At 31.0% G+C, this 123,357-nt stretch overlaps 3 protein-coding genes across 16 annotated transcripts; 1 reads left to right on the top strand and 2 right to left on the bottom strand.

Annotated features, from left to right (window-relative positions):
• The first annotated feature begins 1,705 nt into the window (after nucleotides 1–1,705).
• LOC119609846 (wolframin) lies at nucleotides 1,706–5,482 on the top strand. Its single transcript, XM_037964831.1, has 4 exons — nucleotides 1,706–1,969; nucleotides 2,050–2,148; nucleotides 2,225–3,873; nucleotides 4,310–5,482. Exons 1-4 carry the CDS (start codon nucleotides 1,906–1,908, stop codon nucleotides 5,204–5,206), a joined length of 2,709 nt encoding a protein of 902 aa, XP_037820759.1. The 5' UTR covers nucleotides 1,706–1,905; the 3' UTR covers nucleotides 5,207–5,482.
• Nucleotides 5,483–8,536: 3,054 nt separating this feature from the next.
• On the bottom strand, nucleotides 8,537–11,313 carry LOC119609847 (glutamate--cysteine ligase regulatory subunit). The gene is made up of 2 exons (XM_037964832.1): nucleotides 11,252–11,313; nucleotides 8,537–10,133 (listed from the first exon to the last, which is right to left on the bottom strand). The coding sequence occupies exon 2, from the start codon at nucleotides 9,980–9,982 to the stop codon at nucleotides 9,071–9,073; it is 912 nt and encodes a 303-aa protein (XP_037820760.1). The 5' UTR covers nucleotides 9,983–10,133; nucleotides 11,252–11,313; the 3' UTR covers nucleotides 8,537–9,070.
• A 28,464-nt stretch (nucleotides 11,314–39,777) lies between these two features.
• LOC119609844 lies at nucleotides 39,778–97,300 on the bottom strand. Of its 14 annotated transcripts, none has more exons than XM_037964822.1 (12): nucleotides 97,122–97,300; nucleotides 88,774–89,458; nucleotides 55,495–55,670; nucleotides 53,730–54,815; nucleotides 52,513–52,591; nucleotides 52,323–52,426; nucleotides 47,809–47,946; nucleotides 46,444–46,668; nucleotides 43,061–43,267; nucleotides 42,792–43,002; nucleotides 42,595–42,727; nucleotides 40,132–42,534 (listed from the first exon to the last, which is right to left on the bottom strand). In XM_037964822.1, exons 2-12 carry the CDS (start codon nucleotides 88,779–88,781, stop codon nucleotides 40,132–40,134), a joined length of 4,770 nt encoding a protein of 1,589 aa, XP_037820750.1. In that variant the 5' UTR covers nucleotides 88,782–89,458; nucleotides 97,122–97,300. The 14 variants fall into 14 exon arrangements, with proteins under 14 accessions (XP_037820745.1, XP_037820750.1, XP_037820748.1 ...); XM_037964820.1 differs by having other exon boundaries at nucleotides 88,774–89,649; XM_037964819.1 differs by having other exon boundaries at nucleotides 88,774–89,690.
• Between the last annotated feature and the right edge of the window lie 26,057 nt (nucleotides 97,301–123,357).

A 123,357-nucleotide genomic window follows, 5' to 3' on the forward strand; every position in this document is an offset into this window, starting at 1 on the left:
AAAAGTACCAAAATACCTCAATATTATAGAAAATTCAAAAAGTACCAGTTAAAGAACGAAAAAGTGCTAGAAAATTCTCCAGTTTAAATTTTCTTTCCGTCAAGTCCCTGATTGCTTAGTTTTATGTTTCTAGGTTCATTATAATAGAAAACTCAAAAAGTAACATTTGAAAAACGAAAAATTACCAAAGGGCGCCCTTTTATAGATTCTCATTAACTCCGGGCTAGGTTAAATTTTTATAGAAGACTCAAAAAGTACCAGTCGAAGAACGAAAAAGTACTAAAAAGTCCCATTTTATAGACCCTCATTTACTCCGGGCTCTACATAATTAATTTCATGTTTCTAGGTTTAATTTTAAAGAAAACTCAAAAAAGTACCTGCGTAGAACGAAAAAGATCCGAAAAATCCCTTAATTATTAATTTCATGTTTCGATTTCGATATCATAGAAAACTCAAAAAGTACCAGTTGGAGAATGAAAAAGTACCAAAAAATATCAGTTGGTACCGGTGTTCTTGAATAAAATAAAATTTCCCCTTTTTACCCCTTTTGGTACTTTTTTTCTCCCCATTAACGAAATAAAAATTCTGTTCCAAAAAGTTGCAACATCGTATTGGGAGCCAGTTATTATGTATTCATATGTATATGTTAATAAACCAAAAACAATGTTTTTAAAAAAGTACCAAAAATAGGTACAATTTTCACCCCTTAAACGTCCTAATATCCAAAAAGTACTAAATGTTCGACTTGAATTCAAGTTTCGTTTTCACTGGAGAATGCTATTGAATTGAAAGTGTAATGAAAGTGTATTTCAACACTTGAAATTTGAATGTTTGAGTGGAGTTAAACTTGTTTTAAACTCTATTTCCAGTAAGAATGCTTATTTGGTTACCAAATTTTGGTATAGTGTGACAACTATAAGGGATCTAAAGTCGACATAAAGCCCACAATGGTTTGTACCAATAGTTTGCCCAAACATCATCTACATACCTAGCCAGGTTATATCCTCTAGGTCCGTGAAGACATTTTCTACAAAGCTATAAATTTGTATAAAAGGCGGCTTAACAATTGTTTCTTGTAAATATTCGGACACCATAGTGTTTGGAGACAACAAGAGCTTCACTGAAAGGCACACCAGACAGACATCAAGCTCTATTATGGGTGTATGGTAGTGATTCTGCTGAGATCAATGGTATAATAATAAGAATGTATCCCAAGGATACCCCCTTTTTTCTTAATTTTTTTTTTTATTTCGCATACATATATTAGGCATGGATTTTTTTCAGTGTAGGTGACTAGGGAGGTATACAATTGCCACCCTCTTGTGGGCATTCTTCCAGGAGACCACCATGATGCCTCCTCTTTCTTGAAAAGAAAGACGTTCTTTATAGACAAATAAATAATTAATTAACACCATTACTTACATTTTTTAATCTTCTAGATCTCACAAATATACCAAATCTAAATTTCAATAAACACTTTTGGGTATTAAACGAAAACAAACCTCGCCTGGAAAAACATTTTCATCATAGTTATTAACAATTTAACTAAATTAAACCCAACACTTGCTGTTTCTTTGCACAATGACCCTCGGTATAGTAATAGAGAGAATTTATTTTCACACAGTATTCGAAAAAATCAATTATCTTGTTTAAGTTAGAATTTCTTTAAGTGTTGAATTATCGATAACATTGTTTACCATTTTCCCAACAAACCGGCATCTCTCGTTCGTTCTCTTTGTTTCGCAAATAACTGTTAAATTAAAATTTCCCAAACAAAGAACAGCTGTCCAAATTCAAACAAAATATTTCCCTTGAATGCAGCTGTTGAACTTTTTTGCAAAACAATTGAAAAAAATGATTTAAATAAAAAATTTTAATCAAATAAAATTACACAAACAAATAAAAATGGCGACATGGACCAAAAATCAACCAAGTGGTGGTTCATCAAGACGTAAATGGAATTTGGATGGTAAGTTTTAGAAAACAATACAAAAACGTTTTCTTTAAAGTCTTCGAAAAACATAATCTTATGAAATACTTCTTAATTAGATCGCACCACTTTGAATAATTTAAAATATCATATAGCCTCGGAAGGCTGTTCAGAAGTACAATATGATTTGGCCAAACAATTATTGGATAAAAATATAGGTTCGTATTTTTCTTTGTTTTACCATAACCATCGAGATTTTGATTATAGCTTATTGATTTTTTGTTACTAATGTAGAACACAATGAAGAAAGTTCTGGTGAACAAGCGGTACATTGGCTATTGTGTGCTGCTCAACAGGGTCACGAGGAGGCGGCCAATTTATTGCAAAAGTGCTATGAAGAAGGTTGTGGCATTAGTGCAGAAAATGAGCACGAAGTGCGTTCTTGTTTATCCATGACACCGGGCGAAAGAGCTGCGCGCAAGGCGGCCCGTGAACTTTTTGCTTGTCTCTCGAATGGCGGTAAACATATATCACCGCGACAATTGGAACGTAAAATGCGCGAAATTTATAAAATGCAAAAGGCAAAAAGACAACCGGGTGACTCAACATCCACTTCAGAAGATGATATGGATGATGAAGACATGGGCCACCAACCTTTAGAGGATGGTAGTGCTGCTATACCTAATGGTTCCATAAATTTACATACCCATAGAACACAGGACAGGCGACGAAAGCAGCGAAGGAGTCATTTAAATATTCCCGAAAATTTTGCTGACAATGATCCTAATATTACCGAGGAGAATCTCGTTTCCGCTGCTGTAAATTATGCAGCTGGTCGCATGCCAGCTGTTAATGATGCTCTAACACTAACTGTACCACATCCTGCTACTTTGGATCATGTTCCTTGCTTCCATCGTTTGTTGTTTCATCCCATATTGTTCTTTACCCTAATGTATCATCGCCTGATTAATATGGTCTCCGATTTTCCTAAACGAGTACCACAAAGCGTACGTTTTGCGGTGTTGCTAACTCTCTACTGGCTGGTCTCCAGTGATAATCTAACCGTGCTACTGCCCATTGGCTTTTATTACCTATGCTGGATTGTAATGATTTGGTCCACCTGTAAAATGTTAAAAACTAAACATGATTTCATAGATTTTCGCATATGGTCTGGATTGTTTCTCAGATATGGGGACCACAATATAGAGGCAGATATATCTGAGAATCGTTTTTTGAAAAACAATATGAAGCCGTATTTGTATTTTTTCTGTGCTTTTATAGGCAATTTGTTGGTGTATCCCTTAATCTCCTCCGAATGGCTGCCGCATTCAGAACTTACCACTGTGGCAGGCATTTTTGTGTTTGTTTCTATGCTGGCGTTTATGTATTCGTCTCAACGTTTTCCCGACTGGATTGTTTTAGTATCGTTCGGTGTTAATGTACTGGCCAAATATCCCTACGAAATGGATGAAGTCGTCACCACTGGTTGGCGTTTTTTGGATCTTAAAGTTCCCACTTTTTGTTCGTTTGTCATTGGCAATGGCATAGAGTTTTGTTTGAATTGTCGCACTGCTTTATATTTGTTAATACCCATGTTTCTGGTGCATCTGGCTAAGAGATCTAATTGGCATGGCACTTACACTCATCTTATACCACATTGTGTTACACTTAGTTGGCTGCAATTATGCATAACAAGTGCTCAAAGTGCCACCATGTTTGGTGTGGTGAGAGCAACATTGGGTTTGGCAGGAATTTTACTATTTTTACCATTGTTTGGTTTGGTCTCATTGTTAATACCTGTATTTGTGGTCATTGAATGGCTGGGATTTACGGATCCCAATATACGCTTGGGTAGCACTGTGGTGGCTTCGTTACTGGCACTTTTGGGCTCCTGTTTTTTGGCTATAAATCGCACGACTCAGAAGTATATAACAGTAATTCAGGTGAGTTAATTTGTCTAAAAATAATACAATTCAGGATGAATGTTTTCTAATAGAAAGTATCTCTAGCTGCAGAGGGTAACTGCTCTTGTTACTGAAAATTTGCTTCAGCTTTTGAGAATATTTTCTCTCTAATATTTTCTTATAGAGAAATATCTTTAATGTTGAGGAAGATTTTCTTATAGTCACGTTTTTCTCTGCTGCTGGGAATATGATTGTCGTATAGAAAATTTACCTTACCTTCTGAAAAGAATATTTACTTGTAGAATATTTCTCTCTGATACTGACATTAAGGTTTTTTTACAGAAAACATTTTTTAAGAAAAATTTCTTTATGTATTTGAGTGGAGAATTTTCTTATAAAAAATGGTCTTAGTTACTGAGAGAAAGGTTGCCGGAATATAAACAACGTTTTTATTAAAATAAATCTTCATTTCCAGCTCTTTATCTGTGTCACCTTTGCTTGTGTTCTAACATTCCCCTACATGACCTCCAACTTTAAAGATACAACGCGCTTCAATACAATAATACCTGATCTTAAACATCAACCAGTAATCACTTCACTGCCGGTGGAAGAAAACCATATGCCACCACCACCCTCAGAATACTTGAGTTGGCAACGTTTCTATTCACATTGTGGACCACAGGCCTGGTGGAGGGATAACAATAAAATTAAAACTCAACTTAAGTGTGCCCATTTAGAAGGACAGGCTGTTGCCTGGGAAGGTGACGTAACCCAAGTACAAATAACTAGTGTTCACAATAAACCGGCCTGGTACATAAATAAATATCTTCCCGCATGGCTTAATCGCATGATTTCTTGTCTCTACGGTGAACGTTTGGAAACTTTATTTAAATGCCAGAAACCGCATGATCAATTGTGTCTTGATTATCAAAATATTTTAAAAAATGCCCACTTAGATCAACGCTGCTCGTTACACAAATGGAATACCTATGAATATGAGATTCGTGTTAAAATGTCTTCAGGTTTACTTGATAAACGACAGGAGGTTATCTTGCAGGCTCAACACAAATTTGGTAATTTTACTCGTCGTTTGGTAGAGGGTGATCGTGTGCATTTTTATGGTACTCTCAGCAATAGTCGTACGGTTTCTTGGCCTTCTCCCGAGAGATATGAGGAATATATATTGGGTTCGACTATGGCGCATATAAAATTGGCAGCCATTGAGTGTTTACAATGCCAGGATCGTGACAATAGTCCTGTTATATTGGATTCTCTCTTAAAATCACCTGTTGATGCTCGTATGCGTGATTTAATGCGCGGTATTAAATATTTACTAAACGTATTTTTAAGTCCTTTAATAACATTTAAATGAAATGTTTTCCTTAGTTATTATTTCTTAAGGTTGTTTTTTTTCTTTTTATTAATTTTCACTTTAATTTCTGAAATTAAAATTTAATTAAGTTTTTGTAGTTTAAACTGAGGTTATTTTTTTTTGTCTAATAGTTAGTAAAAACTTTACTCAAAAACCAACCCAACCAACATTAATATTGTAATTTATTAATAAATTAACAAAAATAAAATTAAAATGTATACATGTGTATAAATTGTATGTGTATGTAACTGAATAATAAACGAACAAATAAATTATTCAAATGTCTATCACTCTTATTATAATATTTACTCTTTAGCTCTCTTTTTCATATTCTCAGTTTTTCTAATCTGAAGAATGCCAAAAAAAAGAGTTAATTTGCTAATTTGTTATCTATTTTTTCAGACAAATAAATATTTTTTTTTGTATATTTTTTACAAAGTCATTGTTAATTCTCGGTACTTAAGTTCTATGTACATGCCCAGAGTCATTGTGTTATACATACATGTGCATGATCGTATATACATGTTGATTTGAATTTAATTAACGTTTAACCCATGTCAAATTTTATTTTATTTATTTCTGGTGTTTTCTATGATGAAATTACCAAGTGATAAAATTATCAGTTTAATTACATTACATTTATACGTCATAGAGATTAGGAGTCATTAAGGTGTGTTGTTATTGCAATAGGTTAGTTTATTTTGCATAAACGTATTATTGTGACTCAAAGGAACAAATTTCAGTAGAAAGGGGGGAAATCGAAGGAAAAAAGGAAAACATTTCAAGGGAAAAATTGATTATATCGAAAATAGTACATTTTCGAAAGTTCTAATAAAAAGGCTTCTTCCAGACTAGAGACTACTTTGAGAAAGATTTGTCAGTATATTTGAAGACGTGGAGCTCTACTTATTATTTGGTCAGTAATCAGCTACATGGGAGATATTTTTTTCAGAGTTTGAGAGAGATTCTTATATATTACAAAATATGATTTTCTGCAGCATCTTGTCCAACTTCCACCTAGCCATTTTTTGGACCAATATAGTAATTTTTTGATGGTCGATAACTTTAGCTTTGCTGTAATTTACATATTCCACCTTTCGCTCTTCTTTAGCTGCATTGGGATTAGGTATGATTGTTTCTTATGATATGAGAATTCAGAGCCGGAAGCCGGATTTTTTTGAAATTTAGCGAAATTTTTACAAATTTTATTTTACGAAAATGTTCTATAAAAAAAATTACGAATTTTTTCTATAAAAATATGTAAATGCGAAAATTTTTTATAAAAATTAATTTTATAAATTTTGCGAATATTTTCTATAAAAAAATCTTTCCAAAATTTTCTATAAAACAGAAAATTTGCTAAAACTTTCTGTAAAAAATTAATTTTGCGTAAATTTTCTATAAACAAATCAATAAAAACATAAGATTTTTGTAAAAAAAGAAAAATTTCTATAAAAAATGAATTTTTGCGAGAAATTTTTATAAAAAGTGAACTTTTTCGAAAATTTTTTATAAAAAAGAGAAATTTCAAGAAAATTTTGTATAAAAAACAAAAAAAAAAAAAATTCTATTTAAATGGAGATATTGCGCATTTTTTTTTTTGGAAATTTTATATAAAAAGAAAAAAATAGAGAAAACTTTCTATATAAAGAGAAATTTTGAGACAATTTTTTATAAAGAGATAAATTTTGCGAAAATTTTCAATAAAAAAAAGAAGTTTTGAGAAAATTTTCTATAAAAAAATCAATAAAAAGAGAACATTTTGCGAAAAAAATTTATAAAAAGTGAAATTTTTTTGGAAATTTTATATAAAAAGATAAATTTAGCGGAAACTTTCTATAAAAGTGAAATTTTGTAAACTTTTCATAAAAAATAAAAAATTTCAATAAAAAGTGAAATTTATTTAGAAATTTTATATAAAAGAGAAATTTAGCGGAAACTTTCTATGAAAGTGAAATTTTGCGACAATTTTTTATAAAAAGTAAAATTATGAAAAATTTCTTTATAAAAATATTTTGCGAAATTTTTCAATAAAAACAAAAATTTTGCATATTTTCTAGAAATAGGGAAATTTTGCGAAAATTTTCTAATAATTTTCTATAAAAAATTGTGAAATTTTTTTTTTGAAAATTTTATATAAAAAGAGAAATTTAGCGGAAATTTTCTATAAAAGTCAAATTTTGCGACATTTTTTTATAAAAGGTAAAATTTTGCAAAATTAAAAAAAAAATATTTTGCTAAAATTTTCGATAAAAAGAAAATGTTCCGAAAAATTTTTATTAAAAAAAGAAGTTTTGCGAAAATTTTCTATAAAAACAAAAATTTTGCAATTTCTATAAAAAGGGAAATTTTCAAATTTTTAAAAAAATTTTTTGGAAATTTTAGGGGAAACTTTCTATTAAAATGAAATTTTGCGACAATTTTTAATAAAAAGTAAAATTTTGCAAAATTTTTATAAAAAGAAATATGCAAAAATTTTCTATAGAGAGAGAAATTGTGCGAAAATTTTCAATAAAAAAATAAGTTTTGCGAAAATTTTCTATAAATAGCTAAATTTTCAAAATTTTTCATTAAAAAGTGTAGATTTGCAAACTTTTCTATAAAAAAAAGAAAAAATTTTTTATGAAAAAAAAAATTCGCGAAAAAATTTCTATAAAAAGTGAAATTTTGTGAAAATTCTTATATAAACAGAAATGTTCTAAAAAAATTCCAAAAATTTTTATAAATAAGAAAAAATTTCAATAAAAAGTGAAATTTTGAAAAAGTTTCTACAAAGAGAGAAACTTTTTTGTTTCTCTAAAAAAATTCGAAAATTTCGAAAAAATTTTTATAAAAAGTGAATATTTTCGAAAAATGTTTAAACAATTTCAAAGTTTTCTTTAAAGAGATAATTTTTTCTTTATTTTATATAAAATATGATAAATTTTCTAAAAAAGAAACATCTCTATCAAATGTACTTAAGCGAACCAACACTACCCCTTATGGGTTAAAAAAGCACTAAACAACAACTACCACAACAAAAAAATAATTAATACTATATTGGTCTAAAAATTTACAAGTCATACAATAAAATGACTTAAAATGTTAGACTGTAGCAACAAAAACAACAATTAAATTAGAAATAACAACAACAAGTACTTAAAATTAGACACAGTGAAAAAAACTACTGAAATAGAGAAAAATAACTACAACCACCACAATCAAGAAAAAATGTGACTAATTACAAAAGATAAAATAAGAAAATGAAATAAAAAATACATATTCCATAATTAAGAATAAATACTTCAACTACATTTAGAAGCCTAAACAGAAATAAAATACAGATAAATATAGGTGTTTTTTCAAATAACTGTAATTGTTCATTTTATTTTTTTTTTGCATTTGATTTATTAGGTTTGTTTTGTTTGCTATTTAATTTTAAAATAAAATTTAAAAATACAATTAAGCAACTTTGTTTAAATTAAATTCTAAGGAAAAAATCAAAAATGGAAAGTAGTAGTGACAATATTTTTGTTACAAGAATAAAGAATAGTTTATCAAAAAATATAACAATTACTAAGAGTACCGTTAATATATAATATAATTAAAAAAATTGTTTAAGAGATGAGTTCAGAGAACCATACTCAGGATGAAAAGCCTTGGGAAAAGCATTCATTCTCTTTTCTTTCCGATGACAAATCTCTTAAAAATGTTCACAAATTGTTTACGTTTTGTTTTCCCATAAAAATGCAACATAGACAGTTTTTCATTTTGTTTAATTTTGATTTAAAAGTTTTGAACTATTTGTATATATTTTTTATATAAATAAAAAAAGAAGAAAACCCAAAAGATCTTGTTTTGTCCCATTCACTAGCAGAGAGCAATTCACTCTCTTGCTGTGGAATCTTGAGGCAATTTTGAGGCCTGTAGAATGTAACCCTTGGCAGTGAGTACCCCACGACAGCGTACATGAATTTGATAGCGCAATGACCAATCTACCGTGTAATGGGGTATGATGAAATTCTCGTCGTTTATAAGAATCTCTGGATCACCATGAGTCAGCAGTTGTATGTCATGTTGAGTGCAGAATTCCTTAAGCTCTGGTGGCACCACACAACAATTAGCTAAATTTATTTGATTAATAGTAGGAGGCACTCTAGCGTTTTTATGCAGCTCTGTCAAAGCATCACAGTCCAAATCGGCAATGCCCAATTGGCAAATTTGTTTCTTTTCATTGAATTCTTCTAAGACTTGCCACAACTCCTTAAGTACATCCAAACTTTTCTCATTGCGTTTGCTCCACTTCAAGTCACCCGTATACGAAACAGCACTGGTCACATCCGGAGTCTCGGGCAAAACCTTAGATGCCGTTTCCAAAGGGTGATAGGCTAGCACCAAGTTGTCCACATGTTCCACTTGCAAAATATGCATTAAAGCATTGACAGCCTCCTCTACACCCTGTTTAGAGGATTTGTTTAGAAACAATTTCACACCAATACTTATTTCATTGCGAGCATATTCTTTGATTCTCTCTTGTAGCTCTCGATTGGCTCTTAGCACTTGAGCTTCAGTTTCGTGACATACCACTTGTGTCTCGCCACAACCACCTGGCGCCGCTGCCTGCTCGTTGGCGTTTTGTGTTTCAGCCGCCTTCTGACATTCTGTGCATAGTTTCAATGAATCCAATAGTTCTTCATTGGATTTTCTCAACGGTGTAGCACTGTCCACATTTAGTATGTTGCCCGTGCTGATAATTACCTTTTCCAATTTGGTGTTCTTCGCAATTTCACTCAACATGTTTGCGTTTTTTCAATTTTCTTTCAACTGCAATATCGAGTTTATCACTTTACTATTTATATATGTGTACTTTTGTTTGTCTTAAATTAGTTTTATGAATTTTTTTGTTATAATAAAAAACTAAGGAAAATTAAGATAAAGGAACGTGCTGCAGAGACCTGCGCCGATCGGCTCACAGCCGACTAAGCCGAGCCGCCGAATAAATTTAGAAGCCGCCGCCGCCGAAAATTTTTTCGGCTGATATCGGCTTAAATTGAGCCGCCGATTCCTATATGCATATTAATACTATATGTATTAAAATTAAACAAATTAAAAATTATTACCATTTTATATTGTTTAAGCCCCCTTCACACGAGCACACAAGTAATATGATCTGTCAAAATTTTGTGTAGAAGAGAACGGATAGGATCGTCTAAACGCAATATGTAATGAAACCATCACACATTGAGAGAAAATACGGATGGAAAATGTGACAGTCATATGGCTCTCTTCATTTTTTGAAATGATTAAAAAAACAAGCAAATCGCATTAGATCAGGGATGTATTTTTATGTAAACACATACAAAAAAAATGAAACAGCTGTTTCCATCTTACTTTGTTATTGTTTTATACCAATCGTTTAAACACAAAAAATATAAATCATACGACTTTTATTCTCTTTTTTGTCATATGGATGGAATTTCAATTTACTTTTTCATTAGACTTTTCGTATGTAAAATGTGATCGTCTGAAGGGCCCTTTACTGAAAATTTAAAATATTTAAAAAACGTTATTTTTATATATGGCTCGAGGCATTACTCGAATTTCGTGTTTTTGAACTGAGTACTACAAATTATGCATTCCAATTCTTTATAAAAATACGTACATATGTATATCTGTTTACAAAAAAAAAACTAAAAATAAAACTCATGCTTTTAGATATTGTATTTATTTTAAATGCAAATGAGAAAAATTTATATGTTTAAAATTTGTTAAAAAAAACATTCTTTCGTTTTTCTCGAAAAGACGTTTTTTGAATTATGTTAGTATTGTGAGCATTATTTTTGATTGGCCTGATATTTTCCTTTCCATATCACAAAACTAAAAGAATTTCAATAATGTCTGTTTTTATTAATCGGATACGTGAATACTAAAAACGTTTATTTTTAAATTTTATACAATATGGAAAATTTTATTCGGCTCACAGCCGACTTAAAGCCGCCGCCGAAACTTTTCTACATAAGCCGCCGCCGCCGTCAAATTTGCTCGGCGCAGGTCTCTGACGTGCTGTTCTCAGCTTGTTCAACTTTCGATACTCATTCACAAAAAAACGAAAATGAAAACACACACACCAGAGCCCTGCGCCGACAAATATTAACGGCGGCGGCGACTGACACTAAATATGTCGGCGGCGGCTTAAAATCGACTGTAAGCCGGCTAAGTTTTCAACTACGTTTAGTTTTTAATTTTTCAACGATTTTAAATAAAAACGGAATCCGAGAGATAAAAAGTGGGATTTTGGAAGCAAATATATTGTTTATAACAACAAAACAGAGCAAACTCAAAAGTTGCATGAGAAATTATGCAGGGATGAATAAAAAATTCTTAAAAATTAAAAACAAATCCTTTCTCCAAGTTTTACTAGGATCTGCCGATATTTAACCCTATCTTCCATATAAAACATCTTGCAGAAAATCAGTTTCTAAAAAATTTTGCATTAAGAAAATGATCAATAACGTGAAAACAAAGATATTTTATTTGTTTATTTACTAGCTATACCCAGTGTGCTGTGCTACCCTAAAAGCAATATAAATAAGAAACCTACTTAACAATTTTGATGATTCTAACTACAATGGTTTTCCAGATATACAATTTGTTACATATGGGAGATTCCACGCAAATTATTGCAATTTCGCCAATTATTCCGAACGTTAATTAAGATTTTAATTTAATCTATGATGAAATTTGAATAATCTAATAGTTTCCAGATATACAAAATTTTGTATTTAATTCATATGGGAAGTGCCAAGCCCCCCATTGAAAGTCCGCCCGTTATTCTCTAAATGTTCTTCAGTAAAATTTGAAGATTCTAGCTCTAATAGTTTCTCAGATATACGAATTTTTCTATTTAATTCATATGGGAGCTCCAAGCCCCCCAGATGAAAGTCCGCCCTTTTTTCTCCAAAATGTTCAGATGAATATTAAAGTTGTTCGTGCAAAATTTGAAGAATTTAGTTATATTAGTTTCCCAGATAAACGAATTTTTGTATTTAATTCATATGGGAGGTTCCGCTCCCCTCATTGGTAGTCCCCCAGTTTATTACCCAAAATGTTTACATGGATGTTAAAGTTCTTCCAGAACAACATCATTTAAAGGGATCACAAAGAGATTGAAAAATATTCCAAAAGTTTCACTTTGAAAACATTATTAGAATGTATGAAAACTCGCAACTCTAAAGGAAGACTATTCCTATTTTAGTGGTATTTTATGATTAAAATAAGTAAGAAGTAAGAGTTATATTCCGCAAATCATATGTCGTAAAAAAGCAAATTTCGGAAGTGGTCCGATCATTAGATTAATAAGAACGTCACCGTGATTTTCGGATTAGGGACTTAAGTGTGGAATTGGATCAATAATATACAGTGTCTCTCATAAGTATTCGAATTTATGTAAACTATTAAAAGAAACCAAATTTAACAATATATTTTGTGTGGAAAATAAAGAAATTAATTTGTTATATTGTCTAGATAGTCCTTAGTTTTGATATCACGCCCCTTAAAAATTGGAAACTTTACATTTACTTAAATTAGTTGTGCTTTTTTAAAAAAAGTCCATGAAACTACTTCACAAAAGTATGCGAATTTTTCCTGTATTTCATATTTGATCATATTATACGATACACAAATTTTAGAATCGCATGGTTTTATGCTTAATATGGTTTTAAGGGGTTACTATCAACCGCATGGATATATTTTTGACCCATTTGGTCCACAATTTTGGGGGATTTGTACCCTCTTTTCATGTAATATCATTAAAATGGCGATTTTTGGCTATATTTGTAATGTTTTCACCCTTTTTCCAGAAATAAAACCAAAATTTAATATTGGAATTTAATAGAACCCATAGGGTATCTAAAAATAATATTTTTTGTTATAAGGATCTGTACTTAAACGTTCCAAGATGTATTTTTGGTATCGTTTTTCAGTTTCTAATTGAATTATCTGGATCATAAGTCCCTTTTCGTACCTCTAGGGACGATATTTTTCGACAAAGTTGTCTAGTGTATATTCATGTACATATTGGCACTAATGTATTTTAAATTTTCAATATATTATAGCGGTATACAACCCCAAAACATGCCTTAACAAAACGTCATCCTATATAGTAGATTTCAGTTTTTACTACTCGTAACTTTCACGCTTATGTTGCCCGTTACAATAACACTGTAAGTCCTAAATTTTGGTTTTAATTTGATCATAGTAAATAATATTTAAACACATATCAACATTTTTGATGTGATCATAATGATATCGTGCCATGCAGCATGGAGGCCATTGGTATATAAAAATAATGATTTTACTATTTTGAATGGTGTTTCTTCGAGGCATGTTTTGGAGTTGTACACTTCCACAACACATTGAAAACTTAAAATGTATAAAAGCTGATATCTAAAAGAATATATACCAGAAAACTTTCCCCGAAAATAGTTGATCCTAGTATTATAAAAATGGATTTAAGTTCCAATATATTGAATTAGCGAAAGAAGAATGATCCGAATAATTTATCTTGGAACGTTTAAATACAGATTCTTGTAACAAAAGATATTATTTTTAGATACCCCAAAGGGTCTTTTAAGTCCCAATATCAAATTTCTGTTTTATCTCTGGAAAAAAGGAGAAAAATTTACAATTATGGCCAAAAATCGCCATTTTAATGATATTACATGAAAAGAGGGTACAAATTCCGCAAAATTGTGGACCAAATGGGCCAAAAATATATCCTTTCCGTGGATAGTAACCCCTTAAAACAATATTACGCATAAAAACCATTCGATTCTAAAATTTGTGTTGCGTATAATATGATCAAATATGAAATACAGGAAAAATTCGTATACTTTTGTGAGGCAATTTCATGGACTTTTTTTAAAAAAACACAATTAATTTAAATCAATGCAAATTTTTCAAGTTTTAAAAAGCGTGATATCAAACATAAGGACTATCTAGACAATATAACAAATTAATTTATTTATTTTGCACACAAAATATATTATTAAATTTGGTTTCTTTTTATAGTTTACCCAAATTCGAATAATTATGAGAGACACTGTATATAATTTAAAGTATTTTTTTTTTTTAATTTTACCATAATTCTATCATAATGATAACTTTTGGAATGATGTATTAGCTATAAACTGATTTTCTGTAAGAGGGTTATATTGGCGGACCGATCCTCATAATTTTATTTTTCATAAATGTGGGTTTCGGTTCCTAAAAATGTTTATTTCGTCGACATCGACATTTGAAAGCCATTTATGTGCGTTTAAGTCATTTTCTGAAGAAGATTTCATTACATATTTTCGTTCCAACAAAAATTGTTTTATTATGATATTATTAAGTACGTAGAAAACGTTAAAATTAATTATTGAAGGGGGCAGGGTCAACTATGGCCTATAGAGATTTCGATTGATATCGAGCCCTTTTTGCAAAATGGACGTAAGCGAGATAAATTTTCGTTCAATTAGGATACTGCGTGTTTAATTTTATGTTTATATATTCAATATTTTAGAAAATTCAAAAAGTACCAGTTAAAGAACGAAAAATTACCAGAAATACTCCAGTTTAAATTTTCATTCACTCAAGTCCCTGATTGCTTAGTTTTATGTTTTTAGGTTCATTATAAAAGAAAATCCAAATAGTACAAGTTGAAGAACGAAAAAGTACCAAAAAGTCCCGTTTTATATGTTCTCACTTACTCCATGTTCAATATTATAGAAAATTCAAAAAATACCTTTTGAAGCACGAAAAAGTACCAAAAAGTTCCCTTTTATATGTTATTACTTAATCCGGGCTGTACATTCCTAAATTCATGTTTCTAGGTTCAATATTATAAAAAATTCAAAAAGTACCAGTCGAAGAACGAAAAATAGAAAACTCAAAAAGTACCTTTTGAAGAACGAAAAAGTACCAAAAAGTCCACTTTTTGGTACTTTTTCGGTCCACTTAGATTCTCAAGTGCTTAATTACATGTTTCTAAGTTCTAAGTCAAAAAAGTACCAGTTGCAACATCGTATTGGGAGCCCGTTATTATGTATTCATATGTATAAGTTAATAAACCAAAAACAATGTTTTATAAAAAAGTACCATAAATAGGTACAATTTTCACCCCTTAAACGTCCGAATATCCAAAAAGTACTAAATTTATATTTTTATTTGTTCGTCAAGTTATGAAGGATTCAAAAATATTTTTTGAATGTTCTCTGGTTTAAAAGATACATGGGGTGCAAAAGAAGTACCAAATTACAGTTTCTACCCGTTAATTCCCCAAAGGCGCCGAATTTGAAAAAAGTACCAGACACCTGCCCGCTTATTTTTTAAATGAACGACGATAAGCTTTAAACTGTTTTTGTATCTTTTATAGTTTAGGAGATATGAGGTTACCGAATTTACCCGTTTTTACCATTTTTAACCCCCTAATCATTCGAATTTCCAAAAATCCCGTCTAAGTGGATCTATTTGGTGGGAGACCAACCTCTTGTCTAAATTTCAGCTCTTTAGCTAAAACCGTTTAGGCTCTACGATGATGAATCAGTCAGTCAGTCAGTAACGTTAGAATTTTATATATGTACTAGCTATACCCAGTGTGCTTCGCTACCCTCATCGTAATGAATAAAATAAATATCATTATGTATTGTAAATGTATATATATCTGCAATACCAAAAATTCCCCTTTTAGAGAACTCTTTAAGTTCGATTTTATGATTCTAGTCTCAATATTACAGAAAATTAAAAAAAAAAAAAACAGCTGAAGAACGAAAAAGTACCAGACAGTGCCTTTTTATATATTTTCATTAAATCAGAATGACGCACAGTGGTATAGGAAAAAAAAAGAGGGAAATAATTCGGTAACTTCTAAACGGTTAATCCGATTTTAATGAAATTTGGTATTCACAAAGAGGAGGTGTTGTCGAGTTTAGGTTTTGAATTTGGACCTTATAGGCCAACCAGGGGCCCGGCGGGGGGTCCTCAAATTAGGACACCTCGGCTATGTTAAATTTTTAAAACGATCCTATTTCTTCCTTTGAGTTCCGATTTAAAAAAAATTTCGTATATAGAATCTCCTCATCGAGAACTATAAAAAATGTCGTCGTAGCAGTAAATTATCTCTTATAGTTTAGGAGATATTCGCATTTGAAAATTAAAATTTTAAAATTTTTACCGTCCTTACTTTAGTTTTTTTGATAATAGCGGGTCCAAATATTCCCGATTTTCGCCATTTTTTTTTTATTTGCTTAACAACAAGTTTATATATCAAGCAGTGAAAAAATTATGTAAAAATCATGACTGAGTCCAAAGTTATAGGCATTTTAATTTAAAAAATAAAAAAAGGCGATTTTTTGTAATTTTTTTGGGAAAAAAGTATCTTTTTCTTTTTAAGTTATCTAAAAAGTTTCTAAGAAGATGTATATAGAATTTATACTTTTTGGAAAGCTGACTTTACATAAAGTACGATAAATGAAACAAAACCTAAAAAAAAAACCGAGGGGACCAGGTCCATCCAAAAAAACCCTATTTTTTATGGAAAATTCAATTTTGAGCAAAAATTCTCAAATCGCATAGTCGATATCAAATTATAGTGACCTGTTTTATATGACCCAATATGTTCTTAATCATTTTGTAACGGGTTTCGATAACCTCGCCCCTGGTATGGATATAATAGGCAAAAAACCAAAAATCCCATTTTTGGGATTTTTTAAAACTTTTTTGGGAATTCCGGGATTTCTCATAAGAAAATTCGAAATTTTTATTTAATTTTGGATTTTGAGTAAAAAAATCTACCTAACTGTAAAATTTCATCAAAAAATATTCATAAATAAAATTTTTATTGCAATTTGAAAAAATTGTATCTTCGCAAAAACTGAATAAAAAACATTTTTTAATTTTTTTTAAAAAAAGTATTCCGCGAATTTTTTAATTTTCAAAAATTATATACAGTTTTGAAAAATAGACAAAATTACCTTTCCATTGATATATAACATGCCTACCTAATGTTTTTTAAGTGACAAATTAATTAGGGAAAACTCAACATATTTTAGAAAATTTACATAGCACTATTATTTTCATCCATAAGGTTAACTTTTAAATTTGTTACATATATGGATGAAAATAATAGTGCTAGGTAAATTTTCTTTAATTTTCTTTAATTTTATGTTTATATATTCAATATTTTAGAGAGCTATTTTATTTAATTTCATGTTCCTAAGTTCAATATTATAGAAAATTCAAAAAGTACCAGAAAATATTCCAGTTTAAATTTTCATTCACTCAAGTCCCTGCTTGCTTTTATAGATTCTAATTAACTCCGGGCTCCACATGCTTAATTTCATGTTTCTAGGATCAATATTATAAAAAAACACAAAAAGTACCTTTTGAAGAACGAAAAAATACCAAAAAGTGCCCTTTTATAGGTTCTCACTTAATCCAGGCTCTAAATGCTTAATTTCATGTTTCTAGGTTCAATATTATTGAAAATTCAAAATGTAGCTTTTAAAGAACGAAAAAGTACCAAAAAGTCCCCTTTTATAGGTCCTCACTTAATCCGGGCTCTACATGCTTAATTTCACGTTTCTAGGTTCAATATTATACAAAAATCCAAAAAGTACCTTTTGAAGAACGAAAAAGTTCCAAAAAGTCCCCTTTTATATGTTCTCACTTAATCCAGGCTCTACATACTTAATTTCATGTTTCTAGGTTCAATATTATAAAAAATTCAAAAAGTACCTTTTGATGAACGAAAAGTCCCCTTTTATAGATTCTCATTTACTCCGGGCTCCACATGCTTAATTTCATGTTTCTAGGTTAAATTTTATAGAAAACTCAAAAAGTACCAGTCGAAGGACGAAAAAGTACCAAAAAGTCCCCTTTTATAGATTCTCATTTACTCCGGGCTCTACATGCTTAATTTCACATTTCTAGGTTCCATATTATACAAAAATCCAAAAAGTACCTTTTGAAGAACGAAAAAGTGCCAAAAGTCCCCTTTTATAGGTTCTCACTTAATCCATCCTCTACATACTTAATTTTATGTTCCTAGGTTCAATATTATAGGAAATTCAAAAAGTACCTTTTGAAGAACGAAAAAGTACCCTTTTATAGATTCTCATTTACTCCGGGCTCTACATGCTTAATTTCATTTTTCTATGTTAAATTTTATAAAAAACTCAAAAAGTACCTTTTGTAGAACGAAAAAGTACCAAAAAGTCCGCTTTTATAGATTCTCATTTACTACGGGCTCTACATGCTTAATTTCATTTTTCTAGGATAAATTTTATAGAAAACTCAAAAAGTACCTTTTGTAGAACGAAAGAGTACCAAAAAGTCCGCTTTTATAGATTCTCATTTACTCCGGGCTCTACATGCTTAATTTCATATTTCTAGGTTAAATTTGATAGAAAACTCAAAAAGTACCAGTCGAAGAACGAAAAAGTACCAAAAAGTCCCCTTTTATAGATTCTTATTTACTCCGGGCTCTACATGCTTAATTTCACGTTTCTAGGCTCCATATTATACAAAAATCCAAAAAGTACCTTTTGAAGAACGAAAAAGTACCAAAAGGTCCCCTTTTATAGGTTCTCACTTAATCCAGGCTTTACATAGTTAATTTCATGTTTCTAGGTTCAATATTATAGGAAATTCAAAAAGTACCTTTTGAAGAACGAAACAGTACCAAAAAGTCCCCTTTTATAGATTCTCATTTACTTCGGGCTCTACATGCTTAATTTCATGTTTCTAGGTTAAATTTTTTAAAAAACTCAAAAAGTTTCGACTGGTACTTTTTGAGTTTTTTAAAAAAATACCTTTTGAAGAACGAAAAAGTACCAAAAGGTCCCCTTTAATAGGTTCTCACTTAATCCAGGCTCTACATAGTTAATTTCATGTTTCTAGGTTCAATATTATAGAAAATTCTAAAAGTACCAGTCGAAGTACGAAAAAATACCAAAAAGTTCCCTTTTATAGATTTTCATTTACTCCGGGCTCTACATGCTTAATTTCACGTTTCTAGGTTCAATACTATACAAAAATCCAAAAAGTACCTTTTGAAGAACGAAAAAGTACCAAAAGTCCCCTTTTATAGGTTCTCACTTAATCCATCCTCTACATACTTAATTTCATGTTTCTAGATTCAATATTATAGGAAATTCAAAAAGTAGGGTAGAAGGGGGATCATTTGCCATAGGGGCACATCTGCCAAAGCGAATAACTTGAAAACCGAGTAATCGATTTTATCGCATTATCAAATTTTATTTTTGTTTATCGATTATCTACCTTTTGAAAAAGTCCCCTTTTATAGATTCTCATTTACTCCGGGCTCTACATGCTTAATTTCACATTTCTAGGTTCCATATTATACAAAAATCCAAAAAGTACCTTTTGAAGAACGAAAAAGTGCCAAAAGTCCCCTTTTATAGGTTCTCACTTAATCCATCCTCTACATACTTAATTTTATGTTCCTAGGTTCAATATTATAGGAAATTCAAAAAGTACCTTTTGAAGAACGAAAAAGTACCCTTTTATAGATTCTCATTTACTCCGGGCTCTACATGCTTAATTTCATTTTTCTATGTTAAATTTTATAAAAAACTCAAAAAGTACCTTTTGTAGAACGAAAAAGTACCAAAAAGTCCGCTTTTATAGATTCTCATTTACTACGGGCTCTACATGCTTAATTTCATTTTTCTAGGATAAATTTTATAGAAAACTCAAAAAGTACCTTTTGTAGAACGAAAGAGTACCAAAAAGTCCGCTTTTATAGATTCTCATTTACTCCGGGCTCTACATGCTTAATTTCATATTTCTAGGTTAAATTTGATAGAAAACTCAAAAAGTACCAGTCGAAGAACGAAAAAGTACCAAAAAGTCCCCTTTTATAGATTCTTATTTACTCCGGGCTCTACATGCTTAATTTCACGTTTCTAGGCTCCATATTATACAAAAATCCAAAAAGTACCTTTTGAAGAACGAAAAAGTACCAAAAGGTCCCCTTTTATAGGTTCTCACTTAATCCAGGCTTTACATAGTTAATTTCATGTTTCTAGGTTCAATATTATAGGAAATTCAAAAAGTACCTTTTGAAGAACGAAACAGTACCAAAAAGTCCCCTTTTATAGATTCTCATTTACTTCGGGCTCTACATGCTTAATTTCATGTTTCTAGGTTAAATTTTTTAAAAAACTCAAAAAGTTTCGACTGGTACTTTTTGAGTTTTTTAAAAAAATACCTTTTGAAGAACGAAAAAGTACCAAAAGGTCCCCTTTAATAGGTTCTCACTTAATCCAGGCTCTACATAGTTAATTTCATGTTTCTAGGTTCAATATTATAGAAAATTCTAAAAGTACCAGTCGAAGTACGAAAAAATACCAAAAAGTTCCCTTTTATAGATTTTCATTTACTCCGGGCTCTACATGCTTAATTTCACGTTTCTAGGTTCAATACTATACAAAAATCCAAAAAGTACCTTTTGAAGAACGAAAAAGTACCAAAAGTCCCCTTTTATAGGTTCTCACTTAATCCATCCTCTACATACTTAATTTCATGTTTCTAGATTCAATATTATAGGAAATTCAAAAAGCACCTTTTGAAGAACGAAAAAGTTCCAAAAAGTCCCCTTTTATATGTTCTCACTTAATCCAGGCTCTACATACTTAATTTCATGTTTCTAGGTTCAATATTATAAAAAATTCAAAAAGTACCTTTTGATGAACGAAAAGTCCCCTTTTATAGATTCTCATTTACTCCGGACTCCACATGCTTAATTTCATGTTTCTAGGTTAAATTTTATAGAAAACTCAAAAAGTACCAGTCGAAGGACGAAAAAGTACCAAAAAGTCCCCTTTTATAGATTCTCATTTACTCCGGGCTCTACATGCTGAATTTCACGTTTCTAGGTTCAATACTATACAAAAATCCAAAAAGTACCTTTTGAAGAACGAAAAAGTACCAAAAGTCCCCTTTTATAGGTTCTCACTTAATCCATCCTCTACATACTTAATTTCATGTTTCTAGATTCAATATTATAGGAAATTCAGAAAGTAGGGTAGAAGGGGGATCATTCGCCATAGGGGCACATCTGCCAAAGCGAATAACTTGAAAACCGAGTAATCGATTTTATCGCATTATCAAATTTTATTTTTGTTTATCGATTATCTATCATCCCTGAAAGTTTGAAAGATTAACTTTACATATGATGGGAGGCAGACGTGATTAATTGTTTTTCAAAGGGCTGTGAAAATATTTCATTGTGTGAATTTTTTGTGCTAACTTTTTTAGTTTTTGTGATAGAAAAAATATATTGGTCAGCGATAGAACGTCAATAATAGTGAATAAAAAGACATAATAATATTTTCGATAATATAATTTGAAACCCGAAAAAATTTAAACTAAACCCCAGAACTGCCCGTGGGGCACATTCGCCAAATATATGTAATGCTTGTGATGTAGAACAAAATTTTGTTAAAATATAGAAAAAATCATTAATAATTTGTTTTAATTTTTTTTGTTTAGTTATGTGAAATAAACAATAAATATCTAGTTATTATACTTTATTTAGTGAATTAAAATATAAAACAGCAAAATAAGTTTTTACTTTTTAATTTTTTTTGGCTTATTTTACTAATGACAAATCTGCCCCATCCCCTTGGCGTATTTACCCCATGGATGGGGCGGTATCGCCGTTTTTGGTCAGTGCGGAAAAGTTAAAAAAATATGTGTATGAGGATGACTTAGGAAAGATTGAAAGGGATAAAACTAAAGCCAACATATGTAAGTAATCGAACCAAGAAAAAAATTAAGAATATGTATTGTGGTTTTAATTTGAGGCCGCCTCAAAAAAAAAGTGGCGTATGGTCCCCCTTCTACCCTACCTTTTGAAGAACGAAAAAGTACCAAAAAGTCCCCTTTTATAGATTCTCATTTACTCTGGGCTCTACATGCTTAATTTCATTTTTCTAGGTTAAATCTTATAGAAAACTCAAAAAGTAACTTTTGTAGAACGAAAAAGTACCAAAAAGTCCGCTTTTATAGATTCTCATTTACTACGGGCTCTACATGCTTAATTTCATGTTTCTAGGTTCAATATTATAGAAAATTCAAAAAGTACCAGTCGAAGTACGAAAAAGTACCAAAAAGTCCCCTTTTATAGATTTTCACTTACTCCGGGCTCTACAATTTAATTTCATGCTTCTAGGTTTAATTTTAAAGAAAACTCAAAAAAATACCTGTGTAGAACGAAAAAGTACCGAAAAGTCCCTTTATTATTAATTTCATGTTTCGATTTCAATATCAAAGAAAACTCAAAAAGTACCAGATGGAGAATGAAAAAGTACCAAAAAATATCACTTGGTACCGGGGTTCCAAATAATACCTCATTAGCATATTTAGTGTTTCTAAATCTAAAAATTTTATCTAAACTGTTGAATAAAATCAAATTTCCCGTTTTTACCCCTTTTGGTACTTTTTTTCTACCCATTAACGAAATAAAAATTATATTCCAAAATGTTGCAACCCGCCCGTTATTATGTATTTATATGTATAAGTTAATAAACCAAAATCAATGTTTTATGAAAAAAGTACCAAAAATAGGTACAATTTTCACCCCTTAAACATCCGAATAACTAAAAAGTACTAAATTTATATTTTTATTTTTTCGTCAAGTTATGAAGGAGTCAAAAATATTGTTTGAATGTTCACTGGTTTAAAAGATACATGGGGTGCAAAAAAAGTACCAAAATACAGTTTTTACCCGTTTATTCCCTAAAGGGGCCGAAATTAAAAAAAGTACCAGACACCTGTCCGCTTATTTTTTAAATGAACGACGATAAGCTTTAAACTATTTTTGTGTCTTTTCTAGTTTAGGAGATATGAGGTTACCGATTTTACCCGTTTTTACCCCCTAAACATTCGAATTTCCAAAAATCCCGTCTTAGTGGATCTATTTGGCGGGAGACCAACCTCCTGTCCAAATTTCAGCTCTTTAGCTTCAACCGTTTAGGCTGTGCGATGATGAATCAGTCAGTGAATCAGTCAGTCAGTCAGTAACGTTAGAATTTTATATATATATATATTATGTATATAGATTTCGTCCATTGAATTATACTGTAAAAACATTGTAATGTTCGACTTGAATTCAAGTTTCGTTTTCACTGGAGAATGCTATTGAATTAAAGTGTATTTCAACACTTGAAATTTGAATGTTTGACTAAAATTAAACTTGTTTTAAACTTTAATTCCAGCAAGAATGCTTATTTGGTATAGTGTGACAACTATAAGGGACCTAAAGTCGACATAAAGCCCACAATGGTTAGTACCAATATTTTGCCCAAACAACATCTACATACCTAGCCAGGTTATATCCTCTAGGTCCGTGAAGTCATTCTCTACAAAGCTATAAATTTGTATAAAAGGCGGCTTAACAATTGTTTCTTGTAAATATTCGGCCACCATAGTGTTTGGAGACAACAAGAGCTTCACTGAAAGGCACACCAGACAGACATCGAGCTATTTATGGGTGTATGGTAGTGATTCTGCTGAGATCAATGGTATAATAATAAGTATGTATCCCAAGGATACCCCCTGAATACGGCAATCAGCTTCCATCCATTGCCTCTAGGTGATAATATACCATGTCACCACTAGCCGACCGACCACCACCCGCCTACACTGAAAATAATCCATGCTCAACTTTCGTAACTTATATTTTCGTAATATTTACAAAAATTTCGTGTATAATACGAAATATTACTTAATAAAACCCTTTTCTATTTTTACGAAAGTACGAAAACCTTTCGTAATATTTTTTTTTCTTAATTTTTTTTTAAATTTCGCATACCTATATTAGGCATGGATTTTTTTCAGTGTAGGTGACTAGGGAGGTATACAATTGCCACTCTCTTGTGTGCATTCTTCCAGGAGACCACCATGATGCCTCCTCTTTCTTGAAAAGAAAGACGTTCTTTATAGACAAATAAATAATTAATTAACACCATTACTTACATTTTTTAATGTTCTAGATCTCTCAAATATACCAAATCTAGATTTCAATAAACACTTTTGGGTATTAAACGAAAACAAACCTCGCCTGGAAAAACATTTTCATCATAGTTATTAACAATTTAACTAAATTAAACCCAACACTTGCTGTTTCTTTGCACAATGACCCTCGGTATAGTAGTATAGCATACAATCTTATTAATTTCAATTGTTAGTAAAAAATTATTTTTTGATTTAAAGAATATCATTTCTGTCATTTTAGATTTTTGCACACACACAACAACAGATTTTTTGTGGCAAATAAAAAATGCAGAAAACAGCTTGGGGCGAAAAATTCTAGCAGAATTTCTTTTCGCAGTCGGCAGAATTGACATCAACTGCACTTCCCATTTGAAATACACATGTTCGATACCCTAGCCCTTTACGGTATGACATACCAGCAATCAAAGTATATTAATAAAGTAGCGACATCTCTTGTTGTACAACAACATCTACAACAACCACATGTATTTTGTTTTTGGAATAATTTAAGATTGTGTCAAAATAAAATTTCCTTGAACAACAATGTGAACAAAACATAAATAAAAAATATTACTTTTAAGTTAAAAATATTAACGATTTAATTATATTATTATATATTATACAATTTATTACACTTTTAAACTACTTTAAAACCACTTTTAATTCACTTATTCAACTTTTCACAAATTTTAACAAATAGCAAAACACAATTTAAAAATGGCGACGTAAACAATGTTAACAATTTTCAAAACAAACTTTGACAATTTGCTTCATTTATCTAGTTTAAAAAAAATAGTCAGCTGTTCAAGTGATGCTACTTTATTAATTTACTTTGCCAGCAATGTAAAAAGGTGTAGCTCCGTTGACGTCAACGAAGCTGGTTTGAAGTCAAAGCAGCGACTCGAATTAGGCGCGAAAACACGAAAATATCTGAGGCGAAGCATATACATCGAACGTTGAGCAAAGTTCTACACCGGCCAAATTTCAATGAGCGGCTTATTATTAAATAAAAGAAAACTTGCTTAAATGAAAACAAATTAATTTTATATTGTAAAATTCCACAAATTTAGCGAAAGTATTCTGTAAATTGTACAAAATATGGCGAAATTTTCAAGCCGTATTAAGCTGAAAAATTTTCGGCGGCGGCGGCTTTAACATTTTGTTCGGCGGCTAGGCTTAGTCGGCTTAAGCCGAATCGGCGCAAGTCTCTGGGAACGCGCTGTTTAGGGTTCTATAAATCGACTTTCGAATAATCGAACAATCGACTTTTTGTCGAAAAAAGTCGAAAAGTCGAAGTCGACTATTTTGATCCAAAAAAGTCGATAACTCGACTATCGTCTATGAAAAAAGTCGAAAAGTCGACTTTGTAAATAAAAGTCGAAAAGTCGGAAAGTCGAAAAAAGTCGAAAAGTCGAAAAAAGTCGAAAAAAGTCGATAAGTCGAAAAAAGTCGAAGAAAGTCGAAAAAAGTCGAAAAGTCGAAAAAAGTCGGAAAAAGTCGAAAAGTCGGAAAAAGTCGGAAAAAGTCGAAAAGTCGAAAATAGTCGTAAAAAATCGAAAAGTCGAAAAGTCGGAAAAAGTCGAAAAAAGTCGAAAAAAGTCGGAAAAAGTCGAAAAGTCGAAAAAAGTCGGAAAAAGTCGAAAAGTCGGAAAAAGTCGAAAAGTCGACCATTTATAAAATACTAAAAGTCGAAAAGTCGACTTTTAAATAAATGAAAAAGGTTGAAAAATCGACTTTTCATAAAATGGAAAAAGTCGAAAGGTCGAAAAGTCGACTTTTAACTAAATGCAAAAAGTCGAAAAGTCGACTTTTCGTTTCAACTATAGAACCCTACTGCTTACGTATTGCTTAGTTCTTGGTTTCGTTTTCTTACTAAGGGACGTAAAAAAAACTGATAGTTTGACTGGTTAGTACAAATCAAGCCGACTGAACAATAAAACTTGATGGGTTGTTTGTTCAGTAAGACTTTGTTATTGTATGCAATTTGTTTTAGTATATTGTATGTTTTTGTGTTTAATGTTGACAAAAGTAAATAAAGTAATTGATAATTATTGCTAATAGAAATTGTTAATTAATTTAAAATTTATAAAATTATAAATTACTATACTTATAAATTTAGATATTTTCTTTAAATAAAAATTTATTTAAATTTAAGCATTTTGATGATTTTTTAGTGAGATTTTGTTATTGTATGTATGTATGTATATTAGGGTGGGTCGAAAATAGGCTTTTCGCTCGGATCAACATCTAATAGTGAAATTGTGTTGTATTTTAACGTCAAATGGAAGACTGTAAAATATTATTCAATTATTTTGAGGGTAAGAGCCCGCGCATCGCCGCCAAAGTTTGTAAATGCGTTTATATGGGAAAAATGGCACTTTTTGGAGTTTTTTCACAAAATGAGGCTTTAAGTATTAATTATTGCACCATTTTATAGCAAAATCGTAATGTCTACAAAATTGTCTTTCCAAAAAGATGGAAAAACTCAAAATTCGTTAAACAAATTTTGAGTTATTAAAATTTCCCCCGAGAATTTTGTGATTCTGAAGACATATAAAAGTAAATATAAGAAAATTTTTGTTAGTTTTGAAAAATTTTACAAAAAAATATTATGTTTATCTTTATAAGGTTCATAAATGTGCTAGCACGAATTTTTGTTCAAATTGGATAACACTTACTCGGTGTAGTCTGTGGTCAAAAAAGGGCCATTATTTTAACAGCATCTCCAAAACTCCATTTTCAAACTTTAAAAAATTTTGTTAAATGGATTATTAAAAATTAAAGTTTTCTATGCTGGATATTATAAAGAATATATAAGAATTAAACACAGAAAGAATGAGCTTAATACCTCTCATAGTTTTACCGTACCTGCGATGTGAATTTGAAGGATTTCGGGAAAAAGGCAATTTTTGCCAATAATTAAGTAAAAATTATATTATTACCAATTGTTGCTTAATTTTGATCAATTAAATTGCGATTATTATTTCCGAGTCCATGAAAAATTATTTCTGATAAAATTTCCGAAATTAAAAATCATTAACCCTCTAAAAACCGGGGTCAAAATCAAGTTTTTGTATATTTAATATAAATAGCAAAATATTGTGTATTTAATTATGAATTGATTTTGACAAACTACACGAAAATATATCCAGAAATCTAGGAATCAAACTTCTTCAAAAATTAACCCTCTGTCATACTTGGGGTCAATTCAAGACCGATTTTTTAAACACTACAAAAAACACTTTTAAAAAGGAATTTTCTAAAATTAACTTTCTTAAAGATTTAATGGATTGAATTTGAATGTAGTAAAAATAACTTCTAAGAAGTTTCATCAATATCCATCAACAAATTAACAACATCATGCTCTTATTTCTTCAAGAACATAAAATTCAAAAATTTGATTTTGACACCGGTGTTTAGAGGGTTAATGATTTTTAGTTTCGAAAATTTGATTAGAACTAACTTTCCATGGACTCGGAAATAATAATCGCAATTTACTTGATCAAAATTAAGCAACAATTGGTAATAATACAATTTTTACTTAATTATTGGCAAAAATTGCCTTTTTCCCGAAATCCTTCAAATTCATATCGCACGTACGGTAAAACTATGAGAGGTATTAAGCTCATTCTTTCTGCGTTTAATTCTTATATATATCCTTTATAATATCCAGCATAAAAAACTTTAATTTTTAATAATCCATTTAACAAAATTTTTTAAAGTTTGAAAATGGAGTTTTGGAGATGCTGTTAAAATAAAGGCCCTTTTTTGACCACAGACTAAACCGAGTAAGCGTTATCCAATTTGAACAAAAATTCGTACTAGCACATTTATGAACCTTATAAAGATAAACATAATATTTTTTTGTAAAATTTTTCAAAACTAACAAAAATTTTCTTATATTTACTTTTATATGTCTTCAGAATCCCAAAATTCTCGGGGGAAATTTTAATAACTCAAAACTTTTTTAACCAATTTTGAGTTTTTCAATCTTTTTGGAAAGACAATTTTGTAGACATTACGATTTTGCTATAAAATGGTGCAATAATTAATACTTAAAGCATCATTTTGTGAAAAAACTCCAAAAAGTGAAATTTTTCCCATATAAACGCATTTACAAACTTTGGCGGCGAAGCGCGGGCTCTTACCCTCAAAATAATTGAATAATATTTTACAGTCTTCCATTTGACGTTAAAATACAACACAATTTCACTATTAGATGTTGATCCGAGCGAAAAGCCTATTTTCGACCCACCCTAATATACATACATACACTATCGGACAAAATAAAGTGCAAAAGTGCTCATGCTACATTATTTTATCGAAAAATCTGTTAAATGATTATTGAATATGGAACTTTTTTTTAAATTCATTTAGTTTATATACAATGCTACAAAAATAACTATAAAACAAATTTATTCCACCTAAAATTTTTCTGTATAACATTTAAAATTAAAGTAAATTCACTTTTTTGTCGGACAAAATAAAGTGTAAATTTTATATATCATTATTTTAATTTTATGTATATCAAAATTTTTTATCTATTTTGGTTCTGATTTGAATATCTGGATCTACTCAAGTCATTTTTGTAATTATTTTACCATTATTATTCGCAATCGCTTTCACTTTCCCTTGCTTTCTCCCATACTATTATTTTCAAAAGAAATCCGTTTTTGTTCGCTATTTCAGCGGAATGTTGTGATCAATTGTGGTCAAATATTAATCTATTAGATTTAGGGCGATGCTCTGAGCAGGTCATTCAAATTTTTCAGTGTTTTTTTTTTACAATAATGTTTTTAACCTTAGTCGTGTGTTTGAAGTCATGACTCGGTTGAGGCATTAAGTCTCCCAAACCCATTTTTACGGCATTTATTTCCAAATTTTTATTAAATAAGCTCGTGAATGCTCATTTGTTATTAGTTACTCCATTTTCACTAAGATTCTCGCTCTTAAAGTTGAATAATGTAACAATACCGATAGCCCTCCACCATAATATTTGAAACCTGGGGTATTGTTTTTTAAATTTTGTATATTGAAGGGCTTAATTCACACTCATTGTCGACATTTCAAAATTTTCGGTAGAAATTGGGACTCATCTGACCAACTACGTAAATTTGATCTAAAAAATATGAAATTAAATACTAAAATCGAAAAAAAAATTTTAAGCTTTTAAATATGTTGGTGAAAGATTGAAGGTATGGGTCAGTTGACTCTTCGTAAGTGTCCAATTTTTAACGTTAGGTGTGGGGAACCTAGGTGAAATTTATTCAAAAAGCTCCAATGAACACTATATGAGCATATTGCAGTGAGATCTTAAGATCAGTGCCTTCGAAATGGACTTGGGCAACTTTATATTTCGGCAAGATAATAAGCTTAAGCACTTGATAAAGTTAAAAAATAACATTACTGTAGGAAAAATCACTGAAAATTGAAATAAGTTGCTCAGAGCACCGCCCTAAATCCAATAGATTAATTTTGGACCACAATTTATCAAAAAATCCCGATGAAATAGTGATCAAAAACGTATTTCTTTTGAAAATTATCATATGGGGATAGCAAGGGGAAGGGAAGGCGATTGCGAATAATAATGGAGAACAAAATTACCAAAATGGCTTAAATAGATACAGATATTAAAATCAGAACCAAAATAGATAAAAAATTTTGATATACAAGAAATTTAAATAATGATATATAAAATTTACACTTTATTTTGTCCGACAAAAAAGTGAATTTATTTTAATTTTAGATGTTATGCAGAAAAATTTTAAGTAGAATAATTTAGTGTTATTGTTATTTTTGTAGCATTGTATATAAACTAAATGATTTTGAAAAAAAATTCCATATTCAATAATCATTTAACCGATTTTTCGCTGAAAGAATATGCATGAGTACTTTTGCACTTTATTTTGTCCGATAGTGTACACACAATAACAAAATCTCACTAAAAAATCATCAAAATGCTTAAATTTAAATCAATTTTTATTTAAAGAAAATATCTAAATTTATAAGTATAGTAATTTATAATTTTATAAATTTTAAATTAATTAACAATTTCTATTAGCAATAATTATCAATTTCTTTGTTTACTTTTGTCAAATTTAAACACAAAAACATACAATATACTAAAACAAATTGCATACAATAACAAGTAAGAAATTATAGTCGGGCGAGGCCGACCATATAATACCCTACACCTTTGACAAAAATATAATGTGATTTAGTTGCCATAATAAAGTATTTAAGTTGAATTGTACCTTGCCATAGGTATACATACTTAAGCCGTCTATTGTTGAATAAAATTGTGGACATTTAAGTGAAATTTTGATGGGGGCTTTTCATAGGGGCTAGGGTCATATGAGAACCTATTATTATGGAATTCGTGGGGGTCATCAAGTCTTGTATACAACTTGGTTATTGCAGCTTTTTGTCGAGATATGAGTATATTAAACATAATTATGAACTTAAAAGCCCTATTCGGCGGATTCAGTTGTATGGGGGCTAGGTGAAATAATGGACCGATGTAAACCATTTTCAACAGGCTTCATCTACGGTACCATAAAAGATCATGTGCCAAATTTCATTGAATTATCTCCAAAATTGCGACCTGTAGTTTGATTACAAATTTTGAAAGCCCTATTCGGGGGTTCAGTTGTATGGGGGCTAGGTGAAATAATGGACCGATGGTAACCATTTTCAATAAGCTTCGTCTACGGTACCATAAAAGATCATTTGCCAAATTTCATTGAATTATCTCCAAAATTGCGACCTGTAGTTTGATTACAAGTTTTAAAAGCCCTATTCGAGGGGTTCAGTTGTATGGGGGCTAGGTGAAATAATGGACCGATGGTAACCATTTTCAACAGACTTCGTCTACGGTACCATAAAAGATCATGTGCCAAATTTCATTGAATTATCTCCAAAATTGCGACCTGTAGTTTGATTAAAAGTTTTAAAAGCCCTATTCGAGGGGTTCAGTTGTATGGGGGCTAGGTGAAATAATGGACCGATGTAAACCATTTTCAACAGGCTTCATCTACGGTACCATAAAAGATCATGTGCCAAATTTCATTGAATTATCTCCAAAATTGCGACCTGTAGTTTGATTACAAGTTTTAAAAGCCCTATTCGGGGGTTCAGTTGTATGGGGGCTAGGTGAAATAATGGACCGATGGTAACCATTTTCAATAGGCTTCGTCTACGGTGCCATAAAAGATCATTTGCCAAATTTCATTGAATTATCTCCAAAATTGCGACCTGTAGTTTGATTACAAGTTTTAAAAGCCCTTTTCGGGGGTTCAGTTGTATGGGGGCTAGGTGAAATAATGGACCGATGGTAACCATTTTCAATAGGCTTCGTCTACGGTACCATTAAAGATCATGTGCCAAATTTCATTGAATTATCTCCAAAATTGCGACCTGTAGTTTGATTACAAATTTTAAAAGCCCTATTCGAGGGGTTCAGTTGTATGGGGGCTAGGTGGAATAATGGACCGATGTTAACCATTTTCAATAGGCTTCTTCTACGATACCATAAAAGATCATGTGCCAAATTTCATTGAATTATCTGTAAAATTGCGACCTGTAGTTTGATTACAAGGATTACAAGCCCTATTGGGGGGTTCAGTTGTATGGGGGCTAGGTGAAATAATGGACCGAGCTTAACCATTTTCAATAGGCTTCGTCCCTAGTACAATAGAAGATCATGTACCAAATTTCATTGAATTATCTTCAAAATTGCGACCTGTAGTTTGATTACAAGGTTTACATGGACGGACGGACGGACAGACGGACGGACATAGCTAAATCGACTCAGAAAATGATTCGATGAGCCGATTGGTATACTTTAAGGTGGGTATAGGACCAATATTATTGTGCGTTACAAACATCAGCACAAACCCAATATACCCTCCCCACTAAAGTGGTGTAGGGTATAACAAAGTCTTAATGAACAAACAACCCATCAAGTTTTATTGTTCAGTCGGCTTGATTTGTACTAACCAGTCAAACTATCAGTTTTTTTTACGTCCCTTAGTAAGAAAACGAAATCAAGAACTAAGCAATACGTAAGCAGCACACGCAAAACTGTTTTTACTGTTCAGTCGTTGTGTTCGGCTGAGTTGAAAAACTTAACATGGCCGCTGCTTGTGTGTGTGGCTGCTGAAGAAAAACAAAACCACTTGCAAGTTATTGCAGCAATGTGTTGATACAGTTGACTGACTTCAGTTAGCATGTAAGGGGAAATTTTAACGAGTTACTATTTTTTAAGCATGGTACTAAATTTAGTCAAATATTTAGTAATTTGCGACTGCAATTAGCAGTTTTTTGAAATTTAATTTAATTCTTTAAAATTAAAAACAAATCCTTTCACCAAGTTCTATGAGGATCGGGCTATATTTTCCCAGATAATTATTTTTGCCGTATAGTGTAATCTACATATATAATAAAATTTTTTATAATCTAAATAACATTTTAATTTGTTTTTTTAACTTTATGAAAAATTTGTAATAGCCATTAAAAGCGCCTTTCAAAGATCTTTTACATGATATCAAATTTAATTATCATTCCTTTACGTGAAATATAAATAAAATAAGGAAAACTTTAAAAAAGTTTCTTTTTAGTATTTGATCCAGATCACCAAACATTGGTCTAAGGACAATAATTTTAAGAATCGGTATCTTATAATGAACCAAACTTTAATTTTCGGTGGGAACTTCAGCACCTTATTACGAGATGACAAAAGTTAATTTATTTTCAATAGCAGTCGGCGGTAACATGGCAGCCAGCAGATCCTTTAGCATTATTTTGCAGACAAAAGCACGCCCGCTGCATTGTAAATAATTTCAATTGTGTGTCATCGCCAGTCATGTGCTTGCCTTATCGATTCTGTTAGAGCAACGGTTCCCAAATGGGGGTCCACATACCCCTAGTGGTCCGTAGCCAAATCATAGGGGGTCTGCGAAGACAAACGAAGAAAACCTGAATAAACAATATTCTTCTTTTATATATTATGTGAAAAAATATTAAAAATATCTCCTGTATATGCACTGAAATATAAATCTATAATACTCTGCCTTACAATTAAATAAGGGATACTGTTACCACTGGTAGGCCACATTTCATAATTCAATGATAAGCTTATCGCTGATTTAAGTTTGTCAAATTGTAAGCAAAAGTGTTCTCGTTTGAATGGACTAAATTAATATATTTCCGAAACCCTTTATTCGTCTTCAATACGTTAAGACAGTTAATTTTAAATATTCCATTCCGACGTACGGGAATATTTTATAGATATGACATCTTTACATTTTTTTGACCTATGGATTAATGGACTAGGGCTAGGACAATTTTCGGATTTACAATTATTTAAAACAATAATATATGGGGTCCGCGAGGTAAAAAACGGTGGAAACCACTGTGTTAGGGGGCTGATAGAAGGTTTACTCAAAAAGGCCTATTAAACGGTCTTCCGTTGAGAGCCTATTAGAAGATCTTTCGCTGAAGGTTTAAAAGAAGACCTACAAAACAACCGTTTTGAAACGGTGATAAGGTATCGGTATTTTGGTTTATTTCGGTATCTGTACTTTAGTGTTATCGGTATACATACATATTTGCATATTTTGGTAATGGTATTTTATTTAGTGTACTAAAAATATTTTTTATTTATTTATTTATTAGGGAGATCGACTCAGCTTTTCCCGAACGGTTTTTATCGTTTTTGTCAACATTGGAGAGCTCTGTTTTTTGAAAATTGACTATTTCTGAATATCGAATAATCCCGTTTTTATGATAAAACCCGTTTTTTATATATTTTACCCTATTTTGTATATTACATACGATGATAACCATTTTCAAATGGTTTTGTAATATTAAGCTTCTTATTTTAAATAAATATTTCCAAACAGCATAAGCCGATTTTTTTAACTTTTTTTTACAAATAAAACAGGTAGTATGTTTTATTCGTATATAATATATATTCTAAACTATTTTATCGTATACATGTATGTACATAAATAGTAGGGTATAATGATATTTTAAGAGTTCCTTATTTATAGTCAATTATGGACCATGGTCTAATTTTATCACTACATGTATTATTATTATTTTGAAGCATGTTATGAGCGTTATAGTAATTTTCTGACGAGTATTCATTATATATTTTTCCTAAGTTTCATTTAAAGTGGTTGAAAACAAAATAATATTTCTCTATGATTTCAAGATGATTTGCAAATATTGCATAGCTTGAGTTTGACCTTCGCACTTTATGGGTTAACATTTTCTATTATCTTAAATTATATATTCTTTAAAAGTTTCATATAAAATGCATAACAGTAAAGAAAAAAGCCTGTTTTTCAAAAAATTTAACAAAAAATAGTTTTCTCCGAAATCCTCAAAATTCAAATCGCACTTACAGCTAATATGTGAGTGATATCGATCAAATTTCTTTACTATGTTATTACCTTCTTTATTGTCCATAAGTCACATATATATTTTTTTAATTTTAAAATTTGCTTAACAAAATTGCTAAAAGTTTGAAACTGGATTTTTGAAACTGCTGTCTGAGGGGTTTCCCATTTTTTACTATACCCCAAATACGGTTTGCGCTACATAAAGAGGTTAAAAACTCACATTTAAGTTAATAGGAATATATTTAATGTAATGATAGGACATCCCTCCTATGATAAACCTGTGTTAAAATCATCACATCTGCAGGTCTTTTTCAGTACTCCCATGGAGTAAATTCTATTTTTTTTCGCTTGGATGTTCTTTTTTTGCTGGGATTGTTAATTTAGAATCGAGTTCATTCGGACTAAAATAACAGGAAATAAAAACATCCCCGTAGTGTTACTAATATGGCATCCCTAAATATTAAACAACACAACTGGCAATACCACTAACAGCTATCGATTATAGATACTCATCTGGTAACACTTACAATGCTTTCTGTCAAAGAACTTCCGCCAAATTGGTGTAAATAAACAACACCGTTACTTTTTATTTAACACAAAAAAGTCAAGTGTTCTGTCAGTGGCAAACACGAAGAGAATAAAAAGGATTTCCCTAATATTTTTGATTTTAATCAAAGAAAATCTTATTTAAAATTTCCGATACGTCATCAGTCTTACCTATTATAAACCAATTAATTATTTCATAAAGTACTTCTGTTTTAAATACACATAACCATTGTTTTTAGTCTTTATTTAATTTTTGTTCTCTTATTACCTTATTTTTACTCTACTCTATAAATGTCTTCAATTGTTCAGTAAAACTATTTACACAAAATTATATTAAATAATTTTAAAAACTAAACATTACATTAACTTACTTATTTATAAACATTTCAGTAAGAGTGAATTATTTTTTTTTTTACATTAAAGTGTTTTTCAAGTAATTTATAGTTCTTGCTACTTTACACAGATAATCAATTTGCAAAAAAGGGGAGATTTTATATTTGTTTTTATAAAAATAATTATTTTCTATTTAATTATTATAAATTAAATAAATTTACAATTCCATTATGGATTTTCTATAACAATTTTTAATTTAGGTTTTCATTTTTATTTATTAATTGCTACATTTATTACGAATACTTAGTAGAGGGAGATTTATATTAATAAAACGTTTTAACAAAAGAGTTTTTATTATTAACAAAATAAAAACAATATTTTGAAATTATAAAAATGTTTTCATACTTGGTCTATTTGTCTGCTTGTTTGTTTGTATAATGGGACGGATGTTGATTTTTTGATCAAATGGACTTCCCTTTAAAGTAAATTGTAATCTGAATTTTGATATTTCGTTGTTATGTAATGTAAGTATAAGCTGCTTATAATACTTATATTAATGTTATTATTCCTTTAATTAAATCGGTACTTAAAGTATAGATACATATTATATGTATGTCGTCTGTATGTCTATTTAAATCGAGCCTAAATCTAACCATACATGTCATTAACAATATTAGCAAGAGAAGGTCGTGAGATTTCTTAAGGCTAAGATCTATGACCTCATTAAATTTAGACAAGTTAAAATGATCTAATGCAGGAATAGAAAATTCAGTATTTGAATTTTTTTTCTACAAGATGTATTTAATTTAATAGACTAGTTTTTAGACTAGATCTTAAAATAGTCAAGTTAAATGTCAATAGACTAGTTCACAAACTAAAATATACTAGTCCATAGAGCAGTCAAAATAATAATAGGCGAGTTCATAGAATAGTTCCTAGAATACTCCATAGACAAGATAGACCAAAATTTAGGTTCAAGACTAGTTCATAGTTTAGTAGTTTCTAGACTAGATCCTAGATAGCCCAAAGAATTGTAGACTAGTCTTTAAACTAGTCCATAACCTAGTCAATAGACTAGTCCCTAGACTATATAGCCTATAGACTGGTCTCGTGACAAGTTAATTAAAAGTCAATAGAGTAATCTTTATGCTAGTCCATAGACTAGATAGTCCAATAATATATACTGATTGCTAGACTAGCAATATACTGATTGCTAGACTAGTCAATTACTAGTTATTAAATAGATTATTCTATAGACTATTCCGTATACTAGTGCCTAAAATAGTCCTTATATAGTATTCTATAGACTAGCCTATAAACTCGTGCCTAGATAGTCCCTAGAATAGTCAACAGATTATTCAACAAACTAGTCCATAGAAGAGACCCTAGTTCATATGCTAGTCCGTACACTAGTACACAACTTAGTCTATAGACTAGTTCTTTGAATAGTCTATACATTAGTCCTACATAAGTCCCTACACAAGTCTCTAGACAAGTCCATAGACTAGTTCCTAGACACCTTTTCTTTGTTTCTAAATATGTTTTTAATACTTTAGTTTGTAGTTAATTAGTTTGAAATAGACTAGTCCATATACTTGTTCCTAGACTAGTCCATATTCTAGGCCATAGAGTAGTCCATAGACGAGGCCCTAGTTCATATACTAATCCGTACACTACTACATATGTAACTTAGTCTATAGACTAGTACTTAGAATAGCCAATACATGCTTAGGATTACACAAGCCTATAGACTAGTCCCTACACAAATGCCTAGACTAGTCCGTAAATAAGTCCATATACTAGTCCCCAGACTCCTTCTCTCTGTTTCTATATGTGTAATAATTTGGTTGTAGTTAATTAGTTGGAAATACCAAATGACATTATTAACTATTCTCATAAAACTATTAAGTTTATAAATATTCTTTAAAATTATAATTGGTGTCAGTCCCATAAAGTCCGGTTTTGATTTAAATTTTGTCTAATTAAAAAAAAAAAAATCATAAGAAGATATAGTTTTCGTTGTGTGATTTTTTTTTTTAATTACAAAAATAAACTAAAAATTCCTATACAAAAATCTAAAAAATTTCTTAATAACATTTTCAACATGTTTTTAATTATTTTTATTTTCTTACAATACACATTTAAACATTTAGATTTTTCAAAAAATTTTATTTTTTAATATTTCTTCATACTTTTTATAAAGTAGATTAAAGCGTTTTAGTAATTGTTGTTTTGTATTTAGCTAATGGTTCAATTTAATTAAAACTTCAATTGAAATTATTTCATAAACAACAGGACTTACTTTTGTTTAACATTTGTCATAAGAATTAACGTTTTTTTTTTGTTTTGGTACTAAATTACTATTTTTCTTTAAATGATAAAAACAAAATAAAACTCATAATTGTTTAAAGTTTAAATAAAATTATATTTTTTTATTGCTAGTTATAATAAAATTAAAATTATAAAAATATAATTTGCTTAATAAAAACAATTGTTTTAATTGCCCCTAAAATTTGTTGATTTTTCTTAAAGAAACAAAAAAATATATAAAAAAAATAAAACTAAAACAAATTATTAAAAATAATTATTTTAAAATAGGTTTAATATATTACCACTAACACTAATAATACATAAACAGTTATATTTATATATTTTTTATGTATATTTTAGTTTTAGTTTTTAATTTAAAATTAAATTACATCAGACGACATTTAGTGGACACAAAAATATTTTGTTGGGAGTGCTAAAATCTCTATATTAAATACTATTTTTTCCAAACAAATACAAAAAACATTTAGAAAAAATACTTTTATTTTATTAATATAACATTATTTATTATTGTTAATTTATTAATTAATAACATTCAAGTGTATATAGTAATTGGTGTAATACATTTTACAATTATGTTGTAGTTTTTCTTTTTAGGTTTATATTTGAAAACTTAAATATTTTAGTTTCTTTTGTCTAGTACATAAATTCCAATAAAACTCAGTCTAAATTCTGGAATTGGTCAATAATAAAATGTTACTTAAATTCTGTAGTTTTTTTTAATTTAATTCTTTCTTTTATTTTATTATAAATAAATAACAATTTTCTTTTTTTTTATTTGCTTTTCAAAACTAAAAGTTTACAAAATATCTATGGTCAATATTTAGAAGTTGGACTTTTTTTCAATAAAGCTTTTCTTTTTGAGGATTTTTCTTTAGTTTTTAAATGAAAAATATTTGTTTGCAGTTAATAAATTTTATAGTTTTTTTTCGCCTTAAAAAGGACTCGTTTATCTACCCGTAATTTATAAATATTTTAAAGTTATAATTTAAATTTTCTGTTTACAAATCTTTAACAATTGTTTAAGGTTTGTTTTTATTTTAACCGAATTATGGTCCTTCGAAAGATTACAGTTTCGTCTTTAGACAATGAAACCGTTATAGTTGAGCTTTTAAGTGTTAAAGCTGTGTGACTGAATAGCTATTGGTGTCAGTTTGGCCTATTCGAAAAAGTCTGTTCTTTAAATCTTTAATTTTTATTTCAAACGTATTGCTTGGATAACATTTCTTTAAACGATTTCTGAATATTTCGAATGGTTTGAAATCGGCATGCTAAGACATGCTTCGTCCTTGTTTTAATTCGAGTCTTTGATATTTAAAAGATTTGTGAATAAAACATCTCAAATATCGGACTATATATAAAAAGCTTGCATTGTGTTATTGTCAAGTGTTTATAGGTCCTTCGAAGACCAAAAATGCCACCTTGGGACTACTAAAAAGAGTAAACTAGTCTTTATACCCTATACTAGTCTATAACATAGTCATTAGACAATCCAATAGTCTAGTCCATAAACTAACCCGTAGATAGTCCATAGTCAGGTCTCTAGAAAAGTTAACTATTCCATATACTAATTCAAATACTAGTCCCTAGACTAATCCTTATGCTAGCTCATAGACTAGCCCCAATAGACCATCTATTCCATAGACTAGCCCATATACTTGTCCCTAGGTAGTCTATAGGTCTACTAAACGGATCATGTACTGCAATAAGTTTTGCAGGGCAGACTCTAGTCTGGTCAGACTAGTGGCCAATTATTACTAAATGTAGAATACCGAAGAGCATGTTTAGGAAAAAGCGAGACTTGAACTTATAGGTATACTTATTGCACACAGTACAATTCTAAATATGTCTCAAAGTGTCATGGATTTAGTACAATTAGAAATATTGCTTAGTTCGAAATTGGCTTTAGATAATGATTTATGGCCACAACAGCAACCGAGCTCGTTGCTAGTTAAAGAACCACTTTACAAATAAGAAACTTAAATATGTATGGATATAGTTCAATTAGTAATATCGCTTAGTTCGAAACCGTCTTTAGATAGAGATAATGATTCGTGGCCACAACAGCAACCGTGCTCGTTGCTAGTTAAAGGACCGCTTTACATAATGAACCTACAAATGGTCCTTCGAAGCCTATAATATTATACGAATAGCTCATATCAATCACCTAATAGCAGCACTCAATGCAAAGAAAACCTTCAAGGATTTAAATTCGCTCTAAAACATAAAACTCTAAAACACAACAGAACTACAAACTCCCTCCCCTCAACACACTTAAATCAAATGAGACTTGCGATTTGAATGTTCTATAGCCGCCAACAGCTCATGTTTTTGTCTAACATATAAACGACCCTTTTTCCAAGGATTTTGCAGCAGTAAAGGCTTAAAATCATCACGCAAACAACGTTCCCTCGCACCAATCACTGCCACTAAACAGAAATTATCCAACATATCGGTTGAATAAATGGGACCATTACTGCCCTTAAGAACGGCAGCCATATTTAATTGTTTTACCACTAAATTAACCACCTCACGGGCGGTGGTCTTGGCGGTGACATGCAATTTAAGACTAGTGCCCGAAGCTAAGCCGGTATTATAAGCTGTATAGACTTGTATAATACCCGAAGGAGTATTAATGGCTTCTGTATTGTCGGTGGCTAAGCTAGGACAACTAGTAGCGGTGTACTCCTCTTGGCTGCTTTGTCTTTGTAGATTTTTGCTGTTAGAAGACGAGGAGGTAGCAGCAGTGGGTGCTAGATTTTCATCTAAACTAGTGCAGTTGGTTTTCTTTATTTCACTTTTTATGGTGGTTAGAGTGGTCTTCAAGTAGAGGGCATTGTCTCTTAGATTAGCACTGGAGGCGGATTTGACTTTTTCGGCTGTTTTGATTTGTTTACTTTCATATTCTCCATTGTAATTAACTTTCAGCGACTGACATGAACCACCTGACGCAGAATCACGTCCTAGGTAAGGTACCGAGGAGGAATGTACCGTTATTAAAGGAGTTACTGGCGTTGAAGTGGGTGTTATATTTGAGCATGTACGTTTTCTTTGTAGAATTTGTGATTTTTGATTTTGTTGCCTAGCGGCCTCACTAAGTGTGTCGTCTGACCTTGATGGTGGCATATTGAATATTTGACCAAAATCACTTGCACTCGTTAAGACGGAATCAGTGGCAGAATTAAAACTCTGTGTAGTGTAGTGAGAGGTACCCGAATCACCTGAATTCTTACGCAATGACATATCGGAAGTCATGAAATCATTGTTGACCTGCAGGTAATTAGGAGTAGCTGGTGTAGCTGCATTAGTTTGTGAAGTCTGCATTTGATTTTGCTGCTTTTGATGACTTGTCCCTGAAGTAGGAGTAGTGGCTTTCAAGCCTAGATTTTGTTCGGACTTGGAGTGTTCAGGTCCCATATTCATATTGCCTGCAGTAGAAGCTCCCGGTCCTGGCCAACTACCTCTACCCGAACCAGATTTGGTGAATTTCATATCTCTAATGGGAGGCTGCAGCAGTTGAGAACTCTCATCCACCTGTTGACCAAAATCTAGAATTTCTCTCATCGCGGCGGAAGGTGGAGCATTTTTATCTCTAGCAAAAGCTATAACATCCATTAACCAGCGTACCGCTTTCCAAACGGCATTTAAGCTGAAAGTCAATTCCTGTAATTTGGCTAGACGCTCTTTTGCTGTCTGCAGTTCCAAAGTGGAGAAAGCTTCTCTTTGTGAGTGATTAGCTAAAGCCGTATCCAGTTCCAAAATACACGAAAGTCGAGCATATTTCTGTATTATGCCCGGTTGATAGGTACTTAAGTGTATCATTTCAAAGGCCTGAATACTTAAACTGGCCAAATCTTCACGCTGCAGCAATAGCTCCGATTGTCCTGGCACAGCACAACTTAACTCTACAGAGGGACATATAATTAGGAAACTTATCTCTTTGCTATGCTCTATAACTTCCACATCATATAAACGGTGGGTGGAGGCCTCTTCTGGTTTAATGTTCATATACTTAAATAGCTTATGTGTGGCTGTAGTCAGATCGTATAAGAACAATCTTTGCACCTCGGTAGTAGCTTCTGAGTTGGTATTGAAATTTAATGTAAGCCTTAAAGGACTAGCACTTCTACGACCATCGTTCGATCTATCTTCTGCATTCTTTTTCAAAACCTGCCATTCTTCGGCAGTTATGTGACTATTATCTCTAACTTTGTAATGAGGCAAGACATTGGGTGTCTTAGCAGGCACCACCACCTGTATTTGATCCATAGAACATTGCATTTTCAAATAACCCAAATACAAACCGGGCGTTAAACGTTGCAAGGCGGTCTGATGATATTGTATCTGATCGGCTATGGATGTTATTAAGACCTCATTAATATTGTACTCTTCATGTATAGCTCCGATTTTCTTTTGCAATTTATTGACGGGCAACCAGCGGGAATTTAAAATGGAAACAACTTTTTGACTTTTGACGGATTGTATGCAGGTTAAAACCACAGTACCATGAGCATCTCTTAAAGGTTTATAATACAACTGACCGAGATCGTTAAAACCCAAGGCAGATTGCATTTGACAAACAGCTGACAGAAGTTTGGTGCGAAAATGATTTGCAGAAGTAAGATTGCGTTCCATATCGGTGCGCAGAGATTTTACATCATCCCAAGTGCAGGCCACCTAATGGGAAAATGTATAATCAGTTTTCTTAAGATATAGGAATTCCCAACAAGTGCTTACCTTCATTAGCCAGTGATAGTCACTGTAAAGGGAGCTAGGATACGATTCATCAATTTCGATTACGGGTAGAAAATCTTCACTAGTCACCAAAACCTTATCCTCACAGTAAACAATACTGGCCAAATAAATTCCCCTAAAATGGAACCATTTTGATTTGCTTAATATAACATTTTATATAAATTTCATTTAAAACTTACCTTCTCAGATGCTTTTGGAATTTGGAAGCTACTGAAAATAATTGCTTAATCGTAGTTTTCTTTTTGGGATTTCTTCTTTGCTGACTATTTGTATCCAAAGTCAATTCAGACACATCGGCTGGTCGCGCCAAACGCACCGCTGTAAATAAATTATCCAACATGCGTTGACGTCCCAAATAACGATCTTCCCGATTATTAAGATCACGCCAACCTATAAAAGAAAATTTATATAAATTTTCTGTTATTGTGGGAAATATTAAATAACATACTTGATGGTACTATGCTGGCGGGCACGGATGTTTTATAGGGACCCCATCCTTTAACATTACCACATGCAGCACGCAAGAAATATCGTCTTCCCTGTGTTAGACCAGATATATGACACTGAGTACCCATTGTACCATGAAAACTACGCCAATCCATGAGCTCACGTTCACCAACAATGTTACTGAAGTCAGCACGAGTTGACCATTGCACTGAAAGAGAAAGCAGGAATAATTATACTCTGCAACTAGGAGAAATATCGTTTTTAATTAATTTTTATATAGATTATTAACTGAATGATCATGTTTTGTTCGATTCTTACTGTACTTACTGTTTGGAATAATGGTTTTGTTTATTTTTGTCAGTTCTATGGCGTCGGTATTTACAGTTTTATTCTATAATTAGAAAATCTTAAACACTTGCCGATAAGTACTAACTTAGACTGTGATTTGTTAGCAAATGAATTTATAATTCCTAAACTCTTACTAAACATCCCTTATCTGAAGTTTGTCTTGAAGTTACCTGCTTTTTGCTAGTAGGTAAAATATTTAGTTCTTATTTGTTTTCGTAACTTGTAGAGAAAATCTTTACGTTTTTAATTGTTTCATTTCTATAAATGGGTTTTACCCACTTTAGAAACTATTTCCCAAAAAAAATTTAATTACAAGGAAACAATATGTAAACACATCTTGTTTATTTTCGTACATGTAGTTGTAAACAGGATTTAAACATTAAACAGTTTTATGGCAGTTTAAAAACTGTCATTGACATGCTAAACTATGTTTATTTAAACTGTCAGTTGATAGACAAGAAAATTAAAATGTTAAGATTTGATGCAGATTTTGAGGATAAAATAGATTTTATAAAAACTAATTAAATAGTAATTTTACCATAGATCTGATGATATTGTATTTGAATACTAGATATGTTACTTTTTGTACGGGAACTACAAAACCCCCTACAGGGGTATTTGTTAAGAAACTATTAAAAAAATCGGAAAAACGATTGAGTTAACCTTTCTTTAGGCTTTTTTCTTTGGGGGTACATCAATATCGAATGTGAAATTTCTAATCTTTTGGCTGTGGATTCGATTGGTGGCAGACTTCTGAATATTGTCGTATTCCATAATAATTTACTCTTTAATATGAAATAAAAATCATTTCCGTAAGTAACCCATAGGTCATCTAATTGTGAAAATAAAATACATCGTTGTTAATGAGAAACCTAATAGGTTCAAAATTGCTAGAATGATCAAGACTTCTATTGGGTCTTTCAGTAAGTATTTCCGACAATTCATAAAGGTCATATTGTGGATGCAACAGTTATCGCATTGGTTGCCATTTATTCAAATTGTCTTGCTATGCTACCATGAATAGCTATAGCGTTCAAAGTTACGTACAAATGATAAAATTGTTTTATCAAAATGTGTATTGGGTTCCGGTAATCTTTCAACAAAAACTTATTTTCAGAGATGAAGCTCATTTCTGTAAGAATGGTAAGTCAACAAGTAAACATTATAAAACTTTGTACGATATATTTCTACATGATATTCGAGGTGGATATGATACCCTATAAAAGTGAGTATGAAATTTTTACCTTAATTTTTACAATTTGTTGACAAGAAAAGATATTTTCTGTAAGAGGGGTTATATGGGGCAAGGGTTAAGTACGGGCCTTTCCACATTAATTTGGATAGAGGGATTTACATTTGCATAAAAGTTAATAATGCAGAATTTTATCTTAAAACTAGTTTTTACAAGTGTATTACACAGGCCGACAAAGTTTGGAAAAAGTCGAGACCACATTATACTTTTCGTAAGGATTGAGCCGAATCTGACTTCAGATTTTCTCCATCTGAGATATTGTGTCCAGAAGTTTGTAAAAAAAAGAAGACAACTTTATAATAAAGGCCTGTGTTATTCAAGCCCCAACATTTCGACCTTTAGCGTGCGCACGGACGGACGGACATAGCTTAATCGATACAGAAAATGATTCAGATTAGCACACTTTACGGTGGTTGAAGGAAAAATATTTTTTGGTCCCCAGTGGTATAAAAATCTGGCTCCGTATGAGAGATAAATACTTTAAGAGAACGTAAAGGAGATACTTTCAGTATAAGATTTTCACGAGATTGAAAAGGATTTTAGATTTTTCAATATTTCTTGATTCCTACTATATATTCAAGACTATATATGCTATAGCTATGTTAAAGAATCATTGCAAGATGTGGATTATGTATACTTAGAGCGGGTTTTTGAGATAGTAATCAAATACCAATTAATAATCAGATTAGTTAATCTAAAAATAAATTTAATCTTATGTTAATCCCCTTTGATGTTTTTGAGTACAAGATTAAACTTCGCAGTGTTGCCATACAAAACAACAGAAAATGTCACTGTTTGTCATCAAACCAATGCATATTTTATAAAAAAGAAGAAGACAATTGTAAATTTAATATGAAAATTAATGAAAACTTAAATTAAAAACAAAAAATGTATTTTGAAGTGTCCATAATTTATACTAATCAATAAATAGAACATTTTAATGTTTATATTTATAAAAATTTTATTAATTTTTTTGCATCAGCTGTTTACACTTTTGCTTTTCGTGCTTAAGATTAAACCACCTCTATTGGGCGCTTAAACTTGCAAACAAAATTAACTAATTGAGTACTCAAAAACATCTTTCAAGGATTAATTTTAATTTAATCGCTAATCTTTCACCTAAAGATTGGCCCTTAAAGCCAACATTACCAAATAAAAATTAACTTTAATACTATTTAAATTCCAGAGAAATGACCTCTCATTATTAAAATACGGAAACATTATATAAAAATAAAATATAAATAAAAATGTCCTTGTCCTTTAGTTTAACGTTAATAATTTACTATTAAATTCTAAGCAAAATTCCCACAAACAAGTACAAGTATATTTTAGAGTTAATTGTTATTTGTGATTTCCTGGAAAAGATATCAAACAGGAATTCTCTTGGATGACATTTATTGCCTTGGTTAAAATTAATGATGCTTTAATTGTTTTCTTTTGTTAAATATTGATTCCCTTAGGTGTAGCAAAGGATACTAGTATAAACAGGAATTTAGTAAAGCATATCCTTAAGAGGAGTTGCTTCTTTTAAATACATACTGTTACACAATGTTAACAAAGTAAATTACCCGGAATTTGTGTAAGACCAGGATTGCAGTGAAATGAAGTACAGACATAAAAGGGTGTTGGAGTGTCTCGTTTACTCAATATTCGACAGGAATTTGAAAAACACTAGTCAACATAACAATACTCATGGTATAGTATGTACTTGTATTCTTCTCATGCAATCAATGTCCTATTGTATTGTTCAATTTTTTCTTATAATTGTTGTCATATTTATTTACCTTTGAATTTAGTACCAATTGCTCCTTCGAATGGTTCAAGCATTTGCACTTGTATTGAATTATCACCCGTTACATCAACAACAACTGATGCTGGTGCATCTGGGGGTCGTGCTTGATCCCAGCCCAATAGTAGACGACGTAAACCTTTGACACGTCTTTCCCATATGCCAATTTGTTTGTCAACTTCATTGCCGGTACAACCGGTTACGGAAGAACCCGTATTACCTGTGAAAAGATAAATGAGAAAAGAAATAAATTATTGGAAAATTGATAAAGTTGAAAGGATGTTATATGTAATAAGGATGAGATTCGTATCTGGGGATTGTGTAGTTTTAATTTGAGGAATATTGCAGAGTTGGGGAATGAATTTGAAATCACATATTTAAAATTCACCATAAATTTATTACATATTGAAAATTTCAATTTGAAATACTTTCCTATATTTAATAGGATTACATAAAATAATTAAAATATTTTGTTTATATAAAGCAAAAATCAAAATCCACACAAGACAATAACCTACTTACTGATAAACGTAGTAAAGTTCTGGGAGTACTTTTCAAGAATGACTGCAAAATGTGCAGTTGAGCAAGTAAGTAACCTTTCAATATAAACAATTAGGTGAGTTCATATTAAAGAATAAATTTGAATTCCCTAGAATTTAATATAATTAAATGAAAATTTGCAGAAATATGCTTAGGGTTGTTTATCAGTGGTTACAAGTCAATCGTGAAGATTGACCTTTGACCTTCAAAATCTGAAGTAGCAGACAGAAGCTGCTAAACGACTCTAACCTCTTTTCGAGATCATTAAGTTAAAGGTCAATAACGATTTTTAATTTTCAACTGTTCATTAGTGGTTTCTTACGCATTTTCCACCATTTTAAGCTCTTATGAACTGCGGACATCCCCAATAATAAAACAATAATCGTAAAGTTCATTTCATTCAATTGGCATTTCCAAAAGTTGTGCACATACATACTTACATACATACATCCATACGTATTCTTTAGTCTGTATGTAAGTAACTGTTAGTCATTTGAGTACACACATTCTTAACAGATTGGAAGACTTGGAAGTAGGGTAATGTGAATTCAATTAAGTATAATGTATTTCAAATTGTTTGGCTTTTCACAAACACCCACACAAAGAGATTCTCTTTGGATCTATAGATGTATATAGTATACGAACGCCCTCAAAATTTTTTACAAAAATTTAAGCATTTTATGGGGGAAGCATTGCAGTTTTCTTTTAAGCACACACTACTTAATGTATGTGATTGTTAAATATACGTATTTTTAAGTATTATTACTTAGTTATTATTGAGAGAGTAAATATTTGTTTTATTGCTTTATGATTTACTTACCAATAATAATGCTTGAAATTGAGGGTCGTGATGAAAATGAAGGTTGACATGTACCCTCTAGACCGCTTAAATCATTAATACGCAATTCGGCATCTTTTAATAAACCATTCAATTTTGTGCCAATGCTATCGACGGAAACTATAGAAGAGTTAATGAAAATTATTGTGGTTAAAAATTAGATCAAATTATACGGAGACAAGAGAAATAAGTTGGTTGATAAAAAATATTTAAAACAGACATGGCTAATTCTGTACTATTTTACTTTTTTCAGTAAATTTTGATATTGAAAAACTAGCTTATTGTCTAGTCTATAGTCTAGTCTATAGTCTAGTCTATAGTCTAGTCTATAGTCTAGTCTATAGTCTAGTCTATAGTCTAGTCTATAGTCTAGTCTATAGTCTAGTCTATAGTCTAGTCTATAGTCTAGTCTATAGTCTAGTCTATAGTCTAGTCTATAGTCTAGTCTATAGTCTAGTCTATAGTCTAGTCTATAGTCTAGTCTATAGTCTAGTCTATAGTCTAGTCTATAGTCTAGTCTATAGTCTAGTCTATAGTCTAGTCTATAGTCTAGTCTATAGTCTAGTCTATAGTCTAGTCTATAGTCTAGTCTATAGTCTAGTCTATAGTCTAGTCTATAGTCTAGTCTATAGTCTAGTCTATAGTCTAGTCTATAGTCTAGTCTATAGTCTAGTCTATAGTCTAGTCTATAGTCTAGTCTATAGTCTAGTCTATAGTCTAGTCTATAGTCTAGTCTATAGTCTAGTCTATAGTCTAGTCTATAGTCTAGTCTATAGTCTAGTCTATAGTCTAGTCTATAGTCTAGTCTATAGTCTAGTCTATAGTCTAGTCTATAGTCTAGTCTATAGTCTAGTCTATAGTCTAGTCTATAGTCTAGTCTATAGTCTAGTCTATAGTCTAGTCTATAGTCTAGTCTATAGTCTAGTCTATAGTCTAGTCTATAGTCTAGTCTATAGTCTAGTCTATAGTCTAGTCTATAGTCTAGTCTATAGTCTAGTCTATAGTCTAGTCTATAGTCTAGTCTATAGTCTAGTCTATAGTCTAGTCTATAGTCTAGTCTATAGTCTAGTCTAATCTATAGTCTATAGTCTAGTCTAATCTATAGTCTAGTCTAATCTATAGTCTAGTCTAATCTATAGTCTAGTCTAATCTATAGTCTAGTCTATAGTCTAGTCTAATCTATAGTCTAGTCTAATCTATAGTCTAGTCTAATCTATAGTCTAGTCTATAGTCTAGTCTATAGTCTAGTCTATAGTCTAGTCTATAGTCTAGTCTATAGTCTAGTCTATAGTCTAGTCTATAGTCTAGTCTATAGTCTAGTCTATAGTCTAGTCTATAGTCTAGTCTATAGTCTAGTCTATAGTCTAGTCTATAGTCTAGTCTATAGTCTAGTCTATAGTCTAGTCTATAGTCTAGTCTATAGTCTAGTCTATAGTCTAGTCTATAGTCTAGTCTATAGTCTAGTCTATAGTCTAGTCTATAGTCTAGTCTATAGTCTAGTCTATAGTCTAGTCTATAGTCTAGTCTAGTCTAGTCTATAGTCTAGTCTATAGTCTAGTCTATAGTCTAGTCTATAGTCTAGTCTATAGTCTAGTCTATAGTCTAGTCTATAGTCTAGTCTATAGTCTAGTCTATAGTCTAGTCTATAGTCTAGTCTATAGTCTAGTCTATAGTCTAGTCTATAGTCTAGTCTATAGTCTAGTCTATAGTCTAGTCTATAGTCTAGTCTATAGTCTAGTCTATAGTCTAGTCTATAGTCTAGTCTATAGTCTAGTCTATAGTCTAGTCTATAGTCTAGTCTATAGTCTAGTCTATAGTCTAGTCTATAGTCTAGTCTATAGTCTAGTCTATAGTCTAGTCTATAGTCTAGTCTATAGTCTAGTCTATAGTCTAGTCTATAGTCTAGTCTATAGTCTAGGTCTATAGTCTAGTCTATAGTCTAGTCTATAGTCTAGTCTATAGTCTAGTCTATAGTCTAGTCTATAGTCTAGTCTATAGTCTAGTCTATAGTCTAGTCTATGTCTAGTCTATAGTCTAGTCTATAGTCTAGTCTATAGTTAGTCTATAGTCTAGTCTATAGTCTAGTCTATAGTCTAGTCTATAGTCTAGTCTATAGTCTAGTCTATAGTCTAGTCTATAGTCTAGTCTATAGTCTAGTCTATAGTCTAGTCTATAGTCTAGTCTATAGTCTAGTCTATAGTCTAGTCTATAGTCTAGTCTATAGTCTAGTCTATAGTCTAGTCTATAGTCTAGTCTATAGTCTAGTCTATAGTCTAGTCTATAGTCTAGTCTATAGTCTAGTCTATAGTCTAGTCTATAGTCTATAGTCTAGTCTATAGTCTAGTCTATAGTCTAGTCTATAGTCTAGTCTATAGTCTAGTCTATAGTCTAGTCTATAGTCTAGTCTATAGTCTAGTCTATAGTCTAGTCTATAGTCTAGTCTATAGTCTAGTCTATAGTCTAGTCTATAGTCTAGTCTATAGTCTAGTCTATAGTCTAGTCTATAGTCTAGTCTATAGTCTAGTCTATAGTCTAGTCTATAGTCTAGTCTATAGTCTAGTCTATAGTCTAGTCTATAGTCTAGTCTATAGTCTAGTCTATAGTCTAGTCTATAGTCTAGTCTATAGTCTAGTCTATAGTCTAGTCTATAGTCTAGTCTATAGTCTAGTCTATAGTCTAGTCTATAGTCTAGTCTAATCTAGTCTAGTCTAATCTATAGTCTAGTCTAATCTATAGTCTAGTCTAATCTATAGTCTAGTCTAATCTATAGTCTAGTCTAATCTATAGTCTAGTCTAATCTATAGTCTAGTCTAATCTATAGTCTAGTCTAATCTATAGTCTAGTCTAATCTATAGTCTAGTCTAATCTATAGTCTAGTCTAATCTATAGTCTAGTCTAATCTATAGTCTAGTCTAATCTATAGTCTAGTCTAATCTGTAGTCTAGTCTAGTCTATAGTCTAATCTATAGTCTAATCTATAGTCTAATCTATAGTCTAGTCTATAGTCTAGTCTATAGTCTAGTCTATAGTGTAGTCTATAGTCTAGTCTATAATCTAGTCTATAGTCTAGTCTATAGTCTAGTCTATAGTCTAGTCTATATTCTAGTCTATAGTCTAGTCTATAGTCTAGTCTATAGTCTAGTCTATAGTCTAGTCTATAGTCTAGTCTCTATAGTCTATAGTCTAGTCTATAGTCTAGTCTATAGTCTAGTCTATAGTCTAGTCTAGTCTAGTCTATAGTCTAGTCTATAGTCTAGTCTATAGTCTAGTCTATAGTCTAGTCTATAGTCTAGTCTATAGTCTAGTCTATAGTCTAGTCTATAGTCTAGTCTATAGTCTAGTCTATAGTCTAGTCTATACTATAGTCTAGTCTATAGTCTAGTCTATAGTCTAGTCTATAGTCTAGTCTATAGTCTAGTCTATAGTCTAGTCTATAGTCTAGTCTATAGTCTAGTCTATAGTCTAGTCTATAGTCTAGTCTATAGTCTAGTCTATAGTCTAGTCTATAGTCTAGTCTATAGTCTAGTCTATAGTCTAGTCTATAGTCTAGTCTATAGTCTAGTCTATAGTCTAGTCTATAGTCTAGTCTATAGTCTAGTCTATAGTCTAGTCTATAGTCTAGTCTATAGTCTAGTCTATAGTCTAGTCTATAGTCTAGTCTATAGTCTAGTCTATAGTCTAGTCTATAGTCTAGTCTATAGTCTAGTCTATAGTCTAGTCTATAGTCTAGTCTATAGTCTAGTCTATAGTCTAGTCTAGTCTATAGTCTAGTCTATAGTCTAGTCTATAGTCTAGTCCATAGCGGAAAATTAGTTTATTACTTTAAACCCTAAAATGTGTTCCTTTTTGATATAAGTACTATTTTAAAGTTTCAACTTTCCATCCTGGTCAATAGACTAGTCCATAGTAAGTCGATTAGTCCACAGACTTTTCCATCGACTACTACATAGTCTAGTCCGTGCAATAGTTCATTGTCTAGTCAATAGATCAGTGCTGCGAATAGATGGGACCCTATAATACTCAATAAATTTGTACTAGTCATAAGACTATTAAAAAGAATAGATCCTAGACAAGTCCATTGACTAGTTCAGAGACTAGCACATAGGCTAGTTAATGGACTAGTACCCAGACTAGTTAATGGATTCGTTCATAGACTAATCCATATAATCGTAAATCGATTAGTCAATTGACTACTCCATATAATAGACATATAGTTGTCAATAGATTAGGCCATAGATTTGTTCATAGACTAGTCCTTATGCTAATAGATATGGACCAGAGAATAGAGTAGTTAATAGACTAGTACATAGACTATTCATGGATCTACTTAATAGATTAGCCCAAGACTAGTCCATAGACTAGTTAATAGTCTAGGCAATGACAATAACTAATAAAAGTTCTCTTTGTGGTAAAAGTTAGTACTATTTCTAAATTTCAATTTACTATGCCTGTTCTAAAAGCAAAAATAATTTAGTAGGTACATAAGATAAACTTACATTGTGATCCTTCCAAAGCACCATGTTGCAATAGCATTTTTGTCATTGAACGATTATTGCTCAAAACGGCTACATCCAATGCCGACAAACCATCAGTATTAATGCTATAAAAGACAATTTAAGAAATACATTAAATTTTATTTTAAACTGAATTTATTGGACTCGTCCTTCTTCTCCGGCACACACTTACCTATTTACATCCACATCTGTTGACTCTAAAATGGTGCGAGCCTTATCTAAATGACCATGTTCAACAGCCGAAAAAAGGGCTAAAGTGTAAAAGAGAAGACAAATTGAAATGACAATTATTATAAATTAAGGAAAAAGTCAAAGTTAAGAGGACATAAAATTATCAAGTGCTTTTTAAATTGCACTCAATTTTTAAACAAGTGTGTGTGTACTTGTACTCGTGTGTATGTTAGTTTGAGAGTGAGATTAAATTAAATTTATTTATTGCTGGAAATGTTGCCAAGAAATCGGCAATTTTTTTTCTTAGTTCTCATTTTGGTTTGATAGGGTTTTTTTTGCTATAATCTGGAAGGGTTTTGAAAGAATGAATTCATTTGAAGAAAGGAGTGAAAATTTCTCTCATCAAGGGTGAAATAAGGGGAATTGCGAATATTATAATCAAAATCCTTTTCTATAAATCCAAATTTTCATAGATAAATGAAATTAATTAATTTAATGGACTCATTCTGATAGGTTTCGAGTTTGCACTAGGGGAATATCCGATATTCCGGAGTTAGAAATTGTCGGGAATTGTGAGTCATTGATCCAAGATAGAAGATCATGGTCATTAGAGAAAAAACTTTGGAGAAAACACATTTTGCTACACGTATGGCTCTAAACTGGGAGATAAAACGGACCTGGGGATCTACAGTGACGGTTTATGGGGATCTACCCCATATAGGTCACTATGTTCATTTTTATTAAAAAAAATTACCATGATAGAAAGCCAACAACAGGTCCGAAGAGGAAAATGTGGGATTTGACAAAATAACCTACCGGCATGTGACCGTTTCGCTAATTTTGGAATAAACAGAAGGTATCATAATTTTTAAGGTTTTTATGAATAGAGATGTATTGCTTAAAACATTGGCTTGAGAATGTACGATCTTTGTAAAAATGGATGTATATGAAGAATTGACAAATCTAAGCTCGGGACAAAATCTTTAATTGTTTTTATGTGTAGAGAAATTCCCACAGAGAGAAAACGTACGAACTTTGTAAGATCAGATGTATTTGATAATTTAAAAATTTTATGAAAAAGATCTTTGCACGGATTTATCTATCAATTTCTTGAGACAAAAATTTTCAATCCTCCAAAATATTGAATCTCTTTTTAATTTTCAAGTACTTTAAAGTTCTGCCTATAAAAAGTAATCTATATTTCAGTTTCATTATTACCATGCAAGTGTAGATTGCACTGTGTCAACTTATCCAATTGGGCCTGAGCCAATTTTAATTGTTTTTTCGACATTTTCGAACGATGTGGTGTATTGCCACCCTTTGTGGTCCGAACATTGGCCGGCTGACGATAAATGGCCAAATTTTGCTTATTATCGGCATTGTTTTCATCAACACCAGTTCCACTGCTACTACTGCTGCCAGCATCTATTGCCTCCCCACCACCACCTACTTGACTATGGCCGTGATGATTTTTGTGCGAATTGGAATGGCGTGAAATACTTAAACTACTGTTGTTGTTGTTGCTGGTATTGGATGTTGCAGAGTTTGTTTTAATATTTTCCGCCAACATTTTGCTGCTACAACTATTATTGCTGGATATCGAAGATGATGAGGATATTGATAGGGTTGAAGTTGCTGCTATTGAATTGGTAGTTAATGGTGCTGGTGGTGGTAGTAATTTAAGACTATTGTGATGTGTTGGTTGCTGTTGTCGATGTTGATAATGATGTTGATGCTGATGTTGGTGTTGTTGCCGTTGCGGTAATAAATATTCCATTTCTTTTAGATCTTGTGAAGTACATGACATGGCCGAGCGTATTTTCGCAACTGATACAACATTTTGTGTCAATTGTTCAGACCAACGAAATGTTGCATTCTCACGTTCATTATAAGGTTCTTGCTGTTGTTGTTGGTGATGATGCTGATGTTGATGGCGATATTGATGTTGCTGCTGCTGTGGTTCTTGATAGTGATTATTATCTAAACTATGGAAATTTCTTGTACTGTTGTTGTGCTGTTGTTGTTGTAAGTTTATTTGATACTCATGATTTATTGTTGTTGCTGTCGTTACTGATGATGATGCATTTGATGAGGTTGTTGATGATAATGTATTTGTTAATGATGATGAAGGTGGATTTCTTAAGATAACTAAATTGTCATCATTTTGTAAATTACTGTTCGTGCTGTAGTGATAATTGTTGCTGTTGCTGCTATTGTTCTTGGAGTGTTTGCAATTATACGAAGAGCGATCTGATCGCAATGTTGCACTTTTATTAGGACTTAAACTACTTGGTAGTACATTATCTTGGGTGAAAAGTGGTTGAAAAAAAGAACAAAATAAAAAAATTTAATAAATAAAACAAATTAAAAAAAAAAATTAATTAAAAATATAAATTAAATAAAAATCCCTTAACCAAATTATATAAAATATTTAAAAGACGATTAAGTTGCTAGTAAAATTTTTTACAATTTAGTTTTCGGACCAAAACTCGTCTTTTATCGTCTTTTAAATAATAATAATAATATGTATAGCTGTTGTAATAATATTTTAAAAATAATTAACATAAATAAATTAAATAATATATGACCAAAAATATTCCCTATAATTGTAACATTTAACATTTAAATAGAGTTTATAATATGGTGCTTGCCAGTTGATGAGTTTTGTATATGGGATCATTGTATGATGGGTTAAATAATTATAATAATAAACATTTGTGTATGTTTCTGTTTATTCGGAATTTGGTTAAACGACAAAAATATGTAATGATGGTGATATGATCATTTCTTTATTATAACGCCCACATCCATTTAATTAGTTGAATTGCATGAGGGTCAGTTTGCACAGGGTGTTAGATACGTTTTGTATGTATATTTAGATATAAAGCCTTGTACATATATATTGCTTTGGTTTCTTTATAAAGCGTGGTTTGTATGTATGTAGTTTTAAATATGGGTCATAATTTGCTTTAAAACGTCTTACCATCCTTTGCATCATCATATCTATTTGGTTGTACATTTTTATTTTGACAGAATTTTGCCAATTCAGATAGAGTATGAAATGATTTTTGTCTTATAAGGGCACCCGGTGATCGCAAACAACTGCTCATGGGTAGTGAAGTTTTTGTAGGTGATTTTGAATCACTATTACAATAGCACCTGTAAAATTTTTTGTTTTTTTTTTTTGGGAGGTGGAATTTTGAAAATAAAAAGTAAATGATATTAACATGAAAGAACATAAACAAATTGATTTTTAATTTTTTATATAATGGCAGAATGATGAATCTATTTTGTGGGTAAAGGGTAGAGAATCAAATGTATAATTTATATAATGGATACGATGGAGTTTTTCTGTTTTCAAATTACTCAAAATGATTTAGATTTAAAAAAAAAAAACTATTTTTCAAAACCTGTATTAATGTGCAGAATTTTTAAAACATCACGGAGAGCTTCGATTCCATATTACATAAGAAATACGCGATCCTAGATTCGCGTTATAAAACTTTAACAGAATTGAATCTTCTGTTCATTTCAGGCAGAGAACGCGATTCTAGATTCTCTATATAAAAGAAAGATCCGTGAAAACGAAGTAACTGTAACGGAGAGCTAACAGAAACTGTATATTCCTTGTGGACTATCGTAGTCTGGTGGAGTATTGGTATATGATCCTATAAGGGTTGTTGTGTTGCAACAACAAAAGGCAGATCATGGTTTAATTTGCAAACATTTGTGAAAGCGAACTATCTGCAACGGAGAGTTAACACACTGATTACATATTACATGAATGAAAGTACTCTTTGTAGACTAGGATGATAATGTAGTATTGGGATAGGATTCTATGAAGAATCTTGTTGTTCGTTACAGGCAATAAAATCGACCATAGATTCGTGATATAAAACTTTAAACTGAATCGGTGAAAGATTCAGTAACAGCAAGATTTAACAGTAACCGAGAGCTACGCTTCGATTTCAGATTATATTAAATAAACTATTCATTACGGACTAGGATGGTCATGAAGCAGTGTGATAGGATTATATTAAGATCTTCAGGAATTTTGTTGTTCGTTACAGGCAACAAACTCGACTATAGATTCGCTATATAAAACTTTAAACTGAAACGAAGTTAAACTTGCAAAAAAAGATTAATGAAAATGAATTAACCATAACGGAGAGCTACACTTCGATTCCATATTATATTAAAGAAAGCATCGGCGACTATGATGAACATGGATTAATGGCATAAGATTATATAAAGATTTTGTTCTTCGTTTAAAACGCGACCATAGGATTCGCCATATAAAACTTTAAACTGAATCGATGGAAAACCCAGCAACAGCAAGCGGAAGAGGCTGCGTTGGTGACAGTACTTGGTACAATGATTCGGGTCAATAAAATATACAAAAGCGGCAGCTTTTAAAATGAAAGAGAAAGACGTAATGCTTTAGTTAGCAATCTCTGGGAATATAAACCAACTTGGTCGTTCAAATGGAACTTAGTGTGGTAAAGTCCTCATATAAAATTAAGAAATCTAATCGACCTTAACTTTAGAAATAATTTTAATAAATATACATAGTTTTAATTTCGATTTCAATATATAGTTTTAATTTCCCTTTCAGTTCAATTCATCTTAAGATCCTGAGGGAGGAAAAAATAACACAGAACAACGAACAAATTTAAAGAATCGAAGACTAAGTATAGTTTTCTAAAGGATTAAACTGCGCTGAATTCGAATCTTAAGATATTTCCAAGAACAGAGAAAATATAACCGAGGTTAAACCTTTGCTTTAAAGCTGACATATTGGACTTTCATATATCATACCTAAACTTATCAACAAAGGCGTTTTCGCGCTGTTGATAAGTTTAAAAAAGTTTACTTTGTTGTCTGTAATTTAAAAAGAGTAAACTACTGTTTTATTTTATGAATTAAATTTGGGTCAATGATACTTAAATGTAAACATTTTCTGAATAAAAACCCATAATCTAGCAACGTTTTTTAAGTAATTCCACCCAAACAAGAAAATACTTAATGTTTTTTTTAACAATAGTATAAATATTTAAAAACTTCCTATACACAATAGTAACCAATTTAAATATCTAATCATTGTTACCAACAACAGCAACCATTAAAAGACAACCCAAAAACCGCTTATCCTCACAAAAACACTTAAATAATTTCTAGAAACATTTAATCTAAAACTTTCCTATTTCTCTAATCGTTATTTTATACAATTTAACTACCTGGTCATTGTCTCCTTGTTAAACTAAAGTGTATTTTTATTAAGCAGGTCCTTTTTTAACATCATACATATTTAAAATCTCATTTTCCTGCTAACGATTTAAATCCCTGTACATGTTCATTCCCAGATAAAATCCCATACTTAAGGGGTTTGCTGCTGAAAAACCTTTAATATAATACTAATTCACACTTTACTACTAAGAGACAAACACATCGTAAAGACCATGTAATAACAATAACAACAAAATACTCATATAAATAACAGCAACAACATTTAAAAGGAAACCTCTCCAAATAAAAACGTAAGGAACTGGTTAATATCTACTCATACCTTTACACAATAAAGGAGTATCTTTAGCCATAACGAAAAGTTAAGGTGTCAGTTTTTGATCAGTATTTATCTCAAATGTCTAAAGTTACTTTCACATCTATAAAATATTTTACGAAAAAGACGTAACCACTATTTTCTTTTTGGAAATGTTTTTTGATCTTATATTTTTTATAAACGCAAATAATGTCGAGATCAAAAAGTCACACTATTGCATTAAAATATTTGGTAGTGTGAACCGGGCATGGAAGATTTAATACTTTAGTACTTTTTCAGCACTTTTTAAAAATACCGCAGTACTGCCACGACATATTCGGTAGTTTTTCTAGCCTATAAGCATAGACTATTCTATAGTTTAGTCTATAGACTATATATTATAGTCTAGTCTATAGACTAATCTATAGTCTAGTCTATAGACTATTCTATAGTCTAGTCTATAGACTATTCTATAGTCTAGTCTATAGTCTAGTCTATAGGCTAGTCTATAAACTAATCTATAGTCTAGTCTATAGTCTAGTCTATAGTCTAGTCTATAGTCTAGTCTAGTCTAGTCTAGTCTAGTCTAGTCTAGTCTAGTCTAGTCTAGTCTAGTCTAGTCTAGTCTAGTCTATAGTCTAGTCTATAGTCTAGTCTATAGTCTAGTCTATAGTCTAGTCTATAGTCTAGTCTATAGTCTAGTCTATAGTCTAGTCTATAGTCTAGTCTATAGTCTAGTCTATAGTCTAGTCTATAGTCTAGTCTATAGTCTAGTCTATAGTCTATAGTCTAGTCTATAGTCTAGTCTATAGTCTAGTCTATAGTCTAGTCTATAGTCTAGTCTATAGTCTAGTCTATAGTCTAGTCTATAGTCTAGTCTATAGTCTAGTCTATAGTCTAGTCTATAGTCTAGTCTATAGTCTAGTCTATAGTCTAGTCTATAGTCTAGTCTATAGTCTAGTCTATAGTCTAGTCTATAGTCTAGTCTATAGTCTAGTCTATAGTCTAGTCTATAGTCTAGTCTATAGTCTAGTCTATAGTCTAGTCTATAGTCTAGTCTATAGTCTAGTCTATAGTCTAGTCTATAGTCTAGTCTATAGTCTAGTCTATAGTCTAGTCTATAGTCTAGTCTATAGTCTAGTCTATAGTCTAGTCTATAGTCTAGTCTATAGTCTAGTCTATAGTCTAGTCTATAGTCTAGTCTATAGTCTAGTCCATAGACTGGTCTATAGTCTATAATAGCTATTTCAGAATTTAAATTTTCAATGCCTGTTGTGAACGTGCTTTAAAATCACACTTAATAGGATACTTAAGTGTTCCCCAGTAATACAGAGAAGTAGTTAATCGTCTAATGTTTGTCCCTTAGTAATCTGTGTAATACTTTAAAAAGTATTGCAGAGCATAAAGAATATCAATTGTCAATTTGTAATCGAAGTAATGAGCGGTATTCATCTGTAAGGGGCTAATTAACTTGTTCATAGGACAAGTTCTTGGTAATTAACTTATGTAATTACGTAATCTGTAAACCCCGTACTGTAGGGTGTTAACAACACATATTATTACATAATAAAGGTTTAATAAAAAGAACATATAAACAAACACAGTGTGATAAAGATAATTTAAAGAATAAAAAAGTTGAACTAAAGGAAAAACACAAAATAAAGAAAAATAAGTGAAGAAAACACCTACTACTATTCAGGTACGGCATTGGTTTACGTATTGTAGCTGTACGTAAACGTGTTGTACCATATATTCCTTGGCCAACACTTTTAGATAAATCCTCATAAATGTGATTTTTACGATTATTACTTTGGACATAATAAAGATTATCCATATCATCTTGAGTTTCCTTAATATGACTGGACACAGAAGAACAAGAAGAAGGATGTGATGAAATGCGTGGTGGATTTTGCTGCCGTTTAAGTTTTTGTTCCTGTTGCAATTCGTTTAAATATTTGCGACAATATGATTCTGGTATTTGTAGCAATTTGCAAGCTTTACGCGGTACCTCACCTAGGGGCATAGCAGACATTAAATCCTCTATTTGCTGTTGATTACGAGCCCCACAGGTGTAGTAATCGTTCATGTTGGGCGTTGTTTGGGGGGGAGTATCTTTGAAAAGTTGTTCACTAGTTTTACGTGTTATTTGTATATCGTTAGAGTTTTCTGAGTTCTCGTTTTCATCATTGGGAAATTTTTCATATTTTCTTGTACGTTTATGCAAAGGTGTATTAAATTTAAACGGTGAAGTGTCTAGATTGGCTTGATTTAGTTTTCCTTTGAGCAGGCGAAAGGAAGAGCGCATAGAACGCGTGCGCCGTAAGCTTGTAACACTGACCGTACGCGGATCTTTACTGGCGAGTATATACGAACAACGATTAGCTTTACGACGTTCCATTTTGTTAATAAGGGGTTAGTTTTGTTTTTTCTTAAGTTTTCTTATTTTCAATTTTATGTTAAAGGGGATTAAAAGAAAAACTTTTTTATTTTCATTTAAAGGGTTAAATCACTTTTGTTTCTTTTTTATATTTATTTTTTTTATTACAGAACATTCTTTATATCACTGGTAAATTTTCACATTTTTCACTTTGTTTTTTAATTTTTTCGTTCATTTTTCAAACATTCTTAACTGCCATCGTCATACGCTGTTTCGAAACAAAATTAAACTGATTCCATTGTCAGACGTGATTGCGTTTAGCTCTCAACCCCGTGTTTCTTTCAGTGATGTTAAAATGTGCATGTTGTTGTTATTATTGTATTTGTAATCCCGTTTGGCCTGCCTGTCTAGGCAACCATCAGCAGAGGTGAACCTTTTGTGCGAGAGTGTGTATGTGTGTTTTTCATTAAGTGTTGTTGTGTTGCATGCTTTGAGGTAAAATAGACAGACAGTTTTACGGAAACAACCATACAAGGGATGAGTTATGGACATTTTTCATTTATACTATATACAAAAAATAGTACTTTTGATCCATTATTGTATCAATATTAAGAACATAAGATCATGGAAAGATCCTTAGAGTTCATTTCTCAGAAGCTATACATAAACTTAAAAATTGATACCTTAAAAACTCAAAAAGTTGATTAAACTTAAAATTTTAAAAAATGTACTTTTGTTACAATTTACAGTTCAACACTGATCTCTACATAAGCTACCCCTCTTTTGCCATACACATAAAAAACAAAAAAGGACAGCTGTCCATGAAAGTGCTTATGTGTCAGAGTAAATCTGTGTGTGTGTTAGTTAAAAGTGTTTAAAAACGAATTTGAAAAGATTTCCCCTGAGTACATTTCATTTAAAAATCCTGTAAATTCACATTTAACGTTTGTTAGTGTTTCTTAGTTGTAGTTGTTTATGACTGTAGGTATGAAGAGTATAGGACATTTTACTCGTATCCTAATTGTATTATTTTTTAAATTTTTGCTTGTAGCAAAATGGTAACATAATGATCTTGTACTTAATTAGTAATGTCATTTTTTTTACCAGGAAAGTAAACAAGGAAAAATATCATATTATCACATTATACGTAATTTCTCACCTTAAAATGTTGAGGTATGATTAAGGAAGTAGAATACATTTGCATAAATATATGTATAACGAATGCTGTTTGTTATAAAACGTATTCTCACAGAAATTATTCTTTATTAAGAAATTCTTTTTAGGATATCAAATGATCGATAAATTCCTAATCTCAATATGTTTACGTAAAGGGTTAATCGGTTTTGAGTGAGCCTTTCTTAAAGTACATAAGCTTTCAAGAATATCGCGAAAGTGTTTCTAATGATTTGTTTTTGTTGTAAAGAAGTTTTGACAGTTGTGAATCATCTACCGATGACGATATGCAAAAGTTTGTGTAAATTGTTCTAGTCCAGTCTATAATATATATTCAAGACTATAGTTTATTATAGTGCAGCCAATGGTCTAGACTATTGTCTGTTATACAGACTATAGACTAGATTTTGTGCTGGTCTACACAAGGAAACTTAATTAAGAAACTTTTTCTTAATTCTGTTTTAAAGTTTCCTTAATGTCTACACATAGAAACATTTGTTTCAGCAACTACGTGTTAATTGCAGAAACCCCGTAACGCGAGAGAGATGAATGATATTTCTTTCTCTCACACACAAAATCAAAAGTTTCCTAGAGGCTATTGTCCAGAATGTAGGCTTAAGTCAAAAATATATAGGCAAGGCTATACTTTGGACTATGTATACAATACTATATACATTACTCATCGTATAGAGGGTACCGAGTTAAAACCAAAAACATGGACTCGCCACAACTCGACATCGATCTCAACAACTAGGCCTTTACAGAGTCTTGGACTGCAATGTACTGAAATATATGATCATCTTTGGTTTCATTGTAGAATTATGTCATACAACTCATCAAACAGTCGATCTTTTGCTCACTAAGTTCGGAAATCGTGTTATATGTCGTCTGGGCGATATCGATTTGCTGTGATTTTGCCCCCTTTGAACTTAGATTTCCGTGAGTCTGATGCTATGTGAAGCCAGAAACGATTCACACCATTAAAGCTAACATTGCCGAAGCCGTTTATAAGATGGAACCAGAGACCATCAACAAAATGCAGACCAGCGTGATAAAATGTCATTACGTTTAGTTAGAGTTCGTTAAAGTTTAAAGAGAAACTTATATTCGGACCACCTTTTATACAAAGAACAATCGATCTATACCGTAGTTTAAAAACTGTAACAGGTTATATTCGGGGAGTAGAAGTTAAAAACTTTTCTACAATGTTTGGCCATATGGAACCTTACGCACGTACTGGCTGACTAGCTAGATCGGGAGATATGGGCGGGGATCTTGTTCCATTGTACCTGGTTCCGTACAATAAGAAAAAACTTACGTGCGATTTAATTGCCCTTTTTATTAAATAAAAAAAAAACTATAAAAATTCCTCCTACAATCAATATCACATCCTTTTGTTAGCATTGGTGTTATTGCTAAAGGCTCTCAACCCACCCGACCGTGTTTTCCTAAGGCCTATAAAGTTTATAAGAAAACCCTATCACACATTACCTTACCTCTGTCCCTGTAGTTCTACATAATCAAAAGAGTATCACACTGTCATAATTTCAATTTCAAAATTATATGTATTATAACAAAATCTCTTCAGAAATACATTTCATTATTTCTCTTAAATTTAAAGTAAGTAAATTATTATGATAATAGATAAATTATAAAAGAAAGAGTAAAAAAAAAGTATCATTCTCATTTACCTTAAACAACAGAGAAAAGCTTCAACAATTCAAATCAAAACTCACTAAAAGAGTAAAGCAACAAACTTTCTTTGTTGTTGTAATGTTTAATGAAAAATGAAAAGAATAAATCAAAATTATCAATGAGCGAGTAATTACTACTAAAATATTAACATCTTATTGGAATAATAAAACAAAAGGAACTAACAAATTGTAACTTACAGTAGGGTCTCGATTCCAATGCTGAAGGCCTTCTGCTTGATGATTTTAGAGTCGATTTACACCGTATTTGTAATGTTTATATTAAGATGTTAATTTTAGTATTAATTTTTACTTAGTTAAATTATTTAATAGTTAGGAAAATTTAATTATAAGTTAATTATAAGTTATAATTAATAGTTCTTAAAATTTCATCAGATCATGTTTTAATTTAGAAAATATTAATATAGGTGTTAGTATATAGAATTTTGATTTAGTCGTTTTTAATGTTTGAAATAACAAATGATCATATTGTTCGGTATTTGTTTTTAAACTTTAATGGACATATTATTTCAAATATTAGATACGATCATTAAGCTAAGTTTAATTGTTGTTAATATTAAATAGTTGTTAATATATTGATATAAATTTAATTTTTCTGGATTTTAAGATGTGATTTTAATAATGAATTGTTAAAATTTGAACTTCTTAAGATAGTTTATAAGCCGTAATTATAATTTTAGAAGTTAGTTGTAATTTGGAAAGAAATTTATTCTGTTGTTAATTGGTAATTTTGAGTCTCTAAGTTAGAATATTAGGAAATTTGTTTATGGGTTAGACTGAATCATTGTAAGGTGTATTATTTTCTGGATTTCTGTTGAATACTTCTATGATTTGTGTCCAATCCCGTTTTGATCAATGAAATTTTGGTTTTGCTGAATTATTACTAAGCACTTTGTTGTCCATGCGGAACAGATTCAAGGCATGTAAAACTACTAGTTGGTGGCCACATCAACAGATTTTGAGGCAACACTCAAACTGGTTACTCTCGAGTAAGTGACTGGTGTTTGGGACACGTTGTCCCAAATCTTGGTCCAAGATAAATAATATTTACTCGAGAGTATAGTATAATAATCCTTTCTGTTTATAATTGTAAGGAAAGATGTAATTTTCCTTTCGAATATAGAGATTTAGAAATTTCTTTTAAAATTGTAAAAATTTGTAAAATTATATACAGCAAATTATCTTTTAAACTTTATTATTTAGTATATTCTGTCTTTTTAAACTTTATACAATTCAGAATTTTCAGAGAAAACCACGTTTTCTTACTATTATCACTTTTCCCACAAATATTTGCCGATGTGTGTGATTTCACTGCTGGATTTAAAAAGAACGAACAAATGTATTTTACTAAAAAGCCAACCAGTTCAGATAATTGTAAGCTTATTATCATGTATATCTGATAATATGCAAATATTGTAAGAAAAGCTTTTATTTTTTCCCTATGAAAATAGTAAATGTTTAAAAGAGACAACAATATAAGATTATATCTCTCTCATATCATGTATACTTTGCTGAGAATATATACATGATCGAAAATGCTGAAAAACGCAAAGAAGAATAAAAAGATCATAAAACCACATTGGTCCAGTGTAATATTGAAAGGTACTTAATAATGCATTGTTGCATTTGTAAGTACTTAATATTATCACTTAAAATGTTAGGGAAGTATTCTCATCGACATATACCTAATTAAATTGATGTTAAAAAGTCAAATTAAAGTAAATTTTTAAAATTAAATTGAAATAAAACTGCAAAGGAGTAGAAATTATAAAATTGTCACATTACAAAACAGGTTATGGAGAATTATTTTCGAATAATGAAACATAAGCTGAAGACAACAATTTTATACAAAAATTTTGTTAAATTTTTCGAAATTGGGTGTTAAATGTAGTTTAAATTGGTTTTATTAAAATGCAAAATTGAATATCTTTTAATTAATTGAAGTTTTCCCTCTTTTTCTTTAGTAAAATTATTTTCGAAAACAATTTTGATTTAATACATATTTATCAGGTGTGATCAGGATCTAATGTCCTTGGCATGAAATTTGCCTAAAGGCTTGCCTTTCATGTCCTCTAGTTCATAATAACACGTCCCATGTTTGGCTTTAACTCTGGCTTTCTCAAATTGATTTGCTAGTTTGCTGTTATAGTGTTCAGCTGCTTTAGACTGGGAAAAGTTTCGTCTGTAAACAATTTGTCCGATATCAAAACTTATAGGTCGAGATCTGAGATTATAATATTTTACGTTTTTGTCATAGGATCTACGTATGTTCTCTCGCGCCTTTTCCCTCAAGAGCTCTAATTTTTCATCATGTCTTAAATCTGCAGGTGTTTCTAAAATATTCAGATTTCGCAATAGGGAATAAGATTTGCCATTTGTTAGCATATTTTGGCCGAATAATAGGAAATAAGGGGAATATCCTGTGCTGATATGTACTGAACTCCGTAATGCGCAACTAATTGCGGATAGTTTTGCGTCCCAATCCTTTTGAGAGGGTTTAACATAAGCTCTAATGGCGGCTAACACTGATCTATTTACTCGCTCACTGGCGTTTGCCTGAGGCGAATAAATGGCAGTAAAATTGTGGAAAACTCCATACGATTCCATGAATTCTTTGAACAAGTTGGATTTGAATTGTACACCATTGTCCGTCGTGATTGACTCCGGGACACCAAATATATGGAAAATTCTCTTCTCTAGAAATTCTATGATGACATTAGATGTAAATTTTTTTATTGGCTCGAGGAAATGAAATTTGGATAAGTGGTCCAACACTATAATTATGCCTACGTTTCCTGAAGAAGACCTAGGGTAAGGCCCTAGCAAATCTAAGTAGAGTTTTTGAAAAATACGTACAGATGTTGATGGCTGACCCATAGGTGGTCTTAGACATTTGTTCGAAGCTTTTGTTTGCTTACAAATTTCACAAGCGGATACGTAATCTGCTGTTTGTTTTGCCATTTTTGGCCAGAAAAAAAATGTCTTAAGTCGACGTAACGTTTTTCCAACTCCGCCATGTGAACACAACGGGTGATCATGAGCTCTTTTAATAAGGTCATTTGTCATCGAAGCTGGGACCCAAAGTTTCCAGGAAAATTCTTCCTGTAGCTCATCGCCTGTCGCATATTCACACCTTTTATATATAAAACCATCAACAATTTTGAAATCTAGAAGATATTTACTTTTGGTTTTTAGTTTTTCAATTAAGGAGAGATATTGCGTAGATTTGAATTCGTCAGATTGCATATCAATTTCGATAGAATTTTCAATTTCATCTACAAACAGTTTGTCTAAGTTTAAGTTTTCAATAAAAATTTCGTCGTTGTTTTCAGAATGTATTCGCGATAAAGAGTCGGGAACTATATTTTGACTACCTTTTCTATGGCGTATAGTGAAATTAAAGCCTTGTAACTTCAAGGCCCATCGGGCTAAGCGTCCATGTAAGTCTGTCTGATTCATGAGCCATTTTAGTGAAGCGTGGTCTGTTATGACTTCAAATTCGTGACCTTCTACGTAAGCACGAAACTTTTTGATAGCCATAACAGCCGCCAGACATTCCTGTTCAGAAACAGTATAGTTTTTCTGTGCAGGTGTCAACTTATGGCTCATAAATGCAATCGGTACTTCGTCCATGTCGTCATTTCTCTGAGCGAGAACAGCCCCTATCCCATATTGGCTCGCATCACACTGGATGGAGAACGGACGTGAAAAGTCTGGGTTGTGCAGTACAGGTGCAGAACAAAGGGAGTTTTTGAGCTCTTTAAATGAAGATTTTGCTTCATCAGACCAAATGAACTTTCTGTTCTTCTGTAACATGTCCGTCAAAGGTGTCGTCAGGGTTGCAAAATTTCGGACAAAACGTCGGTACCAACCACAAATACCTAAAAATCGTCTAAGTTGTCGTACGGATGTTGGTAAAGGAAATTCACGGATGGACTGTACTTTGTCCGGGTCTGTCTTTATGGTCCCATGGCCGATGATGTGTCCTAAATATTTTACTTGCCTAAGAAGAAACTTACTTTTTTCTATATTAATTGTCAAGTTAGCTTTTCTGATACAAACTGCTACTTCATGTAATAGTAAGACATGCTCATCAAAAGTTTCCGTGATAAGGAGCAAATCGTCTAAGTAAACAAAGACTTTAGTACGCAAATGAGCCGGAATCACTTTGTCCATAAGTCGGGACATCGTCTGTGGCGCGTTGCATAAACCGAAGGGCATAGTGACGAAATGATACAAAGGTCGACCAGGTACAGTAAAAGCTGTCTTCTCCTTTGACCTTTCATCCAATGGAATTTGCCAGAAGGCATCCTTTAAGTCAAGACTCGAAATGAATCTTGCTTTTGGGAGCCGACTGAGAATTCCATCGATAAGAGGCAAAGGGTAAGCATCTTTAACTGTAACGCTGTTGACCCTTCTAGCATCCAGACACATTCTGACCTTGCCAGGTTTTTGCACGAGAGCCACAGGCGATGACCACGGACTTTGGGACTCCTCAATGACTCCTAATTGGAGCATTCGGTCGATTTCTGCAAATAAAAGTTTTTCGACAGCGGGCGATATTGAAAAATGTCTTTGTTTAATAGGTTTGTTATCTGCCGTGTCTATACTATGAGTGACGAGATGTGTTCTCCCTAATCCTTCTTTGGAATAGGACGGAAACGAATTAATTGCTGCCTCAAGTCTTGATTTTTGGTCTTTGTCTATTAAATGGAAATTTTCATCAACTTTTACCTCATCAACATTTGTTTTTGAAAATTTGTTGACACTGTCAATAAATAAATCCTTGGCTAGACCAAAGGTCTTAACAAAGTCAACGCCTAAATACAGGTTTTCGGTCAAATGTGGAATTATCAAAAAGGTTAATGGTTTAGTTTCCTCTCTAAACGTTACTGATGTTGTCACACTACCAATAGCAGAATGATTTGTGCCATCAGCAGTCTTCAATGTAATTTTAAATTTCCTAAAAACGTTATTCTCATTCTCCAAAAATTTTCTAGCATAATCGCCAGCGAAACACGAAATTGTAGCACCAGTGTCTATTAAACCGACTATATTTTCATTGAAAATTCGAACAGTGGTAAATGGTCGTATATCAAATTGATTTACACTAGATACAATAGCTGAACAAAAGTATTTCCGGTTTCTTATAATCTTTTTAAAATATTCTCTCAATCTTCTAGTACTTCTTCTCACTTTTTTAACTACACTATTTCCTGATTCTGTAATTTCTTCACTAAAAATTTTCAATTTGGCCTCGTTGTATTCTTTAAGTCTCACATGAAAGGGTTTTAAATGTTTTGGAATGATATGTTCGTGTAAAGGTTTGTTAGAACTAGATATAAAATGATCGGTTTGACAAGCAGAAGATTTTAAATTTGGGTTGCTTTGGATTGAAACGGTTTTTGTTTCGGGTGGTTTTGGAAGTTTTTTGAAAACTTGTTGCACTTGCTACAGTTAGGTTTGAATACATTAGGTGCACCACACCCGTAACAGAATATTCTCCTTTCACCTAAACAATCATCGAACCGATGTCCTTGTTCTGAACAATTCCAACAAATAACTTCCTTTATTTCTTCTATTTGAGCTAATTCTTCATCTATAATAGAAGCTTCAATTTCTGATACTATCTTGCGAGGATTGAAGTTACGATTAGATCTACGAGAGTCTAATTCCTCATCAAGAATCTCATGTTTGCGTACAAACTCTTTTAATTGAGAAATTGTTTCAATTTCAAAATGTAGTAACTCTTTGCGAACTTCTGGTTTTAAATTACGCTTAATTATTTCAATCAGTTCAAATTCATTAATAGGATTCTGTAAACGATCAGTAAGTTGTAAAATTGAGTCATAATACGTATCAAATTTTTCTCCTATCCTTTGCTTTCTGTTTCGTATTTGCTCTTTTAAGTCAAAATCAGTTCTGCGATCTCGAAATTGGTTTTTAAGTTCAAAACACAGAGTTTCCCAATCTAACCTATTGGCTGTGCGATGGAATCGCCAGAACCAATCTATTGCTTTTCCACTAAAAAGCAAATGGATATGTCTACATAAAATATCGAAATCACCACGTAAACTTTGAACTGTAAGTGCATGCACTCTATATATAAAATTATCAACAGACAAGCCATCCTCATCTTGGCCACTAAACTTTAAATGCCATCCTGACATAATATTTGAAACTTTATCTGTAGTAAGATCGAAATTTTGATTAAATGGTGCTCTTCTAATATTTTGTCTATTTGTTGCATTCCTAGTCGCGTTAGAATTGATATTACGATTGCCTAAACTTTGTCTAGCAGTATAAGTATGTGCCATGTTATTATTATTTGGATTCTGAGAATTTTGTCTAGTATAAATTTGGTTATCAAAACTAGGTCTAAAGGTTGGATTCCGATTTAAATTCAGTGAAGACAATTGACTTCTAACAGCTTCATTGATTAGAAATTGAAGGGTACTATCAGATATGTTATGAGTATCTTGATTTGGGGGTAAATTTTGTGAATTTAAGTTTTGTTGAGAAACATTGAGCAAACTATCTAATGAGTTTATCTGGTTGTTTCTATTGAAAATTGGTGTCTGTGCTGTGGTATTGTCCATCAAATTACGTCTAGCTTTTCTATTTTGAGTTGGAGCTTTGGGTATAGCACCTTGGTTAGTGTTGATATGAACATTTGAAGGAGTTGGTGTAGCATTAGGCTGTTTATCAGTCTCTTCTAAAATGTTATGAGATTTCAATTTAGTTTGCCTACAGGCCTTGCCACATATAGGACAACCTTGGGTTTCCTTAAGTACATTCACTATACATTCCTTATGGAATATGTGATTACAAGGGGTAGAAACTACAATGTCGTCGATCTCATAGTCCTTTTTACAGACTGAACATTGACGAACATTAGTTTCGTCTATTGAAGAAGCAATATTCTCATTACTGTGAATGAGGGACATTTCAAGTAAACTATATATTCAATATATGATATCTGTAGAACTCATCGGAACTACGAAGTAAGGATGTGTGAAAATAAGTAAAAACAATTTGGATCTGATATAAAAAAAATTAGGTTTTGGGATTTGAGTAATACGCTAATTGAAATATACCCTCAATTAAGAATGAAAAGTGGACGAATTGGCAAATTTTCAAATCTATCAAAATCGTAATTCCAAAGCTTTTCTTTCTAAATCAATGAATATATCCAATTAACACATTAAACAAACATTAAGATAGATTTTTAGAAAATATTTCACTAAACAGAAAGGAATAAATATAAACTGGGTAAACAGTGGACTGCAAAAGGATTATTGAAATCTATTTACAATAATTCCAACCATACTCTGAATATATTTCATTCTTGGTCTAAACCAACAAAATAACAAACACTATGTGAAAATATGTCTAAAAATAAATCTATAAAATTTATATATTTTTTTTTTGAAACAAAATTATATTATGATGTTTTTGTAGAGATCTCAAAACGTATGGAACTATTTTGTGAGGTGTTGAGAAATAACAAAATGTATTTTGAATTTCCAATGTTTTGAGGGCCCCACGTTGGGCGCCATTTTCTATTGTAACAGGTTATATTCGGGGAGTAGAAGTTAAAAACTTTTCTACAATGTTTGGCCATATGGAACCTTACGCACGTACTGGCTGACTAGCTAGATCGGGAGATATGGGCGGGGATCTTGTTCCATTGTACCTGGTTCCGTACAATAAGAAAAAACTTACGTGCGATTTAATTGCCCTTTTTATTAAATAAAAAAAAAACTATAAAAATTCCTCCTACAATCAATATCACATCCTTTTGTTAGCATTGGTGTTATTGCTAAAGGCTCTCAACCCACCCGACCGTGTTTTCCTAAGGCCTATAAAGTTTATAAGAAAACCCTATCACACATTACCTTACCTCTGTCCCTGTAGTTCTACATAATCAAAAGAGTATCACACTGTCATAATTTCAATTTCAAAATTATATGTATTATAACAAAATCTCTTCAGAAATACATTTCATTATTTCTCTTAAATTTAAAGTAAGTAAATTATTATGATAATAGATAAATTATAAAAGAAAGAGTAAAAAAAAAGTATCATTCTCATTTACCTTAAACAACAGAGAAAAGCTTCAACAATTCAAATCAAAACTCACTAAAAGAGTAAAGCAACAAACTTTCTTTGTTGTTGTAATGTTTAATGAAAAATGAAAAGAATAAATCAAAATTATCAATGAGCGAGTAATTACTACTAAAATATTAACATCTTATTGGAATAATAAAACAAAAGGAACTAACAAATTGTAACTTACAGTAGGGTCTCGATTCCAATGCTGAAGGCCTTCTGCTTGATGATTTTAGAGTCGATTTACACCGTATTTGTAATGTTTATATTAAGATGTTAATTTTAGTATTAATTTTTACTTAGTTAAATTATTTAATAGTTAGGAAAATTTAATTATAAGTTAATTATAAGTTATAATTAATAGTTCTTAAAATTTCATCAGATCATGTTTTAATTTAGAAAATATTAATATAGGTGTTAGTATATAGAATTTTGATTTAGTCGTTTTTAATGTTTGAAATAACAAATGATCATATTGTTCGGTATTTGTTTTTAAACTTTAATGGACATATTATTTCAAATATTAGATACGATCATTAAGCTAAGTTTAATTGTTGTTAATATTAAATAGTTGTTAATATATTGATATAAATTTAATTTTTCTGGATTTTAAGATGTGATTTTAATAATGAATTGTTAAAATTTGAACTTCTTAAGATAGTTTATAAGCCGTAATTATAATTTTAGAAGTTAGTTGTAATTTGGAAAGAAATTTATTCTGTTGTTAATTGGTAATTTTGAGTCTCTAAGTTAGAATATTAGGAAATTTGTTTATGGGTTAGACTGAATCATTGTAAGGTGTATTATTTTCTGGATTTCTGTTGAATACTTCTATGATTTGTGTCCAATCCCGTTTTGATCAATGAAATTTTGGTTTTGCTGAATTATTACTAAGCACTTTGTTGTCCATGCGGAACAGATTCAAGGCATGTAAAACTACTAGTTGGTGGCCACATCAACAGATTTTGAGGCAACACTCAAACTGGTTACTCTCGAGTAAGTGACTGGTGTTTGGGACACGTTGTCCCAAATCTTGGTCCAAGATAAATAATATTTACTCGAGAGTATAGTATAATAATCCTTTCTGTTTATAATTGTAAGGAAAGATGTAATTTTCCTTTCGAATATAGAGATTTAGAAATTTCTTTTAAAATTGTAAAAATTTGTAAAATTATATACAGCAAATTATCTTTTAAACTTTATTATTTAGTATATTCTGTCTTTTTAAACTTTATACAATTCAGAATTTTCAGAGAAAACCACGTTTTCTTACTATTATCACTTTTCCCACAAATATTTGCCGATGTGTGTGATTTCACTGCTGGATTTAAAAAGAACGAACAAATGTATTTTACTAAAAAGCCAACCAGTTCAGATAATTGTAAGCTTATTATCATGTATATCTGATAATATGCAAATATTGTAAGAAAAGCTTTTATTTTTTCCCTATGAAAATAGTAAATGTTTAAAAGAGACAACAATATAAGATTATATCTCTCTCATATCATGTATACTTTGCTGAGAATATATACATGATCGAAAATGCTGAAAAACGCAAAGAAGAATAAAAAGATCATAAAACCACATTGGTCCAGTGTAATATTGAAAGGTACTTAATAATGCATTGTTGCATTTGTAAGTACTTAATATTATCACTTAAAATGTTAGGGAAGTATTCTCATCGACATATACCTAATTAAATTGATGTTAAAAAGTCAAATTAAAGTAAATTTTTAAAATTAAATTGAAATAAAACTGCAAAGGAGTAGAAATTATAAAATTGTCACATTACAAAACACAAGGATTTTTGCATAAAAATCAGAGTAAAAATAACCTGTCAGAACTGTGGACTTTTATGTGCCGCCTGACATTAAAGAGAGAATGCTCTTCAAAGAATATATAAGTTTAACGGTCGAAACTAATCCGAATTTGAGAAGATTTAGATCTTAAATATTGTCTAATTAAATTCTTTTAGGACGAAGTGAAGGGTAGGTCCGTTTAAAACATGTGATACCGCGAAAACCTCAGTGTACATTTTGCATGAATAAAACCTAAAATCATTTGTGGAAGTGATATTAATTCTTGGCAAAAATTGTGTGGCTAGTCATCCTTGGATTTTTTTTTCTGTGGGGGCTTCGGAACTCGTAATTCCACAGTTAAATAAGAATCAATTCTAGCCCTCATTCAGTCGAACTTTCAAAGTTTCTTTCAAAGTTTTATCTCTGAGATCAGTGCAACACTGGGAAGCTACTGTGGACTTTTCATTCTTTTATGTGTTTTTTAATCGATAGACTGCAGTCTGAATTACATCCAGAAAAAAACTCCGTTTGGTGCGGTTTACAAGTTCGTAGCATCATTGCACCTTATTTTATGAAAAATGATGGCAGAACTCATGTTACGTTCAATGGAGATCGACATTCTGGACCAGAATATCCAGAATGAGAGCAGCCGCAGTAGCATTATGACTAAATCATATTTAAATGTTAATGTCATGTATATATCTTTCGATCAAGTTCTATCTGATTATTAAGGCTATCGCTCTCTATCGAAGAAAGTTTAGAAGTTTTCTTAAGTCATCAACGTTTTAAAGTATTAGAGACCTAAAATCTTTTTAGTAATGATCACTAGTCATTGAATATTTTGATATAAATCGATAGGGGTTTAAATGAGTCCAAACTAATCAAGATATTTCTACACAGTGAATTTATTATCTTGCAGAATTTAAAATAGTATTTAATGCAATTGGAACTTATCGGCCTCGGTTAAATAAATACTATCATTCTAACGCCGTACAACATCAATGTTTAGCAATCGATTTTGGTTTAATCTGAGAGGTCTTCGAATAGATTCGATTAATCAAATAATAAACTTTTACATTAAAATTTTTTTAGTGTGTTTGATCGTATCGTATTTTCTATGGAATGATTATAGAATGGACAAATTCTCTGCGATTGAAACAAAACTAACTTTATTGGCGTTTATGGTTCCATGTTAAATAACACGTTGCGTCTTATGTATTGTTTTATTAAAATTTTCCAAATGTATTTTTAATTGCTCATCTGCCAGCATAACCTTAAATGTGCTATTCTCGAAAATACACTCGTATTGCGCCCAAGTTGTTATAACTGTCACATCTCATTACAAATTGTGGTTAAGGCATGACTTCCTTTAAATATTTATTTTCAGTTCGCATGTAGTATGTTTTTAATAGATTCTTTTTCTTCCACTATAGGATTTTAAAAGCACATTTTATTTTCGTAGAAAAATTTTATTTCTCCTCAAGTACTCATCTGTCAACAATATGTGCATGTGTGTTAGAAAAACACACACAAATTTGATGACATTTTTGGAAACATCAATTACTAAATAGATTTACTACATTCGAGCGGAAACATGTCCATGTTACTTACTCGTGCTAGTAGTACAGACGAAGAAATATTTAATGTGGTGCCTGAACAGCAGCAGCAGCATTAGAAATGAGTTGTAAAATAATTAACAGTGTCGTCTACGGGAATGTCATAAAAACAAGACAGGACAATTTATTGTTGTTGTGTTAATGTTTTAATTGTTGCTGTGTTATATATGGTTGTTGTTTGGTCCTTAAAAAGGATGTTTAGATTACCAACTAACAAGCAAAAAACATATTTTAACACACATCTAATGAGATAATTTTCAAATAAAAGTGTTGCCATACTTTAGTTTTAGGTCTTAAATAAATGGTATAACCATTTAAAAATGGTAAATGGTCTTAAATAAAATCTCTTTTAAGAATTTTCTTATAAGAATTCACGAGATACTATTACTCCTGAAATAAGAAAGTATATTGGCTGCTGTGGCTTTTTCTTTTATTATTTTTTTAAACAAACAAAACAATGACCTTAATGTCCTTGTCTACTTTAATTCCATTGTATTTAATTCCCTCATCCATTAGGGCGAAAAACAAACCAGAATAAATAAAAAAAGCACAAAGAAATCTCCCCAACACAAATACTTGTACTATGTTAAATTGACAATGGTTTGACATTGATTTAAACAAATATACTATAACGATTTTTTTGTTCAAGTAAGAAAAAAAACTAGAAAACTCCAAATGACAGTCTATAAAAAAAGACACAACTCACCAGAAAAAGTCCCTTAAGCGGCTCAGGAAAAAATATTTGCTTAAGAACATGAAGAGAAAAAGAAATACTGACACAATCAACTAATCAAACAGTTGTCACAATTATTTCACAAATACATAATATGCTTGTCAAATCACAGAGCCGGCAATCCCACCATATCAAGTCATGTTGCCCTAAAGGTTAAATTTCGAAAACTCAAAGAGTGAATTGATTATGCCTCCGATAGGTTAGTTGATAGTGGTTTAGTCTATCAGGTTGTTTGTTCGAGCCCCTTTAGGGACTCTAGTGAAGGAGCGCTCTGACTAACTAACTAACTAACTAACTAACTAACTAACTAACTAACTAACTAACTAACTACTAACTAACTAACTAACTAACTAACTAACTAACTAACTAACTAACTAACTAACTAACTACTAACTAACTAACTACTAACTAACTAACTAACTAACTAACTAACTAACTAACTAACTAACTAACTAACTAACTAACTAACTAACTAACTAACTAACTAACTAACTAACTAACTAACTAACTAACTAACTACTAACTAACTAACTAACTAACTAACTAACTAACTAACTAACTAACTAACTAACTAACTAACTAACTAACTAACTAACTAACTAACTAACTAACTAACTAACTAACTAACTAACTAACTAACTAACTAACTAACTAACTAACTAACTAACTAACTAACTAACTACTAACTAACTAACTAACTAACTAACTAACTAACTAACTAACTAACTAACTAACTAACTAACTAACTAACTAACTAACTAACTAACTAACTAACTAACTAACTAACTAACTAACTAACTAACTAACTAACTAACTAACTAACTAACTAACTAACTAACTAACTAACTAACTAACTAACTAACTAACTAACTAACTAACTAACTAACTAACTAACTAACTAACTAACTAACTAACTAACTAACTAACTAACTAACTAACTACTAACTAACTAACTAACTAACTAACTAACTAACTAACTAACTAACTAACTAACTAACTAACTAACTAACTAACTAACTAACTAACTAACTAACTAACTAACTAACTAACTAACTAACTAACTAACTAACTAACTAACTAACTAACTAACTAACTAACTAACTAACTAACTAACTAACTAACTAACTAACTAACTAACTAACTAACTAACTAACTAACTAACTAACTAACCTAACTAACTAACTAACTAACTAACTAACTAACTAACTAACTAACTAACTAACTAACTAACTAACTAACTACTAACTAACTAACTAACTAACTACTAACTAACTAACTACTAACTAACTAACTAACTAACTAACTAACTAACTACTAACTAACTAACTAACTAACTAACTAACTAACTAACTAACTAACTAACTACTAACTAACTAACTAACTAACTAACTAACTAACTAACTAACTAACTAACTAACTAACTAACTAACTAACTAACTAACTAACTAACTAACTAACTAACTAACTAACTAACTAACTAACTAACTAACTAACTAACTAACTAACTAACTAACTAACTAACTAACTAACTAACTAACTAACTAACTAACTAACTAACTAACTAACTAACTAACTAACTAACTAACTAACTACTAACTAACTAACTAACTAACTAACTAACTAACTAACTAACTAACTAACTAACTAACTAACTAACTAACTAACTAACTAACTAACTAACTAACTAACTAACTAACTAACTAACTACTAACTAACTAACTAACTAACTACTAACTAACTAACTAACTACTAACTAACTAACTAACTAACTAACTAACTAACTAACTAACTAACTAACTAACTAACTACTAACTAACTAACTAACTAACTAACTAACTAACTAACTACTAACTAACTAACTACTAACTAACTAACTACTAACTAACTACTAACTACTAACTAACTAACTAACTAACTAACTAACTAACTAACTAACTAACTAACTAACTAACTAACTAACTAACTAACTAACTACTAACTAACTAACTAACTAACTAACTAACTACTAACTACTAACTAACTACTAACTAACTAACTAACTAACTAACTAACTAACTAACTAACTAACTAACTAACTACTATAACTAACTAACTACTAACTAACTAACTAACTAACTAACTAACTAACTAACTAACTAACTAACTAACTAACTAACTAACTAACTAACTAACTACTAACTAACTACTAACTAACTAACTAACTAACTAACTAACTAACTAACTAACTACTAACTAACTAACTAACTAACTAACTAACTAACTAACTAACTAACTAACTAACTAACTAACTAACTAACTAACTAACTAACTAACTAACTAACTAACTAACTAACTAACTAACTAACTAACTAACTAACTAACTAACTAACTAACTAACTAACTAACTAACTAACTAACTACTAACTAACTAACTAACTAACTAACTACTACTAACTAGTAAATCACTTACTCGTTGACAATTGAGTAATTATGCATAGAATATTCTGGTAAAGACCAAAAAGGGATTTGATTAGAATCGACTAATTTTTGATCTAATAAGACATGTATAATATTGAAGTGAGTGCGATTACATAATTTTTACATTGGACTTAAATCTAGAAATCTAAGTAGAATAAATTGTAATCAGTAGAATAAGTCCTTTTGCTGAGTTCCATCCTCAATAATCATAAATATAATCGCAAATTTAAGGAAAAGGTTAGGAATTGTGAAAAGAATCAGTCACGCTAAAAAATATTATAGATGAAAGTTACTCTACACTTGTAAAACGTCTTTGATCCTATGTCGTAACCTTAACAAGAGCAGGGCAAGAAGCCTTTTCAGAATAAGCAGTTCCGAGGTTAGTTATATGTCACGTTCCAATATAGGACTAGGTGTATTTCTTAGGATCCTTTTAACATAACCTCACTTAGATGTACACTGGCAAATAGATTAATTTTACTTTTCAACTATATCTGGAGTTTTTCATACTTTCTCCCGTATTTCTTTTAAAAAGTCAAATGTCTAGCAATTACATACATATATGTATATACAGAACAATTTTGTGACAAAATGGAATTACAAAAATTTTACTGATAATAGTTTTCTAGATACAATATAATTTTTACTAGAATTTTATCTTGAGTCATCAACTATAATGGCTGATCCTAAAATATGCGAGAATTTAAAACGATATTTTTCACAGTTTGGCGGATATGCCGCAATAAACGAATTTCTTTGGTTTCTGAATATCGAGAGCAAAGAGTTGGCACATTGGGCTTTTGTAGAATTGACTCTTGTAGAGTCCAAATCCAAAATTTTGTTGACTACGTTTATGTTACAAGATTTTATTCCTTTAATATCCAATACGTCAAAGTTTACTTTAAATCTTGGCAAATCACTATAATCGGTCTATAAAGACCAACCAACAAACCTCTGTTTATCACATTCAAAACAGAAGGAGCCAAAATCAAGTTAACGAAGAATATAAACTGTAAACATTTAAAAAAATATCCTTTTAGCAGGATTTTTGTTTTTCATTGTATTCAATGTGTTTGTTTTATCACTCATTCTCTCGTTACACTGATTTGTCTATTTGCTTAAGCTAAGACAAGACAAAAAGTATTATAAAAGGAAAGAGATGGGAAAAAACAAATTTTAAGAAAAAAAGAAAGACGTATTCATTTACATAATTTACGCTTTAGTAGATTTTTTTCTGCTTCAAGGAATATTACAAGGCTCACATGCATTGTAATAATATGAAGAAATACGTCGAATAGCCCGGTGGAACTGAGGACCACATAGGTTATGTAATGGTTTAGTTATTTTACAGGAATGACACAGATTTACAATACGAAAATTCATAATCTAGATGTAGCTAAGAATTACACTTTACACTTTAGAGAACATTTAGATTTAAAAGAAAGACAGCTGGATTATTAACCTCTCTATAAGAGATAATTTTTCTAAAGAAAATGTGACACTATAAGACACGATTTTCTTATAAAAAGTACGTCTTGATAAGATATAATTTCTTGACAGAAAGATTTGTCACTATTAGAGTCAATTTTACTATAGAAATTGGGTCTCTATATGTATATAAGAGATCATTTTTCTGTAAAAAGTGTCTCTATTAGAGAAAATGTTTCTAAAAGGTAACAAATTTCCTATAGAAAACATGTCTTTATTAGAGATAATATTCCAATAGAAAGTGTGTTTATAAGAGGTAATTTCCCTATATAAAGTGCCTCTAAAAGAGAAAATTTTCGTATAGAATATATATGTTCGAGATAATGTGACAAAAGTTGTAGGAATTTCCAAAGTCAATCGAACCCAATTACACCGACAGGTTGAGTGAATACCGTCAACAATTGGTCGCGTAGCCTGTAACAATATGCATCCTTGTAGAGATGGCAATAGCATCGAGAACTTCTTTGAAGTAAAAGGTATACTAAATCAGTACTAGTCTCCCGTCGTGATAAGGGAGTCCTTCCGTCCTCCCGTCGTGATAAGGGAGTCCTTCCCAATTCACATTAGTTCCATTCTCAGACCATAAAGAACGAAATACGGAATGAAAGGCAACTACCAAGTGTCAACTTGAAAATTCCGCAACCTATACTGGTGCCCTACTATGTGAAGAGTAAGAGATACTCAACGGGTTCAGGAATCCAGCATAAGTTGCTCTGTCACATCATTCATTGACATCTTTTGAGATGGCAACAGCATCGGAGAGAGAATCCTGATATATGTGGCATTTGTGTATACTAACAACTGAACATGCAGGACAAAGTTCTGCAGGCAACTAGCAACCCGTATTATTAGATTGTCTGGCGCTCTGGTTCGATCCCACGTCAAATCATTCCAAGGAAAGGATACATTTGATTCTCACCAGTTGATTTTCTGAACATCGGACGAAGGTTTTCCCCATAAACATTTTCCTTGTAAAGGAGCCCACACATCTTCTCTTCTTCAAATTAGAAAATATTGAGAAAGTTTTTGGCCAAAGAGAGAACATTGGTAAAACCAACAAAACTACGGGAATGTATATAAGTAAAAGTGAATGTAAAGAAAACGAGAGAAAGTAAAAGGGAATGAAAAAATTATTGAACGTAAAATATGCCTACTATGTTAAAGAAGTGATTAAATTAAATTCCTTACAAATCTTGTGTTATATTGAATCGTAAAGAAAGAGATGACGAGGATAAGTCATTGACGGAAATGATATATCTTAAGTCTGCTGTAAATGTAACGAAATTTGTATGTGGCAGAAATGGGCAACTTGTACATGTGTTTCTAGTAATTTTGTTTTTACTCTTTTTCCTAAATTTGTTAGAAAATTGTACTTTTTTTTTCAATTATTAAAGTGACAATTTAATAAATTGTATTTTATTTTCACAAAAACTCTTAAAAACACTTGAACAGTTTTCCCTCTGCTAAATCCTTGCCATAACAACACTGGTCATTTGTTGGTCAATTTGTTGACATTATCCCTCACGTTTTTGTGCCTATTTATCTTGTCATAAGCTCCACATTATAACACATTATTTATGATTATTATGAATAATCTTTTTTTTTTTTTTTATAAAACAATTTTGAAGATGATGATTGAATACAGAGAGACCTTAAAACAAAACAACAAAAAAGTACAAATCACTAAAACACAGTTACTTAAATAAATCAACGCTCAAAGTCACATACATAAATTCCAAAAAATTCTTTCAATGACCTCTTCAATGAGTTACAAAATGATTTAAGTAGTTAAAATGGTCGGTCCAGCGACAAATATGTATATTTTTTAATAGACACAGACCGAGACAGAGACAAAGCCAAGTCAGGAACAATATCAATAAGTATTAAAATGAAATTTACATATTTCATATGAATATATTACACAGATTTAGTTGTTTATTCTTGGTAAACAAAGCACTGCACAGCACAGTGTAACAAATAAAACAAAAATATTGATAAATTATGATAAAATTGTTTAAAAAAATAAACTTTTTTTCATATCTAATAGCTAACAATAACTGTAACAGTATGAGAGAAATATTTATTTAAGTAGTAGTCGACTGAGTAATGTGTTCACACAATAAAATATATGGGGGGTCTTCTTGGTTCACACCATTTCATTTTATAATTTTTTCTACCATTTTAAACAAACACAAAATAACAAACATTTTCCAAATGAGGCTTAAATCAAATTTGCATAAACTTTCAACTAACTGAAAATGATAATGACACTATTATGAATATTTTTTTGGATTTTTTTTTCTATTAAAAAAAAAAAACTTTTACTTGTTTGTACTTCAACTTAAGCAACAGAAGTTGGCGAAAAAAAAAAACTTAATGTCGACAGGGGGTGCTGTTGGGATTGTGTGGCATGTGACTAGACATTTGAAAAGTAAGAGTCTCTTGACTTAAATACACAAGTATAGAAATTTATTGTTGTCTATTAATTTTGCATTTGGGGGTATTACACCATTTCTAATTGTTTTTTGGTCTTAGAAAGAAAGCTGTTCATACTAAAAGATTTTGTAATAAATTAATGACATTTGTAGTTAATTTTATATACAAAATTAATCTCTATAAGAAGCAATTTTCCCATAGAAAATATGTATTTATATTAAGAATTTTCCTATAGAAAATATGTCTAAATAACTGACAATTTTCCTATAGAAAATAGGTCTTTATAATGACAATTCCCCAATAGAAAATATGTCTCTATAAGAGGAAAATTTTGTACAGAAAATTTCCAATAAATAATGTATCTCCATAAGAACATTTTTCCTATAGAACATTTAATTCTATAAAAGGCAACTTTCCTAAAGAAAATCTGTTTCTATAAAAGATCATTTTCATATAGAAAATGTTTCTTAATATGAGACAATTTTCCTAAAGAAAATGAGTCTCGACAAGAGACAATTTTCCTATAGAAAATGTGTTTCTGTAAGAGGCAATGTTCCTATAGAAAAAGTGCCTCTATAAAAGACAATTTTCCTATAGAAAAAGTGTCTCTATAAGGGACAATTTTCCTATAGAAAATTGTGACACAAGAAAATTTTCCTATAGAAAATGTGTCTCATTAAGGGAAAATTTTCTTATAGAAAAAGTGTTTCTTTAAGAGACAATTTTCCTATAGAAAATGTTTCTCGTTATGATATAATTTTCCTATAGCAAATGTGTCTCTTTAAGAGACAAGTTTCCTATAGAAAATGTTTCTCATTATGATATAATTTTCCTATAGCAAATGTGTCTCTTTAAGAGACAAGTTTCCTATAGAAAATGTGTCTCTATTAAAGAAAAGTTTCCTATAGGAAATGTGTCTCTTTAAGAGACAATTTTCTCTATAAAAATTGTGTCTCTTTAAAAGGCAATTTTCCTATAGAAAATGTGTCTCATTAAGAGACAATTTCCTATAGAAAAAGTGTATCTATTAGAGACAAGTTTCCTATAAAAAATGTGTCTCTTTAAGAGACAATTTTCCTATAAAAATATGTCTCTTTAAGAGACAATTTTCCTATAAAAATATGTCTCTTTAAGAGACAATTTTCCTATAAAAATATGTCTCTTTAAGAGACAATTTTCCTATAGAAAAAGTGTCTCTATTAGAGACAAGTTTCCTATAGGAAATGTGTCTCTTTAAGAGACAATTTTCTATAGAAAATGTATCTCTATAAGATGCGATTTTCTTATAGAAAATATGTCTTTATAATTGACAATTTTTTACAGAAAATGTGTCTCCATTAGAGAAAAGTTTCCTATAGAAAATGGTTCTCTATAATAGATACATGTAAAAGTGTCTATATAGATACAATCTTTTAATAGAAAATGTGTCTCTTAAGATACAATTTTCTCTGAGAAACTGTGTCTCCAAAGATAAAATTTTCATGGAAACAATTTTACTTTAGAAAAAGTGTCTCTAAACATTTTTTCTATAGAAAATGTGTGTCTATAAGAAAAATTATTTTCTATAGCAAAATTTAAATTTTAGGATATTTAACAAATAAAAAATGGTGTAAATAATCGCAATTCGGCTGTACTTTTAAGCGGCCATTAAGCCAATTTACATAAACTTCAATTGATGTTTCCGTTTGTTTTTCTTCAGTCCTATGACAGACGGACTAACTACCCACACCACATCTTTTTATCTCTATCACTAACTGACGTTACTAGGGTTCAAGAAATTTTGCCTTATCTACAATCCATCTGTTATTTAAATTGTTTTAAACAACAAAACATGTTCGTAAAGCGACAGAGTGTCTTAAATAGAATAAAACTTAAATTTAACACAAATAGCAAAAATAAAAAAAAAAAAAACGATGAACATCATAAAGATGTTCGTGCTCTTTTCAAAATGTGAGTTTGTTTTGTGAAATATTTTTGCGGTTGTTTTGGTTTTAGCATAAAAATGATGGAGAGACGGACCGTACGAAACGTACGGATATTGCAATTAACTTAAATAAATAATAAAAACGTAATTTATATTGTTTAAGAAAACAAAGTTTTATTGTTATTAATTCTTTGAAAAAGTAACTTATATTTCAAGGATGCTTCATTTTAAACGAACGATTTGTGTTGTAGTATTGTTCTGCTTTATTTAATTGAATTATGATGATAATAACGAGTACGATGTATGTATGTTTAACATTTAATTTTATAAAATTTATTAATTTGTTTAATAAAATACTACGATATTTTAAATTTAATTTAAGAGTTTTTCTTTTTTTGTTATTGTAGTTCATCATGGATGATAATGAAAAATTTACCCTTTTCATTTCTCAAAGATTGTTATTCTCACGATTAAAGTTTTTGTGGGAAGAGTTAGTTTTTAACTAACGACTTTCACTTTAATTGTGCAATTTATTGTTAAAGAAACACTGTTTTTCAATAGAAATAGTATCTCAGTTTTCTCTAGAAGAAGTGTTTTAATTGAAGACAGTTTTTCAGTCTGAGACAGTTTCAATATGAGACAATTTTTCTATAGCAAAAATATTATAATTAGAGACAGTTTTACTATACAATAAGTGCTTTGATAGGAGATAGTTTTTCTATAGAAAAAATGTTTCAGCAGGAGACTGTTTTTCTACAGAAAAATTTCTCCATAGGATACAGTGTTTCTATGGAAAAAGTGTTTCATTGGAGACAGTATTTTTATAGGAAAAGTGTCTCAATAGGAAACAATTTTTCTGCAGAAAAAATGTCTCAATGTGAAACAGTTTTTCTATAAGAAAAGTGTCTCAATAGGAGATAGAAAAAGTGTCTCAATAGGAAAAAGTTTTTCTATAGAAAAAGTGTCTCAATAGGAGACAGTTTTACTATAGAAAAGTGTCTAAATAGAAGATAGTTTTTCTATAGAAAAAGTGTCTCAATACGAGGAAGTTTTTCTATAGAAAAGTGTATCAATAGAAGAAAATTTTTTTATAGAAAAAGTGTTTCAATAGGAGACAGTTTCATTATAGAAAAAGTGTCTTAATAGGAGACAGTTTTTTATAGAAGAAGTGTCTCAATAGGAGACAGTTTTTCTATAGAAAAAGTGTCTCAATAAGAAACAATTTTTCTATGGAAAAAGTGTCTCAATAAGAAACAATTTTTCTATGGAAAAAGTGTCTCAATAGGAGACAGTTTTAATATAGAAAAAGTGTCTTAATAGAAGAAGTTTTTCTACAGAAAAAGTATCCCAATTGGAGACAGTTTTTCTACAGAAGAAGTTTCTCAATAGAAGAAAGTTTTTCTATAGAAAAAGTGTTTCAATATGAGACAGTTTTCTATAGAAAAAGGAGTCAGTTTTTTATAGAAGAAGTGTCTCATTAGGAGACAGTTTTCTATAGAAAATGTGTTTCAATAGGAGACAGTTTTTCTACAGAAAAAGTGTCTCAATAGGAGACAGTTTTTTTTTACAGAAAAAGTGTCAGTTTTTCTATAGAAAAAAATGTCTCAATATGAGACAATTTCCTATAGAAAATGTGTATTGAGAAAGTGTCTTAATAGGAGGCAGTTTTTCTAAAGAAAAAGAGTCTCAATAGGTGGCAGTTTTCTATAGAAAAAGTGTCTCAATAGGAGGCAGTTTTCTACAGAAAAAGTGTGTCAATACGAGACAGCTTTTCTATAGAAAAGTGTGTCAATAGGAGAAAGTGTCTCAATAGGAGGCAGTTTTTCTATAGAAAAAGTGTCTCAGTAGGTGGCAGTTTTCTATAGAAAAAGTGTCTCAATAGGAAAAAGCTTTTCTATAAAAAAGTGTTTCAATAGGAGACAGTTTTACTGTAGAAAAAGTTTCTCAATAGGAGACAGTTTCTCTATAGGAATAGTATCTCAATAGGAGACAGTTTTTCTATACAAAAAGTGTATCAATAGCAGACAGTACAAATAGTAACTCAATATTGATTTTGAAATATTTAAACTTCCTTATTAAATTTTAAAAAGTTATTTTCATAATGTAATTAAATATTTTGATAGATTTGTTAATAAAACCAATTAATTCCCTATACGATATAAACATCTAATACAATGTAATTGAAATCTGCACACATTGCAGCTCTCACTTAATAACTTTCCTCTGCAATACATTCAATATCGATTTTTTGCGGTAACTTTTACAAGATTACAAATTTGCGGTAAAAGTAATTTGTTGTCAGGTATTAATTTCACATTTTTTTTGTCTGTATAAAGTAATAAAAACCTCTGAGGCGGATTTATAATGTCTAAGATGAAAGAAAATGAGTTTCATTAAACTTAACAGCTTTTCTTGGCTTTTAATGAACATATCATTGAAGTTAACAAGAAGGAAAAGAAATAAATATGTATAAATATAAAAAATATTCAACCTTTCTAGTTATTGTGAGTCCCCTTAAGTTTTTTGTTTTTATAAGAACTCCCATAAAAACCTTACTTAGAACAACTGCTTAAATACACAAAGATTAAAAACATTTTCATTTGCGGTTTAAGATCCACAACTTTAACCACAGCTGTTGGGGTAACAGACCCTTTTTGGACTTTTTGTCAAAGATTAAAAACAAACAGACAAAACTCGAAACCCAAATAGGGTGGGTGCGCTAAACCGAGTTTACGCGTTGACAAACATATTTTTTTGTTTTTGTTTTTAACTTTATTTAACCTTCACCCATCAAAATGAAAACAATAACAAAACCGACAAATAAACACAAAAAACAAAGTAAACGAAACAAAAAAATACTCACGGAAACGGCGGGAATACAACAAATATTAATGTTCTGTTCAAATATTTTAAATCTATATTTATATATTTAACACGATTAAATAATAAATATTTATTTATCACTTCGACAACAACTAAATCACGTTCACCGAAATAATTCGATAGAAGAAAATCTGTAACAACAATTTAAACGTGTTTAATATTTATATATGAATGTATGTGTGTATAAATGTTTTTAAATAAGCGTTAATTTTATCGTAAACGAATACAATAGAAAACGCTTCAAGTTGATTGCCTTCCATAGAGAGACAATACGTTTGAGTCATAGTTAAGATTTTATTAACAAAAGAAGATTTACAGAAAAAAAAGCAAATATAATACGTTATACAAATTGTTTAATTATTCGGAAATTATGTGTTTTGTTACACTGATTAATCACAGTTTACTTATTTTGTACTAGAGCGAGAGGAAAATTCTATTGCTAAGAGTAGTTTTCCTAGCTGAGTTAAAATCCCAATTAAGTAAAGTTTTCTTTTAAAGAGTTTACCTTAAAGACAACTATACTATAGATAACATGTCTCAATAACAGACTTATAACTTGTTTCCATTAGAGAGCGTTTAATATTGGTTTTCTTAAGAACACTGGCTCAAATTGTGATAGATTTTCTATCAGAAAATTCTCTCAAATTGAGATAAGCTTTTTATAGAGAATTTCTCTAAAATTGATAAAAGTTTCAATTAGAAAAACTATTTCAAATAGAGACAAATATTCTATGGAAGAAAAATTATTAATTATTCATTTAGAGATCGTTTTCCTATAGGAACTTAATCGCACTTTGCGACGGCTTTTCTATATAAGATTTTTGAGAAATATTGACTCATTTGGAGACTGCAATTCGTTTAATAAACATGTTTTGAGATAGTTTTCATATAGAAAATTGGATTTACTTTTTCTACAAAAAAAGTTTCTTAATAGGAGACAGTTTTTCTACAGAAAAAGTTTCTCAATAGGATACAGTTTTTCTATAGAAAAAGTTTCTCAATAGGAGACTCTTTTTCTATAGAAAAGTTTATCAATAGGAGACAGTTTTTCTGTAGAAAAAGATTATATAGGAGAGAGCTTTTCTATAGAAAAGGTTTCTCAATAGCAGACAGTTTTTCTATAAAAAAGTTTTTCAAAAGGAGACAGTTTTTCTATAGAAAATGTATATCAATAGGAGACAGTTTTTCTATAGAAAAAGTATCTCAATAGTAGACAGTTTTTCTATAGAAAAAGTATCTCAATAGGAGGCAGTTTTTCTATAGAAAAAGTAGCTCAATAGGAGACAGTTATTCTGTAGAAGAAGTTTCTCAATAGAAGACAGTTTTTCCATAAAAAAAGTTTCTCAATAGGTGACAGTGTCTCAATTGGAGACAGTTTTTCTATCTCAATCAGGTGGATTTTGACATTTTTTCTCATATTGAGACATTTTTCCAATAGGAAGTTTAACTTATTTTGAGAAAGTTTACCCATTTTGAGACAGATTTCCAATAGGAAACTGTCAAATTAGGATACAATTTTCCTATAAAATCTTTGTCTCATTTTAAGAAAATTTTCCTATAAAAAATTTTTTCTTTTTTGAAACAAATTTTCAATAGAAAATTTTTTTCCAATTTTGTGAAAGTTTTCTATTTTGAGACAGTTTTCCTATAAAAAGTTGTTTTTAATTAAAAATAGATTTGCTATTGTGAAACTCCCAGTTAATAAGAGCATTCCAAAAACTTTTCAAACTACCAACGTATTCATGAATACGTAACGCCACCATTGTAAGTAGAAAATTACCACTATAGCCAACAAAATATTACAACAAAAAAATACATCCTCTTTCCGTTATTTTTTTGAAAAGTCAACAAACCTTAAAAACATAAAACAAACAGAAAAAAAAAAACAATAATGATTTTCCGAAACAAATTGGTGAAAATGTGGAAAATGAGAGAAAAAACAACAAATTAAAAAAGATTAATTCAAAGCAATTGAATTTAATGAAAAAATAAAATAAAAAAAGAAACACTTACCTATTCATATTGTAGTTTTTAACGTTGTTTTTCTTGCAGCAGATTTAGTTGTAAAAAAATAATTTTCACTGTTGCCAATGTGTTAGTGAAAAATACACACACACAGATTATCTTACCAGATTAGTAGTGGTATGTGTATATTTAATAATTTTATTTCATATGCTTATGGCCAAGTTTTGTTGCAAAATGTGGCAAAATATCACACCAGTGGCAGCCACAATTTGTTTTTTTTTTTCTTATATTTTATTTATTTTTCTGTTTTTTTTCTCCACTTCTTTTTTTAGCCAAGTTTAACATTTAAAGTTGTTGGTTAAAAGTTGTTGTGGCACATTAAAGTTGCTACGTTGTATAGCTGGCTGAGTGTTGTTTGTTTGGTTGGTTGGTTGCATGCAGGCATGGATGGCATGGCATCATCATGGTCTGTTGGTTGCTGCTTAAATTTGTTGTTGTTTTGCTTCTTTAGTTATTTTTTTTACTTAATGTAATTATGTTGACGCTTTTTCAATGCATCTGCTTTTTTTCTATTTTGTTGCAAAGTTTATTTCTTGCTGCTGTTGTTAACTATTTTGTTTTGTTTTTACACATTTCTTCCTTTTCATTTATGTTTGTTGTTAATTATGACGAAAGAGATGATGATGATGTTATACTGTTGCCACTTTTTCTTTCATACCTGTGTGAACATTGTCTGTTTGTTTGTGTGTAAATGCTCACTTTAACTCTGTATGATTATTTTCTTTTTATAATTTTTATGTCTTTTTATTTGTTGTTAGTTTGTTAGACAATTGCAAATAACAATAATAATAAAAAATCGTTGTTGTTTGCAAACAAAAGCAAAAGTTTTTAGCCACAAGTTTAGAAAAAGAAACGTAAATAAAACTAAAACAAAAGTTTACTTTCATTTAGATGGCAATGTTACACTGTAATAAAGAGCTGTTGATTAAGACACATTAATAAATCACTTGATCATTTTACACCGACAAAATGCAGCATTACACAGTGTAGCAAATTTTAATAAAAATTACAAATTGTTTAAACTTGTTTCCAAAGAGTAATTTTTTCTATAGAACACGTGCCTTAAATTGAGACAGTTCTCCTATAGAAAACGTGACTCAGTTCGAGACAGTTTTCCTATAGAAAATTTGTCACAATAGGTGAATATTTTCTATAGAGAACATATCTTAATTAGAGGCAGTTTTCCAATAGAAAACTTGTCTCAATTATTAAACGTTTTCTTTTAGTCTATAGTCTAGTCTATAGTCTAATCTATAGTCTAGTCTATAGTCTAGTCTATAGTCTATTCTATAGTCTAGTCTATAGTATAGTCTATAGTCTAGTCTATAGTCAAGACTATAGACTAGACTATAGACTAGACTATAGACTAGACTATAGACTAGACTATAGACTAGACTATAGACTAGACTATAGACTAGACTATAGACTAGACTATAGACTAGACTATAGACTAGACTATAGACTAGACTATAGACTAGACTATAGACTAGACTATAGACTAGACTATAGACTAGACTATAGACTAGACTATAGACTAGACTATAGACTAGACTATAGACTAGACTATAGACTAGACTATAGACTAGACTACAGACTAGACTATAGATTAGACTATAGACTAGACTATAGACTAGACTATAGACTAGACTATAGACTAGACTATAGACTAGAATATAGACTAGACTATAGACTAGACTATAGACTTGACTATAGACTATACTATAGACTTGACTATAGACTTGACTACAGACTTGACTATAGACTTGACTGTAGACTTGACTATAGACTTGACTATAGTCTAGTCTATAGTCTAGTCTATAGTCTAGTCTATAGTCTAGTCTATAGTCTAGTCTATAGTCTAGTCTATAGTCTAGTCTATAGTCTAGTCTATAGTCTAGTCTATAGTCTAGTCTATAGTCTAGTCTATAGTCTAGTCTATAGTCTAGTCTATAGTCTAGTCTATAGTCTAGTCTATAGTCTAGTCTATAGTCTAGTCTATAGTCTAGTCTATAGTCTAGTCTATAGTCTAGTCTATAGTCTAGTCTATAGTCTAGTCTATAGTCTAGTCTATAGTATGGTCTATAGTCTAGTCTATAGTCTAGTCTATAGTCTACTCTATAGTTTTACTATAGAAAACATATCTCAACTAAAGACAGTTTTCCTACAGAAAATTTTTTTAAATTGAGACGGTTTTCCTATAAAAACAACGTGTTTTAAATTGGGATAGTTGTCCTATCCTTGAAAAAACTTGTCTTAAATTGAGATAGTTTTCCTATAGAAAACTTATCTTAGCTAAAGAGAGATTTCCTACGGAAGACTGTTTCCTACAGAAAACTTGTCTCAATTAGATACAGCTTTTCTATAAAAAACATATCTAAATTAGTGAAATTTTTCCTATGGAGAACTTGTCCCAATCAGGGCTCGATCAAGTAGAGTTTTCCTATATATGATCCTTCTCTCTAGTCAGTTTTTTTTAGCAAACTAACGTACATTTTAATTTCCTTTAAATAAATCTTAAATATAATAAATTTTTTATTTGATTTCTTTAATTGAATCCCCTGTACCTCACGTCTTAGAATTCTTTGCGCAACAAGTCTTATGGTAAATCTTTAATGATAATTTTTAATAAAGGGAAATTTAGGTTGTCCATTAACTGGTTTAAAATTTTTCGCAATTACACATTTATATTTTATATTTATGGCACCATTAAAACCTGTTTAAAATCTAGTCTAAATTGTGCACACTGTGCGAGTGTAATGTAATTGTATACCATGGGGGACGGACATGGGAGACACATGCTTTAAAGGTTGATTATCAGAGCAAAAAAAAAAAAAAAAGAAAGAAAGAAATAAAAACAAAACTCGGTTAAAGTGGTTTGTAATGGACACACATCGCATTGCAGATGTGAAGAAAAAATGAACTCAAAAAGAGAGTGAAATAAATACTGCGCGATCACTTTATTATAGTAAGACACACTTTAAGGCTGCTGCAATGAACAGTGATCATATAGATAAATATTTATGTACGAGGTTCAATAATATATCAAATGAAGTTGTAATATGTAATGAAATATAAAAACAATTCCAATCGATAGAGAATGTTAAAGTGATAACATGCTGTTAATGAGATCTCCTAGAAAATACTAATGAGAAATTTAAATACTTTTTTTATTTGTAGAGATCCTATAGATTCTTGATTCGACCCTCGCATAAATATTATATATCAAAAAGTATATTATTGTTAGTGGTGTTGGGGACATTACTCAAGTTTCATGCATTAATTGAAAATGATTACGTTAATTAACTTTTTTACTTTAGAATGATGATGATCATCATCAGCAGCTGCAGCAGCAACATTTTCATGATGATAATATTTGAAGTAGTGGAGGTTTTTGTTTAAAAAATTATGTTTGTTTTTTATTTCTCATAATGAAATCATACATTTCATTTAATAACAAAAAATCTTTTTTTTAACAAAAGCTAAAGCATTAAACAACGATCATATTTATAATAATAATATAATAAAAACAATCTGAGAATGTTGCGGTTTTTATAATGAATTGATAAAAAAATAAAATAAACTTTAGACAAGAAAAAAAAAAAAAACAAAACATTGAAATTTTAAACTAGAGATCTTGTATTTATCTAAATGGGAAAAAAGATCCATCCGTCAGCTGTAGTATTTGTAGTAGGCATTGGAAAAAAGCTTCAAGAATTCAAATCTCAAAGAACATCCGTTGGAAATTTAAAACTTTAAAAAAATTTTAGATAAAAGAATTATTAATATTTATTTATGTATATTTGTTAGTTTGTTGGCTTTTTTCTAAAATCCAATGTTTGTTTTTTATTATTATTCATATTTCTTATGAAAAATCGCACACTTCAAGTTCTTGTTTTATTTAAATTTTTTAATTTGCCTTGATCAGCAGCGTCAAATAAGGGTTTTTTGTATATTAAAACTAGTTGTAGCTGTTGGTATGTTATGTTACTGTTTTTTTTAGTTGTTTATTTGTTTTGTTTTTTTGTGGTATATTAATTTTAAATACAATGTGCAGTTTTTTTCTAAAGAGATCGTTATTTTTTTTCTCTTGTGCTCTTTGTAAATGTAAGATTTTGTAAGTTACTCTTAATTTATTTACATGGTTTATGTTAATTAAATTAAGTCTCTTTAGGTTAGTTTACAGTTACTATTAAAAATTATTGAGTTGGCAGAACAATATTGCTAATTAGTACTACATATTTTGCGAATCCAAGGGAACTTGGAACAAAGTATTTGCCACTTTTTTGGAATATAAGAAAACGAACATATCTTCACTTTATTTTAAAAGTAACAGTTAAGTGGAAACTGTGCTCAACATTTTCTGTATCTTGAAATTTTTCTACCATATACAGCTACTCTATAGTCTAGTCTATAGTGTAGTCTATAGTCTAGTCTATAGTGTAGTCTATAGTCTAGTCTATAGTGTAGTCTATAGTCTAGTCTATAGTGTAGTCTACAGTCTAGTCTATAGTCTAGTCTATAGTCTAGTCTATAGTCTAGTCTATAGACTAGTCTATAGTCTAGTCTATAGTCTAGTCCATAGTCTAGTCTATAGTAATTCTAGTCTATAGTCTAGTCTATAGTCTAGTCTATAGTCTAGTCTATAGTCTAGTCTATAGTCTAGTCTATAGTCTAGTCTATAGTCTAGTCTATAGTCTAGTCTATAGTCTAGTCTATAGTCTAGTCTATAGTCTAGTCTAGTCTATAGTCTAGTCTATAGTCTAGTCTATAGTCTAGTCTATAGTCTAGTCTATAGTCTAGTCTATAGTCTAGTCTATAGTCTAGTCTATAGTCTAGTCTATAGTCTAGTCTATAGTCTAGTCTATAGTCTAGTCTATAGTCTAGTCTATAGTCTAGTCTATAGTCTAGTCTATAGTCTAGTCTATAGTCTAGTCTATAGTCTAGTCTATAGTCTAGTCTATAGTCTAGTCTATAGTCTAGTCTATAGTCTAGTCTATAGTCTAGTCTATAGTCTAGTCTATAGTCTAGTCTATAGTCTAGTCTATAGTCTAGTCTATAGTCTAGTCTATAGTCTAGTCTAGTCTAGTCTATAGTCTAGTCTATAGTCTAGTCTATAGTCTAGTCTATAGTCTAGTCTATAGTCTAGTCTATAGTCTAGTCTATAGTCTAGTCTATAGTCTAGTCTATAGTCTAGTCTATAGTCTAGTCTATAGTCTAGTCTATAGTCTAGTCTATAGTCTAGTCTATAGTCTAGTCTATAGTCTAGTCTATAGTCTAGTCTATAGTCTAGTCTATAGTCTAGTCTATAGTCTAGTCTATAGTCTAGTCTATAGTCTAGTCTATAGTCTAGTCTATAGTCTAGTCTATAGTCTAGTCTATAGTCTAGTCTATAGTCTAGTCTATAGTCTAGTCTATAGTCTAGTCTATAGTCTAGTCTATAGTCTAGTCTATAGTCTAGTCTATAGTCTAGTCTATAGTCTAGTCTATAGTCTAGTCTATAGTCTAGTCTATAGTCTAGTCTATAGTCTAGTCTATAGTCTAGTCTATAGTCTAGTCTATAGTCTAGTCTATAGTCTAGTCTATAGTCTAGTCTATAGTCTAGTCTATAGTCTAGTCTATAGTCTAGTCTATAGTCTAGTCTATAGTCTAATCTATAGTCTAGTCTATAGTCTAGTCTATAGTCTGGTCTATAGTCTGGTCTATAGTCTAGTCTATAGTCTAGTCTATAGTCTAGTCTATAGTCTAGTCTATAGTCTAGTCTATAGTCTAGTCTATAGTCTAGTCTATAGTCTAGTCTATAGTCTAGTCTATAGTCTAGTCTATAGTCTAGTCTAGTCTAGTCTAGTCTAGTCTAGTCTAGTCTAGTCTAGTCTAGTCTAGTCTAGTCTAGTCTAGTCTAGTCTAGTCTAGTCTAGTCTAGTCTAGTCTAGTCTAGTCTAGTCTAGTCTAGTCTAGTCTAGTCTAGTCTAGTCTAGTCTAGTCTAGTCTAGTCTAGTCTAGTCTAGTCTAGTCTAGTCTAGTCTAGTCTAGTCTAGTCTAGTCTAGTCAAGTCTAGTCTAGTCTAGTCTAGTCTAGTCTAGTCTATAGTCTAGTCTATAGTCAAGTCAAGTCTAGTGTAGTCTAGTCTAGTCTAGTCAAGTCAAGTCTATAGTCTAGTTTAGTCTATAGTCAAGTCTAGCGAAAATAGGGGGTTTTAATTAAGGACTTGACAACTCTGAGTAGATATTTACATTTTCATTATGTTGAATTACACGATCATCGAACTATTTTGAGAAGCCGGGTTCAATTCCCAGTTGAGGAACATTTTTATTTTTAACTTTTATTATACATAAGTAATTGCAATTTATTATTTATAAATTTAAATTATGTATGTAGTTTCATTTTATTTCAAATGTGATAGTTTAGAAACAAAAGATATTTTCTAATTTTTTGATTAGATTTAGATTTTATGATAATCGTTCATCAATTTACATTTTATTTTGTTTTGGCAATAAGAAATAAAAATCTAACGTCTTCTCTTATAGTGTGTAGGGAGCTTTATTAAAGAATGCAATATAGATTGTATTCATTTTGTAATTGTACTTGATAATTTGCAATTACTAGTATGTATGTATGTACTTTAATTGTAAATACATAATGAAAAAAGTAATTCAATAGAGTTGTAATATTTTGTTGATAATAATGCTGTTTATTGTTGTTATACAAAATCGATTTAATGATCTGTAAATATCAGGATGTCATTAGTGCTAAAAGATTTTTACGTGTACTGAAGTAAGTACACATGTATGTCTACTGTTTTCTGACATAAAGGGTCAAGACAAGAATAGAAACGTGATCGTGAATTTGAGTATTAGGATTAGTTCGTAGTATCAGGAGACAAATTAGTTTAACATAAAGTCTTACGAATGATATAGGGCTTTCATTAAGAAGTTCATAACTCTGAATTTACACTGTGAACATCATTCCAACTAAGCAATTTGAGTACCCGGGTTCAATTCCCAGCTGAGGACAATTTTTATTTTTATATTTTGCTTTGATTACTTTTTTGATAACTATTACTTATAATTGCAGTACTAATTACAATTACTAACAAGTAAAGCAATTGCTATAAGTATTTGTAATAAAATTTTAATATTTTTTGACTTAAATGTTATTATTGATCTTGTATAAAATTAATTTAATGATGTGAAAATACCAGGACATCAAAATATGTCGAGTAGCCGGGTTCAAATCCCAGCTAAAGAATTTTTTTTGTTTTGCTTTCATTATTTTGCTTTTCTCATACATTAGGAGTAATTGTAATTGATTATTTTTTAATTACAATTACTTGTAATTGTAGATTTACCAATTACAATTACTTAATTTGTAATTGAAATATGTATTAGTAATAGATTTTAATTCAATTAATTAATAACCAATTAATTGTAGTTGAAGTATTTGTATATGTAATTATTTGTAATTGTAATTGAATAGTTTCAATTACTTTAATTGTAATTGATTAATTGAATTGAATTAATCAATTCCAAATGAAGAAAATTACTCAAAAAATTTTAGTAAACATTATATGCAAGACAGCCGCGTTCCATAAAATTTCAAATGGATCGGTCTATAATTATACATACATAGCTTCCGAAAAACACTTGAATTGACAAAAATCTATTATAAATATCAGTATCGAGATAAAATTACAAATCATATATAAAGCTGATGATGGTTTCCTAATTGGTCATATCTCCCATATGAGACCTTATTCCGAACTTAAGGTAAAATATGTATGTGTAGGGTGTCATTTATTAGGACTGGGACGAGTTTACTTTCTTACTTGTTTTGTATTACAACTGTTGCCATCCTAACATTATGCTTAAGTACTTAAAATTTTAAAAGGTACCATATTATTACACTTAATCGCCCCTATAATGATCACAAGTTATTATTTTTTCACACAACCGAAACTCTCGTTCTCTCTCTATTATTATTTTAAACACTCTCTCCTTTTCGTTTTCTTGCTCAATTTTATTAAATTTTGCTCACTTTTTTAAATTTCTTCGTTGTTGATTGTTTTTGCTCTCGTTTTGATGGTTGGTTATTTAATGAACAGGTAAAACCACACTCATACACTGATACAACAATTTTAAACAGGTAGCATTTTCATACAAACAAGATCACAAAAAAAATACAACAAAAAATATAAAGCGAAAAATTCACCAACAAATTTTTTGTGAAGTAGTTTTAAGAAATTTTAATATTTGATTTGTTTGTGTGTTTTAAGCAAATTTTATCTTTTATTTCAATTAAGTATTTGTAAAAAATATGATTGATCGATTTTTTACACTAACATTTTGTTTAAATTATTTAATAATTTTATTTAATTATTTGCGTTTTTTTGTTGTTTTGAATTTTGTACACTAATTTCAAACTGGCCGAATTTCTCTCAACTCGTTTCGTTCAAAACTCTAAACGTTTTCTGTTTCGAATACCGTCTTCAAATATTTATTGTTGTTGCCAGCAACAGCTTATTTCGTCAACTAACTAACTGACTTTATTTCTTTTTAAAAAATTGATCACTTGTATCTTAAACCGTCAGTTTGTCTGTCTTTCGGTTTGCTTGTTGCTCGTTTGAGTGTATGAGTGTGTATCTATGAGTTTGTTGTCTTCGTGATGTTGTTGTTGCTATTGTCTTCTCCATGTAGTATTTATACGCTACAACTCAAAACTCACAATAAAAGATTGCGAGCAAAATCAACCAGTCAAAGCAACCATCATCAGTGACGTCGTTAAAAAAAGGCGAAATGACTAATGCTCTTCTCCAATAGCTGGGTAATTTAACGCTACTACTACAACAACTTTATTATTATTATTGTTTTATTTTTTTTTTTTATTTTATTTGTTGTTGGCGTTGGAGCACATGAGTCTAGCTCTAGCATTAGAGCATGACATGGCTACGAGTCAGTAGTCGGTGGAGAAGTAGCGTGCCAGTGCCATTTGTATCTATTTGTACAATTTGACTGTTTAGTTTAGCGTATCAACTGTTAATTTTTATTTATTGGTCGCGTCATTTGCGATGTTAAACAAATTTCTCTTGTCAGGGTTGTTTGTTTCTATTGTCAATAATACAGCCTTCCTTTGGGTCAGGTGTTTTCTCTAAATTTTCTTTAGTGAAAATCAATAGAACCTTTTTGAAAATTTATGTTTAAAAACTGTTATTTTTCATTAGATTATCATCTGTCTGTATGTAGTATTAGGATGATCATAATATGTTGGAGGCAGAAGGACTTTAAATAAAAGTATTTTTGTATAATATTGCATTTGTTTATATGAGTGACTTTCTCAATATGTATATAGTTTTGAAATAAAACCGCCATTTATTATGCAAAACATGATCAAATGTAGTGTATAAATAACGAAATTTTTATGTAGTTTCAAAACGAGAAAAGTAAGAACACGAAAAATATATTACAAAGTTTTAAGTTTTTACATTTGGAAGTATCAGTTCTACTACTCCACTACAATATAGTGTTTGTCCTCTATGTTGAAATTATTTACCACATCTTCTGCTGCCAAAATTTGATTCCTATATTTAAGACTATATAAAAGGTTCAGGAACTCAGTTTCCTGGATGTAATTCCTAGGAATTTTCCAATCGGTGTTCGTGAGGTTAACTACCCCGAACTTCCTTCCTTTTAAAGCTATAACATCCGTTGCCGACTACTCTCGAGTGGACTGGTGCCCATATGATGTAAATCTTACCTCTGGGAGGGTATCCGGTTAGAGCTCTCTAAAAATCCAATACGGTCTTAGATTTAACTTTATTACCTGATATCGCCCTAATTGCCTTCTGGCTGTCGGTAAATATGTTAAGCCCTGTAAAAGCCATATTTATTCTAATCCAATTTATGCATTCCGTTATTGCTCTAACTTCTGCTCGGAAGCTAATGATTATTTAAACGGTGGTACATTTCTGTTCCTGTGTCTTTAATATAGATAGAATCCCAGGCCCATTTTCTCCCCCAATTTGCAGTCATCCGTTTAGCAACGGATTACCACGGGTATTTGCTCTAATATTCCACTTGACCTTGACATTCTATCTGGGATCAGGTTTTAAACTCAGGTCTGGAAAATCCTTTGTTATATATTTTTTATACACAGATGGGAGGTATATTGATGATGTCTTTCCCACAAAAGTATATATTTTGGATGCTTTTTAGATTTTAAGACGATGCTTTTTAGATTTTAAGACGATCTAAGTCCGTAAGTTTGTGTTTGAAAACACTATAGAGTTTGAATGAAAAGAGCTAGATGACTGAAATTGTCGAGAGATATTGTTCACGCAGGTTGTTTTGTATTGAAAATGGACTGTATCGGTCAACAATTCCACCTAAAATACCTTGAGTATTAAGAAAGAAGTCACAGTTCAGAGTATATTTTGCACTAATGTGAGCATACCTTAGGCAAGCCATGAGGCAATATTACTAGAGCCGATAGATTGGTTCTGACTAGACAGCAATCTACACTCGGTAATCTAGATGTTGGAATATCAATAGAGGTCTGTTCTTGGATGACTATGATTTTCAGCTTAGTTAATCAGCACTGTTTGTCATATTAAGGTTATATGGTTGACTGCTCTATGGTTCCCTTATTAAAAATTTCGGTCTTACTTATTCCAAATCAGAAATAAGTCTGACTCATATTGAGGCATACATTGTATTTATTTGTATTATAAAAAAGTCGACTGTATGTATATTTTTAGACCAGGGCACTCGTTACGTTCAATGCATACTTTTTTTTAAGAAACTGCCAGTATCCCAAAATGGCTATAGTGCATTATTACTAGGATCGCCAAACTGGTTCTGACATCTTCTATATTGTAGTATTAAACTTTTGCGAGATTAATAATGACTTGTTCAAGGTCTTTAAACTGTTGAATCCATAATCCGATAGACATAATTCGGAACTGAATTATAAAGGACAGGAGAAATGAAAGAAACTGTCAGTCTACAACTTCTATCCGGTATGTCGGATTGCTAAAAACCTTAAATCCATAATTTTTTATTTGGATCACTTGACACGAAATTGCCCATATGTATTGTGATGGTGCTAAAGGTTTGGTAGTAATAGCTCCCGCGTTGTCCTTGTCGTTTCACTACATTATACACCCCACATATTCTATGGACCTTTCAATCTTATTTTATGAAGACGGTTTTTGCACTTCGGTTTAATTTTCACTTTTAAATTGAACTTATTTTTTCTATTTAAAAAGCCTGGAACTACTTTGTAAGCCATAATATTTATCTCGTGTACACACTTTTTATATGTAAGTTCAATTTAATATATTTTCTTAATTTTTGATATAACATGCAGAATATTCAAATAGGCAGAGTCAAATATTTAGCCTATTTTTAAGGCTCAACTTAAAATCACACATTATTAGCCGCTTTTTTAGTATTTAGGTTCGTACATACATATATTGGGTAAACCAATAGTAATTTCGCATTTTTTCACATTTACTTATCTATGTATGTAATATGTATGTTTTAATTCTCAACGTAGATTTAATTCTTTTGTCATATTTGATGATCTTATACATTTGTAAATTTTCCATGCAAATCTTGTGAAAATTGCTTTTAAACACGCAAAGCTTAAGTTAATAATTTCATCATATTTGTATGACTAAATTTTTTTTTTTTCGAAAATATAATTTAATTTGAGTAAATTATAATACAAATAAATACAATGTTGTTGCAAATAATTGTTAGATTTTTATTATGAGTTTATGCACACAATATTTCTATAGAAATATTGGGCGAGATGGGAAATCGTTGGGTAGATCAGTAGCCTGATCTTTGTATATCTAACCCCGCTGAGCAAAAGCATAAAAGTTAAGATAAGTAAAGGTTTAATGAATCATTGATCGATAGTTTACCATAGCCACATTTGCAGAGAATCTTAAGAAAATATATATCCTTGGATCTGTAATAATGAGAGAGTTTTTCACTTTGATCAGTAAAAGGGATTATATATTTACATGAAAAACATTATTCCAATACTAATCGTTTTAAATTGTAATCGTTTATAACCGTCGTAATGTATATTAATGCACTGATTATATATTCGAGAATTGCCAGTTATATGAAATTGCAATATTTTAATCAAGTCCATAAATTAGCTCATAGACTAGTTCACAGATCAGCCTATAGATTATTTCATAGCTTAATTAGTCTGCAGACTGATCCATAGATTATTCTATAGACTAGTACAGAGATTAGTCAATATAGTAGTCAATTAACTAATCTATATATTGTCACCTAAAACGCAAACGGCCCTATCTAACATTTTTAACATTTTACAGGAGAAGCAAAAACTATTGAAATTGGAAAGTTTGTTTCTATCATCGCGATTTAAATATATAAATTGTTTAATAATGATACTTGACAAAGACGTATATAAAAATGGATTAATTGGACTCTTTACCTTTAATATTTAAATGTTTTTGTAGATAGTGCCTTTTGTTTTTTGTCAATGAAATCGCTAATTTTGGTCGGAGGAATTCAATTTTTTGTGTGGACATATGTTTTGATGCAATACATTATCAATACAACATCAACAATAAAATCGATAGTGAATAGATTAGTCCATATTAAAACAAGTAAGAAATTATAGTCGGGCGAGGCCGACCCAACCCAGTTACACAAATAAAATGTGATTTAGTTTTCATAACAAAGCATGTAGGTTGAATTGTACCTTGCCTCAAATATATGTACTTAATATATTTATTTTTGAATAAAATATTGGACATTTAGTCAAATTTTTAAGGGGGCTTTGTATAGGGGCTATTTATTTTATAATTATAAAATTCATGAGGGTCATCAAGGCTAGTATAGAACTTGGTTTTGCAGCTTTTTGTCGAGATACAAGTACATATATTAAACATAATTATGAACATAAAAGCCCTATTCGGCGGATTCAGTTGTATGGGGGCTATGTGAAATAATGCACCGATGTTAACCATTAGGCTTCGTCTCTTGTACAATAGAAGATCATGTGCAAAATTTCATTGAATTATCTTCAAAATTGTGACCTGTAGTTTGATGACAAGGTTACAAGGGACAGACGGCCAAATCGACTCAGAAAATTCTAAGCCGATTGGTATACTTTAAGGTGGGTATAGGACCAATATTATTGTGCGTTACAAACATCACCACAAACCCAATATGTTCCGTTAATGCAATGACACCGGCAATTGGACTGATTTCAATAAAATAACGTATAACGTAGAAAATCGTTGTATTAATAGAGGTTTTTCTTTCAGTGTAGTTTGCAGGCTGCTCCATAGATTAGTCTATAGACTAGTACAGATATTATTCAATATATTAGTCCATCAACTAATTTATATATAGTCAATAGATTAGTCCACATATTAGTCCATATATTTGTCAAAATACAAATTCCTATATTAGTCCATAGACTATCCTATATACTATTTAATAGATAAGTTGTCCATAAACAACTATATAGACTAGTCTATATATTAGTCAATAGATCAGTCCACAGTTTTGTTCATAAACAAGCCTATATATTAGTCCATAGTTAAACCTGTAGGTTACTCCATAGACAAGTCCATATACTAGTCAATAAACGAGGAAATATACTATTCAAAAGATTAATGCGTAGGCAATCAATATTCAATAGACTACTCCATAGATTAGTTCTTAAACTAGTCTACAGAATAGTCAATTGATTGATAATATAAAGGATAATAGAGTAAACCCTAGACTAATCAATAATCAATAATAATAGACTAGTCAATAGATTTATCCATTCAAAAAATATATTTTAAATTTAAAATCCAATGCCTTGCAAAGATATATTTAAGAAAAAGCTTTACTGAGATCCCTCTCTACGTCGTAAATAGATATCTTATTTGCCAAATTATTCAAAAAGTTCCGCTTATAAAGTAGCTTCTTGGTATCTTATGATTTTTGTGACTCTATTGTTGTTTTCATAATTAAGTGACTTGGAAAATGTTTAAAAACTGCAATTTGCTAACTTTAACATTTTCAACCGCTTTTCCCATTAATTTCTTTTGTTACGTTTTAAGATAATTTAAGTATGCTGCCAACCAACCAACCAGTCAGCCAGTCAGTCAACCAACTGACGCATTAACTTTTGAATATTTTAAACAAATAAGAAACAACAAACTTTATTTTGTTTAACAACATACTTCGCATTCTCTTCTTCGAGCTACGGAGTTTGGTATTCATGTGCTAAAAGACGAATTTTGTTGTTATTGTTGCTTAAGTACGCACTGTAGCTACAAGTACTTTCATTTGTGGTACGGTATGCCCTGTTTAATTGCAACAAGTTTAAATAACTTTTTTCCTAAACTGTTGATAATTTTATATTAGATTTTTTAAATAACCCAGATGAAAATACTCCCTTTAAAAAACAATTTAATGTTTGTGTTATTTAACGAGGGCTTACTGTATTTGTTAAATACTTTTATTTCTTCTTGTTACGCACAAAACTCACATAAACTTTTAACGTTTTTCGTTAAATTTTTGTCACTGTCATTTATCATAAATTAGTTTTCGTTGTTGTTTCTTTTAAGCTGTGCTACTTCTTCAGTGTTTTCATTCTTCGTCTTCTTCTTCTGTTTATTCCACTTCTATTTTGGTAGTAGATTTACTTTTTTTGTTGTTACTGCTGTTTATTGTAATTATTTCTAGTCGTTTGTTTTTGTTTATATTCCCGATAAAGTTTTGAATGTGATGTTTTTCGAATGTCATTATTTGTCTGAAGACAGGGGTATGTTAGAGGGAATAAGTATGCTTGTTTACATGAGGATATGTAAGCAAAATCTTTGCCAAATTGTTGGATATTACTTTATTTTCAATGTAATAATGTTTTTGTTAATAAGAACAAAATAATTATAACAAAAAAGAATAAAAAGAAATAAATAATAATTAAAAAATTTTCCACAAACAAGTGATTTTCTTAAGGAATAAATCATTAATGTCGTTTTTGAAAACAATTACATTTAAAGGATTTATGAAAAAAGATTCGGTTATGCCGAATCTTAAATACCCTTCATCTATAAGTTAGTTTTTTATAAAGACGTCGAATATTTATAGCAATTTACATTTTATAAATTTCGAATGCTTTAATTTGCACACAGAACTAAATTCTCAGCTTGGAAGTGATTTTCGTAGACTTTAAGTGGAAGCTATGACCACTTATGAACCGATCCAGAAAAAATTTCGCAGAATGCTGTGTATATATATGTACAAAATATAGTCGTGTCAAATTTTATACAAAACACCACCCTGTTGAATTTTCAATATTAGTTCAAGAGTTGTTTAATTATAAATGATTTTGGGAACTTTCGGACTTTATATATTGCCAATTTCGGATCGATCTAGAAAAAACTCACAGAATGATGTGTTTATGTACAAAACATATGCGAGTTGAATTTTATTAATTAATGTCCGTTATTAGTACGATTGTACAATTAAGAGATTTTCAGAAGTGGTCTGGACCTGTAAAAAATTTTAATGAATAATTTATATATGCCCAAAACGTAATAGTAGTTGATTTTGTCCCGGTACGATTATTTATGTGTTTTTAAGTGATTTTCGTAAGTGGACCTTTTATGGGAACTATGAACATTTAGATTGATTATTGAGATTTCGATCGATATCGTATGCCGTAATTTGGGCCCAGGTTTCTAGGTTGTAAAAAATTTGCGTTATTGTATTATATTTATATTTATGTTTGAATATTTGGATCACGAAGATATCTAGGATCTTTAGAAAATTGATTTTAATAAAAATATAGATAGACGGACATAGGTTTTTCTATAAGGATCCCTAATATTTATATACTTCACGAAAATTATATTTTAGAAATTACAAATGGAATGACAAAGTTATATCTATGTTCATATGTATGTATATACCCTTCTCAAGAAGGCGAACGGTATAATAATCAGGTTTCCTAAAAGTGGGGTTAGGATCGATTTTCACAAATGTGCTAAAATTTAATTGATATAAAACACGTTTATTTTCAATATTATCTCAATATTAATACTTATAAGTTTCATATATGAAACCATTATTGTTAAAGGAAGATTATAGGGGGACTAAGTTAAAAACTGAGCCGATTTTCTCAAATATTTATGCAGAAAAGCCGAAGAGGCCTTTACAACTGGGCTTAACCCTGAAGGCTGAATGTCTTTTCACAAGAAAGATAAAAACGCATGTAAGATACGAGTCGGCACACAAAGCCGAGCTGTTATCTTTATGCGAATTGACCAAAGTCGGTTACAGCCAAACTTCATCAATATACACTGGACATATTCGAACTTCGCCGATCGCATTACGGTAACATAATTAATCGGGAATTTTGAGACATGGTTTCCTGAATGAGAGATCGTGGTCAAGGAAATTTTATGGCAAAAACTATCCGGAATCTTTCGTTACATGAATGGGAGAAAACCGGTTCTGGATATCTACTTTGCTAACAAGGAAACCGAGATGTACTACCTTCTTCCTTATTAAAAATATTCAATGACTAGTAGTTATACCAGTTATACATTACATGGTAAAGCGTGATCTGTAAAATCCCAACAATTTCTTAATGAAGGAAAGTAACTGTAGTGAAAAATACGGAGAACAATTGAACGCCTGGGTTCGAATCCCGGCTAAGAATAAATATATATTTTTTATACCCTACATCACTTTAGTAGGGAGGGTATATTGGGTTTGTACTGATGATTGTAACGCACAATAATATTGGTCCTATTCCCACCTTAAAGTATACCAATCGGCTCAGAATCATTTGAGTCGATTTAGTTATGTCCGTCCGTCCATGTAAATCTTGTAATCAAACTACAGGTCGCAATTTTGAAGATAATTCAACGAAATTTGGTACATGATCTTCTATTGTCCCAGGGACGAAGCCTTTTGAAAATGGTTACGATCGGTCCATAATTTCACCTAGCCCCCATACAACTGAACCCCTGAATAGGGCTTGTAAACCTTGTAATCAAACTACAGGTCGCAATTTTGAAGATAATTCAATGAAATTAGGCACATGATTTTCTATGGTACTGGAAACGAAGCCTATTGAAAATGTTTAACATCGGTCCATTATCTCACCTAGCCCCCATACAACTGAACCGGACTAATAGGGCTTTTAAGTTCATAATTATGTTAAATATACTCGTATCTCGACAAAAAGCTGCAAAACCAAGTTCTATACTAGCCTTGATGACCCCCATGAATTTTTTAATTATAGGGTCTCATTTGACCATAGCCCCTATTCAAAGCCCCCTTCAAAATTCGACTTAAATGTCCACAATTTTATTCAACAATAAATGGCTTAAGTATATCTGAGGTAATGGTCCAAGAACCATGGATCCACCAGGATCGGGTTTGCGGACTACAACTTAAGGACTATAAAATCCTGTATGTTAAAAGTTCAGGTAAAGTAAGGTTCTGTATTCTGGCCAAGAGCTCTCTTCATATCTTCATCTTATCTGATTTCAGTGATGAAGATACGGTTGCAGCCGCGCTAGAACATGGCGGCACAACTACATGGCTGGTTTCAAGCTATATGGCCCACGATCACGGGGATTGTCCTCCCAACAACAATGTCCGAAGATTGGTAGACAAGGCGAACATGCACAACATCCCTGTCGTCATATGTGCTAAGTCGCACCACAGTATCTGGGGTAGTAGTGACACCAACACAAGAGGTGAGCAACTTTTCAATTTCATTATTAGAAGAAATTTGGAAGTAGTAAATAGGGGTTCAGAACCCACTTTCATTGTATCTAATAGAAGAGAGGTACTAGACATTACTCTCGTGAGTGCTAAGCACCGCGAATGTATCACGCATTGGACCGTATCTAATGACTGTTCTTTGTCAGACCATCGATATATAGACTTTATGATTGGTAATATAAAAGGGAATATGAATAGTATTCTAAATAGAAGGAAGACGAACTGGGAAGTTCAACATAACCTACTTTCCTCGTCTCTAATTTCTCTCCCTACTCTACAAAGTACTGAGGACATTAATGCAGCAGTTCACACCCTAACGGATGCCTTCCGTATGGCGACTACAACTGCCTGTAAACCTTCCATCAAGAGAGGAAAATCCAAACCCTCATGGTGGAACACTGAAATAGCAAACGCTAGAAAAGTATGTCGTAAACTGTTCAATGAGGCAAAAAGGACCAATAACTGGATACCCTATAAGACCTCAGTGAATCGTTTCAAAAACTTGACTAGAAATGCGAAGCGGAAGGCGTGGAGGGACTTCTGCACAAATGTTGAAGGTTCTTCCGAAACCAATCGACTTCGCAAAATTCTGTCTACTTCACATGTTGTCCCGAGCTATATTCAAAAGCCCTGTGGTAACTGGACAATGTCCTGCAGAGAATCCTTGGAAGTTCTGCTGGACACTCACTTTCCGGGTTGTCAACCTCTTAATGAAGAGACTGCAACCCCGGTTCATCTAACGTCTGATACTTGCTCTATAATCATTAATAGAGAGAGAATCCAATGGGCGCTTAACAGTTTTGACCCTTACAAATCTCCGGGTCCTGATGGTATTATACCTGCGGATCTTCAAAAGAACGAAGATCTCGTCATTCCATGGCTGCTATCTATCTATAAGGCATGCCTTAGGTTACTATACATCCCTCATATGTGGATGAGATATAATGTAGTCTTTATTCCAAAAGGGGGAAAGACATCACATACGAAACCAAAGGACTACAGACCAATCAGTCTTGCGTCTTTTCTTCTCAAGACTCTTGAGAGAGTCATTGATGTACACCTGAGATTAACTATCCCTACGGAATTGATCTCCAAATCACAACATGCCTATACCAAAGGCAAGTCTGTTGAAACGGCTCTACACTCGCTAGTGGGACATGTAGAAAGTTCACTAGCGCACAAAGAGTACTCCCTTGTTGCCTTCCTGGACATTGAAGGTGCCTTTAACAATGTCGAACCCTATGCCATTATAGACGCACTTGATGGACTAGGGATTGATCAGAAAACTCAGCAGCTTATAGTAAAACTTCTGAGTAATAGGGTCATAAGTGCAACGATGGGCGGAGTCAATGTCTCAAGACTTGCCAGTCGTGGCACACCACAGGGGGGAGTCCTATCTCCCCTACTCTGGAATGTGGCTATGAACTCCTTACTAATTGAACTAGATAAAAGGAGAATTAAGACTGTCGCTTATGCTGATGATGTCGCGGTAGTGGTAACTGGTAAATTCCTGGATACTATATCAAATTGCATGGAATCTGCTCTTAACTTGCTTAGCAAGTGGAGTGTTTCCTGTGGCCTCAGTGTAAATCCACTGAAAACTGAACTGGTTCTTTTTACAAGGAAGTATAAGATTGAAAATTTCATGCCTCCGAAGTTAAATGGAATAAGGCTCAATCTCACTGATCATGCGAAATACCTTGGAGTAATCCTTGACAGTAAACTATCCTGGTTCAAATTGGGGTGTCAACCCTAAAGGTATCAACTGGATCTTCAAAGCAGTTGTTAAGCCCATATTATTTTATGGTGTTATTGTTTGGTGGCAGGCATTGGAAATCGCTTCTCATTGTGCAGCCATCGAACGTACCTTACGAAATATTGCAATCCTAATCACGGGGGCAATGAGGACGACGCCAACGAAGGCCCTGCTAACCATAATGAACTGGTTACCAGCTGACCTGATGGCGATTCAACTGGCCCTTATTTCTGCAATCAGGCTAAACGCGTGTGGTTCGTGGTCCGGTAGCAGAGGTATAGGGCACTCACGAATAATTAAACACTTCGAATCTTTGCATCTTAATGTAGACTATTGCGTTGCGAAACCTCACTTCGATAGACGCTTTCACGTCCGAATTCCAGATAGGAATTCAGCATACGAGTCACACTCAACGGATGGTGTAACGAATGTTTTCACTGACGGCTCCAAGAGGAGTGGAAGAGTGGGTGGTGGCTTTTACATTGAAAGATTTGGAATCAAATCCTCTTTTAGGCTACCTAATTATTGCAGTATTTTACAGGCAGAGATTTCTGCTATAAAGCGAGTCGCAAACTGGCTGAGGTATTATCAAATATCGGGTGATATATGTATATATACGGACAGCAAAGCTGCGATTAAAAATTTAGCGGGTGTCTTTACGACATCTAGGTTAACCGAAGAATGCCGGGTATCTTTGAACGAGATAGCGAGACATTCTAGGATAACGCTAATATGGGTCCCTGGACATAGTAATTGTCAGGGAAACTGTATAGCTGACGAACTTGCCAGAAATGGTGCGATGAGAGGGGAAGATGAAATCGACGCATTTACTGGTACCTCTCTTACTAACTGTAAGTTACTGGTTCAGAACGAACTATATGAAATGGCTCAAATCAGATGGTTCAGTGAAATCACCTGTCTCAATTCGAGGTCAATTTGGCCTCTATATGACGCTCCCAGGTCAAGCTTGCTATTAAGCTTTCGCAGGGAACAGATTAGAATGCTGATATCAGTAATAACGGGACACTGTACTATTGGTAATCATGCCAGAAGAATGGGTCTCGAATATAACGACTACTGTAGAAGTTGTAATAATGAGGAAGAAGAGGAAACAATACCTCACCTTCTCTGCTATTGCCCATCTTTCAATGAAAGCAGAGAACAATGTTTTGGCCTTGCTGCTTTATCTTGTCTGGATGAGCTATCTGGGATATGCCTAAAGAATATCCTAAACTTTGTGAATCAAACCGGTTGGCTTAAATCTGGAAGTAGAGAGTAATAGTCAAGCGTACCCCTACGACCACTAGGGTAACACAACGGGACCGCAATTAGGTGGACCCATGTGAGCCACTCATCCTTGATTGAATGGCTGCCCTTCTTACCTAAACCTAAACCTATCTGAGGTAAGGTACAATTCAACTTAAATGCTTTATTATGAAAACTAAATCACATTTTTTTGGTAACAGGTGTCGGCCTCGCCCGACTATAATTTCTTACTTGTTTAAATTTAAATTTCTATATAAGTACATACCCATCCCGAAATAAGTAGGTATTTCATCAATGAAAGACTGAATGTACTGTTAACACAATAAGGACTGAACTAAAAACCTGGGCGGAAGAATCCCGTGCGCCAACATTAAATTTTTATGAGGTGATACCAAGTGCGAAGGTACATATTCTTAGTAGAGGCGCTGGTTTAGGGACACAAACATATAAAATTGGACAAATAGATTCAGACGAATGTAGAACAAGCGGAAAGGGCAATGAAACAGTGCATAAGATTTGTCAACCAATATTTCCCTTGAAGAAGAGCACAGATCTTCTTCATGACGGCCTAGACGCTGGTTTAGGGGCACAAACATATAAAACTGATTTAGATAAGCGGAGAGGACAATGAAACAATATAAAACTTGCTCTGCCATTGCGAGGTCTTCGTCGAAATTTAAAACAAATATCTTAGTATCGAAGTTGTTTGACGATAATTCCTTTCATATGATTTTTCTATCAATATTTCCCAAGAAGAAGAGCGCATAACAAGCATATCTGATGCAATATACATATGTACACATCTTTACAACCTAACAAAGCACCTATGGATTCTGCTCAGCGCAAACCTTGACCAAAGTCTTTGTGTTAACGATTTATTGGTCTGTGTAATATATATGAGATTACAGAATTTTCCCTAAGAGACCAATCTCCAGTTGAAATTTCAGATTTTTAGACTTAAAGAGTTCCATTTTATTAAGTGTTCAGTGTTTCTTAGTAAAAATAAATAGTTTTTACTTTTCTTTCTAAATATTTCAATATTTAATTATCAATTTTTTACTACTTTTTAATTCAAACAAATTGATTATAAACTTTTCGTTTTGTTTTAGCAGCAAACAAATAAAATAATAATCATTGTTGGTCAATCGCATACTGAATAATTAATCATTTTAATGTTTAACAAAAAAAAAAAGCACACACATTTTTTCCAAGAGTTTTTTACACACTATATTAGTATTGTTGCTGTTGTAAACAGAAATTTACATAAAATGAAACATGATAATATGTCAAAACATGCTGAATAAAGTTTAAAGAGAATTTGAAAAAAATACATATGTACTTTTATATGAATTTTAAAAGAATTTTTTCTTGTAATAAAAAAGTTGTGATCACAAATTAATTCCCCTTTAGCTTTGTAATTTAACAACGTCCACTTCCCAAAGCTCGAAATCTCAGTGGTGCTGTTTTTGTTTCAATTTAATTTTTGAGTGTTGATTTCTGATTTCTTTTTCAAATTTCCACAATTAAAGGGTTGTGGGAACAACCTCTTCTCGGGAGAAGTACAGATCACTTGGCTTGGTTAATCCATAAATTGTATTTATAAAAACTTTATGAGAAAAAAGATTATGGGAATTATTAAAGTTGAAGTTATGATTTAAGTGGAGGAAAGCTTTGTTTATAATATTTATACAAAAAGCTTTTTTTATTTATGAAAAGGACAAAAAAAGGTTTTGTTAATTGATCATGATTGCCAAGCTTAAGGTTGGCTTTGTTATTGTAGGATTTATTTTTAATACTTTGTGTGTTAAGTGATTTATTAGTCAACGTTTATTTTTATAAGAACATTTTCATTTCAAATTTAATTGAAATGGAAATATACCTATAAAATCGATCTTATCAATGCTTAAACAAATCTGATTAAGGACTTTTATAAAATCAAAATACATTCATACATACATACATACTTTTATGAATAACTAGCTATACCCAGTGTGCTTCGCTACCCTCATCGTAATGGAATAAAATAAATATTATTATTGTAAATGTATATACATATCTGCAATATCAAAAAGTCCCCTTTTATATAAGTTTGATTTTATGATTCTAGTCTCAATATTACAGACAATTTAAAAGTACATGCTTAATTTAATGTTTCCAGGTTCAATATTATAAAAAATTAAAAAAATACCAGTCGATGAACGAAAAAGTACTAAAAGGTCCCCTTTTATACATTATAATTTACTCCGTGCTCTACATGTTTATTTTAATGTTTCTAGGTTTAATTTTATAGAAAACTTAAAAAGTACCAGTCGAATTACGATAAAGTTCCAAAAAGTCCCCTTTTATAGATTCCCATTTACTCCAGGATCGTTGTGTTTGATTGAAATCAAATTTCCCGTTTATACCCCTTTTAATACCTTTTTCCTCCCCATTAACGAAATAAAAATTCTGTTTCAAAAAGTTGCAACATCTTATTAGGAGCCCGTTATTATGTATTCATATGTATAAATTAATAAACCAAAAACAATGTTTTATGAAAAAAGTACCAAAAATAGGTACAATTTTCACCCCTTAAACGTCCGAATATCCAAAAAGTACTAAATTTATATCTTTATTTTTTCGTCAAGTTATGAAGGAGTCAAAAATATTTTTTGAATGTTCTCTGGTTTAAAAGGTACATGGGGTACAAAAAAGTACCAAAATACAGTTTTTACCCGATATTCCCTAAATGGGCCGAATTTGAAAAAAGTACCAGACACCTGTCCGCTTATTTTTTAAATGAACGACGATAAGCTTTAAACTGTTTTTGTATCTTTTATAGTTTAGGCGATATGAGGTTACCGAATTTACCCCTTTTTACCATTTTTTACACCCTAAACATTCGAATTTCAAAAAATCCCGTCTTAGTGGATCTATTTGGTGGGGGACCAACCTCCTGTCCAAATTTCAGTTCTTTAGCTTCAGCCGTTTAGCTTAATCCTTTAAGGAAATTATCTATTTATTGATTTTATGTTTGTTTATTTCGGTTCATCGTAATTTGATTGAGTTTCATTCTTTATTCAAACAAAAATGCCTTAATATTCTATATTATAAAGAGCTTGGCATCCCTTTTCCTTAAAATAGACAAACTTCACATAAACCCTTTTTTTATTGTTTCTACCTGCTTTCAAAAAAGCAACAACAACTGCTTAAAGTAAAACAACTTTCACAACAAAGCTTTTAACTTGTTATATGAAATTGTAATCTTTGAATGCCTTATAATTCCCATATTCTTATTTCTTTAAATATTCCGTATAAATAAAACTTAATACTTCTCGGCCTCAACGGTTCAGGTCCTCCTGGTTGAAAGGGTTGTCGTCATCCCCTGTGAATTGATGAAAACACTCATTGTAAGTTTGGTTAAGTCCTACATGGATAATATAACCTACACTCGAAATTAAAAGTTGCTTTGCTCGCTCGCTCGACGAAGTCGTATCATGGCTCGACCCGACCCAACATAGAAATGGCTCCCCATGAGCTTTTCTCATATACCCACAATATGACCCGATTTGAAATGTGGCTCCACATGAGCTCGCCCGTAAACCCCGAAACACACGTTGCCCAAAAACCCAAACTTCCCATGTTTGGTACCACTCACCAGGAGGATTTAACGAGGATGATACTACTCGTTGTTGTGGTGACCGTTATTTTTGATCAATAAAATTATATTTAATAATTAAAGTAGATTTTTTTATAATTAAAAAGAAATATTAGTAAATAATTGAGCGTAAAGTTTTTTAAAGAAAAGTTAACGTAGATGTAATACAAATTTTCTACAAAAAGAGAAAATTGAAATTTATATAAATAGTAAAGTGATCGCAACTTTCCTGTAAATAGAAAATTTTTCCTAAAGAATAAAGTGATCGTCATGGTTATTTATAAATGGAAAATTTATCGCAATTTGAAAATTAATTTTTTTTTTTATAAATATTGGTATGCATTAAGGTGGGTGTAGGACCAATATTTTTGTGTGTTACAAATATCAGCACAAATGTATAATACCTTCTCCACAACAGTGGTGTAGGGTATAAAAATTATCACAGGTTTCTTATAAAAATAAATTGATCGTCAGTTTTCTTCAAATCAATAGTTTTCTATAAATATTTATAAATTTGAGTTCAAATTGATTAATGTGTTGTTTCTAGATAACGAGCGAGTAGTTTGAGCACAAATTTTACTTGTATTTTGTTATTGTAACAAAAACAAAATACAAGTAAAATTTTAACTCAAACTACTCACACGTTATCTAGAAACAACACATAAATCGAAAGAGATTGGTGCTCTAGAAATATGCCTAAGTACTAGAGCCCTGCATGAGTAACTCTATTTGCTACACACAATGAGTGACTCATTGCTTTGCACTCAACTCATTGTTTGTTTAGAATAGTATTTACAAAGTTTTGTTATACTCAAACGTTGTGAGTACTATCAAGTGAATGTGCAACTAAATTCAAATCGAGCGAGTAAACAATTTGTTTATGTTAAAACAATACAAAATAGATTGTTTGAATCGAATGAATCGATTCAAACTTTTTCTTGAATAAATGGTGAAAATTTTGAATGCTGTTAAAACTAGTTCCTGTGGCCCGAATTCGCTGAAATTTGGTAGTCTTGAGTACAATTGATGACAAGATAATATTATGTTCGAATATTCGAAATTAAGTTCGAAAATTCGAAGTTATGTTCGAAAAATTTTTTATGCTTTTAAATTATTCTTTGAGTCCAAAAACCTAAAAAAAAAATTTTCGAAAATTCGAACTCATGTTCGAAAAAAATTTAAAGCTGATAAAACCAGTTTCCGTGGACCAAATTGGCTGAAATTTGGCAGTGTTAAGTACAGTTGATGACGCTACTATATTATCTTCGACTATTCGAAATTAAGTTCGAAAATTCGAAGTAATATTCAAAAAATCTGTTAATTTGTCGAACTTAAAAATTGTTTTGCCTTCACTCGATTCACTCACTGTATACTACTTGAATTGAATCACACAAACACTCTCATTACTTGTTTCGTTTGAATTGAGTATTGACTAACATTCCTTATTTTCAAATATACTATTCATTTCATTCATAAAACAATGAGTGAGTCAAACACAGTGTTTGAAAAAAATCAAATGTTTTAATTTATTATTTAAGTCACTCATGCAGGGCTCTACTAAGTACTCATTCTTCTCGTTTACCATTATCTCCCTAATCCATAAACTTAAATTAAAAAGTTTATATTTTTAACTATTTAACAAATCAATTTAATTTACTCATACTTGTTGTGGCTCAAAAAAAGTTTTCAAATTAAATTATTTACGTACAAGTAGCAGCAACTAAATAAATCTGTAAAAAATATGTATTTACAAAATTTATACTCGTACTGAAATATGTTGTAGAGGCAAAGAATCAGCCATCAAATCCATACACATTCCTTTTTAAAGACTATCTAGTCTGTCTGTCTGTCTATTTCTTTATACCTTTGAAAAGTTTTTTGCTTAAGCAAACTTTTCATGTTTTTGCTGTTCACAATTTATTTGTATTACTTAAAGTTTTTCTTGGGTTTTTTGTTAATATTATTACTTTATCATAAACTATATAAAACATACATACTAAAATAATCGTACAACATACTAAGTATGACTATGTATATTGAAAAAATTGTATAACATACACACGAGTTTGATTTTAGTACGTGTTCGTACGACTGTCTATATAAATAGCGCTTTAACTTGCAAAAGAAAATCACATTTTCTTTGGCTATAGAAAAAACTCAAAGTTTTTCTTTTATTTGCTTTCCTTGTGTTTCTTTTTTATTCGCACTTACCATTTATAATTCTTGTCAGCTTATTACGTCTTGTCGACGATGGACTCAATAGACTTTCACGACGACTATTGCCTGTTGTTGTAATACCACCGCAGGTTGTCTGTGAGCCACCCACTCCCGTGGTTAGACCACCGATACCAACACTAGCACCAGTACCACCTCCTGGTAATACTACGCCACCACTAACATACAATTCATTGATATTCAACTGGGCACTTTGTGATGAAGTACTGCAATTGCTGAAGAGACTACTAGCCGATGGACGTTTACTGAAAGGAGCTACCGCAGGTCTTGGTATATCTAATGAAGGTCGGGGTGAATCACTCCAAACAATTTCCGCAAATGAATCAATGCTGGCCGAGCGTTGTAAAGCACTGCTGTCTTTACGCCTGGAAAAAGGGGAAAGAAGGAAATAATAGATTAAAAAGTGGGTTAAATCTGTGGAAAAAGGGGGCTGTCTTAAGGAAATTGTGCAAAATAAGTCACTAAAGAAAATTTGTAATATATGTACGGGATTGAAATATATGTATGTATGTATGTATGTATGTATGTATGTATGTATGTATGTATGTATGTATGTATGTATGTATGTATGTATGTATGTATGTATGTATGTATGTATGTATGTATGTAATGTATGTATGTATGTATGATATGTATGCTTATGTATGTATGTATGTATGTAGTATGTATGTCTGTATGTATGTATGTATGTATGTTATGTAATGTATGTATGTATTGTATGTATGTATGTATGTATGTATGGTCTGTATGTATGTATGTATGTCTGTATGTCATGTATGTATGTATGTATGTATGTATGGTATGTATGTATGGATGTTATGTAGGTATGTATGTATTGTATGTATGTATGTATGTATGTATGTATGTATGTATGTATGTATGTATGTATGTATGTATGTATGTATGTAGTTAGTATGTATGTATGTATGTATGTCTGTATGTATGTATGTATGTATGTATGGTATGTATGTATGTATGTATGATAATGTATGTAGTGTATGTATGTATGTATGTATGTATGTATGTATGTATGTTATGTCTTTGATGTATGTATGTATGTATGTATGTATGTATGTATGTATGTATGTATGTATGTATGTATGTATGTATGTATGATATGTATGTTATGTATTGTATGTACCGTTCGACAGAAACAAAGTCAAAAGCTATGATAAATAAAATCATTTATTGAATTATCACTATTTGTTATAATATCGCAAATTTTTCAATAAAATAAAAATTTTTTATAAACTAGGAGAGCCATTGAAAGGACTACATATGATCTCAATATTATAGATTATATTATATACTACAGTGCCGACTATAGCCACTATAGTATAGACTATAGTCCCGACTAGAGTATAGACATAGTCCCAACTGAAGTATATGATATATAGTCCCGCCTATAATATTGACTATACTATAGACTATAGTCCCGACTATGGAATAGACTATAGTCCCGACTATAGTATACACTATACTTCCGACCTTTTCGCACTTTTCCAGTTTATTCATTTTTTACGTTAACTAAGATTTTGCTTTATATTTTTTTCTTAACATCATTTACCGTTGCTGTGATTCTATTTAAATTATTTTTATCATGTTTTTAAAATAAATTAAATTTTTTGTTGTTCAAACGCTTGTAAACTTTTGTACTGTTCTCTTTTGCGGCATTTTATTGTTTATCCTAGTTTTTTTATGTCGAAGTTTGCTGTGGGGAAGTGCGTGACTTATTTCAAGTGGCAAATGTAAAGGTATAAAAAGCTTTAAGCAAATATTTATATAAAAGGATAAAATGTAAAAATATAAAGCGAACGTTAATAAATAAATTTAGTTGCTGTCATTAGAATTTAAGGTTCAAAATTTAAAGAAAGTTAAAGAATGTTTACTAAAAATAAGAAAAGTACATGTTTAACAAAATAATAATTAAAATATATGTTATTTAGGTCGATAGTATTTATGTATTTTGGTGAATAATTTTCTTTAATATCTTTTTTCTTAATTCTTGTCCTTTTCTATAATTTGAAAGCTTTTTGTAGTAACCCTTATTTGAGGACACTTTCATAACAAAACCGGTTCCTTTAAAAAAACGCTTTTAATTATTGTTATCTACATGATCACTAATTTTGGGGTAGTTTATTTTATAAAGGATCTAGCTTGCTATTTTATATCAATCCTTTATAATTCCCATTTTCTTTTTTCTTTCTTCATGCTAGTTAAATAGTTCCATTTTACTGTGTACTACCGGCGGTTCATAACCTCTGCATTGAAAGGGTTGTTCACATTCCTTAACCAATTGTGAAATTCGATAAAAATTCCAAATAAATTCCGATGTTAAATATGACGACGCCGGATAATTTCCAAAATAAATGAAAATAAAAAAAATTCTTCTCTACCAAAAACAACAAATAATTCTCTAAAACTTTACAATGTTCCATCTTCTCAAAGCAATGTTAAAAAATACACGATGCCAAACGCGAATTGTGTCCTGAATCAAATTCCAATTTCCAAATAAAACGAAAAACAAAATATCTCAAAACAATTTCCAAACATCTTCTCACCCTCAAATGAGCTTAAGATTAAATTGAAAATTTCGAGCCAATTTGAAAATATAATTCTAAAATGCCTAGAGGTTACGAAAAAGGTTGATCGCCACTTTTTTTTATTTTTTAGACCAGACTATAGACTAGACTATAGACTAGACTATAGACTAGACTATAGCCTAGACTATAGACTAGACTATAGACTAGACTATAGACTAGACTATAGACTAGACTATAGACTAGACTATAGACTAGACTATAGACTAGACTATAGACTAGACTATAGACTAGACTATAGACTAGACTATAGACTAGACTCAGCAGTGCTAACTAGATGTAAAGTCCATGGAAAGTCTTTAGGGGATACAACCCAATCGAGTTTACTTGGGAAATCAAGACTAGACTATAGACTAGACTATAGACTAGACTATAGACTAGACTATAGACTAGACTATAGACTAGACTATAGACTAGGACTATAGACTAGACTATAGACTAGACTATAGACTAGACTATAGACTAGACTATAGACTAGACTATAGACTAGACTATAGACTAGACTATAGACTAGACTATAGACTAGACTATAGACTAGACTATAGACTAGACTATAGACTAGACTATAGACTAGACTATAGACTAGACTATAGACTAGACTATAGACTAGACTATAGACTAGACTATAGACTAGACTATAGACTAGACTATGACTAGACTATAGACTAGACTATAGACTAGACTATAGACTAGACTCAGCAGTGCTAACTAGATGTAAAGTCCATGGAAAGTCTTTAGGGGATACAACCCAATCGAGTTTACTTGGGAAATCAAGACTAGACTATAGACTAGACTATAGACTAGACTATAGACTAGACTATAGACTAGACTATAGACTAGACTATAGACTAGACTATAGACTAGACTATAGACTAGACTATAGACTAGACTATAGACTAGACTATAGACTAGACTATAGACTAGACTATAGACTAGACTATAGACTAGACTATAGACTAGACTATAGACTAGACTATAGACTAGACTATAGACTAGACTATAGACTAGACTATAGACTAGACTATAGACTAGACTATAGACTAGACTATAGACTAGACTATAGACTAGACTATATAGACTAGACTAGACTATAGACTAGACTATAGACTAGACTATAGACTAGACTATAGACTAGACTATAGACTAGACTATAGACTAGACTATAGACTAGACTCAGCAGTGCTAACTAGATGTAAAGTCCATGGAAAGTCTTTAGGGGATACAACCCAATCGAGTTTACTTGGGAAATCAAGACTAGACTATAGACTAGACTATAGACTAGACTATAGACTAGACTATAGACTAGACTATAGACTAGACTATAGACTAGACTATAGACTAGACTATAGACTAGACTATAGACTAGACTATAGACTAGACTATAGACTAGACTATAGACTAGACTATAGACTAGACTATAGACTAGACTATAGACTAGAATATAGACTAGACTATAGACTAGACTATAGACTAGACTATAGACTAGAATATAGACTAGACTTTAGATTAGACTATAGACTAGACTATAGACTAGACTATAGACTAGACTAGACTAGACTAGACTAGACTATAGACTAGACTATAGACTAGACTATAGACTAGACTATAGACTAGACTATAGACTAGACTATAGACTAGACTATAGACTAGACTATAGACTAGACTATAGACTAGACTATAGACTAGACTATAGACTAGACTATAGACTAGACTATAGACTAGACTATAGACTAGACTATAGACTAGACTATAGACTAGACTATAGACTAGACTATAGACTAGACTATAGACTAGACTATAGACTAGACTATAGACTAGACTATAGACTAGACTATAGACTAGACTATAGACTAGACTATAGACTAGACTATAGACTAGACTATAGACTAGACTATAGACTAGACTATAGACTAGACTATAGACTAGACTATAGACTAGACTATAGACTAGACTATAGACTAGACTATAGACTAGACTATAGACTAGACTATAGACTGGACTATAGACTAGACTATAGAAAAAAGTACTAAAGTACTAGGTTTCTATGTCTGATGTATACTTTAGACATTTCTTTTTAGAGAGAGAGAGAAAGTTTTGGTTTCAACTTCCTTTCAAAATCATCCATTTTACTACATTGCGAAGCATTATAATAATACCTCAAGTCATCATCCTAAAAACATCAATAACGACATCGAAAGTAATTGTCTATCAACCAAATAATCAAACCCAATAAGTACACATGTACATATAAACTCTAAAAGTTTCTTTTAAAATGATAGACAGTCTCAATAATTTGGCACAACAGGCAAATGACACTTGTCACAATAGAGCATGAAACCTTGTAAGTTTATTTGAGTAAGAGATAATTGGGATAAATGACAATGATATGTCAAATAAATCTGATGATAAAGAAGTTTTGTTACTCGCTCCCTCGTTTTCTTTTTCAGTTTAGCTCAGCAGAAATTAAAATATTAAATACTGGTACACAAGAAAATACTTCAATTAGAATTATCAACTTCAGTTTTATTACACTTAAATTTTTAAACCTAAATCATCAAAATTTAATTTAAAGTTTTCCTCGTTTAAATTTAATCAATTTTATTGATTTTAATAGTTATGTTTGTTATTTTCTTTATCTTCTTTTCTAACCACATCTAATATTTTTAATATACAAACATACTTATTTACTTCTTAGTTTATATTATTTAGTACAAAGATTGCTTAATAATATAAATATCTTTTAAGACATTTTATATTCCTAGATTGGTAGTAGGAAATGATGTTTTAAGAAAAATAATCTATAGGAAAAGTTCAAAAGGATAAGTAGAAAACTAAAACTACTAAGAAAACTATTTTGTTATTCCAAGGATATGGAAAAAATGCAAGTTCTAGTTATTTGCATATGAACACAAATAAGTCCCGTACAAGTTATAATAAAATAACATAGATAATGTAAAAATAAATAAGAGTGACCCACAAAGTATTAAATTTTTATTAAAAATACTGCATAAAATCTTTAACTGTAGAGGTCAAAGGTGAAATAATAAAATATTTCAACTGCCTTGAAAATGTAGCACGTCAAAAATTGCGCTTCCATTGTTTTATCATACATTCTAGAACAATTTTCGTGTAATGCATACAGTAATGTATTATTCGGGATCGACAGAGTGTAACGACTTTTAACTAGGCAGAATAGCATAAGCACGGATGTCAATATTGACCACTATTTTTATATTTCCGCTTTTATAAAGCCAGTGCGATATAGCTGGACTAATGTCCAATATCGACCACTTGGTTCTCTTACATAGCGACCATGTAAGAGAACCAAGTTGCATTATACACAAACACCAAATGTGCCTGATCACATACCGGAAACATAACTCGTCAAAAACTGTGAGACATTGAAACCCTGAAGGAATCTATTATTACATGGATGGCGCTAAACTGGGAGACAAAACCAGTCAGGATATCTTTATAAAAAAACGAAAACCGAAATATTCTATCGTTTTCCTAAAGACCAAAGGAAAGACTCACTTGTCAGATTTTCGGACTTTGTCTTCCGGGTTAGTGGTAGTCGCTGGATCCAAATCGCGGGAAGAGAATTTTGATTTAAAAACTAATGCACAGTAAATTCTACATTTCAGGATAAACTCGGTCCTGTTGCCGAAAAAGGCAACAGATACCCCTGAGAGGAGTGACTGTGGGGCTAGGAGTTGGAAATTAGTTGGTGTTAAATGAATAAGATACAGAATTAATAAAGGGATATACGGTCCTCATACTAGTGTACCTACAACATATGAGTGTATGATGTTTTCTCTATGAATATGTCGGATAAATGAGAAGTGTGTACGATTGAATGGTGATTCAGATACGATGTCTTATTCAAGTGACATCATGGAATTTCCCTTCTTTGTCAAGGCATGTTCTGGGCTTACTCTATTCATAACAGACTTACATAACTTTATAGATTCATATTTTGGACTACCGATTACGTCTCTAGGTACTGTTCTCGAAACAACAGAGGCCATTCAAACTGCATGGTTGTAAACGTATGATATGTTTTTACATCTCGGAAGTTATGTTACGGATCATCGATGGTCAGACAATAGATAGCTCTTGTACTCGTACAAAGTGCTTGTACATGGTCCGGCAAAATCATGTATGAAAATTGTCACCTGCGTGTTCTTTGAAAGTCACAAAGGGACGGTGGTGGGTCGTTTCTTGCCCTGTGGTTGAAGTATGTGGTAGCACCGAGTCAATGATGCTATTTAGGTAGGTAAATCGGATCGGAATCAAGCTACCTAATATAGCATTAATTCGGACAAAGACTATGACAATTCTGACGTTATTGATCTACTCAGAAACTTGTTCCGTTGATTGGTGTAAAGTTAAAAATTCATAACACCATTTTTACCTGTTTTCCCTGAAATCACTTATTATTCGTATTCCCTGAATTTTCCGTTTCTTCACATTAAAACCCATTAAGAATTGATGAACGTCTCTCTGGATGCCCTTATATTTTTCCTTTCCAACATTATATTTTCACAATATTATTAACATACATACGTAGGAAATATTCTTAAAGCTTTTAAGATTGAACAACATATGGATAGTGTTTATCCAAACTATGCATCTATCAACATCTTCATTATCAACATCATCATTGTAATATGTAGTTGTTGTAGTTCTCATTGTCATTGCAGTTATTAACATCGTTATTAAATTCTATTTTAGCACATTTTATGCAAGATATAATAACGACTACATTAGATATATACGAACAAAAAACTGCTACTCATGTCAAGATCTTATGATGACAGTCGATTTTTTTGGTCTCAGCTTTCATTGCTTTAAGGGATACAGTTTAAAGAGCAGGAAATTGATTTGGTTTTCAGATAAATATTTAAAAATAATGTTAAGGGTCTTAAGTATTTACATAAGTATATTTAAAAATAGTACACTTAAAAGATTAATTTATTAATATTTTATTAAAGATTAGTGATATTATATATTCTATGAGGAAAGGATTCGTATTATTTATTTTCATACAAAATTTTTTAGCGGAAACATTAATATTCTTATTCAGTCACTTGGAAAATTCTAAAGTATGTTACAAGTATTAAAAATTATAAAAAAAACAAAGATCAGTCATATTTATTTAAGCCTTCGGAGCCTCAAACAGTTACACGCATCCCTGCAGTTTAAAAAATGACTTACATACACATCTTTGTAATTTTTCAGGTTTTTAGTTTGGCATATGTTATTTTAAGTTTTTTTTTTGGTGGCGTCATAATGTCC

Source organism: Lucilia sericata, unplaced genomic scaffold (assembly GCF_015586225.1).
Source record: "Lucilia sericata isolate MDLA Ls3-8-SP2 unplaced genomic scaffold, ASM1558622v1 Contig001067F_arrow, whole genome shotgun sequence".
Classification (NCBI taxonomy): Eukaryota; Metazoa; Arthropoda; class Insecta; order Diptera; family Calliphoridae; genus Lucilia; species Lucilia sericata.

Bases quoted from the DNA above. Each gene is read 5' to 3' on its own strand.
- LOC119609846 (XM_037964831.1), top strand. From the start codon at position 1,906: ATGGCGACATGGACCAAAAATCAACCAAGTGGTGGTTCATCAAGACGT. The intron at 1,970-2,049 runs GTAAGTTTTAGA...CTTCTTAATTAG, and splicing joins ACGTAAATGGAATTTGGATG to ATCGCACCACTTTGAATAAT. The intron at 2,149-2,224 runs GTTCGTATTTTT...TTACTAATGTAG, and splicing joins ATTATTGGATAAAAATATAG to AACACAATGAAGAAAGTTCT.
- LOC119609847 (XM_037964832.1), bottom strand. From the start codon at position 9,982: ATGTTGAGTGAAATTGCGAAGAACACCAAATTGGAAAAGGTAATTATC.
- LOC119609844 (XM_037964817.1), bottom strand. From the start codon at position 60,448: ATGGAACGTCGTAAAGCTAATCGTTGTTCGTATATACTCGCCAGTAAA. The intron at 52,592-53,729 runs GTAATAATGAAA...TTTACACTTTAG, and splicing joins GTGCAATCTACACTTGCATG to CCCTTTTTTCGGCTGTTGAA. The intron at 47,947-52,322 runs GTAAGTTTATCT...ACTCTTCTATAG, and splicing joins TGCTTTGGAAGGATCACAAT to TTTCCGTCGATAGCATTGGC.